This window comes from Ovis canadensis, chromosome 6, assembly GCF_042477335.2.
Source record: "Ovis canadensis isolate MfBH-ARS-UI-01 breed Bighorn chromosome 6, ARS-UI_OviCan_v2, whole genome shotgun sequence".
Classification (NCBI taxonomy): Eukaryota; Metazoa; Chordata; class Mammalia; order Artiodactyla; family Bovidae; genus Ovis; species Ovis canadensis.
The window spans coordinates 41,385,264-41,529,442 of NC_091250.1; the positions used below are offsets into that span (position 1 = coordinate 41,385,264).

Genomic DNA, 144,179 nt, shown 5'->3' on the forward strand with positions numbered 1-144,179 from the left:
CAGAAGCCATTTGTAGAACCTTTCTGCAAAGGGACCTATTGAACTTAGCTTTGTTCGGGTATGGGCAGAGGTAATTTCTGAGATTATTTGGCTGTCACCTCCATTCATTGGGGAAGAAAATCAAGGACAAGGGAAGCTCAGTGTAGAGACTTACCAGAATCCCATAGCCAATTGCCAGCTGAGTAAATTTGGCATTCTCACCACTCCTTTCTCTACATGAATCTTTCATGTTAACCTCACATCTTTCATTTCATTCCTTGTGCCTCAATTACATTGAACTTTTTTCAGTCTTTCCCCAGTTCCTGTTCTTCAAAAGATATCAGAGTCCTTGTGTGTGAGCCTTCACATTCAGCCATACCCAAACCCCATCCACACCAAACTCTGTGTTCCTAACTCCCAGCCATTGTCCAAATCTCATTATAGCAAGACCTTTCAGTTCAGTTCAGTTCAGTTGCTCAGTTGTTTCCAACTCTTTAATCCCGTGAATCGCAGCACACCAGGCCTCACTGTCCAACACCAACTCGTGGAATTCACAAAAACTCATGTCCATAGAGTCAGTGATGACATCCAGACATCTCATCCTCTGTAGTCCCCTTCTCCTCCTGTCCGCAATCCCTTCCAGCATCAGGGTCTTTTCCAGTGAGTCAGTTCTTCGCATGAGCTGGCCAAAGTACTGGAGTTACAGCTTCAGCATCAGACTTCCAATGAACACCCAGGACTGATCTCCTTTAGAATGGACTGGTTGGATCTCCTTGCAGTACAAGGGACACTCAAGAGTCTTCTCCAACACCACAGTTCAAAAGCATCAATTCTTCAGGGCTCAGCCTTCTTCACAGTCCAGCTTTCACATCCATACATGACCACTGGAAAAACCATAGCCTTGACTAGATGGTCATTGGCAAAGTAATGTCTCTGCTTTTTAATATGCTATCTATGTTGCTCATAACTTTCCTTCCAAGGAGCAAGTGTCTTTTAATTTCATGGCTGTAATCACCATCTGCAGTGATTTTGGAGCCCCCCAAAATAAAGCTGACACTGTTTCCACTGTTTCCCCATCTATTTCCCATGAAGTGATGGGACTGGATGCCATGATCTTCGTTTTCTGAATGTTGAGCTTTAGGCCAGCTTTTTCACTCTCCTCTTTCACTTTCATCAAGAGGCTTTTTAGTTCCTCTTCACTTTCTGCCATAAGGGTGGTGTCATCTGCATATCTGAGGTTATTGATATTTCTCCTGGCAATCTTGATTCCAGCTTGTGCTTCCTCCAGTCCAACGTTTCTCATGATGTACTCTGCATAGAAGTTAAGTAAGCAGGGTGACAATATACAGCTTTGACCTACTCCTTTTCCTATTTGGAACTAGTCTGTTGTTCTATGTCCGGTTCTAACTGCTGCTTCCTGACCTGCATATAGATTTCTCAAGAGGCAGGTCAGGTGGTTTGGTATTCCCATCTCTTGAAGAATTTTCCACAGTTTATTGGGATCTACACAGTCAAAGGCTTTGGCATAGTCAATAAAGCAGAAATAGATGTTTTTCTGGAACTCTTGCATTTTCAATCCAGCAGATGTTGGCAATTTGATCTCTGGCTCTTCTGCCTTTTCTAAATTCAGCTTGAACATCTGGAAGTTCACGGTTCATGTATTGATGAAGCCTGGCTTGAAGAATTTTAAGCATTACTTAACTAACATGTGAGATGAGTGCAATTATGTGGTAGTTTGAGCATTCTTTGGCATTGCCTTTCTTTGGGATTGGAATGAAAACTGACCTTTTCCAGTCCTGTGGCCACTGCTGAGTTTTCCAAATTTGCTGGCGTATTGAGTGCAGCACTTTCACAGCAGCATCTTTAAGATTTGAAACAGCTCAACTTGAATTCCATCGCCTCCACTAGCTTTGTTCACAGTGATGCTTCCTAAGTCCCACTTGACTTCACATTCCAGGATGTCTGGCTCTAGGTGAGTGATCTCACCATTGTGATTATCTGGTCATGAAGATCTTTTTTGTACAGTTCTTCTGTGTATTCTTGCCACCTCTTCTTAATATCTTCTGCTTCTGTTAGGTCCAGACGATTTCTGTCATTTATCGAGCCCATCTTTGCATGAAATATTCCCTTAATATCTCTAATTTTCTTGAAGAGATCTCTAGTCTTTCCCTTTCTGTTCTTTTGCTCTCTTTCTGTGCATTGATCGCTGAGGAAGTCTTTCTTATCTCTCCTTGCTATTCTTTCGAACTCTGCATTCAAATGGGAATATCTTTCCTTTTCTCCTTTGCTTTTCACTTCTCTTCTTTTCACAGCTATTTGTAAGGCCTCCCCAGACAGCCATTTTGCTTTTTTGACTTTCTTTTCCATAGGGATGGTCATGATCCCTGTCTCCTGTACAATGATACAAAACTCATCCATAGTGATGCCTGAAGCATCACTTCAGGCACTCTGTCTATCAAATCTACTGCCTTAAATCTATTTCTCACTTCCACTGTATAATCATAAGGGATTTGATTTAGGTCATACCTGAATGGTCTAGTGGTTTTCCTTACTTTCTTCAATTTAAGTCTGAATTTGGCAATAAAGAGTTCATGATCTGAGCCACAGTCAGGTCCCAGTCTTGTTTTTGCTGACTGTATAGAGCTTCTCCATCTTTGTCTGCAAAGAATATAATCAATCTGATTTCGCTGTTGACCATCTGGTGATGTCCATGTGTAGAGTCTTCTCTTGTGTTGTTGGAAGAGGGTGTTTGCTATGACCAGTGCATTCTCTTGGCAAAACTCTATGAGCCTTAGGCTCCCAGAAATATAGATTACATATACTTCCTCTCTGTTTCTATTGCATCCTCTACTTCCTCCATTATACCATGTGAAAAACTGTATTGTAATTGTCTGATTTTTTGTTCACACTATGAGACTGTGGACTCTGAATATCATGTACATCATCATTACCCCAGCACCAAATGAATGCCTGAAATATAAGAGTGGCTTCTGACAAAGAAAAACAGAAAAAAAGACACAAATTATCAATAATAAGGAATCAAACAGAGTATATTACTACAGACACTGCAAACATCAAAAGAATAATAAGGGAATACAAACAGTTCTGTGGCTCAGCTGGTAAAGAATACACCTGCAATGAGGGAGACATGGGTTCCATCCCTGGCTTGGAAAGATGCCCTGAAGAAGGGAAAAGCTACCTACCTCAGTATCCTGGCCTGGAAAATTCCATGGAATATATAGTCCATGGGGTCTCAAAGAGTCAGACACGACTGAGCAACTTTCACTTTCACACTTCGTTAGCAATTCTATACACGTATATTTGACAAATTAGATGAAATGGAGTAATTGCTCAAAGACTGCAGACTAACATACAAAACAGATCATTTACATATTCTTGCCTGAAAATCCTCTGGACAGAGGAGCCTGGTGGGCTAGAATCCATGGGCTTGCAGGAGTCAGACACAACTTAGAGACTAAACCAAACCAACCAACCAACAAATACAAAGGTAATTAAATTCACAATTTTAAACATCCCAAAATAGAAATCTCTAGGCCCAGATGGTCTCATTAAAGAATTCAACCAAACATTTAAGGAATTAATATCAATTCTATACCATCTCTCCCAGAAAATAGAAGATGAGGAAATAATTTTATGATATTATTATTACTATGAAACCAAAATCAGACAAAGACAGTGCAAAGAAAGAAAACTAATACACCAAGTACAATTTGTTCCAGATATGTAAAGCTGGTTCTATATTTGAAAATTAATCAATATAATCCACTGTAATCTCACAGGTTAAGGAAGAAGATCATGTGCTCATTTTATGACACAGAAAGAGCATTTAATCTTTTCTTCCCTTCTAGCTAAAACCTGCCTACTGGTTTACCTTTCATTGGGAATGTATTTCCTTTTCCTCATGTTCATCAGGGTCCTGGTCATGTCTCTTAATCCACATACAGAGATTTGCTCAAATTCAAATCCTGATTGTTAGGCTTCTTACCCAAATTGGTTTCCATTTCTCTGAGTAACCAGCTCAGCATACCAAGAGGTGAGGTGCTTATGCTAAACTCCTAGATAAAACTAGTTAGTAACATCCTAATTCCTCAACAATGGGACACATGCTTGGAAAACCAATGGATTACTCAAATTTAGACTCATAGATACCATATCTGCATTGGAAAAACAACACAGACACGATTTTATACATGTTAATAGAAATTTTAAACTTGGACATTTAGAAGACCAAATTTAAAATTCAACAGAATGGATACTAAGAGGGGAACCTCATGACTAAGAGAAGAAAAACTTTGCACAATTTTACCTTTTGTGCTTTTGCACTGAGCTAAATCTTTTTCATATTATAATTAGGAACTTCCATCAAGGATCAGGAAAATCTGTTTCCAGTTATGAGGTGTATTAATTACCTAATACACAAAAGTCAGGACTCAGCCTCTTGATCAAACAATGACCTCTGCTCCCTTGGACTTTGAAAGTTGTAACCAGAATCTCCTTTTCTCAGCATATTCATCTGTGGCCAGAAGAACACAAGAGAAAATCAGCATGAGTACTATAGGGAAAGTAAGTATAGTATTCTTTCTATGTCATATCATAAATGTGTCAACCTGTGTGCTTGTCTACTTACCAACACCTGGAGAAGGACATGGCAACCCACTCCAGTGTTCTTGCCTGGAGAATCCCAGGGACGGCAGAGCCTGGTGGGCTGCCATCTATGGGGTCGCACAGAGTCGGACATGACTGAAGCGACTTAGCAGCATTACTCAACTACTCTCTATACTCCTAAAGGTGGAAGACAATCTTAATCTTAATATCTCTCCTTCTCCTTCCCCTTTTCTTTTATTCCTTTTATGTGCCTTGCCTTTCTTCAGTTTTTTTTTTTCAGTTTTTTAATAGGCAATATATCAAGCTGTATATCAAACTTTCCAAAGTTAAAGATATATCCCCTCCTTAAAGGATCTCATAGGGAGACATAGTAACTATGAAAGAGAGTTCAAGGGTAGTGAAAAAGAGAGGGGCATTGCCCCTAATCTTGCCTGGCTTCCCAGAGAAAGTGACATATAAGAGAAAACTTACAGATGTAAGAATTCACCAGGTAAAGGAGGAGACAGTTGTGCAGGTAGACGAAACATGAGGAGAAACAGAAGAAAATTATCCAGAATTTTTCTGTTGTTCCTGAGGGCAGGTTGGAAGACTGACAGAAAGATCATGGAAAGCTTTGTAGACCATGTCAACAGATCCTGACAAACAATTGGTGACAATATCATTTTTAGATAGAGAATTAGCATGATAAGTATTATAATTCAGGGCTTCCCTGTGGCTCAGACAGTAAAGAATCTGCCTGCAATTGGGAGACCTGGGTTCAATTCAGGTCTGGGTTAGGAAGGTCCCTGGAGTAAGGCATGGCAACCCACTCCAGTATTCTTGCCTGGAGAATCCCCATGGACAGAGAAGCCTGATCGGCTACAGTCCATGGGGTCACAAAGAGTCAGATAGAACTGAGCGGCTAAGCACAGCAATGCTATAAAAGATGGACTTCAAGGTGATGAACCAAGCCAGGTGAAAGACAATGAGGACTGGACCACACAGTAGCAGCAGAAATGGAGAAGAGGGATCAGAGTACAGAAAGTTTTAGATTGTGGAGGTTGAGGGAAAGAGACAAATCAAGGCTCTTTCGCGGTTTATTTCTTGTATTATTGAATAGATTACATGGCAACTCATTGAAACAGAGAAAGCAGAGGAAAGAACAAATGGTGTGCTGTGTCCACCACTGGTCAAGGGAAGGGGGGTGGTGGAAGAAAGAAATAACAGTGTCTTCATGTTTTATCATGTTGAATTTGAGATGCCTGTAGGACAGTCCAACGGGTCACAAAGAATTGGACATGACTGAGCAACTAAGCACAGTACAATCAAATAGCCAATGAATAGAATCTAAAGCTTAGTCACAAGTCTGTTACAAAGATCATCTATATAAAAGTAATAATTGATTCTATATAAACTAGGTGAAACCACATAGGATAATAATTTATAGTGAGAACGATGATGGGCTGAAATCAGAACCCTTGAAGGACTACCTTACCACCAACAACCTCTTCAATCTCAGTCTGCCAGTGACCACCACCATTTGATGAAATGCCACAACTAGATGGTCTCCATTCCTGCCTGCACCCCAAAACTGATTCTCTCCCATACCTAGGATCACAAATAACTCACACTGCAATGTCATTTCTACCTGAAACTGAACAACTTCGTTCATCATAAGATCAAAAGTGTGACTTCTATCCTCTTGGTTGTGTGGCAGTATGTAAATACAGTTAGAATTGCAAGGCTGATTTGAATACAGAGACTGATGGTACAGGAAGAGTTAAGGTCAAGAGGCTACATTCTGAGTATATTTAAGCAATGATCTCTTCCTTTTTTTTTTTTTTTTAATCTAGGCTTGAGTGTGAAAGAATTGGATTCAACCTTCTAATAATCATTAGTATAGGAATTCTCTAACTCCCAAGCCTAAGGAGTTTCCCTTTCTGCCTCCATATTCTTCTTCCCAGGTTATCAGGTGCAGAGCAGCCATAGTCTGGAAGCCTGGTGGATCATTTTCCATTGAGGAGGTAGAAGTGGCTCCACCAAAGGCAAAAGAAGGTCGCATAAAGGTAAAACACACACACACACACACACACACACACACAATATTTCCACATCAAAACTCAGAGCTGTTCACTGTAGGTTATACATTCTTTTCACAATGTTCAATTCAGAAAGAAAACTATACGCTCTCCTATTTCTTTTTTATTAAACATTTCCATTAGTCTTCAAATCCAAACAGAGAAACAGTTAGGAAGGTATAGCATAGGCTACATACCCAATGGACACTTATTTGTAACTACTACTAATTAAAAGAAGTTTCTACCCACAAACCATACTTTAATCTGTACTTTCAATTTTCTTTATGATATTCTTCATGATATTTAAGTTACCTTGAAATAGTCCTCCCCCTATATCTGCAGGGGATTGGTACCAAGACTCCCCCACTCCATACCAAAATCCTAGGAGGCTCAAGTTCCTTATATAAAATTGTGTGGTATTTGCATATAACTTACACACATTCTCCTGTATATTTTAAGTCACCTCTGCTAAGTCACTTCAGTTGTGTCCGACTCTTTGTGATCCTATGGACTGTAGTCTGCCAGTCTCCTCTGTCCATAGGATTCTCCATGTAAGAATACATGGGTTGGGTTGTTGTGCCCTCCTCCAGGAGATCTTCCTGACCCAGGGGTCAAACCCACTTCTCTTACATCTCCTGCATTGACAGAAGGGTTCTTTACCACTAGTGCCTAGGTTACTTCAAAATACCTAATACAAGATAAATGCAATACAAATTGTTATAAATACAATGTAAATGATATGTAAGTAGTTGCCAGCATGCAGAAAATTCAAGTTTTGTTTGGGCAACTTCCTGAATTTTTTAAAAATAACTTCAATCCCTTATTGGTTGAATCCATGGATGAGAAACCTATGGATAAGAAGGATTGACTGTATGTTTTATGAAATTTTGTTTGATTATAGATAAATCAAGACTCAGTCTTTGGAATTCAGGTTAGAGCTGGAAGAGGCTTACAGATATCTGTTATTTTAAAAATAAGATTGAAATCAATAATGTACAGGACTGTTCTAGCTGTTAAATAAGAACAGAGACTTCAACTGCTTTTCTCAACCTTGCTTATATGTCTGGAATCATTTGGGAGCTTTGGGAAATGCTGAAAACTGAATCCCCCCCTTAGACATTTTGAATTTGTGATTTATCTGGTGTGGAATGTAGTCTGATTGGACTTCCCAAGGGGCACTAGTGGTAAAGAACACTCCTGCCAAGCAGAAGACCTGGATTTGATCCCTGGGTTGGGAAGATTCCCTCGAGGAGGGCATGGCAATCCACTCAGTATTTTTGCCTGGAGAATCCCCTGGACAGAGGAGTTTGGCAGGCTACAGTGCATAGGGTTACAAAGAGTCAGACACAACTGAAGCACCTTAGCATGCACACAGGCTGATCATTAGAGTTTTTTAATCTCCTCTGCTGCTGCTGCTAAGTCACTTCAGTCATGTCTAAATCTCCCCTAGGTTATTCTAATAAGAGGCTACCAGCCCAGAAGGTAGCTCACCTGACTTCTAGTTCAGTTTCTTTTGAATTTTCACTATTTAATGTTAATAATGATGAATAAATATTATTTATTAATGGATCACAGAGAGATCATCATTTTCTAAGTTACCTTGCCTGTGCAATCCATGCCCTCTTTTCAAAAAATCATCTCTGGCTTATATGATCCATGGAGTGCACAGAAGGTCATTTGGCCATCTCTATTCACTCTCCACGCACAGGATTGCAATTCATACAGAGAGATGTGGACACCAACTCAAGGACATCCAGCCATTATCTGATAAGCTACAAATCTGAATCTCTCACTCAAGAATATGAACAAGATATAGAGAGTTTGAGCAAGATAGGAGATGGAGGGAACTAGAGAGGCTGGAGGGGCTCAGGGCTGGCAGTCATTTTTAACCATGTGATCATAGGAATAAGAAAAGCCTGTCTTCAGAGAATTATAGGAAAATGCAGCTATACACACACTGAGTCAAAGTAGACAGATGAAGACAAAAGCTGCTAGAAAGATTTCTAGATCCATTAATTCTAACTGCACTGCTTACAGTCCAGGTTACAAGCAATTTTACGATACCCTTCAAATCATCCCCCTTTTACATGGTCAGATTTCAATAGATTTCAATTCTTGACTTAGCCATGTGTGTGTATGTGTGTGTGTGTGTAGGCACATGCATTTCAACCCCATACCCATTTTAGAGATGAAGAAACTGAGACTCAGAAGGACAATTTTTCCCCTGATCACACAGTTAAACAGGGGTGCAGAGCCAAGATTTCAGCTCTGAACTCTTTAGTAATCACTGCTCTGAGGGCCTCCACTGTAAACTATCTCGCTGATTTACAACAAAAAGTGGAATTACAACTTGTACCAATAACATAACTGTAAAGCCCTCACATGAAATAAATTAAAGCCTCAATTATAATAGGAGGCATTATCCCTCTCCTTCCTGTACTCCAATTCCTTCATTTCTATAACTGGTCTTGCTCCTCCACACTCCCACCCACAAGCTACAGTGAAGCACAGAGTGAGACCTTTGATGTCACATGTGGTTTTGCAACAGTCTCTTCTGAGCATATCCTACCCTCTCCAGTAAGTTTTAAAATCATTTGATTCCAAAATTAGCTAGTGAAAAACATTGCATTGATTGAAACACATTACTGGCCCTTGTCCAGAATTAAAACTAAGAAATTAATGCATCAATATTAATGCAGCATATCAAACTACCAAAACACTTTACAACATTAACAATCCTAGAACATCTCTGAGACAGAGAAAACTATATTACTCTTTGCCTTCCATACAGATGGTGGCCACTGCGCTCTGTGGGACCGAGATGAAAATGTTGAAGGATAAAAATCTTCAGCACCAACACTACCCTATCATTATGGGCCATGAAGGAGCTGGAATAGTCGAGAGTGTGGGAGAAGGAGTGAGCACAGTGAAAGCAGGTATGAACTGGTGCCTGGAATTAGGAAATAGCAGCAACCTGGAACCCACTTCAGGAATAAAAAGCATCCCTTAAATTATGTTAAGTGTAAGTGAAATGAAAGGTAAAATATTGCCCATTTCTTAGAAAAGGAGGGTTAAAAGTATAAATTACAGAAAAATACTAAATGTATTCTTTATACTTATATTTTGATATTAATAAAAATAAAAAATAGAATGTACTGAGATTGAACTTGAAAGAGTGCAAATGTGACAAAAATTTCCTCAAAAAAATCAACTGAGAGAAACGGTTGAACAATTGTTTAAATGAAGTGTATGATAAATTTGATAAATAGTTCAACTATGATAAACAGCGGAACACATTAGTGAACTAAATAGGGAAGCAGTTCAGAACTGGATCAAATTCATGTAGGAATTTAATATAGGATTAAGTTTGCCTTTCAAATTTGAAGGGGAAACATGGATTTCAATATATAATATTGAAACAACTGGATAGTTTTCTGGAGAATAAAAGTAACTTCAGTTGCTATTATATTTTTATAGAAAGAAAGATGCTATATGAATCCAAGAATTAAATGTGAAAAGTGAAACCATAGAAGTATTATGAATTATTGTAACAGAACATTTTGTAATACTTCAGAGAAGGGAAGGAAATTTTAACTAACCCAAAAAATTCAGATGTAAAATAATATATCGATAAATTTGAAAATAAAGTTCTTTAAAATTCTGTGTTAAAAAAAATACCCTTCACCCAAATCAACAATCCAATATGACAGTGGGCAAATTCCTTTAATTTATAAAGAATTCTTTAACACTAACTTATGAAAATTGGCAAAGGAAATATACATCTAGTTTGGAGGGAAATATATACAGAGATATAGATATATACACATATACACACAAATGCTTTTTAAGCATGTGAGAAGATGCCCAATCTCAAACCCTAAATAAATTAAAATGTTAAAGACAACAGAAAAACCGTTTATCTAAAAAATTACCAAAGACTTGAAAGTGTCATATTTAGGGCTGACAACCTTTAAGGTAGTAAGATTAAAGTGCTCAACCTCTGCTGATAGGCTGTCAGCTGGGGCTACAGACAGACCTCAGCTCCTTGAAGCTGCTCACATTCCTTCTCACGGGGCCCCCTTGCCCACTTCTAGCCTCAAAGCAGCAATGGCACATCAAGTCCTTCTCATGCTTTGAATCACTTTTTCTTCCTCTTCTGCTTTCCTCTTGTCTCCTTTCATGGATCTTTGGTCCACCTAAATAACCCAGGATAATCTCCTATTTTAATGTCAATTGCTTAGTAATCTTAATTACATCTGCAAAGCCTCTCTTCTTTCCATGTAACATTCACAGGCATGATAACTTGACATATTTAATTTCTGGGAATTAGGATAAGACATCTTTGGTGAGCCATTTTAGAAATTCTGCCTACCACAGACCATGTGTGATAAAAAATATTGTATTGTTCTTTTTCATGTCAAAGAGGAAGAAATAATAAAAATAGAAAACAACCTAAATGTCTGTCAGTGTACAGGGTGCTGCTTAAATATAAATTATGATATATTTATATAACAGAATACTATGTAAATATTAAATAAATGATTGAATGCTGTATCATTCTAATATAAGAAATCTCCAAGATCAACCTTTAAATAAAAAAGCAAGGCCTATGATAGGGTACATAGTGTACTAATTTTTGTCTTTCTAAAGGGACTATGTCTCTGGAAAATACCTTGAATATGGATAAAAGTAATTGTCTTTAGGGTGGGATAAGGAAGACTAGAGATTGGATGTCAATTTTCACTTGTACTGTTTAAATTTTACCGTATGTATTATTTTTTGAAAAAACTGAAAATAAATGAAATTCTACAAATTATTTTTACAGAAAATATGAAGTATATTGCTCTGGTTTACAAGGATAGACAATGGGGCTGTCAGTAAGTCCATCACAGGCAGATTATTCTAATATTCTTCTTATACTTTGAACATTAGTAGAAAAAACTGCCTACCTCTGGAGAAAGGATTGATGTAAAACACAGAAGATAGCATGGAGACAATCCTCTCTCCCTGATCCAGAAGCTTATTCTGTGAGTTTGTGGTATCCATACAGTTTTAAATCCAATTCCTGACAGCAGAAGTTTTATAGGAAATGTAAGAAAAGACGTGGCTGAGTGGCTACATGACAAAGTCATCTGGTGCCTCAAGAGGAACCTAGAAAGGAGGCAAATCTGAAACCAGCCCCTTGGGAGTCAGACATTGAGCCCAGGGCTAGACACACATGCCAAAGATATCCCCTTTTTTGTAAGTATTCTCCACAATAGCAAACACAATTAACTGTGGAACTAATTCTTAGTTATATTTTCTTGAGCGCCTTGTTGTTCAGTTCCTGAGATACAGGTATCTCTTTACTTTAAAAATAATGCCTTCATAAACAATTTTGCTCCCTTAGGAGATAAAGTTATCGCACTCTTTCTACCACAATGTGGAGAATGCACCTCTTGCCTTAATTCTGCAGACAATTTTTGTATAAAATGCAAGTAAGTTTTTACAAACATCTTTTTGCAAAATTAATTCAATTTCCTTAAAAGGAATCTAAACTTTCTAATTCCAAATAAATGTTTTCTGTTTGCTTTTGTCTATAAAAGACAGGAAGAAACCCACCTGATGTCTGATGGCACCAGTAGATTTACCTGCAAGGGAAAACCAGTATACCACTTTGGGAATACAAGCACCTTCTCTGAATACACAGTAATAAATGAAGTCTCAGTTGCCAAGATCGATGCAGCTGCACCTCTGGAGAAAGTATTCTTAGTTAGCTGTGGTTTTTCTACTGGGTATGGTGGTGCAATCAATACTGCAAGGTAAGAAGCATTTATATCCATTATGAACGTAATTGTTGACTTATGGAATTGGAAGGCCTTATGTATCTGGGCCATGTCTGATCACATAGCCTGAGAGAGACTCGCAAACCTGCCTCAAAACATCCTCAAGTTCTTTATTATTGTCTAGTCACCTGTACTCCCTTGCACATATTTCCCATTCCTTCTTGGTCAGCAGTATGTGGCAAATTAAGTCTAGAGGCCATTCACAAGTGGAGACATCAGGGATTCCTGGGAGTTGAACATACTACAGTTTAAAATGACTATGTATCCTTCCACATTCCAGTTAATTCTTTTTTTCTTTCAACATACATTTATGGGGCCATTCGCTGATCCAGATGCTTTGATTCAACAGCTAAAAGTGCCCATTGAGCTTCTATTCTGTTACTTAACAGATGGTAATAAGTTCCTATAAAAATAAAAGGGAAGTAAAAAGACCAATTGATGGAGAAGATGTCGGCATGTAAAACAGATTAGTCAGGTAATCGCACTCTGGTTGAGTGGGTTACTGCTTTGTTCTATTTTTAATTTTTTTTCTTTTTGACGGTACCAAATTGACTTGCAGGATCTCAGTTTCCCAACAAGGGACTGAATACAAGCCACAGCAGTGAAAGCCTGGAATCCTAACCACTAGGCCACTGGGGAACTCTAGAGTGGGTTACTGTTAAATGACAGTTTCTGGAATATCACCCAAACCTGCCTAGCTTCTTTCTTTAAGTGGTTAATAAATTTCCTTTTTAAAAATTTTTTTCTTTTGTATTTCTTATTTTGTATTGGACTATAGCCGATTAACAATGTTATGATAGTTTCAGGTGAAGAGCAAAGGCACTCAGCCATACTAAGCCTTGTATCCATTCTCCCCCAAACACCTCTCCCATCCAGGCTGAAGCAGCAAGTGAATTTTAGTTCTTTATTTTTTCCAATCTCCATTAGTCCCCATACTATCCAGAGACTTAGTATGGGGTTCAATTTAAATTAGTCTCATTTTAGACCCAATAAAAAATAAGTCTTCACCTTTGTAAGGCACTGACATTATAAGTGAAGCAAAGTTTATGGATATCCAAAAGAAAAGAGAAGGGAAATGTTGCAAGAAGGTGGAAAACTCAAAAATATATGAAATTAAATACTCTGTTAAAGAAGTCTTAAGAGTCAATGAAAGTTCATGAAACTTCTACTTACCCTAATTCCTGAGACTTAAAACTCTTTTTACAGGTTAGTTTTTGCTCCTTTATCAAAAAGTATCCCATATCTAGAAATATGATGAGAAGCTAAAATTCTCTAGTCACATATTTTTTTGAAGATGGCCTTTGTTTATGTCTCATAAAGAAGTACATTCAGATCTTGTCTGTCCAATTAAGTCACAGTGTATGTTCCCTTTGCTCTTTTTTTCTGCCTTTGGGTATGCAGGTGACCCCAGGCTCCACTTGTGCTGTGTTTGGCCTGGGAGGAGTTGGCCTGTCTGTTATCATGGGCTGCAAAGCAGCTGGAGCAACCAGGATCATTGCAGTGGACATCAACAAAGACAAATTTGAGAAGGCAAAGGAAGTGGGTGCCACTGAGTGCATCAACCCACAGGACTATGAGAAACCCATCCAAGAAGTTTTATTTGACCTGACAGGTGATGGTGTGGACTTTAGCTTTGAGGTCATTGGAAATCCAGAAACTGTGGTATGTGATTTTCAATTGTGAAAATTACCGATATTTCTATTAGTCTTTTTTTTTTTTTTGTAAGATGTGTATATTTATTGGCTGTGGTAGGTCTTCGTTGGTGCACATAGGGCTCCCTCTAGTTGTGGTGAGTGAGGGCTACTCTTTATTGTGGTGCACGGGCTTCTCATTTCCATGGATTTTCTCTTGTGAAGCAGAGCGTCTAGGCGCCTGGGCTTCAGTAGTTGCAGTGCACGGGCTCACAAGTTGTGGCACATGGGCTTAGTCATGCCACAGCATGTGGGATCTTCCCTGACCAGGTATTGAATCTGTGTCCCCTGCATTGGAAGGCAGATTCTTATCGATTGAACCACCAGGGAAGCCCCCAGTCTTTATTTTAGATTCTTAACTGAGTTAAAATTCCCTCCACAATCTTCTATTTAATTCTCTTTGTGCCCCTGACATCCCACCTGGTACCTTCTGTCTACTCTTACAAATCTGTTCACTATCCCAAACACTGAACCCCCATACTGACTTTTCTTCTCCCTCCATTCCATTATATCAATACTATTCCTTCAAATAAGCAGACAGCCTACAGTACACAGGGGGTAAAAAAGCTTTGTAAGGAATTCTTACTGAATTATTTCATAATAAGGAGCAGCTTAGTAACTATAACTTCCAAGCCAGAAGATTTAAGTGTGACAAGAATAATTAATGACCCTGCAAAGCTCTACACTTTCAGCAAAGTCTATCATGTTGGATCTGGGATAATCATCCAAGGAACATTATTTACCAACCTTGATTAAAAGAGTTCAAGAATGAAGGGGAAAAAAATGTCATTTTTCTGTAAGACTATAAGAATATGGTTTATGTAAGAATATAAATGGATAGGACATTATTTCACAATTTGAGCCTCTCTTTCTTTGGGACTGTAGAAATAACATACTAGTGGGTTGCATGTCTCCATCTTCTAATCAGCTCCATGAAAACCCGAGATCTGCCTCCTCCAACTGAGACCCTTTCCTCAGCTTACAAAATGTTTCCATTCCTCACTACACATAAATCCCCTCGTCGGTAAAAATGATATAACAAAATCTTTGTCACAGGCTTTCCTGCAGATAGTCTTGCTCCAAAAAATAGTGTTTGAAAATAAATAATGGGAACATGCTTATTTATAACTTTGCTAATATATGATGCTATACAAATAGCCAACTCTATTTTTCGGTATCTAAAAGAATATGCTGTCACTTCAGTCATGTCTGACTCTTTGCAATCCCACAGACTATAGCCCACCGGGCTCCTCTGTGCATGGTATTCTCCAGGCAAAAATACTGGGGTGGGGTGCCATTCCCTTCTCCAGGGGATCTTCCCAACCCAGAGATTGAACTCACATCTCTAACATCTCCTGCACTGGCAGAAGGGTTCTTTATCTAGGGCTACCTGGGAAGCCCTATGAATATGTCAGCTCTAACTAACCACCCGTGTCAGTATAAAAATTATTACTGTCATTATTATTATTACTACTACCATAGGTGCCTTTATTTTCATTTTTTGATTTGCATCTATTGTACCAGATACTATACTCTGTAGCACACAATGTCTTATTTATGTTTCAGCGCATTCTTAAAAAATAAATGTTATTTCACATGAGGACAAGGAGCATCAGAAAAGCATGTAACAGACCAATGAGAACAGTCAAGCTGAGATTCAGACTTAGGTCCACCTCTCAAGTACACCTCTTAACCCCCCCATTGTTTTACATTGCTTTACAGGCAGCTGCACTGGCCTCCTGCCGTGAGAGCCATGGGGTCTGCGTGATTATTGGGTTAATCGTTGGTGTCCAACTCAACATCAGTGGCCACTTGTTCTTCTCAGGACGTTCTTTAAAGGGATCTGTTTATGGAGGTATGAATGATTCAGGGAAGAATGGAAATGTGTGGGATTATAGAGGAGGGAAGTAAAGAAATGTGTAATGAATGCTTGAATGAGAGCTTTAGATTATAGTTGTTTCAACACACAAGTATCTAAGATAAGAGGATGAATATTGATGTATGCAGTTGCTTCTTAGTAATTTTTTTCTCATGCAAAGGAAGAGATTTTTTTAATTGATTAGTGTCCAAAGTTTAATGCAGATTCTAAATCAAAAAGGAAAGGCAATATTGTGATCAATAACTATTCAATTCAGTTATATGATGGCCAACTGGAATTCTTTGGAGAATATACTGAATTATTAGTAAATCGTTCAACTAATGTTAAATCTTACCCAAAACAATCGAGTTGGCATTGTACAACTCAAAGACATTAAACATAATGAACTCATGATTGAAAAGAGAAATGACCGATAAAACCGAAAGAGAATATTTTTTCCAGAGGAAAAAAAAATTTTCATACGACCCCTTTGGTTTTCCATTTTTTAAACCTGTCTTACAATTTATATATTTTAAAGACTTTAGAAGTGTTTTCTTACTGAGGAAGTAGAAAACAAACTAAAATAAATCTGTGTGGGATTCTAGGCTCATAAGCAAGCAACCTGATACTAAGAGAAATATACTTATCCAGAGATTTGGGGGAAATTTGAATTCTTGGGCAAAAGACATGAGAACCAGGAACTACCTGAATTTGGGGGACTGGTGGTTCATTTGTGTTCTCCCAACTGCTTACGGCAGTGTCCTTTAGAGACCAGGAATCTTACCGAATTCATGGGCATAGAGTAGAGAAATGGCATGGCCAGCCAAAACAAGCAATAAATCAGTTTAATTACCAGTTCCCCCATTTGGGATAATTAAACGTATCCATTGCTATTTCCCTCTAGAGACAATATATCCCTCAGAGACAATAATTGTTGATTCCAAATACACATACTCAGTTAACTCTTGTTAAATAGGCTCACTAATATTTCAAATAAAACTCACGAGGAAACTACTTTGCTTGACACCTATATATTCATATAATGGTCATGAATGTAAGTTAATTCCTTCTACAGATAGTATAATCCACTGGTTTCAAAGGTTTTCAGTTAAAGGGTAGCCTCTAATGACAGGACTGCTAAACCTCCTATAATGTACACAGTGAAAAATATTTCCCCCTAAAATTAGTGGCCTTGTTCAGAAACACTATCTAGCCTAGTTCTATGTTCCTGGACCCATCTTTTTTGTTGTTGTTATTGTTGTTTTTGGTTAAAAGAAGAAACAAAAAACAAGTGAAAGTGTTCTTTACATAGATATAAAAATGCTTTCTCAGATTACCAATCAACAGGTAGGAAAGACATCAAAAGTTGTTATCACAAGAAAAAAACGGTAACTATGTGTGGTGATGGATGTTAACTAAACTTAGTTTAATAGTAATCATTTCATAATATATACATATATCAAATCATTATATTATACATATAAAACAAATATGTTACATATTAATTACACTGCAACTTTTTAAATGATAAAAACAAATAGAAAAACACACCATACTTCATGTCATAACACAGAGCATCATTTAGAATTCTTGATTACACATAATTAAAAGCAATTTAAACAGAAAAAAAAATGTACTGGAAGTGCCTTAGATTGTGTTGAGAATAGATTTGGAAAGGCTGGAGAAACTGGCTGGGGCTGGAACCAAGAAGAGCAAGTAACTGCCAAGACCCTGTCACAGAACCAGCTGCTTAGAACACTGTTGCCTCCTTGCAAAATCACACACTCACCCTTTGCAGAAATGAGCAGACCACCAAATTCTTTGTGATGACTCACTGGGCATGTCGCTCAGCACAGAGCTAAACATGAAGACAATGTTTCTTGAGAATCACAAGAACAGAGAAAATACAATGCTAAGCTTTATATTATCTTAACTGACCCCATCTTTTCCTGTGCAATTTTACTTTCTAAAGGCACATTTTATTCTTTTTTTTTTAATTTTTATTTTTACTTTATTTTACTTTACAATACTGTATTGGTTTTGCCATACATTGACATGAATCCACCACGGTTGTACATGTGTTCCCAAACATGAACCCCCCTCCCACATCCCTCCCCACAACATCCCTCTGGGTCATCCCTGTGCACCAGCACCAAGCATGCTGTATCCTGCGTCAGACGTAGACAGGTGATTCGATTCTTACATGATAGTATACATGTTTAAATGCGATTCTCCCAAATCATCCCACCCTCTCCCTCTCCCTCTGAGTCCAAAAGTCTGCTATACACATCTGTGTCTTTTTTGCTGTCTTGCATACAGGGTCATCATTGCCATCTTTCTAAATTCTATATATATGTGTTAGTATACTGTATTGATGTTTTTCTTTCTGGCTTACTTCACTCTGTATAATCGGCTCCAGGTTCATCCATCTCAACAGAACTGATTCAAATGTATTCTTTTTAACGGCTGCGTAATACTCCATTGTGTATATGTACCACAGCTTTCTTATTCATTCATCTGCTGATGGACATCTAGGTTGTTTCCATGTCCTGGCTATTATAAACAGTGCTGCGATGAACACTGGGGTACATGTGTCTCTTTCAATTCTGGTTTCCTTGGTGTGTATGCCCAGAAGTGGGATTGCTGGGTCATATGGCAGTTCTATTTCCGGTATTTTAAGGAATCTCCACACTGTTCTCCATAGTGGCTGTACTAGCTTGCATTCCCACCAACAGTGTAGGAGGGTTCCCTTTTCTCCACACCCTCTCCAGCATTTATTGCTTGCAGATTTTTGGATCACAGACATTCTGACTGGTGTGAAGTGATACCTCATTGTGGTTTTGATTTGCATTTCTCTAATAATAAGTGATGTTGAGCATCTTTTCATGTGTTTGTTAGCCATCCTTATGTCTTCTTTGGAGAAATGTCTATTTAGTTCTTTGGCCCATTTTTTGATTGGGTCGTTTATTTTTCTGGAATTGAGCTGCATAAGTTGCTTGTATATTTTTGAGATTAGTTGTTTGTCAGTTGCTTCATTTGCTATTATTTTCTCCCATTCCGAAGGCTGTCTTTTCACCTTGCTTATATTTTCCTTTGTTGTGCAGAAGCTTTTAATTTTAATTAGATCCCATTTGTTTATTTTTGCTTTTATTTCCAGAATTCTGGGAGGTGGATCATAGAGGATCCTGCTGTGATTTATGTCAGAGAGTGTTTTGCCTATGTTCTCCTCTAGGAGTTTTATAGTTTCTGGTCTTACATTTAGATCTTTAATCCATTTTGAGTTTATTTTCATGTGCGGTGTTAGAAAGTGATCTAGTTTCATTCTTTTAAAAGTGGTTGACCAGTTTTCCCAACACCACTTGTTAAAGAGATTGTCTTTACTCCATTGTATATTCTTGCCTCCTTTGTCAAAGATAAGGTGTCCATAGGCGTGTGGATTTATCTCTGGGCTTTCTATTTTGTTCCATTGATCTATATGTCTGTCTTTGTGCCAGTACCATACTGTCTTGATGACTGTGGCTTTGTAGTAGAGCCTGAAGTCAGGCAAGTTGATTCCTCCAGTTCCATTCTTCTTTCTCAAGATTGCTTTGGCAATTCGAGGTTTTTTGTATTTCCATACAAATCTTGAAATGATTTCTTCTAGTTCTGTGAAAAATATGGCTGGTAGCTTGATAGGGATTGCATTGAATTTGTAAATTGCTTTGGGTAGTATACTCATTTTCACTATATTGATTCTTCCAATCCACGAACATGGTATATTTCTCCATCTATTAGGGTCCTCTTTGATTTCTTTCATCAGTGTTTTATAGTTTTCTATATATAGGTCTTTAGTTTCTTTAGGTAGATATATTCCTAAGTATTTTATTCTTTTCATTGCAATGGTGAATGGAATTGTTTCCTTAATTTCTTTTTCTACTTTCTCATTATCAGTGTATAGGAATGCAAGGGATTTCTGTGTGTTGATTTTATATCCTGCAACTTCACTATATTCAATGATTAGCTCTAGTAATTTTCTGATGAAGTCTTTAGGGTTTTCTATGTAGAGGATCATGTCATCTGCAAACAATGAGAGTTTTACTTCTTCTTTTCCAATTTGGATTCCTTTTATTTCTTTTTCTGCTCTGATTGGTGTGGCCAAAACTTCCAGAACGATGTTGAATAGTGGCAGTGAAAGTGGGCACCCTTGTCTTGTTCCTGACTTTAGGGGAAATGCTTTCAATTTTTCACCATTGAGGATAATGTTTGCTGTGGGTTTGTCATATATAGCTTTTATTATGTTGAGGTATGTGCCTTCTATTCCTGCTTTCTCAAGAGTTTTTATCATAAATGGATATTGAATTTCGTCAAAGGCCTTCTCTGCATCTATTGAGATAATCATATGGCTTTTATTTTTCGATTTGTTAATGTGGTGAATTACATTGATTGATTTGCGGATATTGAAGAACCTTTGCATCCCTGGGATAAAGCCCACTTGGTCATGGTGTATGATCTTTTTAATGTGTTATTGGATTCTGATTGCTAGAATTTTGTTGAGGAGTTTTACATCTACGTTCATCAGTGATATTGGCCTGTAGTTTTCCTTTTTTGTAGTATCTTTGTCAGGTTTTGGTATTAGGGTGATGGTGGCCTCATAGAATGAGTTTGGAAGTTTACCTTCCTCTGCAATTTTCTGGAAGAGTTTGAGTAGGATAGGTGTTAGCTCTTCTCTAAATTTTTGGTAGAATTCAGCTGTAAAGCTGTCTGGACCTGGGCTTTTGTTTGCTGGAAGATTTCTGATTACAGTATCAATTTCCGTGCTTGTGATGGGTCTGTTAAGATTTTCTATTTCTTCCTGGTTCAGTTTTGGAATATTGTACTTTTCTAAGAATTTGTCCATTTCTTCCACGTTGTCCATTTTATTGGCATATAATTGCTCATAGTAGTCTCTTATGATCCTTTGTATTTCTGTGTTGTCTGTTGTGATCTCTCCATTTTCATTTCTAATTTTATTGATTTGATTTTTCTCTCTTTGCTTCTTGATGAGTCTGGCTAATGGTTTGTCAATTTTATTTATCCTTTCAAAGAACCAGCTTTTGGCTTTGTTGATTTTTGCTATGGTCTCTTTTGTTTCTTTTGCATTTATTTCTGCCCTAATTTGTAAGATTTCTTTTCTTGTACTAACTCTGGGGTTCTCCAATTCTTCCTTTTCTAGTTGCTTTCGGTATAGAGTTAGTTTATTTATTTGACTTTTTTCTTGTTTCTTGAGGTATGCCTGTATTGCTATGAACTTTCCTCTTAGCTTTTATAGTGTCCCACAGGTTTTGGGTTGTTGTGTTTTCATTTTCATTAGTTTCTATGCATATTTTGATTTCTTTTTTGATTTCTTCTGTGATTTGTTGGTTATTCAGAAGTGTGTTGTTCAACCTCCATATGTTGGAATTTTTAATAGTTTTTCTCCTGTAATTGAGATCTAATCTTAATGCATTATGATCAGAAAAGATGGTTGGAATGATTTCGATTGTTTTTAATTTATCAAGGTTACATTTATGGCCCAGGATGTGATCTATCCTGGAGAAGGTTCCATGAGCACTTGAGAAAAAGGTGAAATTCATTGTTTTGGGGTGAAATGTCCTATAGATATCAATTAGGTCTAACTGATCTAATGTATCATTTAAGTTTGCGTTTCTTTGTGAATTTTCTGTTTAGTTGATCTGTCCATAGGTGTGAGTGGGATATTAAAGTCTCCCGCTATTATTGTGTTATTGTTAATTTCCCCTTTCATACTTGTTAGCATTTGTCTTACATATTGCGGTGCTCCCATATTGGGTGCATATATCTTTATAATTGTTATATCTTCTTCTTGGATTGATCCTTTGATCATTATGTAGTGGCCTTCTTTATCTCTTTTCACAGGCTTTGTTTTAAAGTCTATTTTATTGGATATGAGTATTGCCACTCCTGCTTTCTTTTGGTCTCTATTTGCGTGGAATATCTTTTTCCAGCCCTTCACTTTCAGTCTGTATGCGTCCCTTGTTTTGAGTTGGGTCTCTTGTAAGCAGCATATAGAGGGGTCTTGTTTTTGTATCCGTTCGACAAATCTTTGCCTTTTGGTTGGGGCATTCAACCCATTTACGTTTAAGGTAATTATTGATAAGTATGATCCCGTTACCATTACCTCACTTTATAAACATTCATTTTTCAAAAGTGTCACTGAGCACTGCCATGGTGAAAGTTCTTCTCTTCCCTTAAAATATTTGGCTCTTTCATGAAGCTGCAGATCAACACACACACACACACACACACACACACACACACACACACATCTCTAAGAAGAGGTCCATGTTCTAGTTGCTGTAAACAAATACTCCTCTGCAGGCCCAGAGGTCTCCTCCAGGATAATAGCCTTCCACACAAAGTATATGGCCGGGGCAGGCATTCATTCTCCTGATGGTCCAGACAAGTTAGAAGGAAATCCTTGTATTTCCTCAAAGCCAACACCTCCAGCAACAAATTGTAGGGCCTTTCTTGTATCCTGGCTCTCTTGTATTAAATCTATTGTTAATCTGTGTATTTCCAGGCTGGAAAGGCAGAGATGGTGCCTCTAAACTGGTTTCTGATTATATGGCAAAGAAGATTAACCTAGATGCACTAATTACCCATACTCTGAATCTTGACAAAATCAGTGAAGCAGTTGAATTAATGAAAACTGGAAAATGGCAAGTGACTTACACAATTTTTATGTCTAAGTATTTGGGGCCAAGAGAAATGGTGTGTGGAGGTGGGGGAGGCAATGGAAGGGAAGTCATGGCTGGAGAAGCCACATACAGTCAACTGAAGGAAGTTTCAGGAATTTGCAAAAAATCTTCTTCCCTTATGCATTGTGTTTTATTACCACTTTATAATACATAATTCTTAAAATACTTCAATGATCACCTACCCTTACCACTAGAATTTTATTTTCAATTTGGTATTGCTTTAAATGTACATTAACTTACTGAAGTTAGCTTATAAAATTCTAGCCCAAATTTAAGTTCATAATTTGTAAGAATACAATCATTATTTTTGTCATTCTATTTCAAACGAGAAATTATCTCTAGAATTCTAAATTCTAGCACCTATCTTTGGCCCACAAACCAAACACTAGCCATAAACTGGGCATTAGCATTCCCCAAGGGGTATAAGCCTACTTACATATTCCTTACTCTCGGGGTTTCACATCATTTTGAAAAATCTCATAACCGATTTAATCTGCCTATTTTCACCTAAACTTTAGGAAAGGGAATCCAATTTATTCGTTGGTATACAAAGGGAAAATTTGAAATTCAAATCACAAATGTTGCTTTAGAAACATTTCAACTTTTTTTTTCCTTTGCTTTCTTTTTAGCATCCGCTGTGCCCTGTTACTTTAAGTATGATGCTCACCAACTAAATACCATTTGCATAATTTCATGGTTTAGAAGAATTATCCACACAACGCTGTTTCTGTCTGCTTGCCTCTGAGTCGTTTAGCAATGGGCTCATACCCAGCTTCTACTGTCACCACTTCATCACCATTGTTCTCACGTGACCAAGCGTCACCCAGGAACATCCTCCCTTTCAGAGCTAGGTGAAGGTTGATTTGAATCACCCAATCCTAGACCCTTCAAATAAACAAAAATCACCCAGGATACTCCCATTTCAGTTTTCTCTATGTCTCAGTCCATGTTTCCTTGCACACTGTGTTTCTTCCACATCAAGTTCTGCCTCATTTCACACCAAAGAAACAAAACTCACCATTCATGAGCTTACATTCAATAAACCACAAGTTCCAGGAAATCTGTACCTCCCAAGAAGCCCTCAGGCAATGACTGACAAAAATTGCTAGAAAATACACAGTCCACAGAGTATCCCTATAAGGTTAAACTCCAATTGTCCACTTTGATAGTCAGCTTTAAAAACACACTCTTACACCCATATGCATAGCAGCATTATTCATAATAGCCAAAAAGTGGAAGCAACCCAAGTGTCCATCAACAGATGATGGATAAAAAAAAATCGTTCATGTACACATAGTGGAATTATATTCATCCCTAAAAGGAAGGAAACTCTAACACATGGGTGATAACATGGATGAAACTTAAAGACATCATGCTAAGTGGAAAAAATCAGTTATGCAAGTATAATTGTGAGCTGGACCCCACTGTAAGATGGACCCCAATGATCCCCATCTTCTGGTATTCACGCCCTTGTGTAATCCCCTCTCCTTAAATGTGGGTTGGACTTAATGACTCAATTTTCACAGTAGAAAGGATGAGAGATCATTTCTGCAGTTGAGCTCTATTCCATCTGGGGAGTGTCTCTCTTCGATTGCTTGTTCTGGGGGAAGCCAGCTAGTACACTAAGAGGCAGCCTGAGGAGAGGGCTTGAGCTCAGAAGTGGATCTTAGGAGGCCTATAAACCACTCTTTAAGTGAAGCTGGAAGAACATTCTTCCTGAGCCAAGCTTTGAGATGACCAGCCCTGGCCAATACCTCAATTATAGCTTTGTGAGAAACCCGGAACCAAACCACTCAGCTCAGCTGTTCCCTGATTCCTGACTAATAGACACTTTGAGAACACAAATGCTTGTTTTAAAGTGCTAAGCAACAGATAACTAATATACAGGTAGTAAGTGAGATAGAGTCTCTCTTGGCATGCTCTTGGGATAAAATTACTGTGAGTCTCCTGTGATTAATTTGGATGGGATATAGATTACAGAATATGTGCTGCCTTGTGCAGTATTAGCACTTGAGAAATAAGATGGTAATGGTAACTATGAGGACTGTGGATTTAGTTATTGTTGAGTGTCATCAATACCCTGAAGGAAAAAAATGATAGGCTTGAGTCAGACAACAATCAACCAACAGTATAACTAACAACTACAGGACTTCTATAGCAGCGTTTAAATGTCCCCTCATCTCCTACCATTAGAGGACAAATTGGGCTGAAAAATCAGGCCAATGATTTAATTATGATATTAGCAAAATTGCAGAGAGGTTTTCATCTATAAATCTGTCACTAAAACCAGGGCAATGATAGGAAAGGGGTGATATCTTAAAACTGAACTGGACTATCTTAACTTTGAACTGCAGATTCTCCCAAATGCTATAGGCCTAAAGAAGTGTGCCACTCCCCCTTGCCACAGGTAGTAGCCTCTCCTTGCCTGGAGACCACAAGGAGCCTTACTAAGGTGAATGCCTCAAAAAATGATACTTGCCCCCTTAAAGGTATACCTTTACTTCTCCTCATGATTTCTAGGCCAATAAATGCATTCAAATCTCAATGTGACTAGGGAAATAGTTTATTTATTTTTAAAAAACTACAAAATCTGGCTCACGTGTTTAGCAAGAATTAGAAAAACATGTTGCAATCAATCATGGGCATTCTAAACCAGAGACTATAAGGGAGAGATTGTTGGAATAAGAGCAGTCCCTATCTCGTGATTTAATTCCTGAGAAGGACAGCTGGAGTCAGTTCTGTGCTAGTGGAATGGCTCCTCAAAGCTCAGAGGGAAAACAATGCCTTACAGCAAATGAGATGAAGACACCATCAATGCTTTGGAAGAAGCCACCAGGCTTAGAGAGGAGTGATGCAGGCATCACGTGAGCAGGAAACACTCCCTTTGTCTCTCCCCTTCAGTCTCCAACCAGTAAAACATCCATAACTCAACAAAAGTCCCTCTGCCCAACACACAAGGATGTCAGAGATGTCCACATCTGTACATCTAAAAGTCAGTAGATTGGAACACAGAGAGGAGGCAGAACTGAAGAAACTACGGAGGCAGATCCTGTGACCCCAGCTCCCCAGCTGCTATGGCTGAGCCTGTAGCTGCAGAGAGCCTGGTAGCAACAGAGGTGGCACACGCAACTCCAGTCTCCGGGCTATGCAGCAGAGGGGCCTGCAGCTCTGTCCCTGAAAGCACCCGTGACCCCAGCTCACTGGCATCCTCAATGGCAGCTCCTGTGAACGCCAAAAGCACAGGTGCAGCAGGGGGATCTAAAACCTTAGCTCTTCCTCCCATCCTCCTTCTCTCCCTATGGTGGCAACTCAGGTGATCCCAGATGCGGTGGAGGCACCAACCAATCCAGTGCCCCAGGCAACGATGCCAGTGACAGCAGCAACCCCAGGATCAATAAGGCACCAGCAACCCCAAAGACATAAGCAGTATCAACAAGGGTACCGGGCAACACCTCTGGCAGGGACAGTGCAGATATCCTATCTCAAATATAGCCAGAGGCAGCTTATGTAAGAAAAACAAAAAACTTGAACTATATTGCCACCCATAGAGTTATATTTCATAAACATAAATCTGTTTTGTTGGGAAAAAGGCCTTTAATTACAATTTATCAAATTATTAGATTCAGGTTAAAAAATAAATAAAAAGCTTAAAGATGTTTGCTATTTCAAATACACCAGCAGAGGGACAAACCATGAAGCACCATGAAAAACCACTATTACATGAAATCACAAAAAGAAATTAATAATTTTCCAAAAATCAAACTTAAAATCAGAGAATACTATGATCTAACTGATAGAAATTTCAAAATAGCTGTCATGAAAAAACTCAATAAGCTATAAGAAAACTCAGAAAGGAATTTCGGTGATCTCAGGAATAAAATTAATAAAAGGAATTCTTTTCCAAAGAGATTGGAGCTCTCAAATAAAGAATCAAATAAATTCTGGAACCAAAGAACTCAATAAATGTGATGAAGGACTGCATTAGAAAGCACCAAAAATAAAGACCATATGTAAGAGAGAATCAGTGACCATGAAGATAGAAACCTAGAAATGACACAGGGAAAAGAGGAGTGGGAACAAACATCCTTTTAATATGAAAAAATAATATGAGAGCTATCTGGCTCCATTAGGAAGGGCAATATAATAATAATGGGCATCCAAGGAGGAAAAGAGAGGGAGATGGGAGCAGAGAGCTTATATAAAGAAACAGTAGCTGAGATCTTCCCAAACCTGAGGAAGGAACTAGGTAAAGAAATCCACAGAGTTAAGAGAACACCGAATTACCCTGATGCAAAAAGAAATTCTCCAAAACACAACATATTAAAGCTGTCAGAATTTAATGACAGGAAAGAATTTTAAAGGCAGTCAAGGAGAAAAGGACAGTGACTTATAAAGGAACCTCATTAGGCTACAACAGATGTCTCCACAGCAGCTCTACAGGCCAGCAGAGAGTAGAATGACACACTCAAAATATTGAAAGATAAAAAAATATCAGCCAAGAACACTCTATTCAGCAAAGTCGTCTTTAACATATGAAAGAAATAAAGACTTTCTCAGATAAACAAAAGCTGGGGGATTTCATTACCACTAAACCTGCCTTATAAGAAATGTTGAAAGGAGCTCCTGTACCTGAAATGAAAAGGCAAGTATAGCAAACTTTGTGTAAGGTGCTAAATAGACAAAAAGAATCAGAAAATTGCAACTCTATATCAGAATAATTGTTAAACAATTACAGCATAAATGCTAAAGGGGGGGAAAACAGTATAAATAACTATAACTACTTCAATCTGGTAACAAACTCATACCATAAAAAGGGATAATTTCAGACAACCTAAACATAAAAGGGAAAGCAGGAAAGGATGGAGCCTATATAGACAAGTGGAGATAAGATGTTATCAGCAGGAAAAGGGCTATTTTATCTGTGAGATGTTTTGTACAAACCTCATGGTAACCACAACACATAAATCTAGAACAGAGACATGAAACATTTAAAAAAAAAAAAAAGAGGAAACCAAGAAAAAATATCATAGGAGAGCACCAAACTAAAATATCAGACAGAAACACAAGGATATAGGGATATAGAACAACTAGAAAACAAAAGATAAAATGGCCGTACCCAGTCCCCATTTATCAATAATCACCCTAAATGTAAAATGACTGAATTCACTAATCAAAAGATACAGAGTGGCTGGGTTGTTTGTTTTTGCTTTTATTTCTTGTGCCTTGGAACACTAATCTAGGAAAATATTGCTACAATTTATGTCAGAGAATGTTTTGTCTATTTTCTCTTCTAGGAGTTTTATGATGTCATGTCTTATACTTAGGTGTTTAAACCATTTTGAACTTATTTTTATATATGGGTGAGGGAATGTTCTAATTTCATGGATTTATATGTAGCTGTCCAGCTTTTCCAACACCTCTTGCTGAAGACTGTCTTTTCTCCATTGTATATTCTTGTCTCCTTCATTGTAGATTGGCTATAGGTGTCTGGGCTCCATGTCCTGTTCCAGTGATCATTGTATATCTGTTTTTGTGCCAATACCATGCTTCTCTGATTACAATACTTTGTAGTATTATCCCAAGGAGCATTTTCAAGTGTTCAGCCATAGTTTGCCATGAGCAACCTGGTCACCTCAAAAACCAGCAATATTTGTTTCTGTAAAGTGTGCCCTTTCCAGTATCTTAGATATTTTATATTTTGATGGCTAGAGTAGCAAATATAAACCAAGAGACAATATACATATCAGAAAAAGAAGATTCAAAGAATGTAAAGGCCTTCTGGTCATTGTTAAAAGAGAAATCACACATAGCAAATTACTGGTGAAAGATGGATTAAAACAACCCCAACTTAAGTCTACAAAAAGCATGTGTGATTTTGTAATTTTTTAAAACAAGTAATTTAAAATGTAGGTCTTTAAAACTCTATAACAACATGCTCGTAACTAATTCCAGTAGTCATGTAAGAGTTGGGCCATAAAGAAGGCTGAGTGCTAAAGAATTAATGCTTTTGAACTGGTGTGCTGGAGAAGATCTTGAGAGTCCCTTGAATAGAAAGGAGATCAAACGGGTCAAACCTAAAGGACATGCACCCTGAGTGTTCACTGGAAGGACTAATCCTGAAGCTGAAGCTCTAGTACTTTGGCCACCTGATGGGAACAGTTGACTCTTTGGAAAAGACTCTGATGTTGGGAAAGATTGAGGGCAAGAGGAGAAGGGGGCAACAGAGGATGAGATGGTTGGATGGCATGAGTGACTGAATGAACATGAGTTTGAGCAAACTCAGGGAGATAGTGAAGGACAGGGAAGCCTAGCCATGCTGCAGTTTATAAGTTCACAAGGAGTCAGATAAGACTTAGCAACAGAACAAGTCTTGAGGCACCTCCATGGTGTTTTCCAGACAGAATTCAAATCCCCTGAACCAAAGCACCCCTCAGTGAATATGATGTTTTCAGTAGCAGTTGTCGTCAGCAATCCAATAGACGTTCCCTCAATAACCTCTCTTAATGCATGGACCCAGCCTTTGGAAGTTTCTCACAATCTCACAAATTACATTTATACCCACAATTTCCCATGACTCTGAAAAATGCATAATAACCAAGAGTAATTTAACAAGAAATAATTTTTAACAAGATATCTTTTTAACAACATTAATTTCATAGAAATGTCAAATGGGACACTTTCTTATTTAAAGATGGCCCAGGACAGGGTTAATAATCAGCTGCCTGTTGCTCTGGCTAAGCCATGAGAAGAACATCATGGGTAAAGAATAAAAGCAAAATATAGCAATACAGTATAATCTAAACAAAAGTGTATCGGGTTATTAGTTGGGGTTGTCATGCCCTCCTAAGCTAAGGAAAAACTTAGTGTGGACCTTGGAACACCGGGTCAGCACAAGTTCAGAACACTGCTTGTTCAGACACAAAGATGTTTTCCCAAGGCATATCAGGGGTATGACCTCCAGCTGGGGGATACCCCTTGTACAAGAAAATAGCAAATGTAGTTCAAAGTGATCAATAAAATGAGAGACATGACCAAGGACACAGGAGTCTGACTTTATTGCAGCAAAACAGATACTTTCTGCTTACCAAGACACTAAATAAAAGTGATGTGGCTGAGGAACAGGGCTCTTGATCCAAGAGGTCTTGAGTCTCCCAGTCCCATCTCTAAAACTTTAATTCTGTCTCTAGTTTCTTTTTCCCAAGCTGTGTGTCAACCACTTTTGATCCCTACCTGCTGCACTGGCAGCAGCAGCCCTGTATGCAAAAATTGCTGACCTTAGTTATTCACCGTTCAATAAACAAATCATGTGTGTAACAACTGTCTGCCAGGCATGATTGGCAGCCACCACATGCATGATTTGAACAAAAGAGATATAGCCTTGTCTTTATAGAGTTTGTAGTCAGGAGACTATAGGAAAGACATAAGGAAAACACACATTAAACATGTAAACACATAAATAAATAGAAAATTACAAACTGTGACAAATATCAGAAAAAGAAGATAATTGGCTGCTATGAATCAGAATGAAAAGATGGACCTATTGTAGATGAAAGTCAGGTGTTAAATACTGAGGGAACCTGTAAGTACTAATACAGCAATGTGTGTTTAATAGACCTAGATAAAAGGTTTGTATTTGCACTGAGTGTTTTTACTCTCTTTTGGGATCTGTTCTCTGATTTTTAGGTTGTCATTATTTGTTTGACAGGCATGCTTTACTTCTAACATTAGAAGGATGTGAAAATGTTGGAACTGTAATTTCTCATTTTGGTTTTCAATAATATTCAATAAAACATGTGTGATGCTTAATCACTCAGTAATGGGCTTCCCTGGTAGCTCAGTGGCAAAGAATTCACCTGCCGATGCAGAGGACACAGGTTTGATTCAAGATTCGGGAAGATCCCACCTGCTGCGGAGCAGCTCAGCCCCTACACAACTGTTGAGCCTGTGCTCTAGAGGCGAGGTACTGCGACTACTGAGCCCACGTGCCACAACTCCTAAAGCCCGTATGCTCTAGAGCTCGTGCTCCACATCAGGAGAAGCCACTGCAATGAGAAGCCCGCACACTGCAATGAAAAGCAGCCCCTGCTTGCTACAACTAGAGAAAAGCCCGCCCAGCAGCAAAGAGCCAGCAGAGTCAATAATAATAATGACTTGGTATCTTTTTCTGTAGTCTCCCCACTTTTTTTTCCTCCTGAGGAAAAATATATTATGTTGACTCTGCTTCAGAGCAGCTCATGCTCATCCTAAGAAAGATCCTCCACTATAGCCTGCGATGTACCTAGAGTTTGCATTGTAAGCCAATGATAAAGAATGACTATAAATCCATTTAAATCCTGTGTACTATTCACCCTAGTGATACAACTGAGTAACACCAAATTTGAAAGTGAAAGCTAAAAGTGCTATGAATAAAAAGTATGGGGGGGGGGGGGGTGTTGAGAGAGTAACATAGGGGCCCTGACCTGGTTTGAGAGATTTGAGGAGGCCTACCTTGAATAAGTGAGGTTTATGCTAAAATCTGAAAAATAAGTTATATTTGTCTGACATCCTAATGCTAAAACAACTACCTTAATATGAATTATCACTTTACAGACACTCATCTAAAGATGAAGAAAAAAAAATAACCTTCTTTTCTAACTAGGACTTAGAAAAGCAATTCATTACAATTTTATTAACAACAAAAGTAAAAGTAAATGCAAATTTAATTTAAATTTCTTAAAAAATTTTACAGTAAAAGTAAGATGAGCAAGATCCTAGAAGTCAAAATTCTACCTACAGGTAATGTCAGGAGTAAGGAAATTACAAAGTTCAAATTTTACAACTTTCTAGACCAGCAGTTTAACTGGAAAAAAGCATGAACTTTGTAAGCAAACATTTCAAATCAAATCCCCGCTCCTCTAACTAACAACTGACTGGCATCAAATAATTGGCTATGCTGTTTTATCTGTTAATCAGAAACATATATCAACCTCACAGACTGTAATAAGGATTAAATCAATAATGTGCATAAAGGTGCTTGATTTCTAACTAGGCACTCAGTGAGGGTTAGTTTGTTTCCACTAAATAAAACCAAACAGCAGTTTTAACTTGGTTAATAATTTAAGCTGCAAACATGAATTGTAACAGGACAAACTCTTATTATAAAAATCAATCTCTCAGTGAAAATAAGCCTTCTCTTTACCCTTCCCAAGATAGAGACTGAGATTAAAGGACTTTTGGCTAATGATTTATCAGCATGGACATTTCAAAGTCTCTTTTCTGGAAATCAAAGAACTTCCACTGGAGTTAGCCAAGGACCCAGTCCTATCCCAGATCTGGAACCCCAAAGCTACTAGTCCAAAACTGTCTGCTACTACTTCTCAAATTGGGGCTTCCCGGTGGTTCAGTGGTAGAGAATTCACCTGCCAATGCAGGTTTGATTCTTGGGTTGGGAAAATCCCCTGGATCAGGAAATAACAATCCACTCCAGTATTCTTGCTTGGGAAATCCCATAGACAGAGGAGCCTGGTGGGCTACAGTCCATGGGATTACAAAGAGTCGGACATGACTGAGAGACTAAGCACAGCACCGTGTGCTCAGCACTATATAAATATATTCATTATCTCAAGGAATTCTTCAAACCACCCAATGAAATAGGATTATCATGTCTATTCGAAAGCAGTAAGAAGGGAAGGGAAGTGATCAGGTTGGGACCTGTGCCTCTAGAAGGGGACACAGAGAGGAGGGGGATTAAGTGGGCTCAGATATCCTCCCTGTGGAGTGAACAGTTCGAACTACATATTGAGCACCTCAGCCCTGGGGTCCAACACTGGGAGGGCAAGTCCACTTAGCTGGTTTGAAAATCAGTGGGACTGACAGCAGGTCTGTGAGAAACCTAGACTCCACTCACAAAGAATGTGCACACAGCTTGCTCTCTCCCAAAACAAGGTGGAGGAAGCAAACTGAAATTGTCTGGGACTCTGAGCAGTTACCCACAACTGCCTCGATGTATGTCCCAGCTTGTGCCCCAGCCTGTACCCTAGCCTGTACCAAGTTTCTGCCCTGGTCTTCTTGTTCCATGGCATAGCTCCACACTAGGGCAAGGGAAGATGCAGCCAGAGTGAGTGAGCAGTTGTGAAGGATGGAGCCTACTCAGACCCTACATGGCATCTTAACAGGATGAGGGTGGCCATTGCTAATGCCCATGTAGTCAACAGATCCAGAGCTCTGACTGGGACCAGGACTGCCACAGCCCATGCCAGGCCTCAGGCTGAAAACCTACACCAGCCTCTCTTGCTCAAGCACCACTTCCCTCTGGGTGGAGGGAGCAGTCAGTTGCTGGGAAGATGGAGAGCACACACTTAGAGGGATTTGAACCAGCTCAGACCCAACCCTCAGGGCTTTTTCTCCAGCAACTAGGGACCTGGCCCTGCTCCCAATAGAGTCCTGCTGGACACTGAGCAAAGGAGAAGACCCAGCACACAACTGAAAAAGGAAACAGATATCCAGGTACAGGGAGTCCCAAGAAAATGAACCCAAACAGACCCACACTAAGATATATCACACTCAAAATGGAAAAAGTTCAATAATGAGAGAGTTCTAAAGGTAGCAAGAGAAAAAGGATCATATACAAGAGAATCCTCATAAGGTTATCAGTTGAGGAATGATAGGCTCCGAAGCAAGTTGTAACAGTCTATAGAAGAATAACAGGGCAAGTAGGGAGGCTGGTGGAAGCGACTGCAGTAATACAGACGGCAGAGCAGAAGGACGTAATGCAAGACGGTGGAGTAGAAAGACGTGCACTCATCTACTGCAAGAGCCCCAAAATTACAGCCCATTGCTGAACAACCATCAACAGGAAAATGTTGGATCCCACCAAAAAAAGATACCCCACATCCAAGGGCAAAGAAGCCCCAACAAGATGGTGGGAGGGCCAAAATCATGTTTAGAATCAAACCCGTACCCACGAGAGATGCCAGGAGGGTGCAAACAAAACCTTGTGTGCACCAGGACCCAGAGGCCACACAGAGACTGAGCCAGACCTGCCTTTGAGTGTTTCAGTGACTCCTGTGGAGGCGGAGATCAGCAGTGGCCTGCCACGGGGCCAGGGGCTCTGGCTGTAGCAGACCTGGGTCACAAAGAGTGTGGCATAAGCCCTCTTGGAGGAGGTTGCCATTAGACCCACCATAGAGCTGTTGAGTAGACAACCCACAAACTGCAGAACAATTATACCAAAGAAATTCTCACACTGTTAAGAAAGTTCTAGGCCCCACAACATATTTCCCAACCTGGGGATCCAGCAAAGGAACTGAGAAACCCCACCAAATTTGACTTTGGAGGCCAGTGGGATTTGATTACAGAACTGCCACAGGACTGGGGAAATACTCTTGGAGGGCACAAACAAAACCTTGTGTGCATCAGGAGCCTGGAGAAAGAAGCAATGACCCCACAAGAGACTGAGTCAGACTTGCCTGTAAGTGTCCAGGAGTTTAGGAGGGAACAGAGCGCCATCCATCAACAGAATATTGGATTAAAGATTTATTGAGCTAGGCCCTAACTATCAGACAAGACCCAGTTTCCCCCACACTCAGTCTGTTCCATCAAGAAGCTTTCATAAGCCTCTTATCCTTATTCATCAGAGGGCAGAAAGAATGAAAACCACAATCACAGAAAACTAATCAAACTGATCACATGGACCACAGCCTTGTCTAACTCAATGAAACTATGAGCCATGCCATGTAGTGCCACTCAAGATGGACAGGTCATGGTGGAGACTTCTGACAAAACATGGTCCACTGGAGAAGGGAATGGCAAACCACTTCAGTATTCTTGCCTTGAGAACCCCATGAACAGTATGAAAAGGCAAAAACATAGGACACTGAAAGATGAACTTCCCAGGTCAGTAGGTGCCCAATATGGTACTGGAGATCAGTGGAGAAATAACTTCAGAAAGAATGAAGAAATGGAGCCAAAGCAAAAACAACACTAAGTTGTGGGTGCAATGGGTGATGAAAGCAAAGTCCAATGCTTTAAAGAACAATATTGCATAGGAACCTGAAATGTTAGGTCCATGAATCAATGCAAATTGGAAGTGGTCAAATAGGAGATGACAAGAGTGAACATCAAAATCTTAGGAATCAGTAAACTAAAATGTACTGGAATGGGTAAATTTATTCTGATGACCATTATATCTACTACTGTGGGCAAGAATCCCTTAGAAGAAATGGAGTAGCCCTCACAGTCAAAGAAAGTCCTAAATGCAGTACTTGGGTGCAATCTCAAAAATGACAGAATGATCTCTGTTCATTTCCAAGGCAAACCATTTAGTATCACAGTAATCCAAGTATACACCCAACCAGCAATGCTGAAGAAGCTGAAGTTGAATGGTTCTATGATGACCTACAAGACCTTCTAGAACTAAAACCAAAAAAAGTTGTGCTTTTCATCATAGGGGACTGGAATGCAAAAGTAGGAAGTCAAGAGATACCTGGAGTAACATGCAAATTTGGCCTTGGAGTACAAAATGAAGCAGGGCAAGGACTAACACAGTTTAACCAAGAGAGCACACTGGTCACTGCAAACACCTGCTTCCAACAACACAAGAGACGACTCTACACACGGACATCACCAGATGGTCAATACAGAAATCACATTGATTACATTCTTTGCAGCCAAAGATGGAGAACTCTATACGTTCAGCAAAAACAAGACCAAGAATTGACTGTGGCTCAGATCATGAACTCCTTATTGCAAAAATCAGACTAAATTGAAGAAAGTAGGGAAAACCACTAGACCATTCAGATATGACATAAATCAAATACCTCTTGATTATACAGTGGAAGCGAGAAATAGACTCAATGGATTAGAGCTGATAGACAGAGTGCCTGAAGAACTGTGGACAGAAATTTGTGGACAGGAGGCAGTGCTCAAGACCATCCCCAAGAAAAACAAATGCAAAAAGGCAAAATGGTTGTCTGAGGAGGCCTTACAAATAACAGAGAAGAAGAGAAGCTATAGGCAAATGAGAAAAGAAAAGATATACCTATCTGAATGCAGAATTCCAAAGAATAGCAAAGAGAGATAAAAAAGCCTTCCTCAGTGATTAGTGCAAAGAAATACAGGAAAACAATAGAATGGGAAAGACTAGAGATCTCTTCAAGAAAATTAGACATACCAAGGGAAGATTTCATGCAAAGATGGGCACGTTAAAGGACAGAAATGGTAGGACCTAACAGAAGCCAAAGATATTAAGAAAAGGTGGCAAGAATACACAGAAGAACTATACAAAAAAGATGTTAATGACCCAGATAACCATGAGGTGTGATCACTCACCTAGAGCCAGACATCCTGGTATCAGAAGTCAAATGAGCCTTAGGACGCATCATTACAAACTAAGCTAGTGGAGGTAAGCTATTTCAAGTCCTAAAAGATGATGCTATTAAAGTGCTATACTCAATATACTATCAAATTTGGAAAACTCAGATGTGGACTGGAAAAGGTCAGTTTTCATTCCAATCCCAAAGAAAAGTAAATAGAAAGAAAGTGAAAACTATCCCCAAATTGCACACATCTCACATGTTAGCAAAGTAATGCTCAAAATTCTCCAAGTGAGGCTTCAATAGTATGTGAACCAAGAACTTCTAGATGTTCAAGTTGGATTTAGAAAACGCAGAAGAACCAGAGATCAAATTGCTAACATCTGCTGGGTCATCAAAAAAGCAAGAGAATACCAGAAAAACATCTACTTCTGCTTTATTGACTATGCTAAAGCCTTTGACTGTGTGGATCACAACAAACTATGCAAACTATGGGAAAAAATATGGGAATACCAGATCACCTGACCTGCCTCCTGAGAAATCTGTATGCAGGCCAAGTAGCAACAGATAGAACTAGACATGGAACAACAGACTGTTTCCAAATCAGGAAAGGAGTATGTCAAAGCTGTATACTGTCACCCTATTTATCTCACATACGCAGAGTACATCACGCAAAATGCCTGGCTGAATGAAGCACAGGCCAGAATCAAGATTGCCGGGAGAGATATCAATAACCTCATATATGTAGATGACACCACACTTATGGCAGAAAGCAAAGAAGAACTAAAGAGCTTCTTGATGAAGGTGAAAAAAGAGAGTGAAAAAGTTGGCTTAAAGCTCAACATTCAAAAAACGAAGATCATGGCATCTGGTCCTATCACCTCATGGCAAATAGATGGGAAAACAGTAGAAACAGTGACAGACTTTATTTTGGGGAGCTCCAAAATCACTGCAGATAGGGACTGCAGCCATGAAATTAAAAGATGCTTGCTCCTTGGAAGAAAAGTTATGACCAACCTAGATAGCATATTAAAAAGCAGAGACATTACTTTGTCAGCAAAAGTCCATCTAGTCAAAGCTATGGTTTTTCCAGTGGCCATGTATGGATGTGAGAGTTCAACCATAAAGAAAGCTGAGAGTCAAAGAATTGATGCTTTTGAACTCTGGTGCTATAGAAGACACTTGAGAGTCCCTGGGCTGCAAGGAGAACCAGTCCATCCTAAGAGAAATCAGTCCTGAATATTCATTGGAAGGACTAATGCTGAAGCTGAAACTTCAATACTTTGGCCACCTGATGCAAAAAAACTGACTCCTTGGAAAAGACCTCGATGCTGGGAAAGATTGAAGGTGGGAGGAGAAGGGTATGACAGAGGATGAGATTGTTGGATGGCATCACTGACTCAATGAACATGAGTTTGAGTAAACTCCGGAAGTTGGTGATGGACAGGGAAGCCTTGCATGCTGCAGTTCCTGTGGTGGCAAAGAGTTGGACATAACAGCAACTGAACTGAACTGATTTCTCTGCAGAAACTTTGTAGGACAGAAGGAAATGTAATGATGTATTTAAAGTGTTGCATGATATATTGAAAGTGCTAAAGGGCAAAACCTATAGCATTCAATGCTCTACCAAGCAAGATTATCATTTGGATAAAGAACTTTTCAGATGAGCAAAAACTAAGAGTTCATCAGTACTAAACCTTTCCTAAAATAAATGTTAAAAGATCTTCTCTAAGGTGGAAAAGAAAAAGCTACAGCAAGTGGTAAGAATCTCTAGGAAAGGAAAAAAAATACCACTAGTAAAGGCAAATATATAGTAAAGGCTATAGATCAACTATTTAAATAAACTAAAAAGATTAAATGACAAAAAACAATAAAATCAACTGTAACTATAATAAACAGTGAAGGGATGAACATGAAGACATGAATATAACATCAAAAACACAAAACTTGGGGGAGAGGAGTAAAAAAAAATGCAGATCTTTTAGAATATATTTGAACTTAAATGACTACCAGATTAAAAACAAGTAGATAAAGTTATAGGTCAAAACCCCCATGGGAACCACAAATCAAAACCTAAAACAGATACACAAAAAGTAGAGAGAAAGGAACACAAGCATATCAGGGTTCTCACAAACATTACTAAAGAAAATCAGCAACCTATAAGGGAAGAAATGAAGAACTATAAAAACATCAGAAAACCAGCAACAATCAAAACACACAGGGTGGCTGATTGGAAAAAAAAAGAGAAGACCCATCTATATGCTACTTCAAAGAAACTCACCCCTGAGCAAAAGACACATAGAGATTTTAAGTGAGGAGATTCAAAAAAGATATTTATATAAATGGAAATGATAAGAAAACTGGGGTAGCAATATTTATAGCAGATAAAATGAACTTTAAAACACAGTCTATAACAACAAAATAACACTTTTCTTCCTGTTATAAATATAAATATATATATATATATATATTTTTTTTTTTTTGCCTAAGTGAATGTATGTAAATGCATTTAAAGAAACTGCATCAGAAGCAAAAAGTTATGCTTCCTTACCAAGGAGTGATAAAGATGGTCCCCTTGACTGAACTTGAGCCAGGCTGTTCTGAGCCCTCTTTTGACTAGGCCTTGACCTTGGATTCTGTCCTTAGCCTGCTTAGTCCTGCTGGATCATTAATCAGTATTACTCAACAATCCTGTTGGGTGAGTTTAGCAAAACTTCTCCATTCTCAATATCTAATCCAAGTCCTCAACCCTCACCCTTTATATCTTACCATTCTAGCATGTCTTCAGCAAGAATTTATTGAATTGGTGTAGTAAAATAACCCTATTCTCAATGTTTCCTCTTAGCAAACTTCCATTGACTCCCAACTTGCTCCTTAGTATAAATCTCCACATGTCCTCATTACATTCACAGTCAAGCCAGATATCTCTCCCATACCGCAAAACCTTCACTGCAGTTCAGTTCAGTTCAGTTCAGTCACTCAGTCATTTCCGACTCTTTGCGACCCCATGAACCACAGCACACCAGGTCTCCCCGTCCATCACCAACTCCCAGAGTCCACCCAAAACCAAGTCCACTGGGTCAATGATGCCATCCAACCATCTCATCCTTTGTCGTCCCCTTCTCCTCCTGCCCACAATCTTTCCCAGCATCAGGGTTTTTTAAATGAGTCAGCTCTTCACATCAGGTGGCCAAAGTACTAGAGTTTCAGCTTCAGCATCAGTCCTTCCAATGAATATTCAGGACTGATCTCCTTTAGGATGGACTGGTTGGATCTCCTTGCAGTCCAATGGACTCTCAAGACTCTTCTCCAACACCACACTTCAAAAGCATCAATTCTTTGGCACTCAGTTTTCTTTATAGTCCAACTCTCACATCCATACATGACCACTGGAAACACCATAGCCTTGACTAGATGGACCTTTGTTGGCAAAGTAATGTCTCTGCTTTTTTAATATGCTGTCTAGGTTGGTTCATTGCAGTAGTCCCTCTTGAATAGTCTTCCTTACCATCTTTAGTGTCATGAATAATTTTTTCTTTAATAGGAGTCAACTGCAACTGAAGGTTATTAGAAAGTAAAGGCAGCCCAAGAAAATGACTTGTGTGTTTTCACTGAATCATCAAAATAGTCTTAGTTTTTTAAAAACATGGATGAATATAGTTTGTTGGGCTTAAATTCAATATTTAAAGAGAACATAAACATAAGACAAGAATTAATGTCACATTGTTCTTCAAAAAGTTACTGTCATGAAAGATAAATAAAGCCTAAGAAATTGTTCACAATTAAAGGAGACAAATGAGATATGACAACTAAATTCAATATATGATCCTGGACTGGAATTTACACTCATAGGGAAAAACATGCCACAAAAGGGCATTATTGGAAAATGGTTAAAACTAGAATATGGACTTCTTTATACTTAAATTTTTTTTTTCTATTTTGAAACAATGCCAACTTACCAAAAAAAGTAGCAGGTGCAAAACAAAGAATATGTCTTTTGAACTACTTGAGAAGAAGCTTACAATATCTCACAATCCCCAAATAGTTTAATGCATATTTTGTACAAAGATATTCTTACAGTAAGAACATCAAAACCAGAAAATTAGTACTGATATTCTATGACCATTTAATCCTCAGACCCCATTTGAATTTCTTAACTGTCCCAGTAATGTCCTCAGAGCAAAAGGATATGTTAGGTAGTTAGAATAGGAAAAGGGAATCCTGAATGGCAGTGGCTAAAATACAAGGAAGGGAAAAGCCCTCAAAAATAGTACAAAGAAAGGTCCGAGGACCATAGTGAGGACCTCAGGTACAACAAACAACATTCCTGGCTAGCCCAGTTTACATAGTGCAGGCCCAGGGAGAGGGAAAAAACATATAAAAAAAGGAGCCGGGGTGGGGGTGGGGGTGGGGTCTCTGTCTCTTGCTCTCTCTCACCTGATCGCTCTCTCTCTCCCTCTCTTTCTCTCTCCTTATCACGTTTTTTGGGTCGGCATGCCCTCATGCCTCGAGGATGTATTATCCTTTATTTTCTAAATAAAACTGAGCTGTAACACAAGCTGTAACACTGATCTGTCCAAGACCTGAGACACGGTCTGTCTGAGGGCTTTAACATCCATCACTTCAAATTTTTGTTGTGAGGAGACAGAACTGAGGAAATTACACACTCCCCTGACAGATCCATTTCAGAATCACAAGTTGCATGTAGTTATTATGTCTCTTTAGTCTTTTAAGTCCTCTATCTTTCCTTGACTGTGATGGCCTTGGTGCATGCATTCTAAGTCATTTCAGTCATGTCTGACTCTTTGTGACACCATGGATTGTTGACCACCAGGCTCCTCTGTCCATGGGGATTCTTCAGGCAAGAATACTGGAGTCAGTTGCCAAGCACTCTTCCAGGGGATCTTCCAGACCCAGAGGTCAAACGTGTGTCTCTTATGTCTCTTGCACTGGCAGGCATGTTCTTTACCACTAGTGTCAGCTGGGAAGCCTTTATGGCCTTGGTACTTTTCTGTTACCTTAAAAATTTTTCTTTTAAATAAAGAGTTTTTTTTAAAAAAAGAATGACATTACTAGAAATTCTGTGACTCTATTATTTAATATTAATATTTATGTATGTATAAGTTGGGCTTCCCAGGTAATACAGTAGTAAAGAATCCACTTGCCAATACAGGAGATGGAAGAGATACAGGTTCAATCCCTGGTCAGGAAGATCCCGGAGAAGGCAATGGCAACCCACTCCAGGATTCTTTCCTGGAGAATCCCACAGACAAAGGACCGTGGCAGGCTACAGTCCATCAAGGCACATACAGTTGGGCATGACTGAGCTACAGAGCACACACCACAATGTTGTATGTGTTTTCAAGCTTCCAAGCAAGTCTCAAGATTGAGAGAATATTGCTAAAGCAGTAATTACCTTGTAATCATAGTGTTCTTTAGAACCATTGAGAGTTCTATAATAATCCCTAAAAAGTAGATTAGGTATGAAATTTGTTTTATTTATTTATTTATTTTATTCTTTTACTTTACAATATTATATTGGTTTTGCCATACATTGACATGAATCTGCCATGGGTGTACATGTGTTCCCCATCTTAAACCCCCCTCCCACCTCCCTCCACATACCATCCCAGGCACCAGCCCTGAGCACCTGGTATCATGCCTCGAACCTGGACTCATGATTTGTTTCACATATGATAATTTACATGTTTCAGTGCCATTCTCCCATATCATTCCACCCTTACCCTCTCCCATAGAGTCCAAAAGACTGTTCTATATATCTGTGTCTCTTTTGCTGTCTCACATACAGGGTTATCATGACCATCTTTCTAAATTTCATATATATGCATTAGCATACTGTATTGGTGTTTTTCTTTCTGGCTCACTTCACTCTGTATAATCGGCTCCAGTTTCATCCACCTCATTAGAACTGATTCAAATATATTTTTTTAATGGCTGAGTAATACTCCATTGTGTATGTGTACCACAGCTTTCTTATCCATTCATCTGCTGATGGACATCTAGGTTGCTTCCATGTCCTGGCTATTTTAAACAGTGCTGCAATGAACATTGGGGTACACGTGTCTCTTTCAATTCTGGTTTCCTCGGTGTGTATGCCCAGCAGTTGGATTGCTGGGTCCTATGGCGGTTCTATTTCCAGTTTTTTAAGGAATCTCCACACTGTTTTCCATAATGGCTGTACAAGTTTGCATTCCCACCAACAGTGTAAAAGGGTTCCCTTTCCTCCACACCCTCTCCAGCACTTATTGCTTGTAGACTTTTGGATCACAACCATTCTTACTGGCATGAAATAGTACCTTATTGTGGTTTTGATTTGCATTTCCCTGATAACAAGTGATGTTGAGCATCGTTTCATGTGTTTGTTAGCCATCTGTATGTCTTCTTTGGAGAAATATCTATTTAGCCCACTTTTTTATATCTTTGGCCCACTTTTTAACTGGGTCGTTTATTTTTCTGGAATTGAGCTGCATAAGTTGCTTGTATATTTTTGAGATTAATTCTTTGTCCATTGCTTTGTTTGCTATTATTTTCTCCCATTCTGAAGGCTGTCTTTTCACCTTGTTTATAGTTTCCTTTGTTGTGCAGAAGCTTTTAATTTTAATTAGGTCCCATTTGTTTGTTTTTGCTTTTATTTCCAATATTGTGGGAGGTGGATCATAGAGGATCCTGCTGTGATTTATGTCGAAGAGTGTTTTGCCTATGTTTCCCTCTATGAGTTTTATAGTTTCCGGTCTTACATTTAGATCTTTAATCCATTTTGAGTTTATTTTTGTGTATGGTGTTAGAAAGTGTTCTAGTTTCATTCTTTTACAAGTGGTTGACCAGTTTTCCCAGCACCACTTGTTAAAGAGATTGTCTTTTCTCCGTTGTATATTCTTGCCTCCTTTGTCAAAGATAAGGTGTCCATAGGTGTGTGGATTTATCTCTGGGTTTTCTATTTTGTTCCACTGATCTATATTTCTGTCTTTGGGCCAATACCATACTGTCTTGATGACTGTGGCTTTATAGTAGAGCCTGAAGTCAGGCAGGTTGATTCCTCTAGTTCCATTCTTCTTTCTCAACATTGCTTTGGCTATTTGAGGTTTTTGGTATTTCCATACAAATTGTGAAATTATTTGTTCTAGTTCTCTGAAAAATACCGTTAGTAGCTTGATAGGGATTGCCTTCAATCTATAGATTGCTTTGGGTAGTATACTCATTTTCACTATATTGATTCTTCCGATCCATGAACATGGTATATTTCTTCATCTGTTAGTGTTCTCTTTGATTTCTTTCATCAGTGTTTTATAGTTTTCTATATATAGGTCTTTTGTTTCTTTAGGGAGATATATTCCTAAGTATTTTATTCTTTTCATTGCAATGGTGAATGGAATTGTTTCCTTAATTTCTCTTTCTGTTTTCTCATGGTTAGTGTATAGGAATGCAAGGGATTTCTGCGTCTTGATTTTATATCTTGCAACTTTACTATATTCATTGATTAGCTCTAGAAATTTTCTGGTGGAATCTTTAGGATTTTCTATGTAGAAGATCTTGTCATCTGCAAACAGTGAGAGTTTTCCTTTCCAATCTGGATTCCTTGTATTTCTTTTTCCACTTTGATTGCTGTGGCCAAAACTTCCAAAACTATGTTGAATAGTAGTGGTGAGAGTGGACACCCTTGTCTTGTTCCTGACTTTAGGGGAAATGCTTTCCTTTTTCACCTTTGAAGGATAATGTTTGCCGTAGGTTTGTCAAATATAGCTTTTCTTATGTTGAGGTATGTTCCTTCTATTCCTGCTTTCTGGAGAGTTTTTATCATAAATGGATGTTAAATTTTGTCAAAGTCTTTCTCTGCATCTATTTAGATAATCATATGGCTTTTATTTTTCAATTTGTTAATGTGGTGAATTACACTGATAGATTTCTGGATATTGAAGAATCCTTGCATCCCTGGGATAAAGCCCATTTGGTCATGGTGTATGATCTTTTTAATGTGTTGTTGGATTCTGATTGCTAGAATTTTGATAAGGATTTTTGCATCTATGTTCATCAGTGATATTGGCCTGTAGTTTTCTTTTTCTTTTTTTTTTTTTTTTGTAGTATCTTTGTCAGGTTTTGGTATTAGGGGGATGGTGGCCTCAAGAATGAGTTTGGAAGTTTTACCTTCCTCTGCAATTTTCTGGAAGAGTTTGAGTAGGATTGGTGTTAGCTCTTCTTTAAATCTTTTGTAGAATTCAGCTGTGAAGCCGTCTGGACCTGGGCTTTTGTTTGCTGGAAGATTTCTGATTACAGTTTCAATTTCTGTGCTTGTGATGGGTCTGTTAAGATTTTCAATTTCTTCCTGGTTCAGTTTTGGGAAGTTTTACTTTTCTAAGAATGTCCATGTCTTCCAAGTTGTCCATTTTATTGGCATATAATTGCTGATAGTAGTCTCTTGTGATCCTTTGTATTTCTGTGTTGTCTGTTGTGATCTCTCCATTTTCATTTCTAATTTTATTGATTTGATTTTTCTCTCTGTGCTTCTTGATGAGTCTGGCTAATGGTTTGTCAATTTTATCTTTCCTTTCAAAGAACCAGCTTTTGGCTTTGTTGATTTTTGCTATGGTCTCTTTTGTTTCTTTTGCATTTATTTCTGCCCTAATTTTTAAGATTTCTTGCCTTCTACTAACCCTGGGGTTCTTCATTTCTTCTTTTTCTAGTTGCTTTAGTTGGAGAGGGCAATGGCACCCCACTCCAGTACTCTTGCCTGGGAAATCCCATGGACAGAGGAGCCTGGTAGGCTGCAGTCCATGGGGTCTCTAGGAGTTGGACATGACTGAGTGACTTCACTTTCACTTTTCACTTTAATGCATTGGAGAAGGAAATGGCAACCCACTCCAGTGTTCCTGCCTGGAGAATCCCAGGGACAGGGCAGCCTGGTGGGCTGCCATCTCTGGAGTCGCACAGAGTCGAACACGACTGAAGTGACTTAGCAGCCGCAGTAGTTGTAGAGTTAAGTTATTTATTTGACCTTTTTCTTGCTTCTTGAGGTAAGCTTGTATTGCTATGAACCCTCCTGTTAGCATTGCTTTTACAGTGTCCCACAGGTTTTGGGTTGTTGTGTTTTCATTTTCATTCATTTCTATGCATATTTTAATTTCTTGTTTGATTTCTTCTGTGATTTGTTGGTTATTCACCAGCGTGTTGTTCAACCTCCATATATTGGAATTTTTAATAGTTTTTCTCCTGTAATTGACATCTAATCTTACTGCATTGTGGTGAGAAAAGATGCTTGGAATTATTTAAATTTTTTTTGTATTTACCAAGGCTAGATTTATGGCCCAGGAAGTGATCTATCATGGAGAAGGTTCTGTGTGCAGTTGAAAAAAAGATGAGATTCATTGTTTTGGGATGAAATGTCCTATAGATATCAATTAGGTCTAATTCTTTCATTTAAGGTTTGTGTTTCCTTGTTAATTTTCTGTTTAGTTGATCTATCCTTAGGTGTGAATGGGGTATTAAAGTCTCCCACTATTATTGTGTTATTGTTAACTTCCCCTTTCATGCTTGTTAACATTTGTCTTACATATTTCAGTGCTCCTATGTTGGGTGCATATATATTTACAATTGTTATATCTTCTTCTTGGATTGATCCTTTGATCATTATGTAGTGTCCTTCTTTGACTCTTTTCACAGCCTTTGTTTTAAAGTCTATTTTATCTGATATGAGTATTGCTACTCCTGCTTTCTTTTGGTCTCTATTTTCCAGCCCTTCACTTTCAGTCTGTATGTGTCACTTGTTTCAAGGTGGGTCTCTTGTAGACAACATATATAGGGGTCTTGTTTCTGTATCCATTCAGTCAGTCTTTGTCTTTTGGTTGGGGCATTCAACCCATTTACATTTAAGGTAATTGTCGCTAAGTATGATCCCTTTGCCATTTACTTTATTGTTTTGGGTTCGGGTTTATACACCCTCTCTGTGTTTCCTGTTTAGAGAAGATCCTTTAGGATTTGTTGGAGAGCTGGTTTGGTGGTGCTGAATTGTCTCAGCTTTTGCTTGTCTGTAAAGCTTTTGATTTCTTCTTCATATTTGAATCAGATCCTTGCTGGGTACAGTAATCTGGGCTGTAGGTTATTTTCTTTCATCACTTTAAGTGTGTCCTGCCATTCCCTCCTGGCATGAAGAGTTTCTATTGAAAGATCAGCTGTTATCCTTATGGGAATCACCTTGTGTGTTATTTGTTGTTTTTCCCTTGCTGCTTTTAATATTTGTTCTTTGTCTTTGATCTTTGTTAATTTGATTAATATGTGTCTTGGGGTGTTTCGCCTTGGGTTGATCCTGTTTGGGACTCTCTGGGTTTCTTGGACTTGGGTGATTATTTCCTTCCCCATTTTAAGGAAGTTTTCAACTATTATCTCCTCAGGTATATTTTCTCATGTTCTTTCTTTTTGTCTTCTTCTGGGACTCCTATGATTCGAATGTTGTGGCATTTAACATTGTCCCAGAGGTCTCTGAGACTGTCCTCTTTTCTTTTAATTCATTTTTCTTTTTTCCTCTGTTTCATTTATTTCTACCATTCTATCTTCTACCTCACTTATCCTATCTTCTCCCTCCATTATTCTACTGTTGGTGCCCTCCAGAGTGTTTCTGATCTCATTTATCGCATTATTCATTATATATTGACTCTTGTATTTCTTCTAGGTCCTTGTTAAACTTTTCTTGCATCTTCTCAGTCCATGTCTCCAGGCTATTTATCTGTAACTCCAATTTGTTTTCAAGCTTTTGGATCATTTTCACTATCATTATTTAGAATTCTTTATCAGGTAGATTCCCTATCTCTTCCTCTTTTGTTTGGTTTAATGGGCATTTATCCTGTTCCTTTACCTGCTGGGTATTTCTCTGCCTTTTCATCTTGTTTATATTGCTGTGTTTGGGGTGGCCTTTCTGTATTCTGGCAGTTTGTGGTTCCTCTTTATTGTGGAGGTTCCTCACTGTGGGTGGTGTTGGATGGATGGCTTGTCAAGGTTTCCTGTTTAGGGAAGCTTGTGTCAGTGTTCTGATGGGTGGAGCTGGATTTCTTCTCTCTGGAGTGCAATGAAGTGTTCAGTAATGAGTTTTGAGATGTCAGTGGGTTTGGTGTGACTTCAGGCAGCCTGTATATTGAAGCTCGGGGCTATGTTCCTCTGTTCCTGGAGAATTTGATTGGTATGTCTTGCTCTGGATCTTGTTGGCCCTTGGGTGTTACTTGGTTTCAGTGTAGGTATGGAGGTGTTTGATGAGCTCCTATCGATTAATGTTCCCTGGATTCAGGAGTTCTCTGGTGTTGTCAGAATTTGGACTTAAGCCTCCTGCCTCTGGTTTTCAGTCTTATTCTTACAGTAGCTTCAAGACTTCTCCATCTATACAGCACCGATGATAAAACATCTAGGTTAATGATGAAAAGTTCCTCCACAGTGAGGGGCACCTAGAGAGGTACACAGAGTTACGTGGAGAAGAGAAGAAGGAGGAGGGAGATAAAGGTGACCAGGAGGAGAAGAGGGGGAATCAAAACGGGAGAGAGCAAGCTAGCCAGTGATCGCTTCCCTATGTGCTCTCCACAGTCTGGATCCCTCAGAGATGTTCATGGAGTTACACAGAGAAGAGAAGAGGGAGGAAGGAGACAGAGGTGGCTAGGAGGATAAAAGGGGGAATCAAAAGGAGAGAGACAGATCCAGCCTGTAATCAGGTCCCTAGGTGTTCTCCACAGCCTGGAACACACAAAGAGATTCACAGAGTCGGGGAGAGAAGAAAAGGGGGATGGGGGAGATAGAGGCAATCTGGTGGAGAAAAAGGAGAGTCAAAAGGGGGAGAGGATAATCAGGCCAGTGATCTCTCTCTCAAGTAAAAATGGGTACTGAAGATTGGGTTCTTAAAGGTAAAAAGTTGATAACAAATACCAAAAAGCAAAGATTAGAACTCCACAGCAAAGGTTAGATTCTCAAAAATACAATATTTTTAAAAAGCAAAGTTACAAAAATTATAAAAAAATATATATAGGAAGTTTGCTTTAAAAATAGGGTCTTTTTTTGCAAGGTAATAGTAGGTTATAAAAATGAAAATTAAAGGAGTAATAGGGGACTAAAAATAATTTTTTTTAATTTAAAAATGACAATAGTAAAAATATATCTAGGACTTTCTCTGGAGCTTTTGTGGACAGTGTGGGGTCAGTTCATTTTCAGATAGTTCCTTGGTCTAGCTTGTACTTCTCAAGTCTATAGGCCCCTTCCTATGTTCACTTCAGTTCAGCTCAGTTCAGTCAGTCAGTCGTGTCCGACTCCTTGCGACCCCATGAATCGCAGCACGCCAGGCCTCCCTGTCCATCACCAACTCCTAGAGTTCACCCAGACTCGAGTCCATCAAGTGAGTGATGCCATCCAGCCATCTCATCCTTGGTTGTCCCGTTCTTCTCCTGCCCCCAATCCCTCCCAGCATCACAGTCTTTTCCAATGAGGCAGCTCTTCACATGAGGTGGCCAAAGTACTGGAGTTTCAGCTTTAGTATCATTCCTTCCAAAGAAATCCCAGGGCTGATCTCCTTCAGAATGGAGTGGTTGGATCTCCTTGCAGTCCAAGGGACTCTCAAGAGTCTTCTCCAACACCACAGTTCAAAAGCATCAATTCTTCAGTACTCAGCCTTCTTCACAGTCCAACTCTCACATCCATACATGACTACTGGAAAAACGATAGCCTTGACTAGACGACCTTAGTCGGCAAAGTAATGTCTCTGCTTTTGAATATGCTGTCTAGGTGGGTCATAACTTTTCTTCCAAGGAGTAACAGTCTTTTAATTTCATGGCTGCAATCACCATCTGCAGTGATCTTGGAGACTCAAAAAATAGTCTGACACTGTTTCCACTGTTTCCCCATCTATTTCCCATGAAGTGATGGGACTGGATGCCATGATCTTCGTTTTCTGAATGTTGAGCTTTAAGCCAGCTTTTTCACTCTCCTCTTTTACTTTCATCAAGAGGGTTTTTAGTTCTTATTCACTTTTTGCTATAAGGGTGGTGTCATCTGTATATCTGAGCTTATTGATATTTCTCCCAGCAATCTTGATTCCAGCTTGTGTTTCTTCTAGTCCAGCATTTCTCATGATGTACTTTGCATAGAAGTTAAATAAGCAGGGTGACAATATACAGCCTTGACATACTCCTTTTCCTATTTGGAACCAGTCTGTTGTTCCATGTCTGGTTCTAACTGTTGTTTCTTGGCCTGCATATAGGTTTCTCAAGAGGCAGGTCAGGTGGTCTGGTATTCCCATCTCTTTTAGAATTTTCCACAGTTTACTGTGATCCACACAGTCAAAGGCTTTGGTATAGTCAAGAAAGCAGAAATAGATGCTTTTCTGGAACTCTCCTGCTTTTTCCATGATCCAGCAGATGTTGGCAATTTTATCTCTGGTTCCTCTGCCTTTTCTAAAACCAGCTTGAACATCAGGAAGTTCACGGTTCACGTATTGCTGAAGTCTAGCTTGGAGAATTTTGAACATTACTTTACTAGCATGTGAGATGAGTGCAATTGTGCAGTAGTTTGAGCATTCTTTGGCATTGCCTTTCTTTGGGATGGGAATGAAAACTGACCTTTTCCAGTCCTGTGGCCACTGCTGAGTTTTCCAAATTTGCTGGCATATTGAGTACAGCACTTTGACAGCATCATCCTTCAGTATTTGAAATAGCTCTACTGGAATTCCATCACCTCCACTAGCTTTGTTCATAGTGATGCTTTCTAAGGCCCACTTGACTTCACATTCCAAGATGTCTGGTTCTGGATGAGTGATCAAACCATCGTGATTTTCCGGGTCATGAAGATCTTTTTTGTACAGTTCTTCTGCGTATTCTTGCCACCTCATCTTAATATCTTCTGCTTCTGTTAGGTCCATACCATTTCTGTCCTTTATTGTGCCCATCTTTGAAATGTTCCCTTGATATCTCTAATTTTCTTGAAGAGATCTCTAGTCTTTCCCATTCTGTTGTTTTCCTCTATTTCTTTGCATTGATCACTGAAGAAGGCTTTTGGGTTTTAGTCTGTTGCTCCTGTCACTTCCAAAGCAGTTCCCTCTGTTTATTTTAGTTTCTTCTGTTTTCTGGTCTCTTCAGTGTCTAGTTTCCACCCTGACACAAGAGGAGCGGTGGTGCTCACTTTTTTTAGGTTCACTTGTTCATTCGTGCTGTGGGGAGGGAGGAACACTCCAAACAAACATCACTGGTGTGTGCTCACAGTGATTCAGCCACACTGGGTTTGCCCCCACTCACAGCATGTGTGCTTTCCCAGTCTACACTGCTCAGGTTCTAGGTTGCTCTGCCAGGAACTGTCTGATGTGGGCCCTGGGTTGGATGCACTCCCCACATCTAAGCCACTCAGGTTCAGGTTCTCGGGCACTCCACAAAGGCGCAGACTTGGTTGGGCCTGTGTTTTGTGCCCATCCCAGGTCCGAGCAGCTCCGGTGATCAGGTGCTTAGCGAGCACAGCTGCCCCCAGTTGAAGGCTGTGACTTATAGCCTCCCCCTTCCCAGCTGCTCTTAGGTGTGCCACGTATCTCTTCTGGGAAGCTGATCTCTGGCTGTGACCCTACCAGCGAACGTCAACTGTCCAGAATCACAAGAAGTCTTGGTTAGCAATGAAATCAGCTTGCAGTTTGGTATAGGATGCTTCTCTGGGTCTGCGATTGCCCCCTTCCAGCTCTGGCTCTCCTCGCCTGCCTGTCTCGGGAGGGGGATGGGCCAGTCTGCAGCTGGCTAGTTCTGCTCAGTCCTTTGTTCTGCGAGCTGGCCTGGCAGTGTCTTGAGTGAGTGAGTGAGTGAGTGAAGTTGCTCATTCCTGTCCGACTCTTTGCGACCCCATGGACTGTAGCCTATCAGGCTCCTCTGTCCATGGGATTTTCCAGGCAAGAGTGCTGGAGTGGATTGCCATTTCCTTCTCCAGGGGATCTTCCCAACCCAGGAATCGAACATGGGTTTCCCGCACTTGGGGCAGATGCTTTACCGTCTGAGCCACCAGGGCAGTGTCTTAGGTTAGGGCTTTTCATGGGTTAGCTATCCCACAGTCTGGGTTGCTATCTCAAGCTAGTTTCCTCAGATTGCCCTTGGGGCATTCAGGCCCGGTCCTTACCCTAAGCAATGCAGCCAGCGTCTCCCTGTCCAGCCCCTACTTGCTAGTGGGGGATGTGAGGATCTGGGCTGCTGCTCCACTGGGAGTTGCTGTTAGGCACGTAATCTGTGGGTTTTAACTATTTATTTATTTTTCCTCCCAGTTATTTTGCCCTCTGAGATTCCAAGGCTCGCCACAGACCTGCTGGAGAAGAGTGTTTCCTGGTGTTTGGAAACCTCTCTTTTTTAAGACTCCCTTCCTGGGATGGATCTCCATCCTTACCTCTTTTGTCTCTCTTTTTATCGTTTATATTTTTCCTACCTCCTTTCAAAGACAATGGGCTGCCTTTCCGGGTGCCTGATGTCCTCTGCCAGCATTCAGAAGTTGTTTTGTGGAATTTGCTCAGCATTCAAATGTTCTTTCGATGAATTTGTAGGGGAGAAAGTGGTCTCCCCATCCTATTCCTCCACCATCTCGAAATTTCTGTTTTATAGTGACCCTTACTGATTAAACCAGATCTTGCATAGGTGGTCCCTATTAGATGCAATCCCCATTCTGAGATTTCTAAATTGATTATTTAGGACTGGTTTATGATCTCCACGCAGGCTTGGGGTTCAGAAACCAGTCCTAAGAAATCAATTTACATGCTACAGCTAAGACAGAAATGAAACTAACTCCATAATAGACAACAATGAAGAAAACACAAGGAAAATAAAAATAATATTTCTAATTAGGGACACTAGTGGTATACATTTAAGGATTTCAACATAAAATTATAAAATGAATGAAATATAAATATCAAAAATATGCCAAGAGCAGAAAAATTAAAATGAATGAAACCTCCGTAGTTGTTAACTATATTCATATGTTAACTATATTCAGTTCAGGTCAGTCGCTCAGTCGTGTCCGATTCTTTGTGACCCCATGAATCACAGCACGCCAGGCCTCCCTCTCTATCACCAACTCCTGGAGTTCACTCAGACTCATGTCCATCGAATCAGTGATGCCATACAGCCATCTCATCCTCTGTTGTCCCCTTCTCCTCCTGCTCACAATCCCTCCCAGCATCAGAGACTTTTCCAATGAGTCAACTCTTTGCATGAGGTGGCCAAAGTATTGAAGTTTCAGCTTCAGCATCAGTCCTTCTAATGAACACCCAGGACTGATCTCCTTTAGAATGGACTGGTTGGATCTCCTTGCAGTCCAAGGGACTCTCAAGTGTCTTCTCCAACACCACAGTTCAAAAGCATCAATTCTTCAGCACTCAGCTTTCTTGACAGATAACTATATTAGAATATGTAAATGTTCTTTGCAGCTTCAAATGGTTGAAATAACAAAAGATCAGAAAGTAAGGATTCTTGTAGTATCAACCCAAGAATTTGGGATTTCACTTTGTTGGTCCTACCAAATGAAACATTCCTTCTTCCAACATAGTTTCTTAAATTTCACGCCTTTAGAACTAGAAGGAATTTATAAAAGACAAGATCTAGTTCAAGTCTTTCACTTTTAAGATGATGAAATCTAGGCACATGGGTGACCATTCACTCTCAAGAGTAAATGGCTGAGTCTGCTCTTGATCCAAGGTCTCCTGATTCTTAGTCCAGTCCTTATCCCTACATAGAAAAAGTCATTGATTTTGTGATGGATAGGTAGATCCTATCCACATGTAACTATACGCGTGACAATTTCCTAAGCAATTTACCACAGATGAATGCAAAAGATTGAAAACCTATAAAGTAATCTATCTAGCTCATCTCTTCATCGATTCTGCCTCTTCCTTAAATTTATGAAGAGCTAGGAGTCATCTTTGTTGATGGGACCAGGTATGGCCATTAAACTCCCTGAAAATTTAGAATCTAGACCAAATAAAGTGTGTTGATTCAGTAGGTGTCAATGTTTTTCCATGTCTCTTCATGGGAGGTATTGTTTTGACTTTGAACCATTAATTTTCTTTAAGTAAACATATATCTAGAGTAGAGAGTAAAGAGCATTTATCCAGGTTTATTGTGATACTGTTTGATTCCCAACATTATTCTTCTCCCAGATGATGAAATTAAGCCAAATAGCACTTTTAAATATATTCCCTTGCAATTATTTGCCTAGAGATGAGCATGTGATTTGAGTTGGCCTAATTAGCTTACAATCTCCCATGAGTTTAACTGGGTTATACCTGGCTTTATTTCTTTGTTTTCCAGAACCCCTCATCCTGAGTGATATAACTTTTTTCCTTTTTTTTTAAGATTTTTTTTTAATGTGGACCATTTTTAGAGTTTTTATTGAATTTGTTATAATACTGCTTCTGTTTTATGTTTTGTTTTTTTTTGGCCTTGAAGCACATGGGATCTTAGCTCCTTGGCCAGGGATCAAACCTTCACCCCCTGCACAGGAAGGTGAAGTCTCAACCACTGGATCTCCAGGGAAGTCCTTGATTTTTTTTTCTTTTCTGGAACTGCAAATCCAGTCATCAAATTCAAACCAGTTTCTTCTCTTTCCTTTTGTCTTCCCTCTCCCCATCTTTCAATTTCACACAAACAAGGAAGCATGTAGTACCAATCAAGGACTGTAATCAAAAGGAAAAAGAGCCTTTGATGAATTCCACAGTGACAGTAAAGCAGAGAAAAAAATAAAATTGGGGTTCTTACTGACATCACCAAACCACTAAATCAACCAACTCCAGAGCCAGTCCTGCCCCTGGAAATCTAATCAAAGTCATAATGATCTTAGGAAGCTAGCTTGAGTCAGAGATTTCTATCTTTTTTTTTTTTTTTTTTGCACAAAATATCTTGAATAATTTAAGCCATCCTTACTCTAAACAAAATAACCCAACTTTCTTTTGATTTCCCAAAAGCCAACTGACTTGTCTGAACTCTGAATTCTAATTTGAGTTTCATAAGTGTATGTACTGATCAGCAAGGATATGGCCTTTGCAGAGATTAGCAATGCATTTCTGACAGGCCCTGTATATCTCCGATTATAAATTAGGACTAACTGGCATCACAGTGTTCAGTGACCTATGAAGATTTTGTGGGTTTTCTTGGCTGCACTCTGCAGCATTCAGGATCTTAGTTCCCTGACTGTGCCCCCTGTATTGGGAGTACAGAGACTTAACCACTGGACTACCAGAGAAGCCCCACCTATGAGTTTAATTTTATGCCTCTTTTCTCAGAACTACCTTATCCCTAGATGAAAAAAACATCCTGTTTTTTTAGGACTTTAAAATTAGTAAGATAATCATGGGCCAGATGTTTACTTCATGCAATGTGAGTATATTAATCTGTATTTAAAACTATACTTTAAAAAGATGAATCACATAAACTTATTTAAAGTGTAAGAGTAATCATCTCCAAAAATACATAAATAGCTAATTTTCTCTGTAAATTTTACTGACTTCCATTTATTCCATCCCACCACCACCCCTCCCCTCAATCAAGAAAAAAATGCAACAGCTAATATGCACTTTAAAAATACCTCCAAAAGTAACTGTTCTGTCTTAGCCCAAACCATCTCAGATTAGAAATATCTTTCTTTTTATTAAACAGCCTCGACTGTAAGATTATGAGAAAATCTGCAGCAGTGCAGAGCAACAGTGGTCTGGGGCTGGGAGGGTGTCGCCACTCCGGCTGAGGAGTGTCCCAATCTCCTCTTGGGAAAAGAATCAGAGACAAACAGCCATACACCTGCATCTTGCTAGCCAGATTTACTGCCTGAAGACGAAATCACCATTTCACTCAAAACTGCTTTCACCACCAGCAAATGCTCTGTCATTTGGTTATTACTACTTTAGTATCTTCTCACTGGCATAAATTAAATTATCTTTATAAAATCACGACCCATGGCCTCAGGCCTGTTTGCTCTATAAAACCATTATGGGAAAACAAAAGTCTCTTGACAACATGGGTCATTGAACTTCTAAGCCACTTAAAAGATGATGTTAGGAACACAGGTGAAAATAATTAAAACCAACAAACAAGATGTTTGTCAAACCTGAAACTTAAGTTACTAGGTTTACTGAACAAACTACACCTTTTTTCTATTGTGCTCCAGCTCTCCCAAATAATACTGTCCTTTATAGTTTCAAGTTAACTTCCAGGAATCTGTCTTATTTCACCCACCACTTTCCCAATTCATCAACACGATTCCTCCCCCTTCAAGTCAGGTTTAAAGCTATTATATTTATGGATACATATTTCTGTAGGTTTCATCAGTTCAGTTCAGTTCAGTTGCTCAGTCGTGTCCGAATCTTTGCAACCCCATGAATCGCAGCACGCCAGGCCTCCCTGTCCATCACCAACTCCAGGAGTTCACTCAGACTCACGTCCATCGAGTCAGTGATGCCATCCAGCCATCTCATCCTCTGTCGTCTCCTTCTCCTCCTGCCCACAATCCCTCCCAGCATCAGAGTCTTTTCCAATGAGTCAACTCTTCGCATTAGATGGCCAAAGTACTGGAGTTTCAGCTTTAGCATCATTCCTTCCAAAGAAATCCCAGGGTTGATCTTCAGAATGGACTGGTTGGATCTCCTTGCAGTCCAAGGGACTCTCAAGAGTTTTCTCCAACACCACAGTTCAAAAGCATCAATTCTTCGGCGCTCAGCTTTCTTCACAGTCCAGCTCTCACATCCATACATGACTGGAAACACTGTAGCCTTGACTACACAGACTTTTGTGGCAAAGTAACATCTCTGCTTTTGAATATACTATCTAGGTTGGTCATAACTTTTCTTCCAAGGAGTAAGCGTCTTTTAATTTCATGGCTGCAATCACCATCTGCAGTGATTTTGGAGCCAAAAAAAAAAAAAAACCCGACACTGTTTCCACTCTTTCCCCATCTGGGACCACGTGCCATGATCTTCATTTTCTGAATATCGGGCTTTCAGCCAACTTTTTCACTCTCCTCTTTCACTTCCATCAGGAGGCTCTTTAGTTCCTCTTCAATTTCTACCATAAGGGTGGTGTCATCTGCATATTTGAGGTTATTGCTATTTCTCCCAGCAATCTTGATTCCAGCTTGTGTTTCTTCCAGTCCAGCATTTCTCATGATGTACTCTGCATAGAAGTTAAATAAGCAGGGTGACAGTATACAACCTTGACGTACTCCTTTTCTTATTTGGAACCAGTCTGTTGTTCCATGTCTAGTCCTAACTGTTGCTTCCTGACCTGCATATAGGTTTCTCAAGAGGAAGGTCCCATCTCTTTCAGAATTTTCCACAGTTGATTGTGATCCACACAGTCAAAGGTTTTGGCATAGTCAAGAAAGCAGAAATAGATGTTTTTCTGGAACTCTCCTGCTTTTTCCATGATCCAGCGGATGTTGGCAATTTGATCTCTGGTTCCTCTGCCTTTTCGAAAACCAGCTTGAACATCTGGAAGTTCACGGTTCACATATTACTGAAGCCTGGCTTGGAGAATTTTGAGCATTACTTTACTAGCATGTGAGATGAGTGCATCTCACATGTGCAGTAGTTTGAGCATTCTTTGGCATTGCCTTTCTTTAAGATTGCCGGGAAAAATATCAATGACCTCAGATATGCAGATGACACCACCCTTATGGCAGAAAGTGAAGAGGAACTAAAAAGCCTCTTGATGAAAGTAAAAGATAAGAGTGAAATAGTTGGCTGAAAGCTCAACATTCAGAAAACTAAGATCATGGCATCTGGTCCCATCACTTCATGGGAGATAGATGGGGAAACAGTGGACACAGTATCAGACTTTACTTTTTTTGGCTCCAAGTCACTGCAGATGGTGATTGTAGCCATGAAATTAAAAGACACTTACTCCTTGGAAGGAAAGTTATGACCAACCTGAATAGTACATTGAAAAGCAGAGATATTACTTTACCAACAAAGGTCCGTCTAGTCAAGGCTATGGTTTTTCCAGTGGTCATGTATGGATGTGAGAGTTGGACTGTGAAGAAGGCTGAGTGCCGAAGAATTGATGCTTTTGAGCTGTGGTTGATGCTTTTGAACTATGGTGTTGGAAGAGACTCTTGAGAGTCCATTGGACTACAAGGAGATCCAACCAGTCCATCCTAAAGGAGATTAATCCTGGGTGTTCATTAGAAGGACTGATGCTGAAGCTGAAACTACAATACTTTGGCCGCCTCATGAGAAGAGTTGACTCACTGGAAAAGACCCTGATGCTGGGAGGGAATGGGGGCAGGAGGAGAAGGGGATGACAGAGAATGAGATGGCTGGATGGCATCACTGACTCGATGGACATGAGTTTGAGTGAACTCCAGGAGTTGGTGATGGACAGGGAGGCCTGGCATGCTGGATTCATGGGATCGCAAAGAGTCGGACACGACTGAACTGAACTGAGGAGGTGGGTCATAGAGGATATTGCTTTATGTCATTGAGTGTTCCGCCTATGTTTTCCTCTAAGAGTTTTATAGTTTCTGGTCTTACAAGTATGTCTTTAATCCATTTTGAGTTTATCTCTGTGTATGGTGTTAAGAAGTGTTCTAATTTCATTTTTTGTACATGTAGCTGTCCAGTTTTCCCAGAACCATTTATTGAAGAGTCTGTCTTTGCCCCATTGTATCTTCTTGCTTCCCTTGTCAAAATAAGGTACCCATAGGTGCATGGGGTTATCTCTGGGCTTTCTATCTTGTTCCATTGGTCTGTATTTCTGATTTTGTGCCAGTACCATACTGTCCTGATGACTGTAGCTTTGTAGTATAATTGAAGTCAGGAAGGTTGATTCCTCCACCTCCATTCTACTATCTCAATACTGCTTTGGCTATTCAGGGTCTTTTTGTTTCCGTATGAATTTTTTTGTTGTAGTTATGTGAAAAATGCCATTGGTAATTTGATAAGGATCATATTGAATCTGTAGACTGTGTTTGGTAGTATAGCCATTTTCACAATATTGATTCTTCCTACCTAGGAACATGGAATATCTCTTCATCTGTTTATGTCATCTTTGATTTCTTTCATTAGTGTCTCATAATTTTCCAGGTACAGTTCATTTGTTTCCTTAGGTAAGTTTATTCCTAGATATGTAATTATTTTTGTTGCAATGGTAAAGGGGATTGGTTCCTTACTTTCTTTTTCTGATTTTTCATTGTTAGTATATAGAAACGCAAGTGATTTATGTGTATTGATTTTTTTATCCTGCAACTTTGCTAAATTCACTGATTAGCTCTGGTAGTTTTCTGATACTATCTTTAGGGTTTTCTGTGTAAGGTATCATGTCATCTGCAAACAGTAAGAGCTTTACTTCTTTTCCCATCTGGATTCCTTTTATTTCTTTTTCTTCTCTGAATGCTGTATCTAGGACTTCCAGAACGATTTTGAATAAGAGTGGTGAAAGTGGACACCCTTGTCTTGTTCCTGATCTTAGGGGGAATGCTTTCAGTTTTTCACCGTGGAGATTAATGTTTGCCATGGGCTATCAAATATGGCCTTCACTATGTAAAGGTAGGTTCCTTCTATGCCCATTTTTGAAGAGTTTTAATCATAAATGGGTGCTGAATTTTGTCAAAGGCTTTTTCTGCATCTATTTAGAGGATCATATGATTTTTATCTTTCAATTTGTTAATATGGTGTTCACATTGATTGGTTTGTGTATATGGAAGAATCCTTGCATCCCTGGAATAAACCCAACTTGATCACGGTGTATGAGCTTTTTGATGTGTTGCTCAAATATGTTTCCTAAATTTTGTTGAGAATTTTTGCATTTATGTTCATCAGTGATATTGGCCTGTAGTTTTCTTTTTGTGTGTTGTCTGTGTCTAGTTTTGATACCAGGGTGACGGTGGCCTTGTAGAATGAGTTTGGAAGTATTCCTTCCTCTGCAATTTTTTGAAAGAGTTTTAGAAGGATAGGAATTCAGTTCAGCCACTCAGTCGTGTCCAACTCTTTGCGACCCCATGAATTGCAGCACGCCAGGCCTCCCTGTCCATCATCATCTCCCGGAGTTCACCCAGACTTACGTCCATTGAGTCCGTGATGCCATCCAGCCATCTCATCCTCGGTCGTCCCCTTCTCTTCCTGCCCCCAACCCCTCCCAGCATCAGAGTCTTTTCCAATGAGTCAACTCTTCGCATGAGGTGGCCAAAGTACTGGAGTTTCAGCTTTAGCATCATTCCTTCCAAAGAAATCCCAGGGCTGATCTCCTTCAGAATGGAGTGGTTGGATCTCCTTGCAGTCCAAGGGACTCTCAAGAGTCTTCTCCAACACCACAGTTCAAAAGCATCAATTCTTCTGCGCTCAGTCTTCTTCACAGTCCAGCTCTCACATCCATACATGACTACTGGAAAAACCATAGCCTTGACTAGATGGACCTTAGTCGGCAAAGTAATGTCTCTGCTTTTGAATATATTATCTAGGTTGGTCATAACTTTTCTTCCAAGGAGTAAGTGTCTTTTAATTTCATGGCTGCAGTCACCATCTGCAGTGATTTTGGAGCCCCCAAAAATAAAGTCTGACACTGTTTCTACTCTTTCCCCATCTATTTCCCATGAAGTGTTGCAACCGGATGCCATGATCTTCATTTTCTGAATGTTGAGCTTTAAGCCAACTTTTTCGCTCTCCTCTTTCATTACCTGTTCTCTAAATGATAGAATTCTCCTCTGAAGCCATCTCGTCCTGGGCTTTTGCTTTTTGGAGAATTTTTTATCATAGCTTCAATTTCAGTGCTTGTTGGGTTGTTCATAATTTGTATTTCTTCCTGGTTCAGTCTTGGAAGACTGAACTTTTCTAAGAATCTTCCCATTTCTTCTAGGTTATCTATTTTATTGCCATATAGGTTTTCATTATAGTCTCTTACAATCCTTTGTATTTCTCCATTGTCTGCTGTGACCTCTCCTTTTTCATTTCTAATATTGTTGATTTGATTCTTCTCTCTTTTTTCCTTGATGAGTCTGGCAAAAGGTTTGTCAATTTTATCTTCTCAAAGAAACAGGTTTTAGTTTTACTAATCTTTACTATTGTCTCTTTCATTTCTTTCTGCTCAGATCTTCATGATTTCTTTCCTTATACTAATTTTGGGGGTTTTCTGTTCTTCTTTTTTCAGTTGCTTTTGGTGTAAAGCTAGGTTGTCTATTCGATGGTTTTCTGATTTCTCGAGGTACGATTGTATTGCCATAATCTTCCCTCTTAGAACTGCTTTTGCTGCATCCCATAGGTTTTGAGTTGTTGTGTTTTCATTGTCATTTGTTTCTAGAAATTTTTTGTTTTCCCTTTTGATTTCTTCAGTAACCTGTTGGTTATTTAGAAACGTGTTGTTTAATCTTCATGTGTTTGTGTTTCTTAGTTTTCTTCTTGTAATTGATATCTAGTCTCATAGCATTGTGGTCAAAGGAGATGCTTGATTTGTTTCCAATTTTCCTAAATTTACTGAGGTTTTATTTGTGACCAAAGATGTGGTCTATACGGAAAATATTCCATGTACACTTGAGAAGAAAGTGTATTCTTCTGTATTTGGATGGAATGTCCTGAAGATATCAATGAGATCCATCTCATCTAGTGTATCATTTAAGACTTGTGTTTCCTTATTAATTTTCTGTTTTGATGATCTGTCCATTGGTGTGAGTGAGTTGTTAAAATCTCCTACTACTATTGTGTTACTGTCAACTTCTTTTATGTCTGTTAGTGTTTGTCTTATGTATTGAGGTGCTCCTATGTTTGGTGCATAGATATTTACAATTGTTATGTCTTTCTCTTGGATTAATCCCTTGATCATTATGTAGTGTCTTTCCTTATCTCTTGTAATCTTCTTTATTTTAAGGTCTATTTTGTCTGATATGAAGATTGCTACTCCTGCTTTCTTTTGCTTCCCATTTGAATGGAATATATTTTTCCACCCTCTCACTTTCAGTCTATATGCCTCTTCAGGTCTGAAGTGGGTTTCTTGTAGACAGCATGTATATGGGTCTTGTTTTTGTATCCATTCAGCCAGTCTATGTCTTTTGGTTGGAGCATTTAATCCATTTACATTTAAAGTGATTATTGATATATATGTTCCTATTGCCATTTTATTAATTGTTTGGGGTTGATTCTGTAGAGAGGCAAAGGAATAAATGTAGACAAAATATAGCAGGTTTAAAAGAATTAAAAAATAAAATTATAAAAAACAGAAAAGAAAAAAATGGAAGAAGAAAGAAAAAAGGAAAAAAAAGAAAACTTCACAGAATTGCAAAAGCCAAATGTAGAGGCAGAGGTTTATAACAACAAAAAGAAGTGTGAGTGAATATACACATATATATACACACCCATAAGCAAATCAAAACAGTCCAACAAAAATAAAGTACAATAGAATGACCAAGAAGGAAACCAAAAATTATATCTACCAGAACAAAACTAACTAAAGAATAAACTAGAAAACAAAATTAAAGCAAGGTGCCAATTGGGGAATAAAGCAATGAAAATAAAACTAACAAATATATTGAGAGGAAAGGAGAGAAAGAAAAGAAGGAAGGAATAGATATGAAAAGTTAAATAGAGGTGGATAAAGAATATCTATATACATTAAAGATTAACTGCAAGGGAAAAGAAAACAGGAAGAGCAAGCAAAGGAATAAATGTAGAAAAAAAATAGACTTTTTTAATTAAAATTTTTAAAAGAGAAAAGGAAAAAAAGAGAGAAACTCCATAGAACTGCAAAAGCCCAATATAGAGGCAGAGGTTTATAACAACAATAAAAAAATGTGACTGAGGGGAAAAAAAAGCTCAAAAGCTTAATTGGATTCCATAGAGTCAACAAAATCGACAACTACAATAAAGGGGAGGAAAAAGGGAAAAGAAAAAAGAAAAAAATTCCAAAAGAATCTGCAGAACAAGTCAAAACATAAAAATAATAAGTATTTTTCTTGAGTCACTGCTATCAGAGTCCTTTCCCTCACTGGGAGTCGCAGGATAACCTTACCTCCCTAGATTGTCCTTCAACACTGTGCTGATCTCTGGAAGTGCTGTGGGGGCAGCTCAGATTCTAATCTGATCCTACTCCTGTGTATTTTTGGCTCCAATGTCCACAGCTATCAGAACTAGTGTGTTTTTGTTTTGTTTTGTTTTGTTTGTGTGGGAGTTCTCAATCACCTTTTATATATACCATAGACACAAAGTCTGCATAGTTGATCATGTGGATTTAATCTGCAGCTTGTACAGTTGGTGGGAAGGTTTTGGGTCTTCCTTAGCCACACTGCCCCTGGTTTTCAATTGTGGTTTCATTTCCACCTATACATGTGGGTCATCCACTGGGGTTTGCTCCTGAGGCTGCCCTGGAGGACTTGGGATTGCCCCTGTGAGGGCCAGGCATGGAGGTGGTGCAGCTGCTTGAGTTGCAGAGGTTCTGACAGCACCAGGTACTCAGGGGAGTTGACAGCTAGAGCAACAGGAAATGTAGTGCTCTAGAAGGATATGGCAACAAGTATTGGCCAATACACTCTAGCATTCTTACCTGGAGATACCCTCTCCCTGATAGATTGCTGGGAGAAATATCAATAACCTCAGATATGCAGACGACACCACCCTTATGGCAGAAAGTGAAGAGGAACGAAAAAGCCTCTTGATGAAAGTGAAAGAGGAGAGCAAAAAAGTTGGCTTAAAGCTCAACATTCAGAAAACGAAGATCATGGCATCCGGTGCCATCACTCCATGGCAAATAGATGGGGAAACAGTGGAAACAGTGTCAGACTTTAATTTTCTGGGCTCCAAAATCACTGCAGATGGTGACTGCAGCCATGAAATTAAAAGACGCTTACTCCTTGGAAGAAAAGTTATGACCAACCTAGATAGCATATTCAAAAGCAGAGACATTACTTTGCCAACTAAGGTCCGTCTAGTCAAGGCTATGGTTTTTCCAGTAGTCATGTATGGATGTGAGAGTTGGACTGTGAAGAAGACTGAGTGCCAAAGAATTGATGCTTCTGAACTGTGGTGTTGGAGAAGACTCTTGAGAGTCCCTTGGACTGCAAGGAGATCCAACCACTCCATTCTGAAGGAGATCAGCCCTGGGATTTCTTTGGAAGGAATGATGCTAAAGCTGAAACTCCAGTACTTTGGCCACCTCATGCCAAGAGCTGACTGATTGGAAAAGACTCTGATGCTGGGAGGGATTGGGGGCAGGAGGAGAAGGGGACGACCGAGGATGAGATGGCTGGATGGCATCACAGACTCGATGGATGTGAGTCTGAGTGAACTCCGGGAGTTGGTGATGGACAGGGAGGCCTGGCGTGCTGCGATTCATGGGGTCGCAAGGAGTCGGACATGACTGAGCAACTGAACTGAACTGATAGAGCAGCCTGCCAGGCCACACAGTCTACAGGGTCACAAAGAGTCCCACACGAGTGGAGCGACCCTGCATACATAGATGCATGACTTTCTTTGCCTGTGGCAGCTCTACCCCAGTGAGAATTGAGCATGAGGGTGGCACAGCTGCTTGGCTTGTGGGGACCCTGGCGGCACCTAGTGTGCAGGGACACGGACTGCCTCAGGTGCAGGAGTTATAGCCCTATTAGAGTCTTTTTTCGAGCCTCTTGTAGCTGACAAACAGAAGGCCCCTTTGGCCAGTCTTTCTCTGTAGCTCTGCCCATTCAGGTACTTAGAGGGCTCCCTTGCCTGGGGTCCTCCTCTGTTGGTCGGTGCGTCAGGCCCTTAAAGGGGTGCCCTGGGTGGGGTTCTACTGTGTAGTTCAGTGCATCACGTGTTTGATGGGCCAGCCTCTCTACCTGCCAATGCTGGCAAGTGGGGAGAGAGAGGCTATGGTGATGGCTCCACCCTCTGCGTGTGACTTAGCAGTACTGCCTTGCTTCCATGGCTGCCTGGCTTTCCTCCACCAGCATTTCCCACCATGATCTCCTCCCTCACATCCCCTTAATCTGTCTCTCTGCAGTCAACAGCAGCCCTCACTCTGGGATTGCTCCACAATCCCTAAACTCCAGCTCCCAGCCACTGCACTTTCCAGGGAACCAGGGTTCCTGTCTGGGGTATGTATGGCTGTGGCAAGGACTGTCTGATTCTCATCCCACTTAGGCTGCCACAGGTCAGCTGTTTCACTCTCAGCCTTAAATGTTTCTCCTCTGACTCAGACAATTGCCCCAATGTGGGGATTGAACCCCTGCTTCAGTTCTCCCACCTGCTGAGGGCAGGTCCAGTACTACTAACACTCCTGTTTTTCCCTCTAATTCCTTGGTCCTACCGAGTTTGGCATGGTTCTATATATTCTTTTCCACTGGTCAGTTACTCCTGTCCACTCTCAGCTGGTGTCTTGCATGCACTTATGTGTCTGAAGGTGTATTCTTGATGTATCCGTGGAGAGAGATGTACTCCATGTCCACCTACTCATCTGCCATCTTGTTCCCCCCTCCCCTTATTTTTAAATTAAGATTTTTGGTTGGCATTTCAGTACAAACTCTCAAAAATTAATAGAATGAATACAAAGAAAAGTAGAATGATAGTGTATACCTGAAAAGCACTATGAACCAATACAACATAATTTAAGATTTATACAATTTTCACACAACAGCAGGGTACAAATTCTATCCAGTTCCCATAGACTATAAACCAAGTGACACTGAAACATATCCAAGGACATAAAACAAGTTGCAAAATTTTCATTAGTCTTGTCAGATTGTTTTTCTTTGCTTCTACTTTTTCTCACTTCTGATTAAATTTATCCTTTGGCTAAAGTTTTTCCACAGACAAAAGGCTGGCAGAGGACATGAGGAAGAAGGAGCATAGGGTCCTGCTCCATTTCAGTACCACACAGCACTCTGTACCTCAAAAAGTTCATCTAATATCTGTTAAACCATTGAACAATTCCAAATTAGTTGATCATTATTCAATATTTTACATGTGTAAGGCACTGCAGGGACACAAGATGAGTAAGTCTTTGTACTAAGGAGGAAGGTCAAGGAAAGAACTCAGTGTTTCAGATTATAAGGCAGAATAAGATAGCAATTACTCTGGATGTTCAAAATAAGGGAAAGAATGGAAGTATCAAAAGAGGCTTCATTTGGAGGATGATTTCTGAGATAAGCCTTGAAGGAAAAGTAGTCATTTCACCTACAGAAGTGGAGATACAAGAAACAAAATTAACAAAGTCAGGTAAAAGGACAATATTAAGAGATAGTCAGGTGACAGCTGAATTTTTCAGCTTTGTTGAAAACTAATGCATTAGCAACCAAAGTGTAGCTCCATACATATTAGTAGATTAAAAATCCTTGAGTTAAAGGATAGCAAATTCATATCTAATTTGATAGATCTATTATGCAACCATTTAGATTTTTGAATAGGGAAATTAAATGATTTTAATGTCCCTTTGGAAATCTATTCTGAAGAAGTAAGAGACCAGAAGGTCAATGAAGAAGTTGTGAGAGAAATACCACTTAAGAAACAGTGAGGAATACTATTTCACACCTGCTAGGATGGCTACAATGAAAGAGAGAAAAAAAAATAGCAAGTGTTGATGGAGAGTAGAGAAACTGGAAGCCTCATACATTGCTAGTGGAAAAGTTAATGGCACAACCATGACAAAACCTTTGGCAGTTGCTCAAAAGTTACACATAGAGTTAACTTAGCAATTTCATTCTTAGCTATATACTCAAAAGAATTGAAAAGATATGTTTTCTACATGAAAAAACTTGTACATGAATATTTTAGCAGAATATTTATTTATAACAGCCAATAAGTGAAAAAATATATTCATCAACTGAAAAAATAGAAATAAATAGTGGTATATCCATACAATATAATATTACTTGGCAACAAAAAAGGAGGACATACTGATGCATGTTACAATATGAATGAAACTTGAAAACTTTATGACAAGTGAAAATGCAAAAGGCCATACACTGTAAGATTCCATTTAAATAAAGTTTCCAGGACAGGCAAATTTACAAAGACAGAAAGTGGATTAGTGGTTGCCATAAGGATAGGCAAAGGGATAAATAAACTAAGTATGGGGTTTCTTTTTGGGGTGATGAAAAAATTCTGGAATTAGTATTCATGATGGCTGCATAATATTTTAAATAAATTTAACAATCACTAAACAGCATACTTTAAAATAGTCAAAATGGTGAATTTTAACTAAATGAATTCATCTCATTTTTTAAAAACAAAAAAGAAATACTGAGGAAATAGTCTACAATGGTAGTCATGTGACTAGGAGGACAAAAGAGGGAAATGTTAAGAAATTACAGTCTACATTTTTTTTTAATGTTTACGCTTTTTTTATTAAAAGTCAGGAATTGATATTAAGCACAGCCAATAATTTTTGAAATTCATGTTAACAGGAAGCTGCCATGAAGCACAAAATGAATTTCATAATTTGAACTCTACTGAGATATAGAAGAATAATTTTATTTTTTACAGACATTTTCAACTACACAGCCAGTTTAATAAGGAAGGTAAGCTTATATCCCATCTGTCATGCACATTCTGTTACAGTGTATGATATTGGTGATTTCTGAAAAAATTAGTTGTTGGAGTAAAAGCAAATTTTTCATTAATTAATTTTTATTGAAGTATAGTTGTTTCACAATGTTAGTTTCTGCTGTACAGCAAAGTGAATCAGATACACACACACACACACACACACACACACATACACTCTTTTTTGGATTTTGTTCCCATTTAGGTCACCACAGAGCATTTAGTAGAGTTCCCTATGCTATATGGTAGTTCTCATTCATTATCTATTTCAGTGCAGAGTTCCAAAGAATAGCAAGGAAAGATGAAAAAGCCTTCCTTAGCGATCAATGCAAAGAAATAGAGGAAAACAATAGAATGAGAAAGACTAGAGATCTCTTCAAGAAAATTAGAGATAACAAGGACACATTTCATGCAAAGATGGGCTCAATAAAGGACAGAAATCACATGGACCTAACAGAAGCAGAAGATATTAAGAAGAGGTGGCAAGAATACACAGAAAGTGAAAGTGAAAGTTGCTCAGTCATGTCTAACTCTTTGCAATCCCAAGGACTATACAGTCCATGGAATTCTCCAGACCCTGATGCTGGGAAAGATTGAAGGTGGGAGGAGAAGGGGATGACAGAGTTTGAGGTGGTTGGATGGCATCACCAACTCAATGGATATGAGTTTGGGTAAACTCCAGGAGTTGGTGATGGACAGGGAGGCCTGGCATGCTGCAGTCCATGGGTCACAAAGAGTCGGAAATGACTGAGGAACTAAACTCAACTAATATCAGAGATTTTAACTTGTAAAAAAAAAAAAAGCTAAAATCAAAGAAACATAATTAGATATAGGAAATAGAGAAAACATGCATTAAAAAGCAAGAGCTAGTTTGTGTAGAAACACAACAAATTCAGTTTGAACCATCATGGATTCCAAATATGTTGTTTGGGTATTTATACTGAGATTAATGAATTACTATTAAAATAATGTCTATACTAATTCAGTGGGTGAGAGATTATACTTTTAAACATATATAACATTGGAAATTTTGAGAACTACAAGTCCGAAAATCAACTGTTAGAGAAGGTAAAGCCATCCTCATGGAACGAATCTACAATATTAATTTTAGAATTGGAAGATACCTTCACATTCAAAATCCCAGGGTTCTACCATTTCAATATCTCTCATCCAGTTTCCACTCAAAACACTTCTTAGCAGGTTCTTTATGAAAGAATATAAAAGACAGCCCCCATCTTCAAAGAAGTTCATCAAAGTGCAGCACAAAAAGAAAGGCAGAAAGAAGGTAAATACCCAACATTCAGAAAATATGTTGAAGCATACTGGGTTTCCAAGGTAAATACTCAATTTGCCCAGCATTTATTAAGTACCTCGTATCTTTCAGGACTCTGAAGTACTCTCTGAAGGGTGTAAAATGTAAGTAAATACAATCATTATAGTTAAGGACACTGGAGGCTGGAGACGGAGTAGTTTTGCTTCATGTAGCTATCTATGTGTGAGCAATAAGGGGATGGAATCACAATGAATGCTGTAGGGATTCAAAGAGGGAAAAGATCATCCTGAATAGAAGAGCTAGAAATGGCAAGATAGGTATCAGAAAAGGAACCTTAAGAATATGTTCTTAAGGTCCTGAATAAGTTCAGGACTTCCCTGGTGGTCCAGAGATTAAGAATCCACCTACGAATGCAGGGGACACTGGTTCAATGATTCTTGGTCTGGAAAGGGATCATGCCCCACTTGCCCCACATGCTGCAGGGCAACTAAGGGTGTGTGCCACAACTACTGAGCTCAGGTTCCCTAGAGCACATGCTTCACAGGAGAAGTCACCGCAATGAGAAGCACACAACCACAACTAAAGCATAGCTCCCCCACTCCACCACAACTAGAGAAAGCTGGCACACAGCAAGGAAGACCCAGTGCAAGCAAAAATAAATAAATCTTTTTAAAAAAGAATATGTTGGTTTAGGAGGCAGAACTGGCAGCAGTAGGTTGGTTCTAATCAGGGGAACCAGTTTAGATAAAATCATGGAGGCAGGAAGGCAGGCACACAGTACATTGGAGGAAGGCTGGAAGATAAGTTTTGAAACACAGCCTGGGTTGTAGATAAATAGTCTTGAATGCCAGAATGAGAATTCAGTAGGGATTAGAGAGTTCTTGATGGTGTTAGACCAAGAGAATGATATAATAAAAATTGTTGAAAATACTCATTTAGGGTTGGGTCATGGGCTCTGAGCTGCCCCTGCCCAATGGAAGCAGTAGTTCTAGGGGGAGACACCGTGGGTCCTGAATGTATCTTCCCCAATCAGACTGAGGAACTGGGGCCACATTGGGGTCCCATGGAAGGCACTGGGGATTGGAGCAGTGAGGAACCAGAGGAAGAACAAGAGGAAAGGGCGGCAGGACCAGCTGGCTACTCCTACCAGCCTCTGAACCAAGATCCTGAGTAAGAGGAGGTGGAACTGGCACCAATGGGGGATGGAGAAGATGTAGTTGCTGATATTCAAGATCATATCCAGGCCCTGGGGCTTCATTTGCCAGACCCACCACTAGAAAGTGAGGACGAAGATAAGCAGGGAGCTACAGCATTGAACAACCACAGCTCTATTCCCATGGACCCAGAACATGTAGAGCTGGTGAAAAGGACGATGGCTGGCATAAACCTGCCTGCGCCAGGGGTTCCTGCCTGGGCTCATGAGATATCAGATGCCCAGTGGGAAGATGTGGTACAGAAGGCTCTCCAAGCCCGGCAGGCCACCCCTGCCTGGAAGTGACCACCCTGAGAGCTGCCATAACTCCCTACATTCCAGGCCAGAACCAGCACAGGACTGAACACATCCTGATTGTCACATCCATCTCCATCCTCCCCAGCTCCCCTCCACATCAAGGCAAATCAGACTTCTTCTCAGACTTTATATCAGTTCTGTACATATGGGGATGTCGGCCCAAGCCCAACCCACCTTAGCATGTGTCATTCCGTGGAGAATAAAGAACCCTATGTACGCAGCTGAAAAAAAAAAAAAGAGAGAGAGAGAGAGAGAGAGAGAATACTCATCTTACAACATTTTGAAACACAGACTGGTAGAGGGAGCTCTGCATAGGAAAATCAGTTTTTAAAAAAAGGCTATTGTGATGACATAAGCAATAAGTTAGATTACTCTTATCTATCTTATCTAAATGTAATAATAAAAACAGAAAGAAAGAAATGAAAGGCACACGAGACATAGAATACATAAAGCTTGTAAACAATGCAGAAAGCAAGGTCAAGTGGAGTTTCAGGAGAATGGAGATGCTAGTGCCAAAACAGGCAAGCTAGAGAAAGGAGCCTGGAGTCAAGAAAGAAGATGAAATTATTCTGTGAACACTATTAAAATAGAAACATCTAAAGAAAAAACAGAAACATCTAAGAGCAAACAGAAACTCCTGGCAAAGTTTGGATTAAAGAGAAAGAAGTCTTAAAAATAAAATAAGAAATGCTAGAAAAATCAAACACTAGAAAGAAATTTTTAAAGGTCACTTTAAAAAAAATGAGGTCATTGACAATTTTCCAAAGAATTTTCAATTAAAATATAGAGATGGAAACCAGAAAGTGGAGAAGTGAAACCATGAGTAGTGAGAAAGTAGAAACGAAGAGTATAAATCATACTTCTAAAAATTGAAATAGAAAAACTTAGTCAATAATAAAATATTAGTTAAAGTTTTAACTAATATAAAGATATTTAACTAATATAAAGATAGTTCTACTATCTCTCTGGAGAAGATAGTAGAATACTATGACTTTTTACCAACAGGATGAAAAGTATTTCAATATTTTAACAATTGGCTTTGCCTTAATAGGGTATGTTGGTTGCATAAAAGCCCTGAACTTTCCCTAAGGAAACTCAAGCACAAACACAACAAGAGTACATGAAAGGAATTTTTAAGCAATCCTGATTCACTATAAAACAGAAAATGGATGAAAAAAATTGTGGTCAATTCATATAATCGAATACTCTACAGTATTCATATAATGGAATACTCTACAATAATTAAAATAAAGTATAGCTACAGGCAATGTGGCTAAATCTCACAAAAATAGTTGAGAGGGGGAAAAAAGCCATGAAAGAACACATGCCCTATGATTCTATCCATATAACTTCCAATCTGTAAAACTAAACTATATTGTATAGAGAAGCATAAATCATAAAAGAAATACAAGGAAATTATTACTAGGATTGTGAAAGAGAAGGATGGATATAGGAGGGATTCTGAGGCACTGGAGATATCTGTTAATTTTATAATTATATGATAACATCTAATAGTTTTAATGACCTTTATAATTATCTGTTGACTTATCCAATAAGTTTAATGAACTTTTCTATGTTATCTTATATTTTGCAATTAAGGAAGAAAAAAACAAGTAAATGAAAATCTCCCAATAACATCTGGAAGAAATGAGGGTTTGCAGCTGAAACAAGATAGCACAAATAATGACGTGAAGAGATGGGCAAAGTTTCAGATTACAGCAAACAAAAAAGGAGAGAAAATGATTGGAGAACACAAGAGCTGAAATGGTATTTATTCAAAGTCAGTTCATTACAGGACACGGAGCACCCTGGATAGAAGTAGAAGAGCTTCTTAAATCAGAGAGAAACTTCCGAGGCAAATTTCCCAAAGAAAATGGGCACCAAGGGAAAAGTAAGTAAATATACCATTTATTTGATCAATTCTTTTGGGGTTTTGTGTGTGTGCACGTCTCTTTGTACATCTGCTAAAAAAAGTTTCCTTGGGTATTGCTCTCAGAAAGCAGCAATTTAAAGCTGATCAAAAGTTAAGTCCCAGGGAATTCCCTGGAGGTCCAGTGGTTAGGACTCTGAGCTTCCACTGCAGGGGCACGGGCTTGTTCCTGGTCAGGGAACTAAGATTCTGCATGCCACATGGCTAGCCAGTAAAAGAAGCTAAGTCACCATCGAGATGTATGGATAAAGAAGACGTGATGTATACACACACACACACACACACACACACAATGAATGTTCAGTTCAGTTCTGTCGCTCAGTTGTGTCCGACTATTTGTGACCCCGTGGACTGCAGCACACCAGGCTTCCCTGTCCATCACCAACTCCCAGAGCTTACTCAAACTATGTCCATTGAGTCAGTGATGCTATCCAACCATCTCAACCTCTGTCATCTCCTTCTCCTCCCACTTTCAATCTTTCCCAGCATCAGGGTCTTTTCCAATGAGTTAGTTCTTTGCATCAGATGGCCAAAGTATTGGAGTTTCAGCTTCAGCATCATTCCTTCCAATGATTTTAAAACTCAACATTCAGAAAACTAAGATCATGGCATCCGAGCCCATCATTTCATGGCAAATAGATGGGCAAACAATGGAAACAGTGAGAGACTTTATTTTCTTAGGCTCCAAAATTACTGCAGTTGGTGACTGCAGCCAAGAAATTAAAAGATGCTTGCTCCTTGAAAGAAAAGCTGTGACCAATCTAGACAGCATATTAAAAAAGCAGAGACCAATTATATTTCAAAAACAAGTAGAAAAAGAGGTCGGGTTTGTGGTCACCAGAAGTAGGGCTGGGGTAAGGGGCATGGGGGTTGAGAGGGGGATGGAGAGGAAGAATTGCATGAAGTTAGTCAAAAGGTACAAACTTCCAAACCTCCAGTTATAAGTATGTAGTAGAGATATAATGTACAACACGGTAAATATAATCAACACTGCTGTATGTTATACTTAAAAGCTGTTAAGGTAAATCCTAAGAGTTATCACAGAAAATATTTTATTTCTTCCTTTAATTTTATGTCTATGTGAGATGATGGAGGTTCACTAACCCCACTGTAGTAATCATTTCATCATGTATGTATGTCAGATCATTATCCTATATACCCCTTGAACTTACACAGGGCTGTATATCAATCATATTTTAACAAATCTAAAGAAAAAAAATAAAGATGATCAAAAGGATATGAGTGACCTCCATGCTAGGAATTTACTCTAGAAAATAATTGAATTTGCCAAAATGCTTACTACAAGGGTGTTCAATCAAATACTATTTATAGTGGCCAAAAAAAGAGAGATTTCAGTACCTGCACCATAATCATAAAATTTATAGTTGTTAAAATGTTAGAAAAGAATATGGAAAATATTCATTGTATATTAATAAGTAGAAAAAAGGAGATTATAAAATATTACATACAATTTTGTCCCAAGTGAAAAAGCTCAAAGGATCTACTTCAAAATCATAAAGTAGAAGACAAAGTTACAGATGGATTTTGTTTTTTTTCTTATTTGCATTTCTATGTTTCATTTATAATAAAACTAATGATATTGAAAACACAGTTCAAATTGCATAACAAGTATCAAAAATACGTGTTCATGGGAACAAAGACTAGGAATATCATACCAAAAGTAAACACAGTAGCATTAGAATGAACTATAGGTCTATTTTTTTCTACTTTCCTTCAATATTACTTATATTTAAAAGTAAAAATAAAATTTTAAGGGGCTAAAATTATAGATTATAGAATCTTTAATACTTAATTTCTTTTCATATATTTTTATCCAGATTTCAAAGGGACAAAATCTTTAATGTACATTTCCCTGATAAATTTAATAATTATGTAAGCCTTATTTCTTAAACTTTTTTGTGCATATGAATCAAAAAAAGGCAGGTTTTGATTCAGTAGATTTTGGACAGGGCTTATAGCTCTAGCAAATTCCCAAGTGATGTTGCTGGTGTCAAGGAGGTTCACATTTTGAGTAGCAAAGTTGTAAAACACATCTGCTCTAGCAATAAGGATTCAGGTAATGCAGAGCTGATAAATCAATCGCTCAATCATAAAATACATATTGGCCATCTACTCTCTCCAAATCCTATAAATTTATCCTCTCTGTTCTGGAGAGGGAAAAAAAATCAAGGCCTTACATTAAGGTAAACTTTAATACACCTGTTCTTTTCAAAAATTAAAAGTGCAATGACTATAATGTAGACTTTGACTTCCTATTGTCAATTAAGGTCGCTTGTCTTTACAATAACTATGTATAACATCCAGCCACAAACCCCAAAACTCTCTTTCATGAAATAATGGTATCAACATGTTCTTTCACTTTTTTCCACGATATTTTTCTTTCCCTCTCTCTTCCTCCCTTCTGTTCTTTCCTCCTCCCCCTTTCCTCCTTTCTCTCTCTTTCTCAGATTATTAAATGCAAAGCAGCTATCGCCTGGGAAGCAAACAAGCCCCTCAGCATTGAAGAGGTTGAAGTAGCTCCCCCCAAGGATCATGAAGTTCGAATTCAGGTAAGTGTGGACTCTCCCAGGGCAGGATAAACAAGACACCAAATGCTGACTTGGCTTTGGTCAGGTCAGACCTATGTGGTTTGACTGAGTCTCAGGAGTTTCCCACTGTGGGGGATTACGTTTTTAGGCTCACATCAAAAACAGGTACTTATTCCCAGGAGGGATAAATTATAAGAATCAGACACAGGAATTTACATTAGATTAGAATTAGGTAGGTTTTCTTTTGTTTTCCAGTTGCCAGTTATTGACAAATGTTTTAAAAGGAAGATTGAGAGTTTGGTTCAAAATAAGAAAAGATCTGAAGTGCTAAGGGTCTTGGGTGCTCACAGGAGGGAACAGAAGCGAGAGGGCAGGGAGGAGATGGTACTGAGCAGAGAGGGATCATAAGTGACAGGGTGGGCCAATTTCTCTATTTTCCCTACAGTTGACCTGGCTTATATTTTTCCTCAGGATCACCACAGTAAGTTTTTGCCTGAGAATGAATGAGATATCATCATGAACAGAATCTTGAAGAATAATACAGGGATACTTTCTAATTAATTAAGATAATCCTTTATTTGATACAGCTCTTTTAACTGTAAAAGTTTATTACCTCACTTGTATTTCATTCAGTTTTAATAAAATCTGAACAAGCCCTGGAAGCCTGTGTTCCCTGCACTCCCTCTAATAGATTTTATTACCTTTGATTTCTCCTGTCCTAGAGACAGTGACTGCCAATTCTCTGTGTCATTTTTCAGGGACAGCAAAAGGAAGAAAACAAAGATGTATTAAGAGGAAAGAATATATCCTAATATATTTTTAACTGTTCCTTTTATTTTTCAAAATGCAGTTCTTTTACTGACCTCAGTGAGTGTTGTTAAGTTTCAAGGTGTCCTTGGCCTAAAATCATCCAAACCACCCTAATGATATAATTACAGAAACAGGACTCAAGTCTGTGATTGCTTTGCAGATAATTGCCACCGCCCTGTGCCATTCTGATGCCCATATCCTCCATCCTCAATTTGAGGGGGGGTTTTTCCCAGTGATCCTTGGCCATGAGGGTGCAGGAATTGTGGAAAGTGTTGGGCCAGGAGTGACCAACTTCAAACCAGGTATTTTACTTTCTGATTCCAACTAAATGGAAACATCAGGGTATTTCAGAGATAGCTTCTGCGGCACTATTGCCTTTACATGCTATAATCAATCTCTACTTACACAAGGGGATCATCTTTTCCAAAGCAAAACTAAGACACACAATCTATCACAATCTAGTAATGAGGCAGAATATCTGCAGTCAGAACTGTCTAATGAAATCTGGAAAACACAGTCACTTTATTTACATCCAGCACTGAGAAGTTGTCCTACGAAGCAAAGCTACAAAGTGAGCTTACACTGAAGCCTCCATGGGGGCACAGATGACAATTTACATTAACCTCCTCTAAATAAAACAGAACTATTTTAATACAGAAAGAATGAAGACCCTTAGGTAGCTTAAGTGGGAAATATATGCAAAGTTAGTTGAAATGTTTTCTAGGGAACTTGTAAGATAAATATATACAAAGCATGCCAATAGCTGAAATTATTTACTTTAGATGTTGTAACAGATCCACCAAATACTGGAATATGAGCTTTGCAATTGTCACTTATCTAGGATGAACCATACCCTTCTTTCCTTCTTTAATGAAGATGCTTCAAATTGAGAGGTATATTAGTATCTTCCTGTTCAGTTCAGTTCAGTTCAGTCGCTCAGTGGTGTCCGACTCTTTGCGACCCCATGAATTGCAGCACGCCAGACCTCCCTGTCCATCACCAACTCCCGGAGTTCACTCAGACTCACATTCATTGAGTCAGTGATGCCACCCAGCCACCTAATCCTCTGTCGTCCCCTTTTCCTCCTGCCCCCAGTCCCTTCCAGCATCGGAGTCTTTTCCAATGAGTCAACTCTTGGCATGAGGTGGCCAAAGTACTGGAGTTTCAGCTTTAGCATCATTCTTTCCAAAGAAATCTCAGGGCTGATCTCCTTCAGAATGGACTGGTTGGATCTCCTTGCAGTCCAAGGGACTCTCAAGAGTCTTCTCCAACACCACAGTTCAAAAGCATCAATTCTTCGGTGCTCAGCCTTCTTCACAGTCCAACTCTCACATCCATACATGACCACTGGAAACACCATAGCCTTGACTAGACGGACCTTAGTTGGCAAAGTAATATCTCTGCTTTTGAATATGCTGTCTAGGTTGGTCATAATTTTTCTTCCAAGGAGTAAGCGTCTTTTAATTTCATGTCTGCAGTCACAATCTGCAGTGATTTTGGAGCCCCCAAAAATAAAGTCAGCCACTGTTTCCACTGTTTCCCCATCTATTTCCCATGGAGTGATGGGACCGGATTCCATGATCTTCGTGTTCTGAATGTTGAGCTTTCAGCCAACTTTTTCACTCTCCACTTTCACTTTCATCAAGAGGCTTTTTAGTTCCTCTTCACTTTCTGCCATAAGGGTGGTGTCATCTGCATATCTAGGTTATTGATATTCCTCCCAGCAATCTTGATTCCAGCTGGTGTTTCTTCCAGTCCAGCATTTCTCATGATGTACTCTGCATAGAAGTAAAATAAGCAGGGTGACAATATACAGCCTTGATGCACTCCTTTTTGTATTTGGAGCCAGTCTGTTGTTCCATGTCCAGTTCTAACTGTTGCTTCCTGATCTGCATACAGATTTCTCAAGAGGCAGGTCAGGTGGCCTGGTATTCCCATGTCTTTCAGAATTTTCCAGTTTATTAGGATCCACACAGTCAACGGCTTTGGCATAGTCAATAGAGCAGAAATAGATGTTTTTCTGGAACTCTCTTGCTTTTTCCATGATCCAGCAGATGTTGGCAATTTGATCTCTGGTTCCTCTGCCTTTTCTAAAACCAGCTTGAACATCAGGAAGTTCACAGATCACATATTGTTGAAGCTGGCTTAGAGAATTTTGAGCATTACTTTGCTAGCATGTGAGATGAGTGCAACTGTGAGGTAGTTTGAGCATTCTTTGGCATTGCCCATCTTTGGGATTGGAATATAAACTGACCTTTTCCAGTCCTGTGGCCACTGCTGAGTTTCCCAAATTTCCTGGCATACTGAGTGCAGCAATTTCACAGCATCATCTTTTAGGATTTGAAATAGCTCTACTGGAATTCCATCACCTCCACTAGCTTTGTTCATAGTGATGCTTTCTAAGGCCCACTTGACTTCACATTCCAGGATGTCTGGCTCTAGATGAGTGATCACACCATCGTGATTATCTGGGTCATGAAGATCTTTTTTGTACAGTTCTTCTGTGTATTCTTGCCACCTCTTCTTAATATCTGCTGCTTCTGTTAGGTCCATACCATTTCTGTCCTTTATCAAGCCCATCTTTGCATGAAATGTTCCCTTGGTATCTCTAATTTTCTTGAAGAGATCTCTAGTCTTTCCCATTCTGTTGTTTTCCTCTATTTCTTTGGATCAATCGCTTAGGAAGGCTTTCTTTCCTTTTCTTGCTATTCTTTGGAACTCTGCATTCAGATGCGTATATCTTTCCTTTTCTCCTTGGCTTTTTGCTTCTCTTCTTTTCACAGCTATTTGTAAGGCCTCCCCAGACAGCCATTTTGCTTTTTTGCATTTCTTTTCCATGGGGATGGTCTTGCTCCCTGTCTCCTGTGCAATGTCATGAACCTCATTCCATAGTTCATCAGGCACTCTATCTATCAGATCTAGGCCCTTAAATCTATTTCTCACTTCTACTGTATAATCATAAGGGATTTGATTTAGGTCATATCTGAATGGTCTAGCGGTTTTCTCTACTTTCTTCAATTTAAGTCTGAATTTGGCAATAAGGAGTTCATGATCTGGGCCACAGTCAGCTCCCAGTCTTGTTTTTGTTGACTGTATAGAGCTTCTCCATCTTTGGCTGCAAAGAATAGAATCAGTCTGATTTCGGTGTTGACCATCTGGTGATGTCCATGTGTAGAGTCTTCTCTTGTGTTGTTGGATGGGGGTGTTTGCTATGACCAGTGTAGTTTCTTGGCAAAACTCTATTAGTCTTTGCCCTGCTTCATTCCATATTCCAAGGCCAAATTTGCCTGTTACTCCAGGTGTTTCTTGACTTCCTACTTTTGCATTCCAGTCCCCTATAATGAAAAGGACATCTTTTTTGGGTGTTAGTTCTAAAAGGTCTTGTAGGTCTTCATAGAACCGTTCACCTTCAGCTTCTTCAGCGTTACTTGTTGGGGCATAGACTTGGATTACCGTGATATTGAATGGTTTGCCTTTGAAACGAACAGAGATCATTCTGTCGTTTTTGAGATTGCATCAAAGTACTGCGTTTTGGACTCTTTTATTGACCATGATGGCTACTCCATTTCTTCTGAGGGATTCTTGCCTGCAGTAGTAGATAAAATGGTCATCTGAGTTAAATTCACCCATTCCAGTCCATTTTAAACAGGAATCCAAAATGGCAGTGGCCCAAAGACAAGGAAAGGAAAAGCCCGTGAAAATAGAAGAAAGGAAGGTCCTAGGGCCACAGTGAGGACCTCAGGTAGAACAAACAGCACTCCTGGCTAGGCCAGTTTACATAGGGCAGGCCCAGGGGAGAGGAAAAGATGTATAAAAAGAGGAGCCAAAGGGCCAGGGGTTTCTCTCTCTGTTGCGTACTGGGGCACTCTTCTCTTCCATGTCTTTGGGTCAAGGTGCCCTAATGCCTCGAGGATGGATTTTCCTGCTATTTTCTAAATAAAATAGAGCTGTAACACGGAGCTATAACACTGATTTGTCTAAGAGCTATAACACGGTCTGTCCAAGACCTGAGAGCTGTGACGCGCCAGGGGCTTTAATGACTCGTCACATTTCTATTCCAAACAAGATTATAGAAGCAAATTGCTCTTCAAAATTTGGAATCTACAAAGAAGTCCAGCCAATTAAGGCACAGCTCTGTCACTTACTGGCTGTGTAACCTTAGTCAGCTAAGTCACTTTTATGTGACTCAATTTAGATTTCCATTTTCTAAAATGGGGATAAAATAGTACCCATCTCAAAGAGTTGTTCTGAGAATTAAAGAGATAATATATGCAAGCAGTTAGAATGGTAACTGACACATACTAAAGGTTGAACAAATGTCAATTATCATTATTGGACTTTAGTCATCAGAGGCTAGAAGTCTTTGTTAAATTCAAATTGAATAAAAAGCAGAAAAATGTAGAATTTGAGTGAACTATGGTGAAACATGGAGATGATATATAATTTACTCTCCATATCAAGCCTATTGCCCACATCTCCTATAATTAAGGTGTTCACAAATGTAACAAATAATAGGCATGATATAGTAAGTAATAGTCATGATGCAGAGTGTTTCAAGGACAACAGAGTGCCAGACAGGATTCTGCACCTGATGGTATCAATACAGATGTGTTGCTTGACTGTCCAGCCCAGGAAAAAAGAAGGAAAAAGATAGCATATGCAGTACTTGGGAGAATCAGCAATCTTGTAGGTTAACAAAGTATTGTAGCTGCCTATACTTCCTACCGAATATAAGATATATACAATAAAGAATAGTGTTTTCCACCAATTCACCTGGTGAAAACTATTTATAAGTAACAACTATGCATCATTCAACACATGGCCTTTTTTTTCTAGGTGACAAAGTAATTCCACTCGGCGTACCTCAATGTGGAAAATGCAAGTTCTGTCTGAGTCCACGCACAAATTTTTGTGGAAAAATCAAGTAAGCTCTATAAGCTATTAGTAAGATAGCTGGTACAAATATTTTGAGCAATACATTGGCATACCTAAATGGAGTTTAAAATGTTCATATTCTGTACCCATTAATTCTTGGTGTGTATAAGAAACCATTGCAAAATCGCACAAATGGACATGCACTATTATGATCACTGCCACATTGTAATAACTAGAAATTGAAAATAGGGTAAATGCCTATCAATAGGAGAACATATTAACAATCATTGTGTAGTAACACAATGGAATTACCATATAAAAGTGAGAATGGCTAAACTTGCTCTGAATGTTTCAACCCAGAATAATCTCACACATATAATGGTAAGGGAAAGAAGCACGTTTATGACATACATTTAGTCATATACAATAACAATACCATATACCGTATTGTTTATGGTTTATGTGAATATAGTAAAGAAAATGATAAGTGCCAAATTGAAAATAATTGCTACTCAAGGTAGTTGCTAAACCATGAAAGACTGGGATTCTTGGCCTCCAGAGGAGAGGAATTTAGTCTGGGGCCAGTGACAAGGCTTGATCACTCAGAGCTTTTGTGTAATAAAGTTTTATTAAAGTATAAAAGAGAGAAAGCTTCTGACATAGGTATCAGAAGAGGGCAGACAGAGTGCCTCCCCCCCAACCCCCGCTAGTCTTTAGCAGGATATTATATAGTTTCTAGCAGGCTGCTAATTAGAGTAAAGAAATGTCTCAAAACTCAGAGTGGTACCAGGCCCCTCACCCACAACATTCATTTTGAGATAACATTGGCACAATGTGAGACATCCCTGGCCATAAAACGATTGCCATGAATCTTGAATAAAGGCAGGTTTCCAAGCAAATATATGGTTTCATTAACATAGATTAGGAGAACAAATGTGTGAGTAAAACATATTGGGTTCTGAGTTTTAGGTGGAACCTACTTGAAGACAGACTCTAGGGTAAATGCGTAGTTCATTAACATAGCTTAAGAGAAACATTTCCACAAGAGAAATGCATTGGTTTGCTCAAGGTCTGACAAAACTTAAGTTCAGGTGGAGCCAGGTGTTGTCATGGCAACACAGAATTGTAAGAGAAATCTCCTTTTAAGTTTGCATAGAGAAAGGGGAAAAAAATCTGACACTTGTAGTTGTTTCCTTCTGCCACTTAAGAGAGAGATTAAAAATCTGACACTTGCAGCCTGTTTCCTCCATTTGGAGACCCCTGGCCTTCCTGCCTTTCACCCTCTCATTCCCGCCTTTTCTTTTAGGAGAATTATGTTGCCTAGGGAAAGGGGAGTCATTCTCATTCTGTAACTGCTTCCAAGCTGGTAAGGGGCATTGTCCCTAAATTGGTGAGGCAGCCTATTCTCCTAACCTTCATATTGAGGGTCTCTGATCCAGGGGCCCCAAGTAGTAGTTAGAGGAAGCTGCGGCAGTCAACAGGAGTTTGAGCAACCATTTGTAACTTAAAAACCTCCATGCAACTAGAAAGAAATCCAGCTACACAGTTACAGATGCAGGGAGCAAACAGCAAAAACAGAACAATAAGCAAAAAGTCACATTATGTCCATAGTTAAGGTACAAAGTGTTGCACCTGTCAATTTTAGGATTGTTAGATGTCATCAGATTAATGAGGTATCACATATGATTGTTGTTGTCGAAGGTAGTCACAGATTTGGAGAAAGTCCTTTCCCTGAAGTGGAAGGACTCCCACCACGGGAAGCCATCCACTGATGAAGAGGGGGGCACTCCACAGACCCAGTAGTTACATAGATTGTGGAATGCAGTGTGGGAGTGAGCCCAGGACAGGAAGGCATAATCTTGAGGATCAAACAGCAGACTCAAGAAATTCGGAGTCAGCAGAAGCAGGCTCACATAGGTTATCAGGCCCATCTGAAAGGTACAGAATAAGAGCATAGAAAGTAAAGGCATAAAATGACATCACTTAGTTCTGGTCAGGGTGCCACTTCTTAACTCAAGTGTGGTGCACCCACGAATCAATTCCTGGCACTTTGACAGCTACGGGAGAAGAAAGAATAACCTGGTAAGGGCCTTCCCAGAGGGGCTTGAGGGATTGGCCCCCAGATCCCAATGCTTTTATCGGGACCTCTGTTCCTAGCTCAAACAGAAGCTTTTTTGACTCAGAGGCTGGGTCAGGAGTTACCTCCCAGAGTCCTTTAATGCATGTTGAAAAGCTGAGAGCTGAGTTACATAATCAGTTAATTCCAGGGCTTTAGGAAAACTTTTCCATTGAGCATTTTCAGGAATTACTGATTGTCCATCTTTGGACTGTAACCATCCTTATCAGTAACCTTTGCTCCTCTTTTCTCGTATCTTTCTAATTCTTCCTCAGTATGTTGTGGTTTTCCTTATCCACAGGACCTGTCCAGATCAAAGGCCTCTGTAGTGAAGGGGTTTCCTTAAGTGCCACCTTTCTGACTTGACAGCCAGCTGATTACCCTTGGCTCCTTTACTCCTGTCCCTGCTGTGCCCTTTGCAATGCATAACAGCTACTACTTCTTTAGGACAATGCTGCTGTGCTGCTGCTATGTCGCTTCAGTCGTGTCCGACTCTGTGCGACCCCATATATGGCAGCCCACCAGGCTCCACCGTCCCTGAGATTCTCTAGGCAAGAATGCTGGAGTGGGTTGCCATTTCCTTCTCCAATGCATGAAAGTGAAAAGTGAAAGTAAAGTTGCTCAGTCGTGTCTGACTCTTCGTGACCCCATGGACTGCATGCAGCCCACCAGGCTCCTCCATCCATGGGATTTTCTGGGCAAGAGTACTGGAGTGGGTTGCCATTGCCTTCTCTGTCTTTAGGACAATATATAGCAGTTAAAAGTCTCTCACTCTCTCTGAAATGTGCTTAATAGATTCTCCTGTTGCTATTTTAAATTGTCTTTCTTTCCAATTTGCATCATGAGCATGAAAAGTCAAATAAGCCTACTTAGAATCAGTGTAGATATTTACTCACTGCCCATTGCTTAACTCGAGAGCCAGAACCACAATCTCCACTAGCTAAGCACTCATTCCCTGGGAGAGATTTTGCTTCTAAAATCTGTTCAGCCATTACCATGGCATAACCTGCTTTACACTTCCCATCCAGAACAAAAGAACTGCCATCTGTAAATATTTCCATGTCAGGACTGTCTAATGGGGTATCCATCAGATCTTCCCAAGCTGCATAAAGTTAGAAATTGGGAACAATCATGATCAGGTGTTTCGTTTTCCTTTTCAGGAAGGAAAGTGGCAGGATTTAAGTTTCCACAAACTTTAAAGTTAGTTATTGGTCCTTCTAACAACAATGACTGATATTTAAGAAGCCAACTGTCTGTCATCCAAATATTAACCTTAGAGTTTAAGAATATACTCCTGTAGGCTGCTGGTGAGGCCTTCGGGGTTGTGTCAAAAATCCCAAGGCCATACCTTTTCTTTCAGTGACAAATTTATTTCTGACCCTGTGGGCAAGCTCAAAGCTGGAACTTGCAGGAGAGCAATCTGAAGAGCCTTAAAAGCCTTTGAGTATCTGGAGACCAAAGCAGTTTGTCAGTTTGGGCTTGTTGAGTTTCAGTTATAAGCATATACAAAGGCCAGGCAAGTTCCCCATAACTGGGAATCCAAATGCAGCAGTACCCTATAGTTCCAAAAAATCCTCTCAATTGTCTTAAAGTCATAGGTATAGGATGATTTAATATAGGTTTAACTCAGAAAGCAAACTTCAAATCAATGACTGAAAAATATTTGACTCGTTCAGGAATTTCAGACAATAGAGTATAAGGATTAGGCATTGTGGGGTGTAAAGGAACTGCAGCCTCATTTATTGTTTGTAAATCTTAAACTAGTCTCCATTTATCATTTGACTTCTTTATACCCATGATAGGAGTGTTGCACGGATTGTTACAGGGAATTAATAGCCCCAGCTCCTTTAAATTCTCAATAATGGGTTTTAACCCTCCCAACTGAACTGAACTAACTTCACCTTTCAGTGGATAGTGCTTTTTATGTGAAAATAAGTGTGGGTATTTGAGCTTGACAGCTACAGGAATAGCGTTTTGTGCTTGACCCACAGACTTTCCATCAGCCAACACTCTCGGATTTACATTTTGTTCAATTAAAAGGAGAGAAAGGGAGGGCTCCCTAGTCACAAAAACAGAGGCATGGACCTTATTCATTATATCCCTTCCCAAAATGGGTGAGGGAGACTCTGGCACCATCAGAAACTCGTGTGAAAATAGCAGAGTCCCAGATGCATACTGAAATAATAACATTTGGCTCGTCCAGACAGTCCCATTATGGAAGCAGACCTGGGAGAAAGAGGGCCAGGGGCTTCAGTAAGCACAGAGTAAGTTGCCCCAGTGTCCAAAAGGAAATCGACAGATTGGCACCCTCACAGTTATTAATACTCAGAGTTCCGCAGATGTAATTAGGACGGGAGCTCGTGTGGGGACCCACAGGCACCTTCAGTCCTGATTGTCTTGGGAGTCTGACCCCTGAAACCTACATCTCTGGGGCAGTCTCTCCTCCAGTGTGGTCCCTTGCAGACCAGACATGGAGCCAGGAGTGACTTAGATGCCTGAGGGCAATCCTGTTTGAGGTGCCCCTCCTTTCCACAGGAATAGCAAGCCTATCCCTTTTCACCTGGGTCCCTCTGGGAATTTTTCTCGGGCTGTTTAAGAATGGTTCAGACAGCCATTAAAAGGGCTTCCGCCTATTCTTTTGTTATTCTCTGCCTTTCTTTTCCTCATATTCCCTGCTATAATAGACTGTCTGAGCCTGTGGCAACGGATTATCTAAAGACTGATTTGGCCCATATGCCTGTTTTAATACTTTACAGCAGATATCTGGAGCCGATTGAGTGAAAAATCTATCTTTTAAGATCACTCTTCCCTCTTCATTTTTGGGATCAGTCTACCTAGGAATTCACCAGGAGCTTCCTTCTCTTCCTGTTCTGTTTTCTGTTTGGCAGTTTGGCATAGTTTAAAGACTTATTTTAAAGTCACATGTTCGCCTGAGTCCTTCAAAAACACATCTGACAAAATGACTCTGATCCCATCTTCCTTTAGCTGTGTTACAGTCCCAATCTCATTCTATAGTGGGAACCACCTGATTCTCAGTGGGGAGGGTGGCTATCTTGTCCTCCATCTTCCCAACTGGTTTGTTACCAAGCCATTCATCTCCATAAGCAACCGCTTTCCACAAAACTCGAGTTTTTGAGGCAGGAGTTAGTGTTTGTCCCAAGATATACATCACATTCTTCCAAGTAAGGTCATAAAGCAGAGTAACATCCTTGAAAGCACTAATATATTTTTCTAGGTGCTCTAAACAGTCTCCTAGATCCTCCTTGATTCTTTGTATTTCTTGATAAGAAAAGGGCTTATTAACTCTCATAGACTGATTACTTCTCCCAGTGGGTGCTTCATGAAGACACAACAGCTTGTGTGGCTGTTCCTCAGCCCCTCTGGCTGCTCTGCACATATGATCCCAGGGATAGACTGGAGAAACCTACTTTTCTTTATCTCTTTGTCTCCTGTCTTCCATCTCATCCAGTATGTCACCCTTAACTTTGCTGTTGACAGGGCTCACATTATATTGGAGAAGGAAATGGCAACCCGCTCCAGTGTTCTCCCTGGAGAATCCCAGTGACAGGGGAGCCTGGTGAGCTGCCGTCTATGGGGTCGCACAGAGTCGAACACCACTGAAGTGACTTAGCAGCAGCAGCAGGGCCCACATTGTAAGGTGAGTGCAGAGGAAAAGAGAGCGAGCTGGGCAGTCAGGCAAGAAAAAGGAAATTTATTAGAGGGAAAAGAGAGAGTGACTGGCTCTTATGGAGAACCAGCATTCTCCCTTTCTGACGGAGTCCTTCTTATACCCCACCAATGAAAAATTCTCTGAAGGGATGGTCACATAGCCAGAAGTCTGGAACCTGGTGGTTTCACAGCTTTGAGAAGTTAGGTGCCAGTGAGATAACCGAATGCCATTTGGGCAATTTGGTCAGTCTCACAGATCACTGTGATTTATTCTTTGTTTGCGAGGTCGACATAAGAAGCCATCTTATCAATGAGACCCCATGTGGGCCCTATCACACATGGGGCCTCATTGTCAGAACACCCAGGAGGGAAGATCCACCGCAACTGGGTGGGCTCCTCTCAAAAGGAGCCCACCTCCTCCTCTCTCTGGTGGTCCCCTCCCTTGGGCCTTACCAAGAAACTGAGATGAACTCCGGGATGGGACTCTCCACTTGTCTTCCTGGAGTGACATCCACACACCAGCCCACATTTCATCCATCGCTTACAAGTGTGAGTGAAATCCCATTCTCTCGGATCGTCTCTCTCTCTCCTCTCTTCCAAGTCCTAGCGTTAGGTAGGAGGATCCCCATGGCCCTTGGACCCTTGGCCTTGCACCCCGTCTGACTTTGAAATAGGGGACTCCCATTTCAAAGCAGACTATTATTACCCTCTGTGAAAGTCCTGAGAATGGGGATGCTTTTTCTCTCAGACCTTTCTCCTCACTTTCTCTTGCCTTTGTCTAACCTCCCTATTCAGCCACAATGGGAAATTCTCAATCCCATCCCTCAAAATCTACTCCTCAAGGTGCCTTCTCCAAAACCGAAAAGCCTTGGGCTTCCAAGGGGAGATAAGACCAAAGGTTTATTTATTTACTATTCCAAAATTGGCTGGCATAATACAGACTTGATAACAGGCCTCAGTTCAGTTCAGTTCAGTCGCTCAGTCAAGTCCGACCCTTTGTGACCCCATAAATCGCAGCACGCCAGGCCTCCCTGTCTATCACCAACTCCCAGAGTTCACTCTGACTCTCGTCCATCGAGTCAGTGATGCCATCCAGCCATCTCATCCTTGGTCGTCCACTTCTCCTCCTGCCCCCAATCCCTCCAAGCATCAGAGTCTCTTATAATGAGTCAACTCTTCGCATGAAGTGTCCAAAGTACTGGAGCTTCAGCTTTAGCATCATTCTTTCCAAAGAAATCCCAGGGTTGATCTCCTTCAGAATGGACTGGTTGGATCTCCTTGCAGTCCAAGGGACTCTCAAGAGTCTTCTCCAACACCACAGTTCAAAAGCATCAATTCTTTAGTGCTCAGCCTTCTTCACAGTCCAACTCTCACATCCATACATGACCACAGGAAAAACCATAGCCTTGACTAGATGGATCTTAGTCAGCAAAGTAATGTCTCTGCTTTTGAATATGCTATCTAGGTTGGTCATAATCTTTCTGTCAAGGAGTAAGCGTCTTTTAATTTCATGGCTGCAGTCACCATCTGCAGTGATTTTGGAGCCCCCAAAAATAAAGTCTGACACTGTTTCCACTGTTTCCCCATCTATTTCCATGGAGTGATGGGATCAGATGCCATGATCTTCGTTTTCTGAATGTTGAGCTTTCAGCCAACTTTTTCACTCTCCTCTTTCACTTTCATCAAGAAGCTTTTTAGTTCCTCTTCACTTTCTACCATAAGGGTGATGTCATCTGCATATCTGAGGTTATTGATATTTCTCCCAGCAATCTTGATTCCAGCTGGTGTTTCTTCCAGTCCAGCGTTTCTCATGATGTACTCTGCACAGAAGTTAAAATAAGCAGGTGACAATATATAGCTTTGACATACTCCTTTTTGTATTTGGAACCAGTCTGTTGTTCCATGTCCAGTTCTAACTGTTGCTTCCTGGCCTGCATACAGATTTCTCAGGAGGCAGCTTAGGTGGTCTGGTATTCCCATCTCTCAGAATTTTACACAGTTTATTGGGATCCACACAGTCAAAGGCTTTGGCATAGGCAATAGAGCAGAAATAGATGTTTTCCTGGAACTCTCTTGCTTTTTCCATGATCCAGCAGATGTTGGCAATTTGATCTCTGGTTCCTCTGCCTTTTCTAAAACCAGTTTGAACATCAGGAAGTTCACAGATCACGTATTGTTGAAGCCTGGCTTGGAGTCTTTTGAGCATTACTTTACTAGCATGTGAGATGAGTGCAACTGTGAGGTAGTTTGAGCATTCTTTGGCATTGCCTTTCTTTGGGATGGAAATGGAAACTGACCTTTTCCAGTCCTGTGCCCACTGCTGAGTTTTCCAAATTTCCTGGCATACTGAGTGCAGCACTTTCATAGCATCATCTTTCAGGATTTGAAGCAGCTCAACTGGAATTCCATCACCTCCACTAGCTTTGTTCGTAGTGATGCTTCCTAAGTCCCACTTGACTTCACATTCCAGGATGTCTGGCTCTAGATGAGTGATCACACCATCGTGATTATCTGGGTCATGAAGATCTTTTTTGTACAGTTCTTCTGTGTATTCTTGCCACCTCTTCTTAATATCTTCTGCTTCTGTTAGGTCCATACAATTTCTGTCCTTTATCGAGCCCATCTTTGCATGAAATGTTCCCTTGGTATCTCTAATTTTCTTGAAGAGATCTCTAGTCTTTCCCATTCTGTTGTTTTCCTCTATTTCTTTGGATCGATCGCTTAGGAAGGCTTTCTTTTCTCTTCTTGCTATTCTTTGGAACTCTGCATTCAGATGCGTATATCTTTCCTTTTCTCCTTGGCTTTTTGCTTCTCTTCTTTTCACAGCTATTTGTAAGGCCTCCCCAGACAGCCATTTTGCTTTTTTTGCATTTCTTTTCCATGGGGATGGTCTTGCTCCCTGTCTCCTGTACAATATCACGAACCTCATGCCATAGTTCATCAGGCACTCTATCTATCAGATCTAGGCCCTTAAATCTATTTCTCACTTCCACTGTATAATCATAAGGGATTTGATTTAGGTCATATCTGAATGGTCTAGCGGTTTTCTCTACTTTCTTCAATTTAAGTCTGAATTTGGCAAGAAGGACTTCATGATCTGAGCCACAGTCAGGTCCCGGTCTTGTTTTTGTTGACTGTATAGAGCTTCTCCATCTTTGGCTGCAGAGAATATAATCAGTCTGATTTCGGTGTTGACCATCTGGTGATGTCCATGTGTAGAGTCTTCTCTTGTGTTGTTGGAAGAGGGTGTTTTCTATGACCAGTGCATTTTCTTGGCAAAACTCTATTAGTCTTTGTCCTGCTTCATTCCATATTCCAAGGCTAAATTTGCCTGTTACTCCAGGTGTTTCTTGACTTCTTGCTTTTGCATTCCAGTCCTCTATAATGAAAAGGACATCTTTTTTGGGTGTTAGTTCTAAAAGGTCTTGTAGGTCTTCATAGAACCATTCACCTTCAGCTTCTTCAGCATTACTGGTTAAGGCATAGACTTGGATTACCGTGATATTGAATGGTTTGCCTTGGAAATGAACAGAGATCATTCTGTCGTTTTTGAGATTGCATCCAAGTACTGCATTTTGGACTCTTCTGTTGACCATGATGGCTACTCCATTTCTTCTGAGGGATTCCTGCCCACAGTAGTTGATATAACGGTCATCTGAGTTAAATTCACCCATTCCAGTCCATTTTAGTTCACCAATTCCTAGAATGTCGACATACACTCTTGTCATCTCCTGTTTGACCACTTCCAATTTGCCTTGATTCATGGACCTGACATTCCAGGTTCCTATGCAATATTGCTCTTTACAGCTTCACACCTTGCTTCTATCACCAGTCACATCCAGAGCTGGGTATTGTTTTTGCTTTGGCTCCATCCCTTCATTCTTTCTGGAGTTATTTCTCCACTGACCTTCAGTAGCATATTGGGCACCTACTGACCTTCGGAGTTCCTCTTTCAGTATCCTATCATTTTGCCTTTTCATACTGTTCATGGGGTTCTCAAGGCGAGAATATTGAAGTGGCTTGCCCTTCCCTTCTCCAGTGGACCAGAGTGGCCAGAAAACAGAACTTGGTGGCTCAAACGGTAAAGCATCTGCCTGCAGTGCGGGAGACCTGGGTTTGATCCCTGGGTTGGGAAGATCCCCTGGAGAAGGAAATGGCAACCCATTCCAGGACTCTTGCCCAGAAAATCCATGGACAGAGGAGCCTCGTAGGCTGCAGTCCATGGGGTCGCAAAAAGTCGGACACGACTGAGCAACTTCACTTTCACTTTCAATTATAATACTCTATGGGACCTTGATAAACATCTGCTGCCGCAATGGCTAGTGGTTAGAAATCCCTTATGTTCAGGCTTTCTTCACTCTCTGCTCTCAGCCCTCTCTCTGTGAATCCTTTTCTACTTCTCAAATACTCTTAGCCTACTCTGGGCCACATCCTCTGAATAAAATGTCTCCCATTTCGTGTTCAGACTTTTCTTCTTCTTCCTTCGACTCTTCTGACCACAGCCTACCCCCTATCGCTACCAATCCCCTTGCAGCTGCTCCAGATCCAGTTCCACAGCCTTCACCTTACATCCCCTCCTCCCTCCATCTTTCTGAAGGTGAAGGTGAAGTCACTCAGTCGTGTCCGACTCTTTGCGACCCCGTGGACTGTAGTGGGCACCCTCTTTGCGACCCTGTGGACTGTAGCCCACCAGGCTCCTCCGTCCATGGGATTTTCCAGGTGAGAATACTGGAGTAGGTTGTCATTTCCTTCTCCAGGGGGTCTTCCCAACCCAGGGATCGAACCCAGGTCTCCCACATTGGAGGCAGACATAACCTCTGAGCCACCAGGGAAGCCCAATCTTTCTGAAGGCAGCTCCCAACTCCCTTCCCCAGCCTTTGGCTGTAATAAGCTCTGAAATCTCAGCCCCATCCTCTACCCTGAGGGTCCTACTGCTTTACCGAGACCTCCCTAGATCCCCTCCCCCATAGGCAGTCCTGAACAACTTTAAAACAGGAAACTTCACTGCAGGACCCCGCTCCTTCCCCTGCTCCAGTCCTCCCTTCAGGGGAAGTAGCTGGAGCAGAAGGCATTGTTAGGGTTCATGTCCCATTCTCCCTCATGATCTGTCTCAGACTGAAAAGCATCTTGGCTCCTTCTCCTCATACCTGGATATCATCTAAAAGAATTCAAGTGTCTTACCCAGCATTATGACTTAACCTGGCATGATATTTACATCATCCTTTCCTCCACTCTTCTCCCAGAAGAGAAAGAATGAGTCTTGCAAGCCTCTCAGGCGCATGCTGATGAGATACACAGGACAGACACTAAGCCTGTAGGGGCAACATCTGTCCTCTGAGAAGATCCCAACTAGGATTATCAGGCAGGGAGACCTGGACTAGCAGCCCATAATCACATGGTTGCTTGTCTCATTGTGGGCCTTCAAAAGGCAAGGCATAAAGCCATCAACTTTGATAAGCTCCGGGAAATAACTCAAGGGCTAGACGAAAACCCAGCAAATTTCTAGCCAGGTTAACAGAAGCACTACAAAAATATACAAAATTAGATCTCAGTTCAGCAGAGGGCTTCCCTGGTGGTTCAGATGGTAAAACCCAACATTGGGAACCACGCGGCCGAGTGGTTCTCCTGGGTTTCATTATCCTACTTTTCTCCACCAGATGCCCTTTCCCAATAAAATCTCTTGCTTTGTCAGCACATGTGTCTCCTTGGACAATTCATTTCCGAGTGTTAGACAAGAGCCCAGTTTTGGGTCCTGGAAGGGGTCCACCTTCCTGCAACAAATGGCAACTCTGGTGAGATTCTTCTTCACTGAGAGTGACATCCTGACCACTCGGGGTACTCAGGGGCCAGCTTGCCTGCCAATGGACCAGACCCAGCAGCTGCAACTGGGACCCTTTTGTCCCTGGGCTCCTCCTGATGTGGACAACTGGCCAGAGTGCCCTGACCAATAAGGAACAAGAGACTTTATTGACCTCTCTCCCCTTCCCTCTCTCTTTCCTCTCCTTAACCCTTCCTATCCTTCCCTGTTTTTCTAGTCCCCTGGTCCTGGATGCAGGAATCTGGTCAAAAGGCCCTCAGCCTGAGCTGAGGATTGGAGACTGATCACCTCCTCTTGGCAGAGAACGCGAATTCTGGTTCTGGTCTGGTTTGATTTCTGGTAGGGCCGAGTTCCAGCTCCTCCTTCTCTGGAGGCCCAGGAAAAAGTCCCATAATGCCTGGGCATGTGTAGGTGGCAGGAGATGTCTGTAAGGCCACCCCTTTCGCCCCCCCTCTCCCGCCTCCTCTCCCTTCTTCTTTCAACCTGGATTCCTTTCCTCCCTTGAAATCTTTGATGTTAGTACTTGGATTCTTGCATTTGAGGGCTTCCCTGGTGGTGCAGAGGTTAAAGCGTCTGCCTGCAATGTGGGAGACCTGGGTTCAATCCCTGGGTCGGGAAGATCCCCTGGAGAAGGAAATGACAACCCACTCCAGTATTCTTGCCTGGAGAATCCCACGGACGGAGGAGCTTGGTGGGCTACAGTCCACGGGTTGCAAAGAGTCGTACACGACTGAGCGACTTCACTTTCACTTTCAGCAGAGGGCACCATTGTCCTTAATATCCATTTTATCTCCCAGTCGTTCCCAGATACCCAAAAGGCAGAAGGCCCTCAAACCCCTCAACGAGACCTTTTAAATTTAGCCCTTAAAATTTTTCAATAACCGGGAAGAATAGGCAAAGCTAGAGAAGGCCCAAAGAGATCAGGCCAAATGCCACCTTTTAGCCCTTGCCCTACATGGCTCCAAGCCACCATCAACCAACAAAGAAAGGAAGCCACCTGGACCCTGCTTCACATGCGGCAAAGAAGGCCACTGGACCTGCTCATGCCTAAAGCCAAGGCCCCCTCCAGGTCCATGTCCCAGCTGTGGCATAACGAGATATTGGAAGATCAACTGCCCAAATCCACCTCCAAGGATCCGGACATTCCCCTCCTGGTTCTGAGCAGGAGTCCTCCGACCCAGCTCTGCTCAGCTTCCACAGACTTGCCAATGAAGACTGAAGGTGCCCAGGGCCCCAGAGACTCGCATTACCTCTACGGAGCCCAGGGTAACTCTTACAATGGTAGGACCGCTTACAAGCCTTCACCAACTGAACTATCCATGAGCTACTCCTAACTCACTCAGATTATCAAAAACTTTGACCCCACACAAAACCCCTTGACCCGCAATCCAGCCTTTTCTTATCTTACCCCCACAATGTCTTATCTTACCCCCATGATGCCCCTGTCCTGCAGGAAGTAGTTACAGAAGATTGACCTTTGGCCCTTATCCTAAATCAAAAAGGCTGGAATGATAGGGCCCACATGGGGTCTCATTGATAAGATGGCTCATTATGTCGACCTTGCAAATGAAAAGTAAAATCACAGTGATCTGTGAGACTGACCAAATTGCCCAAATGGCATCCTGTTATCTCACTGGCACTTATCTTCTCAAAGCTGCAAGACCGCCAGATTCCAGACCTCTGGCTATGTGACCATCCCTTCAGAGAATTTTTCATTGGTGGGGTATAAGAAGGACTCCATCAGAAAGGGAGAACACTGGTTCTCCTTAAGAGCCAGTCACTCTTTTCCCTCTAATAAATTTCCTTTTTCTTGCCTGACTGCCCAGCTCACTCTCTTTTCCTCTGCACTCGCCTTACAGCTGTCTGAGCTTCTCTTACTTCAACTGTTTGAGTTTCTTTGAAACTAGCGTAGTCTGAGGTCATAATGAGACAGGGGTTGTTTGGACCGCTACTTGGGCAGTTTGAATCTCAGTTTGGAGTTTTACTGAGGCAACCCTTCTGGGCGGGGGGCAGGGGGGGTGCCTGACTTTCAGTTTGGAGCCCCGGGTATGGAGGCAAAGCAGGAAGACAGAAGGGAGCTGAAGGTTTCATACCCAAATCTATACCCTTAGGACATAAGTCTGCCATGTCTTGCAGAGAAAAAGGTCAACACATATGCTACTTCCACCCATTCCCCTTGTTTTCTACAGAACTGGCCTAATTGTAAAATAGTATTATAATTAAGAGACCCTCCAACTGGCCACCGTTTGCCTTCCTCCAATGGATACCGTGGCCATGCAGTATCACATAGGAAGATCAGGCATACCATCTTTAAGCTCTAAGGATCAAATCTATCCCAGTTTTTCAGGATACAGTTCAAAGGAGTGAGGCTGGAATTGTTAGCTCCCGTCTGTAAGAGAGAAAAAAAGTGACCAGCACCATCTTTCTACTGGAGGCGTCCCTCCCTGCTCTAGATGGGGATGTAGACAAACTTTCCACCGAAGCTTTCCTTCCCTTGTCTGACTTAGTCTGTCCCTTACTGACGCAGGCACCATACTCATACCTCCCGGTTCTACCACCGAGGTTGGGTGGAGATGCATCAGGGATATACCTGATGGCATCCCAGACTGATTTTCAGTTCCTTACCTGCCTGTTACCCTCTCACTTCTCCAGAGGATGAGAGAGAAATGCAATGTGTCACAGTAATTTATTCCAAGGCCACACGGATTGGAGCTAGATTTTGAACCTAGGCAGTCTGGATCTGGGGTCAAAAATCCTAATTGCCCTATTTGTTACTTAGACTATAGAAATGAAATATTTATCTTTAATGCTAACTGAAACTAGTTATTTCAGAAGCTAAAATTTTACTGCTCATATCTATGCATGCACGCGTGCTCAGTGGCTACAGCCATGTTGGACTCTTTGCGACTCAATGGACCATAGCCCTCCAGGCTCTTCTGCCCATACTGTGCCTCAATTTACTCATCTATAAAAAGGAGACAATAATAATACCTACTTCACAGGGTTGTTGCAGATATTCAAAAAATGAATAGACCCTTTTGCAAACCTCTAATGAAATAACAGATTTTGACAATGACCATCAGTTCTTTCCAGCATCACAAAGAGATGAGCTATTACATGCCTCCAGGTGAAAATACACTACACTGTTTTAGCAGTATTCCTACAAAAACATAAAATTTGAATCAGATCAAGCACTTAAATCAAAAATACTAGTTTAGGGGAAATACAGCGATGGAGAAATATGTTAAACCAGATTACAGGAACATAATCAGAAAAATCCAGATTCAAGAAAATTCTGTAGAACAAATAATTATTTATTCAACAAAAAAACTGCAGGAGAACAAACAAGAGGTAGGGTGAGAACCTATAAATCAAGAGACATAAGAGACATACCAACCAAATGAAATCTGTAGAATTAAAAGCATCTTTTAGAGACACATACTGAAATATTTACAGATGAAACAGTGATGTCTGAGATTTACTTGAAAATAGTCCAAAGTGGGGAGGGTAGGTGCTTGCATCAGGGAGCAGGTAGGTACTTTTTTTCAGGAAAGTAATCAGTTGTCCATCAACTTTCCCTTTTTTGTATCTTTTTTTTCCCTAGGAATTTTAAAAACCCTTTGAGTGATCAAAAATTAATGGAAGATGGAACTAGCAGGTTTACCTGCAAAGGAAAACCAATTTACCATTTCATGGGGACCAGTACCTTCAGTCAATACACTGTGGTCTCAGATGTCAACCTTGCCAAACTAGATGATGATGCCAATTTAGAGAGAGTTTGTCTGCTTGGATGTGGATTTTCAACTGGCTATGGAGCTGTCATCAACAACGCCAAGGTAAAATGGTTAATCACCAGGCTGTGTAAGATAGATGTTATGGGAGGCAGCATGATAAAGCAGCCAGATTTATCTTCAAAAACTGGCTCTGTCATTTATTACCTTTGTGACTCTAGGCAAGATATTTAACCTCTCCACTCCTCTCTCTCTACTGTAATATCTACTGCAAATAGTTGTGGGGATAATTAAATCATATTACATATGCAAGGCATCTGGCCCAGAGGCTAGCATATAGCTGGCACCCAGTTCATGTTCATTTCCTTTCCTTTACTACTATGTTAGATTATTGACTATCCCTGATTTAAGTACAGTCTGCTTAAACATGTCCCCTAAATATGTCCCTTGTCCTGGGACAGCAGATCCGGTCAAGAGACAACAGAAACTACACCCATATAGCCACCTAGTTTCTCCTTGATGCAGCAGATTAGAAAGTGAAAGTGAAAGAAAGTGAAGTCGCTCAGTCGTGTCCAGCTCCGTGAACTGTAGCCAGGCTCCTCTGTCCATGGGATTCTCCAGGCAAGAATACTGGAGTGGGTTGCCATTTCCTCTCTCTCAAATGCAGTAATTCATCTCTATGTCTCACTTTACCCCTTTGTGGCTTCAAGGGAGGGTCTCAGATGGCAGCCCTGATGGTGGCAAGATGCGTCCCTGAAATTCCATGTTAGAATTTAGAAACTTTTTACAAAGTTCTTCAACTGACAGACTAGAGAGATGTCACTATCACTTGGGTGCTTCAAACGACCTCCTTTTTTTTCTTTCTTTTTTTTTTTTTTTTTAATTTGTACTGCCTGCCTGCAAGCAAAGTCTCCCCTTCCATCCACTCCCACTTCCCCTTCCCTCTGGTGCCACCTGAGAAGCTGGTCCCCAGGCCGCCCTTGCTGTCCCCATGCAGCACCCCGGATAGGTGAACCCACCCCCTTGCCTCCAAGTGCACCCCCACGGGCAGATCTGAGCACACTATCCATCTTTCTTGTCGTCCTGTCCTCAGTTACCCTTTCTCCCTCTCTCCATCTGTCCACTAGTGCTCGCTCTCTGCCTATTTCAAGGGCCTCATTCTGAGCTTCAGGAGGCTGAGAGAAAGCACAGAGCTGCCAGCGTCAGGTACATGTAGGTTCAAACCCCACTCTACCACTTCTGTAGGATTTTGCATGCTCAGTTGCTAAGTTGTGTCCAACTCTTTGCAACCCCATGGATTGTAGCCCACAAGGCTCCTCTGTCGGTGCGATTTCCCAGGCAAGAATACTGGTGACCTCCTTATTTGAACCTCCTTGACATCAATCTTTATCCCTTAACTCTAAACTGCAAAATGCAACCAGAGTGGTCTTCCTAAAAGCAACAAAATCTGGAGATTTCATTCCCCTTTAAGTAGTCCCCTTTTCCTTCAAAATGCTAGTCATCCTTTCCATTTCCTTTCATGGCTCGCTGTTCCCCTGGGCCTGACCCCCAGGCTCTGGGTTCTAAATGTGGCCCCTAGACTTTTCACACCTGGCTCCCACCAACACTGCCTGGAAAGCTCCCCCACTTCTTCTGTCTGACTCCAGTTATTTGTCACTTCCCATTGGAAACCTACTCCATCCTCCCAGGCATGCATTGGGCATCCCTCACAGTTTCCCCTAAAGTATCTGTATTTATCCCTTTCTTCCTTCTTATCACACTATGGAGATATTTCCCACTTATTTCTCCTTCTTCTTAGATGATTTGCTCCATAAGGACAAGAATTCTCTCTTGTTCATTGTGATGGCTCTGGAGCCTAGCCTTGTGCCTGACACATAGTATGAGCTTGGAAAGTTTTCAGCAAGTGAACGAATAAAGCCGGGTTCATATGTAATCCCTAAAACATCTTGGTGAGGCTTGGTCCTCAGCTTTGCAATCCAACTATTCTTTTTTATAAGATTACATAGAGTTGTTCAGTGTCAAGAAAATGAAGTCAGCCTAACCAAAATAAAAGGCTGATCTAGTAGCCAAAATATCAAGATACAACTTTTTGTTGAGAATTGTATCAGTCAAGCAGATAGGGATGCTATTTTTGGCTCTTGGTATATTATCTCTTTCTAAAAATTCATTCATTCATTTATTCATTAGCAAAAATTTAAGACTATATGGGAAGTCAAACTATAATCTGAAGGCTCCTACAGGAAGGGCATTGTTAGCTGGGAGAAGTGAAAAGCTGAGTGACCCTGGCAGTCAAGCCATATTTTCCTCTAGATAACACTGGAGTCACGGGAAAGAATTACTGTTCTTTGCTACAATCACCACCACCACCACCACCACAGCCACCTTTTCACCCTGCCCTTTTCTGGACTCCATGTTGACTATCACCTTCTACCACTGGAGTCTTTCTTCAGGGATATTAACCCTTGAGATTCAGCCATAATTTTCTTTTAAATCTAGTCAAAGCTTACCTAATTTCTCAGAATCTGTTCTTCCTGATGCTGAAGAACAGCTAATCCACCTCATGAGATACTCAAAAAAGAGAAATAAATTTGATAGGAGCAAGTAAAAAGAAGTGAATTGTTAGTAATCTAGACAAAAGGCAAGAGCTTTAATAATTTTTAATTACCTCTGAGAAGAAAAGTATGCAGTAACTCTGATTAATTATTAAGGACCATTCCCCCAGCATCACCAGAACTTGTTCTTTTCAATCTGTTTGCATTCTTTATTGCCAAATTAATTACATTTCATAGAGATCTTTGAAAGCATAAAAATGTCCTAAGAGTGTTGTCTGTAGATAGATAATCACACACTATTTAAAGCTCTATTTTTAAGTGGGGTTACACATTATAACCTTCGCTTGTGGCTCAGTTGGTAAAGAGTTCACCTGCAATGCAGGAGACTGAGCTTCAATCCCTGGATCGGGAAGATCTCTGGGAGAAGGGCATGGAAATCCACTCCAGTATTCTTAGAGAATCCCATGGATAGAGAAGCCTGGTGGCAACAGTCAATGGGGTTGTATAGAGTCGGACATGACTAAGCGACTAACACAAACAAAAAAACAAACAGTACTTTATAATGACCCCTCCCCACCCTGAACTGCAATTAAAGACACTTTTACACACAAGTGTCCAGTTGTATAACACAATTGGTACAGTGTATTCAGTTTATGCACTGTTGTAAGCTATGCACGACAACTGTGTACAACATTGCTTCAATGAGAAAAATGCATGTCTACTTCCAGTTAGACTTACTGGTGAAATTTATAACAGTCTCTGGAGAAATATATCTGGAAATATACTAAACTCATGCCACAGTATCATAGTAAAGATTACATAGTATGTATAGAACGGTGTTCTGAATATTCGCAAAATATATATATTCTTTTTCCCTGAGTGGCAAAAGCCAGTGTATGCATGTCTGCTGCTGCTGCTGCTGCTAAGTCACTTGAGTCGCGTCTGACTCTGTGCGACCCCATAGATGGCAGCCCACCAGGCTCCCCTGTCCCAGGGATTCTCAAGGCAAGAACACTGGAGTGGGTTCCCATTTCCTTCTCCAATGCATGAAAGTGAAAAGCAAAAGTGAAGTCACTCAGTCATGTCCAACTCTTAGTGACCCCATGGACTGAAGCCTACCAGGCTCCTCCATCCTTTGGATTTTCCAGGCAAGAGTACTGGAGTGGGGTGCCATTGCCTTCTCCGGAGTATGACACATAAACTAAAGTAAAATAGTCTCTCTTTCCTTAACGGTTTTGTTTTCAAATTAGAATATATCAAGGACTTTTCCTGGACACATTTTCTCTTTCTCTTGGGTTTATGCTTTTAATTCTAACAGGTTCTTATCACCACTGGAAAATATTAATTGAACATATCTCTGTATAGTAGTTTTCCCACTATACCACTCTACAAAATAGCATATTCCGGTTACAGCAGCTTTCCTTGTCACCTCACATATCATGTTTCTGTTGAATTCAATATAACAAACATTTACTACAGACAAAACATACAGAAGACTCCTTGATATCAATATGAAAGGTTATATGCCCTCAAAGACTTTAGTCCACGTGCACACACACAAAATCATTCAAAACTAATTTTAAATTATATGATATAGAAAAAGCAAAAAGATGGGTACTAATTTCTAATTGTAGAATCGAGAAACATTTCAAGGGTAGAGTGTGATTTAAGTTAGGTCTAGACATACAGGTTATATTTTAACTAAAGGAAATAAGGTGAAAAGCACATCAAGCTGAGGGAACAGCATGAACTAAGGCATGGGGAAAGAAAAGTGCAACATTTGGCTGTAGTTGTAATACTGCGATTATTATGGAGAAGAAGTTGAAAGCTATCAGACCAAGATAATAAAAATCCTTCAATACCATGCAAAGACATACCTTCTTTGTTCCATTTGAATGAAGTGATGATTTGGGATGATCATGTTAATTTACATTTAGAGGCATATTATTGGTCATTCAAAACCAATCACAACATTAATACCAAAAAACAAAAACAAAAAAGACCTATTAGAAATACAGATGTCAAATTACTTGTGACTTTTTTTGATCTATATCTTATTTAAATTTAATTTTTTATTTTATAATGCAATATAGTTGATTTACAATGTTGTGTTAGTTTCAGGTGTACAGCGAAATGATTCAGTTATACATATACATAGATGCATATGTAAATAGTGCTGCAATGAACATTGGGGCTTGTGATCTATTTAAAGTGAAGTTGCTCAGTCGTGTCCAACTCTTTGTGACTCCATGGGCTGTAGCCTACCAGGATCCTCCGTCCGGGATTTTCCATGCAAGAGTACTGGAGTAGGTTGCCATTTCCTTCTCTAGGAGATATTCCTGACCCAGGGATTGAACCCAGGTCTCCTGCATTGTAGGCAGATGCTTTACCGTCTGAGCCACCAGAGAAGATCTATTTAAAAAAGAAACCAATAAGCCCTTTAAAATGTCTGGGCTTCAGTTTTTATTCTCATAACATTAAAGGGAAAAGGAAGATAAGAAAATTATTTTTACTTGGGTTTGTAGAATTATGAGCTGATAATTCTAATTCTAATAGCCTTCAAATGTTTCTTCAAATTTAGCCAGTGATTCATACATTTTCACATTGGCAAATTTCCCCCATTTAGCTATATCATTTAGCTTTACAACAGACAGGGTTTTATATATCTGTTCCTGCCCCCACTCAATTCTGTCCCTTTTTTTGCTCCCACTTCACTCTGTCCCTTTTTCAAAAATGGGACCAGCTGCTTGAAAAGTTAATTTATAATGTTCTTGCCTGCAGGTCACACCTGGTTCTACCTGTGCCATCTTTGGCCTAGGAGGTGTCGGTCTCTCTGCTGTAATGGGTTGTAAAGCATCAGGAGCTTCCCGAATCATAGCTATTGACATCAATAGTGAGAAGTTTACAAAGGCCAAAGCCCTTGGAGCCACTGACTGCCTCAATCCTAAAGACCTAGACAAACCCGTTCAAGAGGTCATCGTTGAAATGACCAATGGAGGTGTGGACTTTGCCTTTGAGTGTGCAGGAGGAGCTAAAATCATGGTATGTATTTTTTATTATAGGATATAATAAACATTGCTTATTGACATAATTAACATTGAAAATATATTAATATGTTTATATTTAATATTAATATTTATGTATATATATGTTAAGTTTATATAAGCGATACTTATTAATATATTAGATGCCATTATATGTTACCTAACATGTAATTAATTTTTATTTGTTATATTGCTAATTAAGACTTAATATTAATGTGTTATTAACATGTATTTATTCTTTCACATGAAATTCAGCAAAAACATTAAGAGAAAACTTAGAAATTAAAACTTGATAAAAGAATTGTGTCTATGAGAAGTGAGGGAAAAAGAAAAGGCAGTCCTAGAAGAGGGAATAGCGAGGGTGACTGGTGTCCCTCCTAACAGCCAAAGGTATCCACCCTCACATTAAAGTACAGCCAGGAGAGGGTAGCAACCTGCAAACAAGCCAGTTCTGCCCATCAGATCTAAATAAATGGGCTGCAGAATCTTGCCTGGAGAATCCGAGGGACGGGGGAGCCTGGTGGGCTGCCATCTATGGGGTCGCAGAGTCGGACACGACTGAAGCGACTTAGCAGCAGCAGTAGAATTAGGTCCAAATTATGTGTGAAATTTTCAATTAAAAAAATCAACAAGCTGCAAAATTAAATCTAAATCCTTTTTTCCTAAACACTACAATTTTGATTCATTCAGATTTCTTCTCCTCTCAGGACAGGAAAGGAGGGCCCTTCTAAGTGCAGGGTCCTGAGAAACTGCATGATTGCAAATCCACACCTCTAGTTCTGTCTGTTCTGCTCCAAAAAATGGGATAAAGAGCCAACAGGCAACACAGGGATTAGTTAGCCTCCAGAGTGCGCAGCCTCAGTCTCCAGCAAATACTCGCCTAATGCATATTTGCTCAAAGACACCATTAGGAAGAGTTTTTTTTTTTTTTAACAAGATGACTAGAGAAATTATCAACTAAATTTTCTGTGTATGGAGTCTTATTTCATTAGTGAGAACTGTGAACATTAATAGTTATGACACTCTTCCTTTTTATTTACACCTTCACTCAGCCTGGCTCCTAAAACTCTCCTCTAAGGAGAGGCTTTCCAGGTGACACTAGTGGTAAAGAACCCACCTACCAATGCAGGAGACACAAGAGGTGAGGGTGTAATCCCTGGAGAAGGAAATGGCAACCCACTCCAGTATTCTTGCCTGGGAAATCCCATGGACAGAAGAGCCTGGTGGGCTACAGTCAGAAGGGTTGCAAAGTGTGTGTGTATGCTAGTCACTCAGTCATGTTTGACTCTTTGTGACCCCATGGACTGTAGCCCATCAGGATCCTCTGTCCATGGAATTTCCCAGGCAAGAATACTGGAGTGGGTCACCTTTCCCTTCTCCAGGGGATCGTCCCAACCCAGGGATTGAACCTGGGTCTCCACACTGCAGGCAGATTCTTTACCATCTGAATACCAGGGGTGCAAAGAGGCGGACACAACTGGGCACTGGGAGGCTATAAAGAATGCAATTCTGTACTTCAGTCTCCCAGGAGCAGACTTTGCTGATTCTTCTCCTCAGTTCTCAGCTGACATGTCTTCCCCAAGAGAGAATGGAAATTGGGAAGAGCTGCTGAGAGCAATAGGCTGCCCTTCCTGGGTCTTGCCTCTCAGAATGGTTTCACTGCAAATGGTGTGACTGCTTAAGAGAGGATCTGGCCGGTAATAAGCGTATACACATATGTGCTCAGTTGCTCAGTCCTGTCTGACTCTTTGTGACCCCACAGACTGTAGCCCACCAGGCTCCTCTGTCCATGTGATTTCCTAGGCAAGAATACTGGAGTGGGAGGCAACTTTCTCATCTAGAAGATCTTCCCGACCCGTGTCTTCTGCATTGGCAGACAGATTCTTGACCACTGCACCACCTGGGAAGGACTCAATAAATGCTATTACTGAAATTCACGCAGGGAGGGCTCCTCGTCCTGCACTGCTCCTCTGCATCCAAATCTTCAGGCCCTACTTTTTAAATTATCCTTGGAACCTGAGGACTGCAATGTGCCACATCCATTCCTCCACTTCCCACAGCTCACATGTTTCACAAACACTGAAATTCAGCCCATTTAACCTTATTTTTCTAGTACAGAGATTCTCAAAACTGGCTATACTTTAGAAGTATCTGGGGAGTTGTTTTTCAGTATCAACGAATAGACCATACCTAGGATATTCTCATGCACTGGGGACCAAGGTACTAATATTCTTTACAAGTTTCTCAAGCTGAGAATCACTGATCTAAATCTTTCAGGTCCCATTATTATCTTATTTATTACACCAAGAAATGTATTTTGAATTATGGATCAGAATCACACTAGAGAATCCAAATAAAATAAGATAGGTTTTTTTTTTTTTCAATTTATTTTATTGAAGTATAGTTGATTTACAGGGTTGTGTTAATTTTCGCTGTACAGCAAAGTGATCAGTTAAACACATATTTACATTATTTTCTTACTCTTTTCCATTATGATATATCATAGAATATTGAATATAGTTCCCTGTGCTATACAGTACAACCTCACTGTTTATCCATCCTGTATATAATAGTTTGCATCTGCTAATCCCAACACTTTCCTCCCCACCCCCTCCCCCTTGACAAACACAAGTCTGTTATCTGTGTTTGTGAATCTGTTTCTGTTTTTTAGATTATCTCATTTGTTGAAACAACCACTTTAAAATGTCTAGCTTCATGCTATGTTTCACCGCAATAATATTTTTTTTAAGTCACTTGAGTTAAGGCAGTTGGTCAGCACCTGACCTCTCATGGAACTGCTGTCGTGAACTGGGCTTGGGAATTGGCTATGCCTCTCCAGTGAGCGCTTTCTAGGAAATATCTGACAGCAAGTTTACGCTGTAGGGAAGCTGATGCAGACAGGACACAGTTCACTGTAACCCAGATGCTCCTCCTTAAAAGGACCTGTAGGAGAAAATTTTTCTCCTAAGCAATTACCATGCTGTAAGCACACAGATTCCAAACTGTGTGACTAATTGCATTGTCCTCACTGTACAGTCTGCCAAGAATCTCAAAGCCAAATTCATGAACCACCTAAAGCACACAAAGACCTTTCTGATGTTTATTTTGCATACAATTTTCTCTACAGAATCACGTGACTTAAAAGATAGGTTTATTTAACCACAAAAAATGAGCTGCCTACCCTTCCACCAAGGGAAAGGAAAGCTAAATTTCTAGGTTGTGGAAGACATTCCAGTAATGGGTATGAACTTGATTCTGATGATTTCTAATGCTCTAAAGCAGCCTAAGAAACCCAATAAAACAATTAGAGATTTACAGTAATGGACAATTTTATAAGATTTTGAGAATTAAAAATAATTATCATCAAAAGATATCAGAGGCTACTAAATAAAATCCTCTATTTGCATATAATACCCATTTAACTAAGTCATATTTATGGAGGTCAATTCCCTGCCTAGAGAAAAGCTCAGAAATGGAGAAAAGGGCAATAGGAAAGACATTAAATTTAAAAATAAAGAGGAGGGTTCCTTGGCAGTCCAGTGGTTAAGACTCTACACTGTCACTGCAGAGGGCACAGGTTCAATCCCTGGCCAGCGAACTAAGATCCCTAAGCCACATGGCACAGCCAAACCCAAAATGGGAATAATCCAAGCAGCTCCCTTAAGGTAACAAGCAGTGCCTGTGTGGTTTTCCTCTCTTTGTGGGTTCTTCTGTACGATATGCATTAAACAAAAATGCTTCTGCCATACAAGAAGTGTAGAAAGTAAAAGAGTTGCTATTTTACTTTTTAGAAATGTTAGAAATTTTCAAAACTATAAATAAACACATATTCAGATAAAGATTTCAAAACACATTCTAAAAGTTCTAGGTCATTTTCCATCCCTAGTAAGACAGACAGAGACAGCGAGAGAAGAGGGAGAGAATATACCATACTTCAGACTGCTTCTTTCATATAGTGATCAGTGATGAAAAGGAATAGTATTTCTAGTGGAACTTCTGTAGAAGTAAAAGTCACCTTGACAAGTGAGAATCAAGTTGAGTACGTACTATGGCAAAGGAGAAGAAAACGGCAAACCACTCCAGTACTCTTGCCTGGAAAATCTCATGGACGGAGGAGCCTGGTAGGCTACAATCCATGGGGTCACAAAAAGTCGGATACGACTGAGTGACTTCACTTTATTCACTTCACTCACTTCATACTTTATCACTGGAGAAGGAAGTGGCAACCCACTCCAGTATTCTTGCCTGGAGAATCCCACGGACAGAGGAGCCTGGCGGGCCATCGTCCATGGGGTCGCAGAGAGTCAGAAATGACTGAAGTGACTGAGTATGCATCGCAAAGGATATGGGGTTCAGTTCAGTTCAGTTGCTCAGTTGTGTCCAACTCTTTGCGACCCCGTGAATCGCAGCACGCCAGGCCTCCCTGTCCATCACCAACTCCTGGAGTTCACTCAAACTCACGTCCATCGAGTCGGTGATGCCATCCAGCCATCTCATCCTCTGTCGTCCCCTTTTCCTCCTGCCCTCAATCCCTCCGAGCATCAGAGTCTTTTCCAATGAGTCAGCTCTTTGCATGAGGTGGCCAAAGTACTGGAGTTTCAGCTTTAGCATCATTCCTTCCAAAGAAATCCGGGGCTGATCTTGAGAATGGACTGGTTGGATCTCCTTGCAGTCCAATGGACTCTCAAGAGTCTTCTCCAACACCACAGTTCAAAAGCATCTTATACTTTTCTTCTATGACATCAGTCTCAAAAGATTTTTAAATATTCGACTATACCACAGGGCTTCTATGTGAAATGGCCATCCACAAGTTTATATTTTTCTTAAACTTATTTATGTTTTCAATCTTGGCATTTCATATTCACTCCAAACCTGCAGTGGGTTAAGATAACAATATTTTTTCTTCTATCATGCAAAGATCAGTGCAAATCCTCTGGGGCCCTGTTTTCCATGTGGTGACTTGGCAATGAAGGAAGTTCTAATTTATGGCTTTACAATCTTAACACGAGGTTCTCCTGGTTGTTAGAGCTGAAGGGATAGCTGGCAGGTTGCCCACTGGCTTTTCCATTTTGGCCAGGAAATGGAACACATTACTCTGGCCGGTAGCCCAGAACTAGTCATATGACTGTATATAACCACAGGAGAGCTAAAAACTATAGGGAAGCAGATGAAATGTTTGATGAGCAGCAGCCACTGTCATTTTCTGTTTAACTGTTTTGTCTTCTATTTTCAATAACATTTCTTTTAATTTATCCTACATTGAGATCTATTAAGTTTACAGTATATGCCTCATATTTACTTATTAACTCTCTCTTCATGACTTAATTTGGATCCTAAGCCTCTGGAATTGCAAATATCTTTGCATGTTCCATTGTAGATGGTCAAAAACTTGTTGATTCTAGTTTACAATATCGTCTATAGATCTATGTGTATTCTTCTTGACATACAATGAAATACACTATAGGTTCAGCATTACTGTGGTATTAAACAGAGTAAAATATGTTTTGTTTTGTTTAAATATCATTTTTGATGATGTTCAGAATTTTATTGGATGTGCTATCTGAAACAGAGCATAAGTGCAAGTCTCAATCTATATATGACCACAAGGTCATAATGCAGAGTTGTGTAAATTTTCCCTGAAGCATTGAACACACCCACATTGCAGTTCATGTTCTACTTTTCTACCTACTCAGCTAATCTTTATTTTGTTTGACCTTCCAGAGAGCAGCCCTGGACAGTGTAACAGTTGGCTGGGGAGTATGCACTATCATTGGAGTAAACGTTGGTGACAGTGGATTGAATGTTTCTGCAGTGGAGCTATTAATGGGCCGCACTCTAACTGGAACAAGCTTTGGTGGTCAGTTTTTGTTTTCTTTTCTCTTCACAGTAGTACTCAAATTATCATAATGAAGTATACTGAAAGGAAAGAAAAATTATTTTTTTTTAAATATTGAGTGCCTAGAACATATCTGAAGACTACATGAAAGCTATTTATTCTATTGCTTACTTGAAAGTAAACAGAATTTTTATAGAAGGATAACTAATTTGCAAATTGAAATTCAATTTACATTAAAATAGACCAACATAGGGGAACAAAAGGTAGACTTGGATCAAACTGAGATAATTTCTTATCTAGAAATAGAAAATAATCTTGGATTTTTCTCTTGAAAAAAAAAATTTAATAGATTAAAAATACAAAAAAAATTAAAGATGGCAGGAGGATAATCTATTTGAAACAACCCATATCTGACCTAAAAATTTCGTTCATTTGACAAACACTGGTTAAACTATCCCTTCATGTCAAGATCCATGTGTTTATTTGACATTTTGGGCAATTACAGGTTGGAAAAGTGTCACTTCTGTTCCAAAGCTGGCTGCTGACTACAAGAATAAGAAATTGGATTTGGATGCATTGGTCTCCCATACTCTGCCTTTTGACAAAGTCAATGAGGCATTTGACCTAATGTACCAAGGAAAAAGGTAAATTACCAGATGAGTGAGCAGTCTGAAAAATCTTTACAATGATTCTATTTTCATTTGATGTTGAAAACTAACCAGTTTTTCTTTTCTGACACTTCCACATTATCAGAAGTACTCAAAACCCTTAAAAGATTAAATAGCGGCCATTTGGAAAAAAGAAAATCTTCCTACTCTATCTCCCAAATATACATGGAGTATATTAAGTCATGTCTGATTCTTTGCGACTCCATGGACTGCACCACACTAGGCTTCCCTTGTCTTTCACTGTCTCCCAGACAGTCTTTCACTGTCTCTCACTATCTTCTCTCTCTTTCACTAATTCATTCTCTCTTTGCTCAAAGTTATGTCCACTGAGTCAGGGATGCCATCTAACCATCTCATCCTCTGTCGCCCACTTCTCTTCCTGCCCTCAATCTTTCCCAGCAGAAAGGTCTTTTCCAATGAGTCAGCTCTTCACATCTGGTGGTCAAAGTATTGGAGCTTCAGCTTCAGCATCAGTCCTTCCAATGACTATTCAGAGTTGATTTCCATACACTGTTCCAAAATAGAGTGATGGTATAAACTGACACACATTTTCCCCTTTGTAAACAATTTTTAACTCAGTTGGCACTACTCTGGAGAGAGAGTGATTTCTAGATTATAATGTCAGGTTCCTTTGGTACATTATTGCCCTGTATCTGGAATAACTGTGGTCTGCAATTGACATAGAGGGCCCACTCCAGGCCCTTCATTATCAGATTCAAATGAAAACCATGAAAATGTGAGCAGTGGGGGGCAGATGTCCAATACTTCAAGGATGTCCCAACTTTCTCATTTTCTAGGTTTGTCATGGGTATCCTGTAAGTAATTCAAGTCTACAATTTCAGCTATATTGTGTTCTCCTGGCATAGACCCTAAGAACTGATTTATAAAAGTGTCCCAATTATGGGATCCCTAGTAACTGGGGAGCAAGACTAGGATCAATGATTTTGGTTAAAATAACCACAGCATTGGTGAACGGGAGCAAAGGACAAAACACCAGGAACAGTATTGAATAGAGAAAATGCAAAAAGGCAACAAAAAGAAAATATAACAAAAAGAAAAATAACCTGAAAGAGTAAAATCACAAGTTTCTCATTACAAAGATGAGGATGAAAAATTCTGGAAACTGGAAGTCCAAGATTAAAGTGCCAGCAGAGAGGAGAAGAGATGGAAAACTACATCCAAAGACCCAACTGAGAAAAAGAAAAAACGGCTCAAACTAAAACAGTGGTGTCCTCCAAGACCCACCCTCTGAAGTGCATTCAATGCAGACAGTACCTGGATGATATCACATCAGACCTCTTGGAGCTGTTCCTAGTAGGCAAATGTGAGGACATGTAGCTTTTCACACATTCACAGCAAAGTAAAGGTCTAGAAAGTTCTGTCAGAAAACTAGGCCTTGGAGGGGGCATGGATTCTGATGCCCTGATGGCAGAGGATGATAGGGAGACCTATATCCACAAGCAGTGGTATGATCAAGACTATGAGAGATTTGAGTTCCCTCCAAAAACTCAGCTGATGGAGGAAAAGTAAAAAGTCTACACAAGCTGTGCGTATCTGACTGAAATGAGGCAACAAGAAATTCCCAAGATCACAGAGCAGCTTGAGCAGCTGGATGGCCGAGTTCCCTACGGTTCAGTTACCAAGCATGTCATTCGATATCAAGTGGGTGAAAGTGCATATACCTCTACCCTGAGGCCTTCACGGTGGACACGCAGCTGTCCAGTCCTGTAAAACACTCACAGAAGGAGCCTATGGATAAAGATCTGAATCCAGAATACTACCAGAAATACATCAAACTACATCAAAGGCAGAGACCTGGACACCCCTGAGCTATACTGAACTGGCCACATAAGACATCTTCTGTATCAAGAGTAATGGCAAGCCCAATGAGAGAGATATCTTGTCTACAGGTGGGCAAAGGCCTCTGCTCTTCCAGGAGGCAGTAGATTCTGCCAGAAAATCATGCCTACAATGGAGCTGTAACATTGCACACATGGTTGTGTTTTAAGAGTTAGGTAGAGGTAGTTTTTTTCCCAAATGTTTCTAATTATCTGTGGGCACTGACAATGACCATAACTATCTGTCATAGCCCTTGCTTTTAGACCTCTATTTTAAAGTTGCAGAGCTCTTTCTGCAAAAGAAAGAAGTCCAGCGAATGACAAAAGCTCAGTGGTGGAATGTGTGGGCTCTGTCTGAGCCACCCCCCAGGGATCCTTGAGTTCAGTTTATGACTATCTGCATTCTGTTCCTTCTCATGAGTCCCTTCCCACTCGCTGCTCTTTCTGGGCTCTCCTTCCTTCCTTTTTACAAGGTCTCTCCCTGTCCACACTTTTCCTAATATCTTGACTTCACTCAGTCTTTTTCTGGGATCCTAACAGTGCTTAGGAGCTAACCTGAAACTAATCCATACAGATATAAAGTTGCTTTACTTTCTAGCTATTGCAAAGTGAAGATTTTCTAGAGAAAAAAATAGGAAAAATAAGCATTATTCTTTAAGCTACACAGAGTAATTTAGTGTGTAAGCCCCACAATATCTTGTACAATCTCAATAACCCTGTAAGTAGTATTCAACACTTTAGGAGTTGGATTAGGATTTAGGGCCTTACTGGGCTTCTCTAGTGACTCAGATGGTAAAGAACCTGCCTGCAATGTGGGACACCTGGGTTTGATCCCTGGGTTGGGAAGATCCCCTGGAAAAGAGAACAGTTATCCACTCCGGTATTGTGGCCTGGAGAATTCCATGGACAGAGGAGCCTGGCAGGCTGCAGTCCATGGGGTTGCAAAGAGTCGGACATGACTGAGCAACTTTCACTTTCACTTTAGAGCCTTACTGGCATTCATAGCTCCTCCAGCACTCTTTTTCTCAGTCATGGCATATATCCACAAGGAATACTACGTAGCAGCCAAACGGAAAATGTTGCACTACTTTACCAATACCTGGGCAAGACTCCCACACTATACCATGTAGGCCTGATAGTCAGTGGAGAATGGAGGCCAAGGGGTAGACCACCTGAATGAGGTCTCCTGCTTCCCCCTGGCTCACCAAGAAAACCAGTTGACTGCCCACACAGCTAGAAAGGTGGCAAAAGAGAAGGCAGAGGATGGGACTCCCCAGGGATGCTGATACACCCAAGTATGCTGATACCACACAGGAACAGGAAGTACAATTGAGGTTAGACCCTCCTGCCAGACTAACTGCATAGTAGCAAGGTAGTGGAGGGAACACAGCACCCAGCTGGCCTCTTAAGGTGCAGTGACCCTGACTTATGGTGCAGAAAGGCCACAGAAGTTCTCCTTCCATCGGAAGGTGTAGCTCCAGGTCCTGGGTGAAAACAGTATGTATGCTGGCAACCTGCTGACGCCAGGGATTTCACAGCTCCAACAGTAAGGTCCAGGAGAAGATTGTATATATTGAAGGAGTAGAAATCTTTGAATTCTCTGAAAGCAGCATTCCAACACATCAACCACTAATTTTTTTGATGCCCAGTTTCCTCTAAGCTACAGGAGAGCCAAGAACAATTACCCCAAAACAAAAATCACACTACAGTCTCCACTGTAGTGGAGTGCTCTACTTCTCTATAACACCAGTGGGCAACAAGAACTTTGCCAGAGTCAGGTGAGGGTCTCCAATTTTTCCCCAGGTTACTAACACCATGTGAAACATTAGTAATGTCATGAATGGAAGTGGGTGACAAGATAAAAGAAATTAGGCTTAGCAAAGTAGGTATCTATATAGAAATATTAAACCGAATCTTGAAACAAACAAAAAAAATTATTTGTGGATTTTGGTGAAATTTACCATGCAAATTATACTGATTGTTGTTTTATTATTATTAACAGCATTCGGACAGTCCTGCTCTTTTGACAACACCAGGAACAATTTGGAATACTAGCTGACTAAATCTGAACCTGTCTGGTTAATCCATTACCTGATATGATGAATAATGATAGCCATCAGTTTAAACAGATATTTACAGGTAACACCCAATATTAAATAGCTATAAAAATTATAGCATTTGCATCTATAAAATACATCAATATTTCCTATGTTAAATAAGCTTGATAGTTGATATGTTTATGAAGAGAGTCATATGATGTTTGGATATTGTTTAAAACTAGTTCTGAGAGCTGGAAGTGGGGAATGAAGGGGTCACAAATTAAACTAGATTGTCTATATGTTTATAATTTTTTAGGTGGGGTGAGAGATATATGGGATTTCATTATACTGCTCTCTCTACTGTTGTATATGTTTTAATTTTTCCATAATAAAAATCTTTTTACCAGAAAAAAATCATTATTGATATGTAAACTATAATAAGATACATATATCTTTAAAACACACATCATATATGTAACACAATTTACAATAATTAACAAGCTACTCTTCCTTAATTAGCTGCTAAATAATTTTAATACCTGTTAATTTCTCTTAGCTCCACTTCACCACTGTGAACTATAATCACAAGTAGTGGGATATCAGAAACTATACAAATGAGTGTATATATATATTTTTTTAAGAAAATATATTTATACTCTCTAATTTGTTTTTATTAAATAAGTCCCCTTTTTTATTTCAGAATGATCACAATGTACAATGTGAACATCTATTTACTAAATTTGTACTAAATAATCTGTTTCTAATTCATATTAATCTATTTTCTATATTCAACTAGAAATGACAAAGAACAATGTACTTATTATAAATGTAAATAAAGCTATTAATAGTTGCAGGACATAATAGACAATAAGATTTATATGAAAAGCAAAATGAGAGTTTTCAAACTATTATACTAACAGATTTTACAATGGACAGTTTAAGATAGATAATAATTCAATTCAGAGTAACAAAGACTATTTCTCAGTTTAGCATAATTTCTGAAATCTACCAGTTTGGGGTTTTGTTTGTTTGTTGGACAGTTTAAGATAGATAATAATTCAGATCAGAGTAACAAAGACTATTTCTCAATTTAGCATAATTTCTGAAATCTACCAGTTTGGGGTTTTGCTTGTTTGTTTTTAATGTTTACAACACACTGAACTCTGAGAGAAGATAAACTTCTCTGAAGTTTTGGCTGAGGAAGGTAGTAATATCTCAAAGTAGAAACTTATATTTCTGTCTATTTAAATTCTCTCATTAGAAATAGCAGCCAGTCGATCCATCGGTAAAGGCTCCCTTTGTTGGCATTGTGGGGGATAGGACGCACCCCATGTGTGGTTGCCCTTTCTCATGCTATTCCCTACGTTAGTTCTCTTCCTTCTCCTCATGCCCTGCCCTCCTCTCCTTGGCTTCCCCAGTCCTTCCCAGGTCTAGCTTGAGACCCACCTCCTCTCAGATCTTGGCAGCCACAAAGCTGTATTTATTCCCTGATCTCCTTTGGCTCTTAGTGTCTTTAGTGAAACCTTACCGCATGCAGCTTCTTCCATTGTTATTTTCAAGTCTATGTTGGTAAGCTCCTTAAAGGAAGAACAATCCTTGAATCCACCCTTCTATTAGAAATGCTCAATGGATACATGGTGTCTGATACCAAAATTTATCCTCACAATGTTGTAGCCACACATTCCAGGAAACAAACTCACTCAGAAGGACAATGCAGATAGCAGAGTGCAGTTTATTACACCGGCAGGCCCAAGGCAGAGTCTCCTCTTAGCCAAGGACCCCGACCAGTTTTTGTGAAAACCTTATATATAATGGCAATCCACTCCAGTACTATTGCCTGGAAAATCCCATGGACAGAGGAGCCTGGTAGGCTACAGTCCATGGGGTCGCAAAGAGTTGGACATGCCTGAGCAACTTCACTTCACTATATACCCTAAGTGTACCCACCCAAATCTGCCTCCCTAAATTCCCTGAAACTAGTCTGAACAAATGAAAAGAAAGATACAATCAAAGTTAACCTGTGATTCATATGCCTTAAGCCTAGGTAGTTAACAGTGGACAATTATCAATAGGCCTGTGGTCATACCCCAATAAGCATAATAGAATTTATGATTCTATTTGGTTATACAGATAATTAGGGTATTCTTTTAGGTGATGGAGAGTCTAGGTATGAGCCTTGGGGCTCTTCCATGGAGGGGGTGGGGGTCTGGTTTTCTAGTTGGTATGTCGTCTCCATAGATACTGGGCATACAGCTCAAAGTCCACAGTTCAGCCCAAGATGGAGTCCCGCTTTCAAGATGGAGCCTGTTCTATCTGTTTCCTCCTTCAACAAGTCTCCGAATAGTTTGTATTAGACCTTTTGAATGAAAATTTTTCCAAAGTATTTCTATAGCCCTCTTTTTTTCCTATATAGAGAAATGTAAATCTAACCCTAATAACTTAGAATAGCCATTAGGAATATTATTTTTAATTAGTAACATTAATTAATTAAAACTATTAACTGCTAAAGTTAATTAGTAAAATTAATAACTAGATTAATAACAATTAACTAAGCTGTGAAGCAGTAGTTTCCCTCTCTCTCTCCAAACACTCATGCTCACCATCCCTGTCTCTATCAGTCTTCTACTTTTCCATGTCTGCTTCTCTGATTTGAAAAACAAAAGAAGTCTCATTATTCTTTTTTTTTTTAATTTTTATTTTTACTTTATTTTACTTTACAAACTGTATTGGTTTTGCCATACATTGACATGAATCCACCACAGGTGTACATGCGTTCCCAAACATGAACCCCCCCTCCCACCTCCCTCCCCATAATGCTAGGAATGTTTATGAAATCAGTGAAAACTCAGGGTGATATATATGGGGTTTAAGGCCTAACCATTATCATTCCTTTACCAGCAAAGGACTTTTTTCTCATCCAGGTCCCCAGTTGATATTACTAGTGAATTTAAATAGTATAATTCTCCAAAATGTACATCTAATGTCGAAGTTACCCAAATAGCTCCCTCTTAAGGTAAGAAATAATGCTGAGTTTTTACAGAATACTCCAGAAACGATAAAAATCATGCAACAATAATTCATTTGCTAATATGCAGAAAACTGCCATTTAAAACCTGCACTTTAGAGACATAAAAAATAATCTGCCAACTACTGAAAACTGTATGGTTTTCTTGAGGGCTCTAATAGTCATCTGTTACTTTTTTTAAATGTTACTTTAAAAATTTTTGCTTTTTCATTATGGTTTATTATAGGATATTGAATATATTTCCCTGTGCTATCCAGGAGGACCTTGTTGTTTATCCATTCTACATACAATAGTTTGCATCTGCTAGCCCCAAACTCTCAATTCATCCCTCTCCAAAGTATTACTGGTTTTTTTTGTTTGTTTGTTTGTTTGTTTTTGCTGTGCCTCTTGGCTTGTAGGATCTAACCAGCAGTGGGAGCTCCAAGTCCTAATCATTGGACCAACCACTGGAAAATTCCCTAAAGTGTTACTTTTTGAAATACTAGGAGCAATACAAGTTATAGTATTTCTAGGGCTCAAAGCCACTGAAACAAAACTGAAATGGAATTTGACCCCTCCAAAATAAAAACATGAGATGAAAAATCCACCAGGTAAAGGTTTGTATTCTCTAACATAGTAAGATACACAGGTGTGTTTTTTAAGGATATTGTGACCTGCAATTATTAGAAATCTTTAAGAATGCCAGTTAACAGGGTGAATAATACCTGGATAAAAGCAATACCATCACTTCTCCTTAGAAGGAAAAAAAATGATTTTTTAAGATGTATTAACTGTCTTCAAACGTCTTGGACTGTCATTGTTTTCCAAACGCTACCACAATGCCCTCTGGTGTTTGTTTCTTTAATATCTTTCCATCTATTTTCTTTGAGAAAATGGGCTTCCCTGGTGGCTTAGATGGTAAAGAATCTGCCTGCAATGTGGGAGACTGGGGTTCAATCCCTGGGTTGGGAAGATTCCCTGGAGTAGGAAATGGCACCCACTCCAGTATACTTGCCTGGAGAATTGTGTGGACAGAGGAGCCTGGCAGGCTACAGTCCATGGGGTCACAGAGTTGAACCCTACTGAGCAACTAACACTTTCACACACTTCCTTTGAGAAAAAGAATTCAGGGAGACAACAGCAACTTTCACATATATCATGATTGACATTTTTAAAAGTACTTTCATGTGCATTATTTAATCTGATTCTTCAAAATTATCACTGGACCACAGCTTTTTGAGGGCAAGGCCATTTTTAATATTCTTTAGGTACATTGCAAAGAGGTCAAATTTTTCTTTATGGCTAAAACTAAAGTTTGCCTCCCTAGTTCTGTTCTCTCAGTTCAGTTCAGTCTCTCAGTTGTGTCTGACTCTTTGAGACCCCATGAATTGCAGCATGCCAGGCCTCGCTGTCCATCACCAACTCCTGGAGTTCACTCAAACTCATGTCCATCAAGTCGGTGATACCATCCAGCCATCTCATCCCCTTTTCCTCCTGCCCCCAATCTCTCCCAGCATCAGGGTCTTCTCCAATGAGTCAACTCTTCACATAAGGTGACCAAAGTATTGGAATTTCAGCTTCAGCATCAGTCCTTCCAATGAATACCCAGGACTGATCTCCTTTAGGATGGACTGGTTGGATCTCCTTGCAGTCCAAGGAACTCTCAAGAGTCTTCTCCAACACCACAGTTCAAAAGCATCAATTCTTCAGCGCTCAGCTTTCTTCACAGTCCAACTCTCACATCCATACATGACCACTGGAAACACCATAGCCTTGACTAGATGGACCTTAGTCGGGAAAGTAATGTCTCTGCTTTTGAATATGCTATCTAGGTTTGTCATAACTTTCCTTCCAAGGAGTAAGCATCTTGAATTTCATGGCTGCAATCACCATCTACAGTGATTTTGGAGCCCAAAATATAAAGTCTGACAGTTTGCACTATTTCCCCATCTATTTGCCATGAAGTGATGGGACCAGATGCCATGATCTTCGTTTTCTGAATGTTGAGCTTTAGGCCAACTTTTTACTCTCCTCTTTCACTTTCATCAAGAGGCTTTTTAGTTCCTCTTCACTTTCTGCCATAAGGGTGGTGTCATCTGCATATCTGAGGTGATTGATATTTCTCATGATGTACTCTGCATGTAAATTAAATAACCAGGATGACAATATACAGCCTTGACATACTCCTTTTCCTATTTAGCATCACAAAATTCAGCCCCTCTGCTAGCTGAAGCTGCCTAACACACTTCTTTCTCCCTTACCACGATGTCCTCTTTATTCCTAATTACATATTGTCAAGTACTCTTAAACTCGATATTCCATACGCAGTCTGAGAAACACCTATTCTGAATCATATACCATTAAATGCAGGTTAATTTGTATATTCTTTAGTCAATTATCTCCATTGTTGACAAATATTGAACTGTGTAAAAGCCCTAAATATTTCCTCTCTGGAATGCTATTAAACGAGAATGCACTTATCCTATTACTTAAACCCAAGGATAGACCATTTTTCTTCTCTGAAGTTTCAAGGTCTTTTTAGAAAGAATTTGTAAGTATATTAGGCATTTAATAATAAAAAAGGAGAGACTTTCTTGGTGGTCCAGTAGTTAAGACTCCATGTATCCACTGCAGGGTGATGCAAGTTCTATCCCTGGTCAGGGAATTAAGATCCTGCAGGCCACACAATATGGCCAAAAAGTAAAATAAAAACAGAAGAAGGAAAACAATAGCCTCTTTATTATACTGTTATTAAATAACATTTTTATCCCTTTCTCCATTTCCATCAATAAAATTCTTTTTATAGGTCTGCTTATACTATAATAAAATTTCAGAACCTAACCTTAAAAATAAAAGTCTTCATGATCAGATGGACATTTCTCAAAAGAAAAAATACAGATGGTCAATAGGCACATGAAAAGATGCTCAATACTGCTAATTATTAGAGAAATGCAAATCAAAACTACAAAGAGTTACCACCTCACACCATTCAGGATGGCTATCATTAAAAAACTGTACAGTATATTAATGCACATATATAGAATTTGGAAAGATGGTAATGATGACCCTATATGCTAGGCAGCAAAAGAGACACAGATATAAAGAACAGACTTTTGGACTCTGAGGAAGAAGGCAAGGGTGGGATGATTTGAGAGAATAGCATTAAAACATGTACATTACCATATGTGAAATAGATGACCAGTCCAAGTTGGATGCATGAAAAAAGCCGGTGCACTGGGACAACCCAGAGGGATGGGATGGGGAGGGAGGGGGGAGGAGGTTCAGGATGGGGGACACATGTACACCCATGGCTGATTAGTGTTAATGTATGGCAAAAACCACTACAATCCTGTAAAGTAATCAGCCTCCAATGAAAATAAATTAATTTTTTTTAAGTCTACAAATAACAAATGCTAGAGAGTGTGTATATGGAGAAAAAGAACTCTCCTACACTGTTGGCGGGAATCTAAGCTGGTGCAGCCACTGGGGAAAACAGTATGGGAGTTCCTCAGAAAACTAAATATTGTACTGTGATTGCGAATGGTTTGCCCTGGAAACGAACAAACATCATTCTGTCCTTGTTGACACTGCACCCAAATACTGCATTTCAGACTCTTTTGTTGATTATGAAGGATACCCCATTTCTTCTAAGGGATCCTTGCCCACAGTAGTAGATATAATTGTTATCCAAATTAAACTCACCCATTCTTGTCCATCTTACTAGGGTTTCTCTTACCTTGGGCGTGGGGTATCACTTCACGGCTGCTCCAGCAAAGCGCTGCCACTGCTCCTCACCTTGGGCGAAGGGTATCTCCTCACTGCTGCCCTTCCTGTCCTTCAACGTGGGACAGCTTCTCTAGGCCCTCTTGCACCAGCGCAGCCACTGCTCCTTGCAAGCGGGTGGCCCCTGCCGGCTGCCGACCCTGGCCTTGGACTCGGGATGGCTCCTCTCAGCTGTTCCTGCACCTTCACAGCCTGGCACTCTTGGCCGCTGCCCCTGACCTCGGATGTAGGGTAGCTCCTCTCCGCCACGCGCTTAGTGTGCCAGCTGCGCTTGGTGGTAGGTGTTGCAAGAGGGCATCAGAGGGCAGACACACTGAAAACATATTCACAGAAAACTAGTCAATCTAATCACACTAGGACCACAGGCTAATCTAACTCAATGAAACTAAGCCATGCCCGAGGGGCAACCCAGGACGGGCAGGTCATGGTAGAGAGGTCTGACAGAATGTGGTCCACTGGAGAAGGGAATGGCAAACCACTTCAGTATTCTTGCCTTGAGAACCCCATAAACAGTATGAAAAGGCAAAATGATAGGATACCAAAAAAGGAACTCCTCAGGTCAGTAGGTGCCCAATATGCTACTGGAGATCAGTGGAGAAATAACTCCAGAAAGAATGAAGGGATGGAGCCAAAGCAAAAACAATACCCAGCTGTGGATGTGACTGGTGATAGAAATGAGGTCTGAGCTGTAAACAGCAATATTGCATAGGAACCTGGAATGTCAGGTCCATGAATCAAGGCAAATTGGAAGTGGGCAAACAGGAGATGGCAAGAGTGAACATCGACATTCTAGGAAGCAGAAACTAAAATGGACTGGAATGGGTGAATTTAACTCAGATGACCATTACATTTACTACTGCGGGCAGGAATCCCTCAGAAGAAATGGAATAGCCATCATGGTCAACAAAAGAGTCCAAAATGCAATATGTGGATGCAATCTCAAAAACGGCAGAATGATCTATGTTCATTTTCAAGGCAAACCATTCAATATCACCGTAATCAAAGTCTATGCCCCAACCAGTAATGCTGAAGAAGCTGAAGGTGAACGGTTCTATGAAGACCTTCAAGACCTTTTAGAACTAACACCCAAAAAAGATGTCCTTTTCATTACAGGGAACTGGAATGCAAAAGCAGGCAGTCAAAAAACACCTGGAATAACAGGCAAATTTGGTCTTGGAATGCGGAATGGAGCAGGGCAAAGACTAATAGAGTTTTGCCAAGAAAATACACTGGTCATAGCAAACACCTTCTTCCAACAACACAAGAGAAGACTCTACACATGGACATCACCAGATGGTCAACACCGAAATCAGACTGATTCTATTCTTTGCAGCCAAAGATGGAGAAGCTCTATACAGTCAGCAAAAACAAGACCAGGAGTTGACTGTGGCTCAGATCATGAGCTCCTTATTGCCAAATTCAGACTTAAATTAAAGAAAGTAGAGAAAACCTCTAGACCATTCAGGTATGACCTAAATCAAATCCCTTATGATTATACAGTGGAAGTGAGAAATAGATTTAAGGGCCTAGATCTGATAGAGTGCCTGATGAACTATGGCATGAGGTTTGTGACGTTGTACAGGAGACAGGGAGCAAGACCATCCCCATGGAAAAGAAAGGCAAAAAAGCGAAATGGCTGTCTGAGGAGGCCTTACAAATAGCTGTGAAAAGAAGAGAAGCAAAAAGCCAAGGAGAAAAGGAAAGATATAAGCATCTGAATGCAGAGTTCCAAAGAATAGCAAGAAGAGATAAGAAAGCCTTCTTCAGCGATCAGTGCAAAGAAATAGAGGAAGAGAACAGAATGGGAAAGACTAGAGATCTCTTCAAGAAAACTAGAGATACCACGGGAACATTTCATGCAAAGATGGGCTCTATAAAGGACAGAAATGGTATGGACCTAATAGAAGCAGAAGATATTAAGAAGAGGTGGCAAGAATACACAGAAGAAATGTACAAAAAAGATCTTCATGACCCAGATAATCACGATGGTGTGATCACTCATCTAGAGCCAGACATCCTGGAATGTGACGTCAAGTGGGCCTCAGAAAGCATCATTATGAACAAAGCTAATGGAGCTGATGACATTCCAGTGGAGCTATTTCAAATCCTGAAAGATGATACTGTGAAAGTGCTGCACTCAAAATGCCAGCAAATTTGGAAAACTCAGCAGTGGCCACAGGACTGGAAAAGGTCAGTTTTCATTCCCATCCCAAAGAAAGGCAATGCCAAAGAATGCTGAAACGACTGCACAATTGCATTCATCTCACATGCTATAAAGTAATGTTCAAAATTCACCAAGCCAGCAATACGTGAACCGTGAACTCCCTGATGTTCAAGCTGGTTTTAGAAAAGGCAGAGGAACCAGAGATCAAATTGCCAACATCCACTGGATCATGGAAGAAGCAAGAGAATTCCAGAAAAACATCTATTTCTGCTTTCTTGACTATACCAAAGCCTTTGACTGTGTGGATCACAATAAACTGTGGAAAATTCTGAAAAAGATGGGTATACCAGACCACCTGACCTGCCTCTTGTGAAATCTGTATGCAGGTCAGGAAGCAACAGCTAGAACTGGACATGCAGCAACAGACTGCTTCCTAATAGGAAAAGAGTACGTCAAGGCTGTATATTGTCACCCTGCTTATTTAACTTCTATGCAGAGCACATCATGAGAAATGCTGGACTAGAAGAAAGACAAGCTGGAATCAAGATTGCCAGGAGAAATCTCAATAATATAAATATCAGATATGCCGATGACACCACCCTTATGGCAGAAAGTGAAGAGGAACTAAAAAGCCTCTTGATGAAAGTGAAAGAGAAGGGTGAAAAAGTTGGTTTAAAGCTCAACATTCAGAAAATGAAGATCATGGCATCTGGTCCCATCACTTCATGGCAAATAGATGGGGAAACAGAGGAAACAGTGTCAGACTTTATTTTGGGGGGCTCTAAAATCACTGCAGATGGTGATTGCAGCCATGAAATTAAAAGATGCTTACTCCTTGGAAGAAAGTTATGACCAACCTAGATAGCATATTCAAAAGCAGAGACATTACTTTCCTGACTAAGATCCATCTAGTCAAGGCTATGGTTTTTCCTGTGGTCATGTATGGATGTGAGAGTTGGACTGTGAAGAAGGCTGAGCACTGAAGAACTGATGCTTTTGAAGTGTGGTGTTGGAGAAGACTCTTGAGAGTCCCTTGGACTGCAAGGAGATCCAACCAGTCCATTCTAAAGGAGATCAGCCCTGGGATTTCTTTGGAAGGAATGATGCTAAAGCTGAAACTCCAGTACTTTGGCCACTTCATGTGAAGAGTTGACTCATTGGAAAAGACTCTGATGCTTGGAGGGATTGGGGGCAGGAGGAGAAGGGGTCAACAGAGGATGAGATGGCTGAATGGCATCACTGACTTGATGGACGCGAGTCTGAGTGAACTCCGGGAGTTGGTGATGGACAGGGAGGCCTGGCGTGCTGTGATTCATGGGGTCGCCAAGAGTTCGACACGACTGAGTGACTGAACTGAACTGAACTGAACTGAATTCTTGTCCATTTTAGTTCACGAGTCCTAAGATGTTGATGTTCAATCTTGCCATCTCCTGCTTGACCACTTCCAATTTGCCTTGATACGTGGACCTAATATTCCAGGTTCCTATGCAATGTTCTTTACAGCATTGGACTTTACTTTCACCACCAGACACATACACAACTGAGCTCTGTTTCTGCTTTGGCCCAATCATTTCATTCTTTCCAAAGCTACTAGTAACTGCCCTCCACTCTTCCCCAGTAGCATACCAAACGCCTTCTGACCCGAGAGGCTCATCTTCCAGGATCATATTTTTTGTTTTTTCATACTGTCCATGGGGTTCTCTAGGCAAGAATACTGGAGTGGGTTGTCATTTCCTTCTCCAGTGGACCATGTTCTGTCAGAACTCCTCACTATGACCCGTCTGTCTTGGGTGGCCCTGCACAGCATGGCTCATAGCTTCATTGAGTTATGCAAGCCCCTTTGCCATGACAAGGCAGTGATCCATGAAGAGGAAAAGCAGAATTACCATATGATCTAGCAATCCCACTCCTGGGCATATAGCCTGACAAAACTATTAATTCAAAACAATACATGCACCCTTAGGTTAATAGCAGCAATATTCATAATAGCCAAGACAGAAAAACAACATAAATGCAGTATACATACACAATGGAATATTACTCAGCCAAAAAATGAATAAATAAATGAAAGTATGTCTCTGCAGCAACATGAATTCAACTAGAAATCAGCATACTAAATGAAGTAAGTCAGAAAAAGACATACCATCTGATATCACTTATACATGAAATCTGAAATATGGCACAAATGAACTTATTTATGAAACATACATTCAGACATAGAAAACAAACTTATGGCTACCAAAGGGGAAAGAAGGTAGGAGAGAGATAAAGTAGGAGTTTGGAACTAGCAGATACACACTACTATATATAACGAAGATAAATAACAACGTTATTTATAAATAATATAATATAAATATAAATAATAATATAATAAATATAATATAATATAAATAATAACAGGGAACTCTGCTCAATGTTCTATAATAACCAAAATCAGAAAAGAATTTGAAATAGATACTTGCATAACTGAATCACTTTGCTATATACCTGAAACTAACGCAACAATGTTAATCAACCATATTCCAATATAAAAGAAAATTTTGTATAAATAAATAAAATAGATAATAAGGTCTTACTGTATAGCACAGGGAGTTATATTCAATATCCTGAAACAAACCATAATAGAAAATGAAAAAGAATATGTATATATTGGTGCAAATATATTGGTATATTTGTATATAAAATATATGGGGCTTCCAAGGTGGTGCTACTGGTAAAGAATCTGCCTGCAAATGTAGGAGACGTGGGCTCAGTTCCTGGGTCGGGAAGATCCCCTGGAGGAAGGCATGGCAATCCACTCTTGTATTCCTGCCTGGAGAATCCCCATGGACAGAGGAGACTGGATGGCTATAGGCCATAGGGTTGCAAAGAGTTGGACAAGACTGAGGTGACTTAGTGGGTGCACACAAGCATGCACAAGCATACACACATATCCCAAAGAAAGGCAATGCCAAAGAATGTCCCAACTACTGCAAAACTGCACTTATTTCACATGTTAGCAAAGTAATGCTCAAAATTCTCCAAGCAGCACATGAAATTCTTCAACAGTACATGAACAGAGAACTCACTGATGTTCAAGATGGATTTAGAAAGACAGAGGAACCAAAGACCAAATTGCTAACTTCTGTTGGATCATAGAAAAAGCAAGAGAATCTACTGGATCATAGAAAAAGCTAGAGGAAAACACCTACTTCTGTTTCACTGACTATGCTAAAGCCTTTGACTGTGTGGATCACAACAAACTGTGGAAAATTCTTAAAGAGATGGGAATACCAGATCCCCTTACCTGCCTCCTGAGAAACCTGTATGCAGGTCAAGAAGCAATAGTTAGAATTGGACATGGAACAAAGTACTGGTTCCAAATTGGGGAAGAAGTATATTAAGACTGTATATTGTCACCCTGCTTATTTAACTTATATGCAGAGTACATCATGAGAAACACTAGGCTGGATGAAGCACAAGCTGGAATCAAGATTGCAAGAAGAAAAATCAATAACCTCAGATATGCAGAAGACACCAATTTAATGGCAGAAAACCAAAGAGGAACTGCAGAACCTCTTGATGAAGGTGAAAGAGGAGAATGAAAAAGCTGGCTTAAAACTCAACATTCAGAAAATGAAGATCATGGCATCTAGTCCCATCACTTTATGGAAAATAGAAGGGGAAACAATGGAAACAGTGACAGATTTTTTTTCTTGGGCCCCAAACTCAATGCAGATGGTGGCTGCAGCCATGAAATTAAAAGACACTTGCTCCTTGGAAGAAAAGCTATGACAAAACTAGATAGAGTATTAAAAAGTAGACGTTACTTTGCTGACAAAGGTCTGTATAGTTAAAGCTATGAGTTTTTCCAGTAGTCATGTATGGATGTGAGAGTTGGACAATAAAGAACGCTGAGCACTGAAGAACTGATGCTTTTGAACCGTGGTATTGGAGAAGACTCTTGAGAGTCCCTTGGGCTGCAAGGAGATCAAACCAGTCCATCCTAAAGGAAATCAGTCATGAATATTAATTGGAAGGACTGATGCTGAAGCTTAAGCTCCAATACTTTGCCCACCTGATGTGAAGAGCTGACTCATTGGAAAAGACCGTGATGCTAGAAAAGATTGAGGGCAGGAGAGAAGGAGACGACAGAGGATGAGATGGATGGATGGGATCACTGACTCAATGGACATGAGTTTGAGCAAGCTCCAGGAGGTGGTGAAGGACAGGGAAGCCTGAGGTGCTACAGTCCATGGGTTGCAAAGAGTTGGATACTACTGAGCAATTAAAAAACAGCAACCACAGCAATTAAAAAACAGCATACTGTATGTATGTATGTATATATATATATGTATGTATGTATGTATATACACACATATATAGATAGTAATTGAATCACTTTTCTATATACCAGAAACTAACACAGCATTGCAAATCAACTGTACTTCAATTGGAAAAAAAAAAGAAAATATCCTTTCTTTCCTACCTTTCGATACTATGTTAGGGCACAACAGTCTGGAGCTGCAGTAGCCATCTCACAACCATGATGAGAAAGAGGAGAATGTCAGAGAAGTTGAACTAGATACTCAACATCACTAAGTAGCGGAATTTACCATTCTGTTTCATTAAACTGTCCAGCACTTTCAGAAGAAATCATCTACGCCCACAGGCTTTGAATGATCATCTATTTTAATACTCTTCTATAGCAAAAATCTTGTGACCCCCAAGGCTTTGCCTTCAATACTTCCTTCCAAGAAATCAGAGTTAATTTTTTATTAACTGTTCCACTCTTGCATACTTAATCTCCTCCTTAGAATCAACTGGGTTTTCATTTGCTTTCAGCCCCATTAGGTCAGATTTTTCATCCCCAGATTGATCCACTTCCCTGATGGTCTCTTTTCTTGCAAACTCCTGATACAAACTGACTGATTTCATTGCAAGTCATAGAAATCAATTCTGATTAATTTATAATGATAAAGAATTTATTAAAAAGGATATAACCCTGTATGCAAGACAGCAAAAGAGACACAGATGTATAGAACAGTCTTTTGGACTCTGTGGGAGAAGGAGGGGTGGGATGATTTGGGAGAATGGCATTGAAACATGTATAATATCATATATCAAATGAATCACCAGCCCAGGTTCGATGCATGATACTGGATGCTTGGGGTTGTTGCACTGGGATGACCCAGAGGGATGGTACGGGGAGGGGGTTCATGATGGGGAACACATGTATACCTGTGGCAGATTCATGTTGATGTATGGCAAAACCAATACAATATTGTAAAGTAATTAACCTCCAATTAAAATAAATAAATTTTAAAAAATAAAATAACAAACAAACAAAAAATAAAATGGAGAAAAGAATAGAGTAAAAAGTCTTTAAGTTGTGGTTTGCCTTATTTCTTTTAAACTTTCTTTTAGTAAAAATAAAAAATACTTTGACTTTTAAAAAAAGGATATTAGGTCAGAAAACTATTAATATCAAGAACTAATAATATCAAGAAAACTAGAAAACACTTTCAGAGATTTATGGTTTGAAATTATGTCCAAATCCATGCAGCAGAACTGATGTGGTCAGCATTTTCCTTGTCTCAGGTTCAGGATGCTGCAGGCTAAACCATCAAACCCAACCCTAGACAGAGGCCATCACCACGGCTTGACTGCCATTATTACCAGAGGAATTTAGATCTGCAGTAAGGAAGAAATGAGGGGCTTCCTTCTTCTCCCTTCCATCTTCCATCTCTTCTCATTGTATACTAGCTACTGTTTCAAGTTCCTTCAACTGTCCAGCCTAGAAAAGAGGAGACATTTGGAAGAAAAGACTACGTTTTATACAGCCAGAACTGTTGCAACTGATGTCTAACACTGGTGTCCTTGGGGTATAGCATCCTTTAGAATCTGAATTTCTTCTTGAGTGGGGAATTTCTATAGATTTCACAAAGAATCCTCTGACCTAATAGGGATGTCCTATCTGCAGTTCCTTTAAAGGAATGATTCTTTCTACAACTGACCAATTAAGACAGCCCTTGGCTTCCACCAGGGTCATCTTACTTCTCCAGATGGATCTCTTTGGTTAAACTCTTCAAAGGATCAACAAACTTCAAGGGATTAATAACTGTATCCCTTTGCAGTTTCCACCTTTGGTCCATGGAAACACATTAGCATCCCTCTCGCCTTTAAACTGCTCTATTTCATTCTGCCACCAGACTAGATGTTCTAGCCAGCCTCTAGCCACAATTTTTTTTTTTATTTATTTCAGATAACAGACCTTGAGCCTTCCAAGTTCCAGAGAAAACATTTAAAGCTTTTTGACTGTTGTTCTTCTCTTGACTTCAGATGAGGGCTGAGTGTTTCCATCATTCTTACCAGGAAGTAGGAAAGGCATATACAGCACATTGACAACTCCAAAGAAATTCTCCTTTCAAACCAGTTTTGCCCTTCCCCATGAATTCTTTGCTCTCCCTTACATGGATGAGAGACAATAAATGAGCTAATGCTAATGGAAGAAATGTTCTGTCTCTTAGCATGTCGTACAAAGCTACTCCAGCACCCTGCCTTAAAATATGGGAGTAATTTTGACACCTATATTGCCTAACCTTGGAAGTTCTTAGCCAAAACTGAGACATTCTGAAGAAGTCTCATTTTAATTTCATGTTATATTTAATCATGAAACTATCGCTTGTACAAGCATAGCTCAAAGATATTGCAGGTTTGGTTCCAGACCACCAGTATAAAGTGAATATAGTAATAAAGTCAGTCACATGAACTTTTTGTTTCCCAGTGCATATAAAAGTTATGTTTACACCATACTGCAGCCTATTAAGTTTGCAATAGGATTATGGCTTAAAAATGCACATAGCTAACTTTGTCATTTAAAAGTGATAACTATCATCTGACAATACAAGGTTGCCACAGACCTTCAATTTTTTTAAATGCCATGTCTGTACAGTGCAATAAAGTTAAGCACAATAAAATGAGGTATGCCTGTACTTCAGCCTGTCAAGTTTCCCATAGTCTCTATAGTTCTAGTCAAGAAAAATATATGCTCATGCTTCTAACAACAATGGATAACTTGCAATATATTACCTACAAAACATACGAAGAAAATGTACTTCTCTGGGATCACAGAGCCACCCTAAGAAGTGTCTGACTTCCCAATTCTGTTATACGTGTTTTTCTTGAAAAGCAACAGGAAAAACTGAACAATTTTCAGATTTTCAAACTATTAATAGATGCCTACCTTCTCTGTATGCTATGCATATGTATGTTTTCCCAATAGAAAGGGTTTGGTAGGTAGCTTTTGGACCACAGTATTTAAAAGACTTACTACAAACCATGTCTGTCTCCCTCATGTATAACCCATCTGTGGCTCCCTTCAGTTCAGATAGTTTCCTGTTCCAATTCATAGGGGCTATAGTAAGGGCTGTCTCTACCCCTGTGATGGAATATGTACCCAAGCAATGGCAACTGAAGCTGGAAAAACAAAAAAGATGTAGCAGACATTTACGGCTTCATGAACTCTTCCTTCAATGCATTCAGTACTTTTCTTTCTTATAAGCTCTATGAAATATGCTTCAACTTTTGAATTCTGTTTGACTATGTCTAGTGAACACTTACTTGCATGTCACAGTCTAGAATGACAGGTCATTTTCATCTAATAAGCCCTTCCTTTTAAAATATGCTGAATTATTTTCTTAAGAGTCAGAATTAAATACAAATTAGCAGTGTCACTCACTGTTTCCTCTCTTCTACTAAATGAACTGGAGAGCATAGTAGGTCAAGAATTTAACAAGAAGTCTGCTTCCATATGCCACCATGAGGGTGAAGTTCCCAAATACTTCTATATTTTTCTGCTACACCCATTTTGTTATCTGTATTTGGAAAATATCACCTGTTATCTCCTACCTGGTCAGGCTATTTCTAATTTAGTCCACATTAGCAAATTCTCTAATGAGACTGGGGGCCTCTGATTTCACCTTGTATCAATTTTTCCTTCTCATAGAAAGTAGGTGTGACTTACACATCTACTTATGACATTATTTTTTCATACACTTTTTTTTTTTAGAACAGTTTTGGGTTCACAACAAAACTGAGCAGAAAGTACAGCATTCCCACATACCTCTTGCTCCCTACCACACACACAACCTCTCCCACTATCAATATTCCCCACCATACTGGTATTTTGCCACATGAACTACACTGACATATCATTATCACCCAAAGTCTATACTTCCATGCTAAGGTTCACTCTGGTGGTGCCCACTGTATGGGTTCTGACAAAAGTATGATACATACCCACTGTGTAGTATCATACAGAATAGTTTCATTGCCTCAAAAACTCTCTGTTCATCTCTCTCTCCCCACTAACCAGAATATTATATACAGTAGGTAACCATGTAGGCTTTTCAAATTGTCTTCTTTCACTTAATAATACACATCTAAGATTCTTCCATGACTTCTCAGGGTTTAATAGCTCATTCTTTATTAATGCTCAATAATACTGCATTGTCTGGAGCCAGCGATGGCTGCGTGCCCTGGAGCGGCCATGAGGTGATACCCCACGTACAAGGGTAAAAGAGAAGCCCCAGCAAGACAGTAGGAGGGGCGAATTCACATTTAAAATCAAACCCCATTCCTGCCAGAGACGCTCAGAGGGCTCAAACAAACCTTGTGCACAGCAGGACCCAGGGACCCCACAGAGACTGAGACAGAACTGTGTTTGAGTGTCTCCTGTGGAGGTATGGGTCAGCAGTGGACTGCCACAGGGACAGGGGCTCTGGGTGCAGCAGACTTGGGTATGGCATAAGCCCTCTTGGAGGAGGTCATAATTAACCCCACTATAGACCTATGAGAACTTACACAGGACTGGGAAATAGTCCTGTGGAGAGCACAGGAGGCACAAACAGAACCTGTATGCACCAGGACCCAGGATAAAGGAGCAGTGACCCCACAAGAGACTGACCCAGACTTGCCTGTGAGTGTCCAGGCATCTCTAGCAGAGGCGTGGGTCGGTGCGGCCTGCTACAGGGTTGGGGGCACTGAGTATAGCAATACATGCATGGGACCTTTTGAAAGAGGTCACCATTATCTTCATTACCTCATCCATAGTAGGCTTCCCTTGTAGCTCAGTCAGTAAAGAATCTGCCTGCAGTGCAGGAGACCTGGGTTCAATCCCTGGGTTGGGAAGATCCTCTGGAGAAGAAAATGGCAACCCACTCTATTATCCTTGCCTGGAAAATCTCACGGACAGAGGAGCCTGGTGGGCTGCAGTCCATGGGGTCACAAGGAGTCGGGCACTACTGAGAAACTAACTTACTTACAAATAACAGGGAGGGAACACAACTCCACCCATCAACAGAAAATTGGGTTAAAGATTTACTGAGCTTGGCCCCGCCCATCAGAACAAGACCCAGGTTCCCCCTCAGTCAATCTCTCCAATCAGGAAACTTCCATAAGCCTCTTATCCTTCTCTAGAGGGCAGACAGATTAAAAACCACAATCACAGAAAACTAACCAATCTAACCACATGGACCACAGCCTTGCCTAACTCAGTGAAACTATGAGCCATGCCTTGTAGGTTCACCCAAGATGGACACGTCACGGTGGAGAGTTCTGACAAAATGCAGTCCACTGGAGAAGGGAGCGGCAAACCACTTCAGTATTCTTATCTTGAGAACCCCATGAACAGTATGAAAAGGCAAAAATATAAGACATTGAAAGATGAACTCCCCAGGTCAGTAGGTGCCCAATATGCTACTGGAGATCAGTGAAGAAATAACTCCAGAAAGAAGGAAGAGATGGAGCCAAAACAAAAACAATGCCCAGTTGTGGATGCAATGGGTGATGAAAGCAAAGTCCGATACTTTAAAGAATATTGCATATGAACCTGGAATGTTAAGTCCATGAATCAAGGTAAATTGGAAGTGGTCAAACAGGAGATGGCAAAAAATGAACATCAAGATTTTAGGAACCAGAGAACTAAAATGGACTGGAAAGGGTGAATTTAACTCAGATGACCATCATATCTACTACTGTGGGCAAAAATCCCTTAGAAGAAATGGAGTAGCCATCATGGTTAACAAAAGAGTCCACAATGCAGTACTTGGAATGCATCAGAAAAATGACAGAATGATTTCTGTTTGTTTCCAAGGCAAACCATGCAATATCACAGTAATCCAAGTCTATGGCCCAACCGGTAATGCTGAAGAAATTGAAGTTGAATGGTTCTGTGAAGACCTATAAGACCTTCTGGAACAAACAACCAAAAAAGATGTCTTTTTTATTATAGGGGACTGAAATGCCAAAGTAGAAAGTCAAGGAACACGTGGAGTAACAGGCAAATTTGGCCTTGGAGTACAAAATGAAGCAGGTCAAAGGCTAACAGAGTTTTTTCAAGAGAACGCACTGGTCATAGCAAACACCCTCTTCCAACAACACAAGAGAAGACTCAACACAAGGACATCACCAGATGGTCAACACCGAAATCAGATAGATTATATTCTTTGCAGCCAAAGGTGGAGAAGTTCTATACAGTCAGCGAAAAGATTGGGAGCTGACTGTGGCTCAGATCATGAAGTCTTATTGCCAACTTCAGGCTTAAATTGAAAAAAGTAGGGAAAACCATTAGACCACTCATGTATGACCTAAATAAAATCCCTTAAAATTATACAGTGGAAGTGAGAAATAGATTTCAAGGACTAGATCTGATAGAGTGCCTGAGGAACTATGGATGGAGGTTCATGACATTGTACAGGAGACAAGGATCAAAACCATCCCTAAGAAAAAGAATGCAAAAAAGCAAAATGGCTGTCTGACAAGGCCCTACAAATAGCTGTGAAAAGAAGAGAAGCAAAAAGCAAAGGAGAAAGGGAAAGATATACCCATTTGAATGCAGAGTTCCAAAGAACAGCAAGGAAAGATAAGAAAGCCTTCCTCAGTGATAAGTGCAAAGAATTAGAGGAAAACAATAGAATGGGAAAGACTAGAGATCTCTTCAAGAAAATTAGAGATACCAAGGGAACATTTTGTGCAAAGATGGGCTCAATAAAAGGCAGAAATTGCATGGACCTAACATAAGATTAGGTCCATACCTAAATAGAAGATATTAAGAGGAGGTAGCAAGAATACACAGGAGAACTGTACAAAAAAGATCTTCATGACCAAGATAATCACGATGGTGTGATCACTCACCTAGAACTAGACAGCCTGGCATGTGAAGTCAAGTGGGCCTTAGGAAGCATCACTATGAACAAAGCTACAGGAGGTGATGGAATTCCAGTTGAGCTATTTCAAATCCTAAAAGATGATGCTGTGAAAATGCTGTCCTCAATATGCCAGCAAATTTGGAAAACTCAGCAGAGGCTACAGGACTGAAAAAGGTCAGTTTTCATACCAATCCCAAAGAAAGGCAATGCCAAAGAATACTCAAACTACCGCACAATTGCACTCATCTCACACACTAGTAACGTAATGCTCAAAATTCTCCAATCCAGGCTTCAACAATATGAGAACGATGAATTTCCAGATGCTCAACCTAGATTTAGAAAAGACAGAGGAACCAGAGATCAAATTGCCAACATCCATTGGATCACTAAAAAGCAAGAGAGTTCCAGAGAAACATCTATTTCTGTTTTATTAACAATGCCAAAGCCTTTGACTTTGTGGATCACCACAAACTGGAAAATTCTGAAAGAGATGGGAATACCAGACCACCTGACCTGCCTCTTGAGAAACCTATATGCAGGTCAGGAAGCAACAGTTGAACTGGACATGGGAAGATGGCAGAGGAATAGGACAGGGAGACCACTTTCTCCCCCACAAATTCATCAAAAGAACATTTTAACGCTGAGTAAATTCCACAAAACAACTTCTGAATGCCTGCAGAGGACATCAGGCACCCAGAAAAACAGCCCATTGTCTTCGAAAACAGGTAGGAAAAAATATAAAAGACCAAAAAAGAGACAAAAGAGGTAGGGAGGGAGCTTAGTCCTGGGGAGGGAGTCTTAAAAAGAGAGAAGTTTCCAAACACCAGGAAACACTCTCACTGCCGAGTCTGTGGCGAGCCTTGGAAGCACAGAGGGCAACATAACAGGGAGGAAAAATAAATAATTAAAAGCAACAGATTACGAACCCAACGGTAACTCCCCCAGTGGAGAAGCCTTGCAGACGCCTGTATCCGCCACTATCAAGCTGGGGCTGGGCAGGGAGGCACGGGCTGAGTTGCTTTACAAGGATTGGGCCCGAATGCCCCAAACGCCCCGAGTGTAACCAGAGCAAGCTAACTTGGGCTAGCAAACCAGGCTGTGGGATAGCTACCATGCAAAAAGCTCTAACATAAGACATTGCCAGGACTGAGCACAGAACAAAGGATGGAACAGAATTAGCCAGCTGCAGACCATCCCCCTCTGGTGACAGGCAGCCAGAGCTGGAAGGGCCGGAAGGAGGCAATAGCAGCCCCAGAGAGACATTAACTACCAAACTGCAAACAGGCTTCTTTGCTAACTAAGACTTCTTGGGGTTCTGGACAGTCATCATCTGCCTGAGAAGGTATGCCAGCTGTACACCCAGAAAACTGAGCAGCAGGGACGGTAGAGGCAATAAGTCGCAGCAACTGCATTTGCCAAGCACCTGAGCTACTCGGACCTGGGAAGGGCACAAAATGCAGGCCCAACCAGTCTGCGCCTCTGAGGACTACCTGAGTGCCTGAGCCTGAGCAGCTTAGACCTGGGAGGTGCATGCAGCCCAGGGCTGGCCTCAGACGGTTCCCAGTGGAGCAACCTAGAGCCTAAGCTGTGTTCACCATGAGTGGGGCAGGCCCACTGTGGCTGAGACACTGCGAGCACACGCCAGTGTTATTTGTTTGCCGCATCCCTCCCTCCCCACAGCGTGACTGAACAAGTGAGCCTAAAAAAAACTGTCCACCACCAACCCTCTTGTGTCAGGGTGGAAATTGGACACTGAAGAGACCAGCAAATAGAAGAAGCTAAAACAGAGAGATCCGCACTGGAAGTGACAGGTGCAATAGATTAAAACCCTGTCATTAGTACTGGCTACATAGGAAGGGGCCTATAGATCTTGAGAAATATAAGCCGGACCAAGGAACTATCTGAAAATGAACTGACCCCACAATGCCCACAACAACACCAGAGAAAGTCCTAGATATATCTTTACCATTTTTACGATCATTCTTTTTTTTATGTTTATTTTTCTTCTTTTCTTTTTCTTCTTCTTTTTTTTAAGCACTTTTTAATTTTTCAGTCCTCTATTTCTCCTTTAGTTTTCACTTTTATAACCTACTATTACTTCCCCCCACCAAAGACCCTATTTTTAAAGCAAACTTCATAATATATATTGTTTTATTTTTAAATAATTCTTGTGACTTTGTTTTGTTTCTTCTTCTTCTTCTTCTATTCTTTAATATTGTATTTTTGAAAATCCAACCTCTACTCTAGATTTTTAATCTTTGCTTTTTGGTATTTGTTATCAATTTTGTACCTTCAGAAACCCAATCTTCAGCATCCATTTTTACTTGAGAGTGAGATTACTGGCCTGACTGCTCTCTTTTCCTTTGGACTCTCCTTTTTCTCCACTAGATCACCACTGTCTCCTCCCTCCTCCTTCTTTTCTCTATCCAACTCTGTAAATCTCTGTGTGTTCCAGACGGTGGAGAACACTTAGGGAACTGACTACTGGCTGGATCTGTCTCTCTCCTTTTCATTTCCCTCTTTTTATACTCCTGACCACCTCTGTCTCATTCCTCCCTCTCCTCCTCTCTGTATAATTCCATGAACATCTCTGAGCGGTCAGGACTGTGAAGCACTCATAAGGAAGTGATTACTGGCTAGCTCGCTGTCTCCTCTCTTGATTCCACCTCATCTCATTCAGGTCACCTCCAACTCGCCCCCCCCCCCTTCTCTTCTCCATGTAACTCTGTGAAGCTCTCTGGGTGTCCCTCAATGTGGAGAAACTTTTCATCTTTAACCTTGATGTTTTATCAACAGTGCGGTATAGGAGAAGTCTTGAGACAACTGTAAAAATGAAACTGAAAACCAGAAGCAGGAGGCTTAAGTCCAAAGCCTGAGAACATCAGAGAACTCCTGACTACAGGGACCATTAATCAATAGGAGCTCATCAAATGCCTCCATACCTACACTGAAACCAAGCATCACCCAAGGGCCAACAAGTTCCATAGCAAGACATACCATGCAAATTCTCCAGCAACGCAGGAACACAGCCCTGAGCTTCAATATACAGACAGCTCAAAGTTACTCCAGAACCATTGACGTCTCATAACTCATTACTGGACATGTCATTGCACTCCAGAGAGAAGAAATCCAGCTCTACCCACCAGAACACCAACACAAGCTTCCCTAACCAAGAAACCTTGACAAGCCACTGATACAACCTCACCCACAGTGAGGAAATTCCACAATAAAGAGAACTCCACAAACGGCCAGAATACAGAAAGGCCACCCCAAACGCAGCAATATAAACAGGATGAAGAGACAGAGGAGTACCTAGCAGGAAAAGGAACAGGATAAATGTCCACCAAACCAAACAAAAGAGGAAGAGATAGGGAATCTACCAGACAAAGAATTCTGAATAATGATAGGGAAAATGATCCAAAAGCTTGAAAACAAATTGGAATCACAGATATATAGCCTAGAGACAAGGATTGAGAAGATGCAAGAAAGATTTAACAAGGACCTAGAAGAAATAAAAAAGAGTCAATATATAATGAATAATGCAACAAATGAGATCAGAAACACTCTGGAGGCAACAAATAGTAGAATAACGGAGGCTGAAGATAGGATTAGTGAAATAGAAAATAGAATGGTAGAAATAAATGAATCAGAGAGGAAACAAGAAAAACGAATTAAAAGAAATGAGGACAATCTCAGAGACCTTCAGGACAATATGAAACGCTCCAACATTCGAATTATAGGAGTCCCAGAAGAAGAAGACAAAGAGAAAGACCATGAGAAAATCCTTGAGGAGATAATAGTTGAAAACTTCCCTAAATGGGGAAGGAAATAATCACCCAAGTCCAAGAAACCCAGAGAGTACCAAACAGGATCAACCCAAGGTGAAACACCCCAAGACACATATTAATCAAATTAACAAAGATCAAACAAAAAGAACAAATATTAAAAGCAGTAAGAGAAAAACAACAAATAACACATAAGGGATTCCCATAAGGATAAGAGCTGATCTTTCAGTTGAAACTCTTCAGGCCAGGAGGGAATGGCAAGACATACTTAAAGTGATGAAAGAAAATAACCTACAGCCCAGATTACTGTACCCAGCAAGGATCTCATTCAAATATGAAGGAGAAATCAAAAGCTTTCCAGACAAGCAAAGGCTGAGAGAATTCAGTACCAGCAAACCAGCTCTCCAACCAATCCTAAAGGATATTCTCTAGACAGGAAACACAAAAAAAGGTGTATAAACCCAAACCCAAAACAATAAAGTAATGGCAACAGGACCATACTTATCAATAATTACCTTAAGCGTAAATGGATTGAATGCCCCAACCAAAAGACAAAGACTGGCTGAATGGATACAGAAACAAGACCCCTATATATGTTGTCTACAAGAGACCCACCTCAAAACAAGGAACACATACAGACTGAAAGTGAAGGGCTGGAAAAAGATATTCCACGCAAATAGAGACCAAAAGAAAGCAGGAGTAGCAATACTCATATCAGATAAAATAGACTTTAAAACTAGGCTGTGAAAAGAGACAAAGAAGGACACTACATAATGATCAAAGGCTCAATCCAAGAAGAAGATATAACAATTATAAATATATATGCACCCAACATAGGAGCATCACAGTATGTAAGACAAATGATAACAAGTATGAAAGGGGAAATTAACAATAACACAATAAGAGTGGGAGACTTTAATACGCCACTCACACCTATGGACAGATCAACTAAACAGAAATTTAACAAAGAAACACAAACTTTAAATGATACAATAGACCAGTTGGACCTAATTGATATTTACAGAAGATTTCACCCCAAAACAATGAATTTCACCTTTTTCTCAAGTGCTCATGGAACATTCTCCAGGCTAGATCACATCCTGGGCCATAAATCTAAACTTGATAAATTCAAAAAAATCGAAATCATTCCAAGCATCTTTTCGGACCATAATGCAGTAAGATTAGATCTCAATTACAGGAGAAAAACTATTAAAAATTCCAACATATGGAGGCTGAACAACACGCTTCTGAAAAACCAACAAATCACAGAAGAAATCAAACAAGAAATCAAAATATGCATAGAAACTAATGAAAATGAAAACACAACAACCCAAAACCTGTGGGACACTATAAAAGCAGTGCTAAGGGGAAAGTTCATAGCAATGCAGGCATAACTCAAGAAACAAGAAAAAAGCCAAATAAATAACCTAACTCTACACCTAAAGCAACTAGAAAAGGAAGAAATGGATAGCCCCAGAGTTAGTAGAAGGAAAGAAATCTTAAAAATTAGGGCAGAAATAAATGCAAAAGAAACAAAAGAGACCATAGCAAAAATCAACAAAGCCAAAAGCTGGTTCTTTGAAAGGATAAACAAAATTGTCAAACCATTAGCCAGACTCATCAAGAAACAAAGGGAGAAAAATCAAATCAATAAAATTAGAAATGAAAATGGACAGATCACAACAGACAACACAGAAATACAAAGGATCACAAGAGACTACTATCAGCAATTATATGCCAATAAAATGGACAACTTGAAAGAAATGGACATTCTTAGAAAAGTAAAACTGAACCAGGAAGAAATAGAAAATCTTAACAGACCCATCACAAGCACGGAAATTGAAACTGTAATCAGAAATCTTCCAGCAAACAAAAGCCCAGGTCCAGACAGCTTCACAGCTGAATTCTACCAAAAATTTAGAGAAGAGCTAACACCTATCCTCCTCAAACTCTTCCAGAAAATTGCAGAGGAAGGGAAACTTCCAAACTCATTCTATGAGGCCACCATCACCCTAATACCAAAATCTGACAAAGATGCCACAAAAAAAGAAAACTACAGGCCAATATCACTGATGAACATAGATGCAAAAAGCCTTAACAAAATTCTAGCTATCAGAATCCAACAACACATTAAAAAGATCATATACCATGACCAAGTGGGCTTTATCCCAGGGATGCAAGGATTCTTCAATATCCACAAATCAATCAATGTAATTCACCACATTGGCAAATTGAAAAATAAAAGCCATATGATTATCTCAACAGATGCAGAGAAAGCCTTTGACAAAATTCAACATCCATTTATGATAAAAAAAACTCTACAGAAAGCAGGAATAGAAGGAACATACCTCAACATAAGAAAAGCTATATATGACAAACCCACAGCAAACATTATCCTCAATGGTGAAAAATTGAAAGCATTTCCCCTAAAGTCAGGAACAAGACAAGGGTGCCCACTTTCACCACTACAATTCAACATCGTTCTGGAAGTTTTGGCCATAGCAATCAGAGCAGAAAAAGGAAATGAAAGGAATCCAAATTGAAAAAGAAGAAGTAAAACTCTCACTGTTTGCACATGACATGATCCTCTACATAGAAAACCCTAAAGACTCCACCAGAAAATTACTAGAGCTAATCAATGAATATAGTAAAGTTGCAGGATATAAAATCAACATACAGAAATCCCTTGCATTCCTATACACTGATAATGAGAAAGTAGAAAAAGAAATTAAGGAAACAATTCCATTCACCATTGCAACGAAAAGAATAAAATACTTAGGAATATATCTACCTAAAGAAACTAAAGACCTATATATAGAAAACTATAAAACACTGATGAAAGAAATCAAAGAGGACACTAATAGATGGAGAAATATACCATGTTCATGGATTGGAAGAATCAATATAGTGAAAATGAGTATACTACCCAAAGCAATCTACAGATTCAATGCAATCCCTATCAAGCTACCAGCCATATTTTTCACAGAACTAGAAGAAATCATTTCAAGATTTGTATGGAAATACAAAAAAACCTCGAATAGCCAAAGCAATCTTGAGAAAGAAGAATGGAACTGGAGGAATCAACCTGCTTGACTTCAGGCTCTACTACAAAGCCAGTCATCAAGACAGTATGGTACTGGCACAAAGACAGAAATATAGATCAATGGAACAAAATAGAAAGCCCAGAGATAAATCCACACACATATGGACACCTTATCTTTGACAAAGGAGGCAAGAATATACAATGGAGTAAAGACAATCTCTTTAACAAGTGGTGCTGGGAAAACTGGTCAACCACTTGTAAAAGAATGAAACTAGAACACTTTCTAACACCACACACAAAAATAAACTCAAAATGGATTAAAGACCTAAACGTAAGACCAGAAACTATGAAACTTCTAGAGGAGAACATAGGCAAAACACTCTCTGACATACATCACAGCAGGATCCTCTGTGACCCACCTCCCAGAATATTGGAAATAAAAGCAAAAATAAGCGAATGGGACCTAATTAAAATTAAAAGCTTCTGCACAACAAAGGAAACTATAAACAAGGTGAAAAGACAGCCTTCTGAATGGGAGAAAATAATAGCAAATGAAGCAACTGACAAACAACTAATCTCAAAAATATACAAGCAACTCCTGCAGCTCAATTCCAGAAAAATAAACGACCCAATCAAAAAATGGGCCAAAGAACTAAATAGACATTTCTTCAAAGAAGACATACAGATAGCTAACAAACACATGAAAAGATGCTCAACATCACTCATTATCAGAGAAATGCAAATCAAGAACACAATGAGGTACCATTTCACACCAGTCAGAATGGCTGTTATCCAAAAGTCTACAAGCAATAAATGCTGGAGAGAGCATGAAGAAAAGGGAACCCTCTTACACTGTTGGTGGGAATGCAAAGTAGTACAGCCACTATGGAGAACAGTGTGAAGATTCCTTAAGAAAGTGGAATTAGAACTGCCTTATGACCCAGCAATCCCATCGCTGGGCATACACACGGAGGAAACTAGAATTGAAAGAGACATGTGTACCCCAGTGCTCATCGCAGCACTGTTTATAATAGCCAGGACATGGAAGCAACCTAGATGTCCATTAGCACATGAATGGATAAGAAAGCTGTGGTACATATACACAATGGAGTATTACTCAGCCGTTAAAAAGAATACAATTGAATCAGTTCTAATGAGGTGGGTGAAACTGGAGCTGATTATACAGAGTGAAGTAAGCCAGAAAGAAAAACACCAATACAGTATACTAATGCATATATATGGAATTTAGAAAGTTGGTAATGATAACCCTGTATGTGAGACAGCAAAAGAGACACAGATGTATAGAACAGACTTTTGGACTCTGTGGGAAAGGGAGAGGGTGGGATGATTTGGGAGAATGGCATTGAAACATGTATAATATCATGTAAGAAACAAATCGCCAGTTTAGGTTCGATGCAGGATACAGGATGCTTGGGGCTGGTGCACTGGGATGACCCAGAGGGATGGTATGAGGAGGGAGGTGGGAGGGGGGAGTTCAGGAGATGGAACTTACATACACCCGTGGCAGATTCATGTTGATGTATGGCAAAACCAATATAGTATTGTAAAGTAAAATAAAGTAAAAAATATATATTTAAAAAAACTACCTATTAAAATATTATTTAAAAAAAAAAAAAGAACAGGACATAGAACAACAGACTGGTTCCAAATAGGAAAAGGAGTACATCAAGGCTGTACATTGACACCCTGCTTACTTAACTTATGTGCAGAGTGCATCATGAGAAATGCTAGGCTGGAAAAAGCACAAGCTGGAATCAAGATTTCCGCAAGAAATGTCAATAACCTCAGATATGCAGATGACACCACCCTTATGGCAGAAAGTGAAGAAGAACTAAAGAGCCTCTGCTGGCAACGGAATGAAACACCAACACTGCAGAGTAGTTTGAATCTTTATATTTTAACGCTTGCTTCTTACAGCTGCCTTATTTTATATCCCTTGCACAACAACCTACAGGGCAAGTTGCCAAGCACTATGATTCAGAGACTATACAGTGCGCAGGCACAGGGCAAGATAACCTTTACCTTGACTTATTTACTGCAGCTAAGACTTTGTTTTGGGGAACTTCCTTATCAACTTAGAATCTGTTTTGTCCCAGGGTCTGCTCCTTTTGAGGAATCAGAGAAACATCCTTGTGTGCAAGAAATGTTCTTTTCCCACGGGAACAAACAGGATTCTTAGCTGAACATCTCGTTTGCAAGAATGTTCAGCCCTGGTTGACAGTCTCGTTTGCAAGCACTTCTCAACGTTCTTTATACCTTGTTCCCTACAGCCTCTTGATGAAAGTGAAAGAGGAGAGTGAATAAGTTGGCTTAAAGCTCAACATTCAGAAAACGAAGATCATGGCATCTGGTCCCATCACTTGTTGAGAAATAGATAGGGAAACAGTGACAGACTTTATTTTTGGGGGCTCCAAAATCGCTACAGATGGTGACTGCAGCCATGAAATTAAAAGACGCTTACCCCTTGGAAGAAAAATTATGACCAACCTAGACAGCATAGACAGCAAAGCAGAGACATTACTTTGCTGGCAAATGTCCACTTAGTCAAGGCTATGGTTTTTCCAGTAGTCATGTATGGATGTGAGAGTTGTACTATGAAGAAAGGTGAGTGCCAAAGAATCGATGCTTTTGAACTGTGGTGTCGGAGAAGACTCTTGAGAGTCTCTTGGTCTTCGAGGAGATTAAACCAGACAATCCTAAAGGAAATCTGTCCTGAATATCTATTGGAAAGACTGGTGCTGAAGCTAAAGCTCCAATACTTTGGCCCCCTGATGTAAAGAACTGACTCATTGGAAAAGACCCTGATGCTGGGAATGATTGAAGGCAGGAGGAGAAGGGGACAACAGAGGGTGGGATGGTTGGATGGCATCACCAAGTCAATGGACATGAGTTTGAGTAAACTCTGGGAGTTGGTGATGGACAGGGAGGCCTGGAGTGCTACAGTCCATGGGGTTGCAAAGAGTTGGACATGACTGAGCGACTGAACTGAACTGAATACTGCATTGTCTAGATGAGCCACAACTTATCCATTCACTTGCTGAAGAACACCTTGGTTGCTTCCAAGTTTTGACAACTATGAGTAAAGCTGCTACAAATCTTTGTGGGCATTAGTTTTCAACCTCTGGGTAAATAACAAGGAACAGGATTGCTGGATAGTATAGTAAGTAAATGTTTAGTTTTATAGGAAATCAACAAACTGTCTTCCAAAATGGCTGTACCATTACACATTCCTATCAACAATGAATGAGAATTCCTGTTGCATTCAGTGATTTTGGATTTTGCCATTCTAATAAGTGAGTAGTAGTATCTTATTGTTTTAATTTGCAATTTCCAAATGACATATGATGTTGAATACCTTTTTATAGCAACATGGTGTGACTTTAATGAACAATTTGTTCAGATCTTTGCCCATTTTTCAATTGAGTTTTTAGTTTTCTTATTAAGAGTTCTTTGTATATTTTGGGAAATGGTCCTTTATCAGATATGCCTTGGTAATATTATCTCTGTCTGTAGCTTGTCCTATTCTCTTGACACTGTACTTCAGAGAGCAGAAATATTTTATATTAGTGATGTCCAGCTTATTGTTCTTTTTATGGATCACGCCTTTGGTATTTTAAAAGTCATCGCAATAACCAAGGTCATCTGGATTTTCTCCTATGTTATCTTCTAGGGCTTTTATAGTTTTGCATTTTATATTAAGGTCTATGATCCATTACAGGTATTAATTTTTTGAAGTTTGCATCTAGTTTCTTTCTTTCTTTCCTTTTTTTTTTTTTTTTTTTGGCATGTGAATGGCCAGTTGTTCCAGTTACCTTTTTTTTTTTAACCAAAAGACTACATTTTACCAAAAAAAACTACATTTTCTCCATTGCATTTTCTTAGATTTGTTGCCAAAGATCATTGACTGTATTTATGTGGGTCTGTGTCTTGGGTTTCTATTCTGTTCTACTGATCTATCTTTCTATTCTTTTCCCAATAACCACACTGTCTTGATTATTATTGCTTTATAGTAGGTCTTGAGGTTGGGTAGTGTCAGTCCTCCAACTTTCCTCTTTTCCTTCAATATTGAGTTGACTATTCTGGGTCTTTTGCCTCTTCATATAAACTTTAGAGTCAGTTTGTCAACAGCACAAAAATAACTGCTGACACTTTCTAACACCATTCACACACACACCAAAAAAAACTCAAAATTGATTAAATTTCTAAATGTAATACCAGAAACTATACAATTCCTAGAGGAAAACATAGGCAAAACACTCTCTGTCATAACTCACAGCAAGATCCTCTATGACCCACCTCCTAGAGTAATGGGGGAAAAAAGCAAAAATAAACAAATGGGACCTAATTAAACTTAAAAGATTTGGCACAATGATGGAAACTATAAGCAAGGTGAAAAGACAGCCTTTAGAATGGGAGAAAATAATAGCAAATGAAACAACTGATGAAGAATTAATCTCCAAAATATACAAGCAGCTCATGCAGCTCGATACCAGAAAAATAAATGATCCAATCAAAAATGGGCCAAAGAACTAAACAGACAGTTCTCCAAAGAAGACGTACAAACACATGAAAAGATGCTCAGCATCACTGACTATCAGAGAAATGCAAATAAAAACCACAACGAGGTATGCCGGTTCAGAATGGCTGCCATCAAAAAGTCTACAAACAATAAAAACTGGAGAGGGTGTGGAGCAAAGGGAACCCTCTTACACTGTTGATTGGAATGCAAACTAGTACAGCCACTATGGAAAACAGTGTGGAGATTCCTTAAAAAACTGGAAATAGAACTGCCATAAGTCCCAGCTATCCCACTGCTGGGCATACACGCTGAGGAAACCAGACTGAGAGAGATAGGTGTACCTAAATGTTCATTGCACCACTGTTTACAGTAGCTACAACATGGAAGCAACCTAGATGTCCATCAGCAGACAAATGGATAAGAAAGTTGTGGTACATATATACAATGAAATATTATTATTCAGCTATAAAAAAGAATGCATTTGAGTCAGTTCTAATGAGATGGATGAAACTGGAGCCTATTATACAGAGTGAAGTCAGAAAGAAAAAACACCAAAACAGTATATTAATGCACATATATGGAATTTAGAAAGATGGCAACAACGACCCTATATGCAGACAGGAAAAGAGACACAGATGTAAAGAACAAACTTTTGGACTCTGAGGGAGAAGGCGAGGGTGAAGTGATTTGAGAGAATACCACTGACCCATGTATATTATCATATGTGAAAGAGATGACCAGTCCAAGTTCGATGCATGAAACAGGGCACTCAAAGCTGTTGCACTGGGGCAATCCAGAGGGATGGGATGGGGAGGGAAGTGGGAGGGGGGTTGGGGACAGGGGGACACGTATATACCCATGGCTGATTCATGTCAATGTATGGCAAAACCCACCACAATATTGTAAAATAATTAGCCTCCAATTAAAATTAATTAAAAATAATAACTTGCTGAGATTTTTATTGGAATTGTGTTGAATCTATAAATCAAGAGAGGGAGAAATGGCATCTTGATGGTATCAAGCCTTCCTATCTGTGATCATGGAATATCTCTCCATTTATTTCATTCTTGCTTCTTTCTTCAGATTTTTGCAGTTTTTCTTCACAGATCTTATACACACCTTGTTAAACTTAAACCCAAGTATTTCATTTTCCCCATACTAATGTAAATTGTGTTGTTTTCAATTTCCAATTCCACTTGTTCTTTGATGGTATATAGGAAAGTCCGGTATATAAGAAGGCAATGGACTCTTGTGTACCACCTATATCCTTCAACTTTGCTATTGAAAAACAACAACAGATTTTCTATACAGTCATATCGTCTGTGAACAAAGACAACTTTATTTCTTCCTTGCCTATCACTATATCTTTTATTGTCTTGTCTTACTGCATTAACTAGGATTTCCAGTGTAATATTGAGAAGGAGTGTCAGAGAGGATATCCTTGCCTGGTGCCTGATTTTAGTAGGAAAGCTCCTATTTTCTCATCATTAAGTATGTTGTTATCTGTAGATTTGTGGTAGATATTCTTTATCAAGTTGAGAATGTTCCCCTCTACTCCTAGAGTTGTCATCATGAATGGCTGTTGGATTTTGTCAAATTCTTTTTCTGCATCTATTAATATGATCACAGGAGTTTTCTTCTTTAGCCTGTTAATGACTGTGGATCACAATAAACTAAAATTCTGAAAGAGATGGGAATACCAGACCACCTGACCTGCCTCTTGAGAAATCTGTATGCAGGTCAGGAAGCAACAGTTAGCGCTGGGACATGGAACAACAGACTGGTTCAAAATAGGAAAAGGAGTACGTCAAGGCTGTATATTGTCACCCTGCTCATTTAACTTATATGCAGAGTGCATCATGAGAAACGCTGGGCT

The 144,179-nt window shown here is 39.9% G+C and overlaps 2 protein-coding genes and 1 pseudogene across 2 annotated transcripts; all 3 read left to right on the plus strand.

Moving 5' to 3' along the window:
• The first annotated feature begins 4,450 nt into the window (after positions 1–4,450).
• On the plus strand, positions 4,451–23,690 carry LOC138442390 (alcohol dehydrogenase 6-like). Its single transcript, XM_069593645.1, has 9 exons — positions 4,451–4,563; positions 6,549–6,650; positions 9,454–9,598; positions 12,052–12,139; positions 12,248–12,460; positions 13,885–14,149; positions 15,901–16,033; positions 22,593–22,731; positions 23,400–23,690. Exons 1-9 carry the CDS (start codon positions 4,546–4,548, stop codon positions 23,422–23,424), a joined length of 1,128 nt encoding a protein of 375 aa, XP_069449746.1. The 5' UTR covers positions 4,451–4,545; the 3' UTR covers positions 23,425–23,690.
• A 45,093-nt stretch (positions 23,691–68,783) lies between these two features.
• LOC138442396 (male-enhanced antigen 1 pseudogene) lies at positions 68,784–69,438 on the plus strand (annotated as a pseudogene).
• Positions 69,439–71,030: 1,592 nt separating this feature from the next.
• LOC138442391 (all-trans-retinol dehydrogenase [NAD(+)] ADH4-like) lies at positions 71,031–111,209 on the plus strand. The gene is made up of 9 exons (XM_069593646.1): positions 71,031–71,211; positions 73,719–73,820; positions 74,770–74,911; positions 79,446–79,533; positions 94,692–94,923; positions 100,152–100,412; positions 106,136–106,271; positions 106,756–106,894; positions 110,759–111,209. The coding sequence occupies exons 1-9, from the start codon at positions 71,194–71,196 to the stop codon at positions 110,781–110,783; spliced, it is 1,143 nt and encodes a 380-aa protein (XP_069449747.1). The 5' UTR covers positions 71,031–71,193; the 3' UTR covers positions 110,784–111,209.
• The last annotated feature ends 32,970 nt before the right edge of the window (positions 111,210–144,179 follow it).

Excerpts from the sequence above, each read along its gene's own strand:
- LOC138442390 (XM_069593645.1), top strand. Across the intron at positions 6,651-9,453 it reads CAAAAGAAGGTCGCATAAAG|ATGGTGGCCACTGCGCTCTG; the intron begins GTAAAACACACA and ends CCTTCCATACAG. Across the intron at positions 22,732-23,399 it reads TTAATGAAAACTGGAAAATG|CATCCGCTGTGCCCTGTTAC; the intron begins GCAAGTGACTTA and ends CTTTCTTTTTAG.
- LOC138442391 (XM_069593646.1), top strand. Across the intron at positions 79,534-94,691 it reads AATTTTTGTGGAAAAATCAA|GAATTTTAAAAACCCTTTGA; the intron begins GTAAGCTCTATA and ends TTTTTTCCCTAG. Across the intron at positions 100,413-106,135 it reads CAGGAGGAGCTAAAATCATG|AGAGCAGCCCTGGACAGTGT; the intron begins GTATGTATTTTT and ends TTGACCTTCCAG.